The sequence below is a fragment of the Tinamus guttatus genome, unplaced genomic scaffold (genome assembly GCF_059628265.1).
Source record: "Tinamus guttatus ecotype Peru unplaced genomic scaffold, ASM5962826v1 Tinamus_guttatus_pri_ptg000591l, whole genome shotgun sequence".
NCBI lineage: Eukaryota > Metazoa > Chordata > Aves > Tinamiformes > Tinamidae > Tinamus > Tinamus guttatus.
In genome coordinates, this window is record NW_028289125.1 from 1,506,296 (window position 1) to 1,650,474 (window position 144,179).

A 144,179-nucleotide genomic window follows, 5' to 3' on the forward strand; every position below is an offset into this window, starting at 1 on the left:
CAAGAGTCCTTCTGCTGCACATGCTTTACAAAATGCCAGTCTGACAACAGTACGATAACAGAAGTCCACAGAGTTGTTCAACTGCTACTTCTGAAAAGAAAAAAAGCCTTCTTCTCACTCGAACTGTATATTCACCATTACCTGTTACAGCCAACAGCTTGACCATCAGACAGATGATAATCGATAAAATCACTCACTTTGTGTACTTGCGAAGCCTGGGACAACAGAATACCACTATGAAGATACTTGTACATTCCCAACATCACGCATCAGGCACCGCTATTTTTCTGTGATTTGGCCCAGAATTTCTGACCCATTTCTGCTGTGTACACCAATTCTGTGCGCATGTCCTGGATATATGTAATACACAGAATATGCATGCTAGGGAAGGTACATGTCCATGCAAATGTGGGCAGAAACATGGGCAAGCAAGTCTGAACAGTGCATGATCTTGAGTTGAGAACATTTGTCTTAAGTTTGTGTCTTCTTTTTTTGTGGCGAATTGGGAGAGAAGGATGTAAATATTACACTAATGCATGAAAACTTTATGTATATGTAAGTAGATTTTAGAGAAATTATATTGCCACTAGCTTTAAAAATGTCTTTCTGTCATGGAAGTAATGTGAGGACAACTAATTCAAGAAGATGACATTAATGGAAGTTGATAAAATGTCTGAGTAGACAGTTGTACAGATTTATCAAGTGAAGCTTCTGAAATACATTAGAAAATGATCATCTCAAACTGATTAAGGATGTAACATTTCCTTCTGTTGAGATGTGCTTTACATCTGTGGGCCTGTAATGTGTCTTGCAAATGGTTTCATTATTTCAGAGACAAATTATGTGGTTCTCACTTCTATATGTTCTGTCACAGTGAAAGATGCTAGAGAACTCAGACAGCTCTTCAAAAAAATTCACTATTTTTCTGTCCAAAGCAGCCTCCTCTTTGTGAACCAGCCTTTTTCAAGGGCCTCTATATATTTGGGGATTTTTTCTCTTCTATTCCATTACTAAGTTATGACACAATTAGAGAGGCGTGAAGAAACTTCAGCCCTGTGAACACTTGCTGCTCGGGACATGCAATCCCTGGCAGGAGCGCTTAATCACATTCCACAGTCAGGTGTCAGGCAGAGCAAAGGCACAAGCACACAAGCAAGTTTTGTTTAGAGGACCTCAAAAAAACAGCCAAGTGGCAAATTTGGACATCTGTGCTAGACTGTGGCTGTCCTGTTTTTTCAGTCTAATCTGTCAAGATAACCATTTCCCCATTCTCTTAAATAAACACAGACTTCCTTGTTTAAACATTATAACAGTTCTAACAGAGCACACGGTTTTTAATCATCCTCCACTAAGTACACTAGCAAGAGCCTGAGAAAAGAAGCAAAACATCTTAAACGTAAGCCGCTGATTTTGCTGCTTAGGACATGCAGCCCTTAAATTTTAGATGGGACTATAACTAGTGCTTGTAAGAAAAAGCGCAGCTTGAAAAGAGATGAGCTCTTCTCTGGCTTCTTAATTAACAGAGCAATTGTTCAATTTTACTCCCAAAGAATAATTAGGACAGATTTTCTCAACTACTTTCTCAACTGCTCAACTACTAGATTATCCTCAACTACTAGATTATCCTAATCTAGCATTAGTAACAGATTTTTCATGAGTAAGACAGGCATAAAACCTGGTAAAAGTTGAACATTAGTCTGCAGGTAGTCATTGTATTTAATACTAAATTTTTGAAAGACAGGTCTGCAACAGGAACACTATTAAATATCACTGATCTATGTTTTGCTGAGTATAGATTTTCATTTCTACTCTCTTTGGTCTTCTTTCTCCTCCTTATCTTTCCTATAATCCCCGATTCATTCTATGCACTTCTGTGTTATTTATCTTTGATGTTTTTTTCTAGCTTTACGAATTATTCTCTCACCTTTCTCTTCTGTAACTACTAGTCCGTTTTATCTCTGAAAGGAGCACTTTTTTCTGTTCATTCTTTATTGTTTTTATGCTGAGTACACTTTGTTGATCCTCTTTTTCTCTCCTTTTTCCCATGACTTTCCTTCCTTTTTTCTTTTGTTTGTCTCTCTCCATTGCATTTTATAGTCCCTTTATTCCCCTCCACCAGCACATTCTCCCTTTTTTAACCTTTATCCCCAAAGCCTCCTTCTTCTTGCCTTGAAACCTTCCTTTTCGTGTTCCTCACTATAGAATTTTCCCATATCAGAGTCTTACATCTTTTCCTGATCCACCATATGGTGTCTCCTGTCCTCTTATTTCTCAAAGGATCTTTCTTCCTGGCCTGCTCCAGAGGATGTATTCCTACTGATGGGAATACTACCTTCCCATCTTGCTGTTTCCCCTCTGTGCTGTATTTACATTACAGAGCTGGCTAAGTCACACCACTTGTGACCCCAGGCTTGAATAGCATGATTTCCCATGCAAATGAATCTAATTTCTTTTAATCTGCAGGTTGCCAAGGGGTAATCCTGGTATAGGGATTTGGGATCTGGAGGCTCCTTCCCACTTTGTATGGGAGACTAAGCAAGGTTAGCCCAAAAGTTCCCCTTCACAAAGTTTCCTTGATCATTTATGCAGACTTCCCAGAGCTCTTCTTTCATGACACTCAGGTCTAAACTGTTTCTCATTTGAAACCACAGTTAAAGAACATACAAGGTCTTCAGAGAAACTTTTAAAGCACCTTATTCTTGGACAATACAGGAATTACATAGACCTATTCACAAATAAAAACATTGGGATAGTATATTGCAACAACTTATTCTCATTTCTTCCCAGTTTCTTTAGGTGCAATCTAAGACTGAGGCAGCTATCATCCTTTACTCTTCCTTGTTATTCCCCTAGTTTTTAAGGACAGTTCATTAGTGAAGGAGGGAAAGAGTTGAGGTAGCTCTGGGGAAGACAATCATCTTTAGGAAAAACTCCATTCACCCTTGTCAGGTGACAAGGTCATCATTTTAATATCCTCATCATCATTTTAATATCCTCATACACAATTCTCAGCACGAGACTAAGCCAACCGGCTTCTATCAGCTTAGTCTGATTGTTTATAGCCAAGACAGTTAACAAACTACTATCACACAACCCTACTACCCTTTACCTTCAGGTCCAAAAATCAAGTGGAATGAAACAATCCCTCCAAAGCATGGTGTACAATTAGTCTGAAATACAGTTTCAGCCAAATGAGATGCAGTTAAAATATTCAGACCATCATGTTTTTTTTGCACAGGACTCCAGTCATGTCTAGACATATCTGTAAAATACTTTTTCCTATTCTAAGGTGTAATTGGTCTGCTCAGACCAATACTAATAATTGAGAAAAATAGGCACTCAAGTGACATAGCTGTCCTACCAGGTCACTGGTATGTGAATTACCAAGTTAGCATCCAGAACAAAATAACCGCTGAGGGACATTCTCGAAAGTACCAGAAGCTGTGCATGAAAGGAGTAAGTAGGCATGAAGTCTCATATCCCTAGAAACCAGAGCCAAAAGACCATGAATTCAACTAAAAACTAGCCCAGGACTATTGAAATGCCAATTGTAACAATGGGGGACTGGAGGGGAAAAAAAAAAAAAAAGGCCCTGAATGGACAAATAAGAACAAGCAGGATAGAAGCAGCAAATTCTGGTGATGTGACCTAGGGCCCAATGGCCTCTTGAGTTTCCTCAGCACAAAGTCCTGTACGCTAGAGTGGACTCTTTGAAGTACCAAGTGCAGAACAGCTGGCTGTCCACAGCCTGCACCTGATACCAGTCATGGTAAAGTTTTTGCAAAGATTTCTAGCAGCACTTACACAGAAATTATTCCTATTGCTAAAAAGTGTGTTAGCTTTGAATCTGAGACTCATGTCAGATTTTTAAAAAGTCATGACAGATTTTTAAAAAGTCTAAAATTATTTTATATTTCTTTGTACTTGCAATGATAACTTAATCTTTAGCTCTTCTGTAGCTCATCATCTCAGTATTGTGCAAAACAGGTTGCATCCTTCAAAATAATAATGTTTGTTTTGGAACATCTGCGGTGGATTTGTTCTATCATCTACTCTGCTGAGGTCATACATCAAACCATCATCTCATTGCCACACTGAGCCTTCCACTTGGTGTTAAAAAGCTCTGCTGAGGGCATTTATGTTTATACAACATTATGGTGACTTTCATCAACTATGATAAGAAAGCTAACAAATTCATGGAAGGATCATGGATTAGAGACACAGTGTTCAGATTGCCTTCTGCAGCTGAATCCTGGCCTACAAGGAGGTCAGCTAAACAATTTCATAATCCATCAAATACTCCAACATTCTGCAGTTATGAGTCACCTAGAGGAATTTACAACTCGGGGAAAAGGCCAACGTCAATCCAGATACTGGTGAAGGTTCAGGTTCAAAGGTCAAAGGATTTTCTCACAAAGGGAATATTATGCTGAAGATTTAAATGTCAGAACTCTATGCGAATGACTATTTCAGGCAGTGAAAAATTAAAGTTGTCATAAAAATGGATAGAAAGAGATGGGAAAAAAAAAGGAATTTAGAGGAAAAGGAAGTGGATTCTGCAACCAAGAACAAAAGTTAAAATAGAAACATCAGATGCATCAGAATGGAACAGGTGGCTCCAAAAGGATAAATTTGAGAATGAATAAATAGGGCTGTTAAAGATCAGGCATGTCAGATATGGTAGGTGACTGACTACTTCAGTTTGGTGTTCAGGCTAGAGTAAAAGTTGGGCTGTCTCACAACATGCTGGGAGGGTGAACCTGCTCAGAGAGGGCTGAATGATGGGAGCAGGAGAGAATTTGCCAGGGGACAGAGGTAAGAAATGTGTCCTCTGGTGAGCAATTGTAATACCAGCACCTTCGCTCATGCCCTCCAAGGAGAAAATACACATTAACCCATCCTTTTATCTTTTTGCCTGTCTGCGAGCTAGGATGGGGTGTGTTTATTTGTGAAGACCAGGATGCACTGACTTACATGTCAAGACTCTTCTGTTGAGGGGCTGCATCTCTTGTCCAAATACTCTAAAAAAAATCTAATGAACCAAAACCCAGAAGGGTATTTGTTTGACAAACTCAATAGATTTGAAACCTGAATGCAGTTTTATGGAGCAACATAAAAGAGATTTTAAAAAACAACAAAACTCTTCTTTGATTATTTGCTAAGATTGATTTTGCAGAGTAATAAAATAATGAAGGAACAAAGTTATCTCTAATTTATTTTGACAGTATTATATCCTGGCTTTCACTTTTAGGCATAGTAATTTCATCTTTTATGCTGTATAGATAACTGAGATAAAGTCACAGAAAGCCTACAATTCTTTTTCAAAGGAATGTGAATTTTAGCTATTAAATAGTAAGGTACAATCAAAAGCCATGTTGGCACAATCAATATAGTTTTATGAATACTTAGTTTATTGGTGTCACAAATAATTAATTGAATCCAGGTAGACTCCTTTATAAAGTAATTTGCTACTCTGTCAACCAATATGGCAACAACATGCCACACTTTTTGCTAAGAAGCATGATTTAAAAAAAGGATTAATTATAAGATCGAAGACATGATGAACATTTTTCTGCTGAACTCTGCAGTTCAATTGCCATATAGTCTTCACACAAATTTATGACTGTAAAATGGGAGACAAAGATTTTAGAAAGTGGCATCCAATAAAGGATATTTTTCCATCTAAAAGAGGTGGTAAATGAATGCATTACTTACTTCACAATGATTTAAATATTGTTCAATAATTAATGCAGTGCTGTGCTAATGTGACATTATAGAGAAGAACTAATTCAAAGGTAATTAGTAGTATTAGATGAAAGTTTTGCTTTGGGGACTTTTATTATTTAGAAGCTATATTTTATCATTAATTTAAACAAGCTAGCTTGCATATAAGGCGATGTGGTGGAGGCTGTCTGCTACATGCTGAATTTGGGAAAGCTGCATAGTCTCAAGCCAGTCATCCTCGCAAGCCAGAGACAGCAAGGCCAGGACATCCTTGCGCATTCAAGGTATCCCATGGGTGTGCAAACATTTTTAACCCTGCCACCTCCTCGCTATTGTAGCTAAGATATAAAGGAAGAATGCGACGGCTCGTCTTTGTCCCATACTTCAGTGTCAGGAGAGGCAAAGGTTAAGAAGGAGGAAGGCGAGGCAGAGAACCCTGTGTGGCCCATGAAAAACAAGCTGTGCTGTGGGGCTGCCTCCCCGTACACAAATGGGCGAGGGCCCAAAGAATGAGATCATTTTGACTCCCTTTACTCGCATGCTAATGCGGGCTTTCACTCCTTTCGCTGGAGCAGGTCAGCCATGCAGTGAGGTTCATCACCGCTTTGTGCGATGCTTCCGAGGCCCTGATGCCTGCCTGCAGCTCAGGGCTGGAGTACGTGACTCTGTGGGGCTCCTGCTCTGCAGCGAGCGTGCAGGGCTGGTGCCCTGAGCCCACCACCGTGCTGCCGCTGGGGCCTGCACGGACCCACCGCCGCCTTCCTGCTGGGGCCCGCACGGAGCCCACTGCCGTGCTTCTGATGGGGCCTGCTCCGAGCCCACCACCACATTCCTGCTGGGGCCTGCTCCGAGCCCACCACCGTGCACCCGCTGGGGCCTGCTCCGAGCCCACCACCACGTTCCCGCTGGGGCCTGCACGGAGCCCACCGCCGCCTTCCCGCTGGGGCCTGCTCCGCCAGGGCCTTGGCAGTCAGCACGCTCTGGAGGAAACGGTGCTTGTTTGACGCCGCTGCTCAAGGGCTTAGTAAAACGGTGTTTGTGTACGCTCAGTCCTCACTGGTGGCAAATTAAATTTTAATGGAGGGCAGTGCTGGCATTTAGCAGTTCCAGTAATCACAGACTAGTCACAGTGATAAGATTTCAGACTGCCACTCTTTTTGCTGCCTCTTTTTTTTTTTTTTTTTTTTAATCCTTGGATTACCTTTGCTCTCAACTCCTTTCACAGTTTGCTCACTGAATTATGTTCACTCCAGAGAAGTGAATCCAGTCTCTTCTGTTCCCACAGTAATCATCAATTCAAGCTAAAGTGAAAGGGTCAAATCCAGAGGCAAAGTAAATGGCGGTGTAAATTTCTCATTAGCAAATCAATGCAAATCAATGAAATTCAGTGTCATTGAACCAAAGTCAGTCCTGCTTTAAGTGAGAACAGCCTCCATCAATTTCTGTGGGAATAGCTTCTTTCTAACTCTGTGTTTGATCCATTGGGCCAAATTACACTTGTACCCTTGACATCACTGTGAATTTGAATTAATCAAGGGAGGGCATGGACTCCAGCACTGTGTGTATAAATCTGTATAATTCTCCTGTTGAGAGGGGAAAGGAGCTGAGGCAGGAAAAGAGTGTGAACAGCAGAATAAGTTTGGCCTCTTAAACCTTTCTGGCATCCTCTCGAACCTTGATGTTGGTCACACCTTCCAGCTTCACAAAACGCGTGCTGCATTAACAGCCTCGCGCACGGTCAGTGCGGGCAGGGAGCTGGAGAGGACGGCTCCGCGGAGCAACATACACACGGAGTCCGCAGCTCCTGGCTCCTACGAGGTGCACACAGGACCCACAGGACACAGCAGTTCACCACTCTGTACCACGAGCTATGCATATCTTACTGATGCTCCTTAATCTCCACTAGCTTATTTCAAAAACAGCTTTAAGTAAGTCAGGCTTCTGGAGTTATGGACAAGTTAAAAAATGGTTTTACTTGTGACTCTGGAAAATATGTAATACATAAATACATAATTTAGTTGTTTGAAATTGAATGTAGTTGTGTGTATTTGTGTGTACATATAAATAGGTTTGTATGCATATATCTATGTATACACACACAGATATTAAATGTAGACTTAATATAAATTGTAACATATCAAAAGTAGGAAGAACAGAATGGGAAAGCAATATCCTTCAGTACATCTAACCATAAATTTTTAAATGTTTCATTCATGCAAACTTTGCATCAGAATTATTTTTTCCCTCCTTTTGCAAGGACATCTTTGCAGACACTATATCATATTACAAAATCACCTCTCTTTAAGAGAATGTCTGTGAGAAACTTAGGTCCTTATGGAATGGATGCCTTAGGATAGGTCAGGTCTAGCAGCATTGTTGGCAAGAACAGTTTCTGTATGCATTTTTTACATCGTCCAGATTTAGTTGATGTTGTTTTTGCACTTTTAGCACTGTTATCTCTAAAAAAACAGGATGAAGCATTAGACTGGAATCTTATGATCTCTAAAATACTTACAAGCAAAGCCATATTATGAAGTGTAAGTAGTTTGGACAAAAACCTTGGAATACATATTCAACCTTGGAACTATGTAATGGATCACATACTTGTTGGTATCTTTAGGCAGATGTGATTCTTCCCCCAAGACACACACAAGGTTATTAATATGTTTTTAAAGCAGATTGTTGGCTAGCTCTATGCACTTACTTACTTGTATGAGAGCCTTTATAGCACTCCCATTAAGCCTAGAACAAATCTGTGAGAATCAAAACAGAATGACAATACCTGTACGTGTAAAGAACACTTAACTGTGTGCACAGACAGGAAGGAATAGTCATCCACATTTCCAGCAATAGTTGTCAAGCTAAGTTGGGATAGACCATACCCTCTAGAGTGAGCACCGGAGCCTGGGTTGCTATCATGTATGTATACAGTGAAAGACAGAGCTGGTTTGGAGTCTGGAACAATGCTTCTCATTTCATACCTATTAAACTTATGTTTTCATATTGGTAGAGAATTAGAAATAAATTTTAGGATTATAGATCTGTGTAAACACAGCCTGTTTTCAAATTCTTGGCTCTGAACATTTTAGATTTCAGATTTGGATCATGATCTGAGTAGACAGTGGCGGATTTGCTGCGGTCGGAGTCTCACGCAAGCTGCCAGTCATATTTCCTATCAAGCAGCTGAAAACAGCTGTTCTGGAGAGATTTTTACTGCACTTCAGAGTGAGCTTCAGCTGATCTGTTTTTATCTGTTTCACAGTCATACTCAAACTTTTGGAAGTGTATTTCAGTGTATGCTTCAGATTGGCCAAAAGACATTTGTCACTAGCAGACTGAAAAGACTCAGCTCACGTTCCCACTGTATTCACTAGTGGGCTCATATCCGTGAAAAAAACAGAGAAGATTTGTGTGGTATATCTTATCTAGCCTACCCTCTCTCAGGAGAGCGGTCACCCAGCACCACAGGCTGGGCTCTCCTGGCAAGGGAAGACAACTTTCCTGATGCGGAGGCCCATCACTTCTGCCAGAAACCATGTGGATATTGAGAGACACACAGTCCCTGGCGAGAGTAACAGCCAACGCACTGGCTTGAACTGTATCAGTGTGCAAGCCAGCAGTTAAAACCTCAGCTGGTCTTTGCACAGCTCATCATGCACCCTGATGGATCATGGTATTGAAATTACTTCAGTGCAAGTCAGAGTGTCTTGAAATGCTATAATTTCTTCCAGCTCTTGATGGCCCCCCTAGGGGCCATTATTCTATTAGAACTGTTCTTAGTCCACACACTCTCCATCCTGATATGTACTGAACGTATTACTTCATGCAGTGGGTTCTTGAGGATGTATTAGTCACTGACTTGCAATGAAATTCTTTAGACCTAACTGCACGTTCTTGAGCGGTCTAATTAAAAAACTTGCTACGGATTTCTTCCAACTCCATGCAGATAACACTAGCCTTTCCAATTCATTATTAAGAACAAGATTTGAAACATGCTACTGCTGCTGTCAAACCAATGTATCACCTCATTTTGGTTAGAACTGTTTTTTTTTTTTTTTTTCGGATGGATAAAGGGAGATTTGACTGCTGTCTACAGACACCTAATTGCAGAATGCAGAAAAATGGAGCCAGGCCAGTTACCAAAGGTAGACATGCGCAGGAGGAAAGATAACAGACACAAATTAGAACATGGGAAATTCCAGTTAGGTATAGCTGGACACAGTTTTGACCAATATGTCATGTAATCAGACTTGTTTGAGCCCAGGGTTGAGCTGGAGACATCCACAGGTCTCTTCCAGCACAAATTATTCTGTGGTTCTAAGAACAAAACAAGAAGGTTTTTAATAAAATGCTGCAGGACGGCACCTGTCTCTCATCGTCCTATCTTCTCTCCTGCAAACTGTCTGTGTCCCACCCGCACCATCCCCACCTAGTCTGTATAAAATGACAAAAGAATTCACAGAACGAAGTTAAAACGTCAAAATTCCCATGACTTCTTTGAGCAACTTTAAATCCCTATCATATGGTTTACTAATACAAAATACACTTCCAGACCCAGTTTCTACATACAAAAATATAAAGAAACATGTATTTAAACATACAGAAGTCTTGCCTTGTAAAGCTCTTGACAATCTCTCATGGGTTGAACAAGCATATGCATAAGAGGGCATCAATCAGATGACCTAGTTGATGTTGGGAATGCTTTTGGCAAGAAACCTTCACTAAGGCTTTTAAAGAAACTCATTAGCCATAGTATAAAAGAGCAAGTAATAAAATTTCTGTATAAATCCCATGAAGTCAAAGGTAAAAAGTCAGTTTCACAATGGAAAGATGATTGTGTGTCCCTACAACCATAAATGATGTATTAGACCTCCCAGAAGAGATTCAGATAAGGGTGAAAAGGATGATTAGTATTTTCCATACAGACAAAGAAAATATATTAGGCTGAGAGACTTTAGTATGTGTGAGGGGCGAAAAGATGAATTAAGGTGTTGATGTTTAAGTCTACATAATCATGAGTAGTATGGGGTAGATGCTAGGAAAGAAAGCTAGGAAAGAAATTGGTTGCTGTTTCTTTAGACACAAGAACCCAGGGTCAAAAAGAAAGACAACAAAAATTGCACTCAGAACAAGCAGAGGTTCTTCAAGTGATGGATGGTGGATGTGGAAAGCTCCTTGCCAAGGGACATATTGAATACAAGTTTATATTGAATTTAAGGGGAAACTGAAAAAGGATTTTCAAAAGAAGATTATAAATTATTAAATAGAAAAATCACAACAGGGTCAGAAAAAATCGCACGTCTGAAAATTGTTAGGAGGTGACAGAGTACTAGCAAAGATATGTGCCCTATTCTTGCTCTTTTCTAGGCTTGTGACCACTACTGATGAGTGAACTAGCAGGGACATGGTTGGGTTTGTATTCCTTGACCTCCAAAGAGACTGATGACCTGGATGATGATTTTGACCTTGCCTTTCTCCTGAGCTGAGTCAGTAAATGCCCATGTCATGTCTCAGGGCAGTCTGGAAACATTCAATATTTACAAGAAGCGGTGCTGAGCTCCCAGAGCTGCACTGCTGCAGACCTAAGCTCGATCACCTATAGCCATTAGGTTGACTCTTGACTCCCCAGCACTGCTAATTCCCAGGATGGCCGGTGTATGTGTGTCCTCTTGAGTGATATAAGCACACCCAACTACATGATTTAAATCTTGGCCTAAAGCTGTACCTTGGCAATCCCGAGCTGGTGGGAGGGGTAATGAGAAACCACTGGTGACCTCTGTTACGTTGTCTGAACTTTTCTATTCCAAAAGCAACTGGATTTTCAAGAACATTCAGGCACCTAGTCAAGCTCTTGTGGGTATCTCAAAATCTGCTTTACAAGATAGTTGCCAGACGCCCAGCTCCCCTCGACTTCAGCATGATAGTACTTCTGAAAATCCTTAAGACACCTATCTACATCTTTAGGTACTTATATATCTCTAGTGCACTGACCCTCTGCCCTCTAGAACTTAAAAATAACTTTGTCTAATTGGAATCCTACTTGACCCTGCGTGGTGTGAGGCCTGCTCCATCTGCATAGGCTGACAGGGCAAATGAAAATATATTAATCTGAAGTGAGAAGCACTTACTGCAGATGGAGTAAGATCCCTTGAGGTATGTGTCTGATTCCAAAGTTAGGCACAGACAGCAATTTTAATATTAGTATTATGCTTTAATAATAGAGAAACTGTAAAGGGATTATCAATTTATAGCTCAACAAAACATGAAGCATGCTGTTATATGCTAGATTAAAGGAACACAATCTGTAACTTGGCATGGTTTGCTATTACAACAATACTACGGTGGTAAATAGTATTAAATAGGCAACTGTTGTGTGTTGAAGAGTTTTTGTTTGTTTGTATGTTTGTTTTTTCCTCTCCATAATGCAGCAGAGGAGAAAGAAAAGAAGAAGAAAAATCAAAATCGCTGGGACTGGACTCTGTCCTTAAATGTGTTTGCATTACATTGAGCTGACTGGATTGAAACCTTTGGAGGGCAGGATAAAATAAATTAGCTAAGAATACTAAATCGTGACTGCACACAAAAAAGTCCAGAAATGCAGAAGACAGAGCAGGAGGGATGTCAGCGAACAGCATGATAGCCGCTGCATGCGCGCATGTGACAGAGATGTCGCTGAGCTCTAGGTGATCTTGTGCACAGGCATATTTAGCTCTGGGTTCCAGGATGTTTTTTTCTCTCAGAGAGTAAGTTTGTTATTAAACAAGCACAGACATTTTCATGTTTGGCACATTCACGATTCATACCTTTGCTCTTTTTTTATATTTTGTTTTTTTGCTTTGTTTGCTCCATCGCAATGTCAGGAGCTGTAAGCACATTTTTTCAGTTCCTGATTAGGTGGAGAGTTCTTCTTGTCTAATTCAAGGATGCGTCCACTCACAGTTTCAAAGCAGATGATTAGCTGTCTCTGGCTTTGCCAAGGCAGTGGGAGGTCGTATGACTAAATTCTTGTGCAGGTCTTTCTTTGAAAATATTCTCTATTGATAATTAACTAGAGCCTCTGATCTTCTTGATTCCACATCCTGCCACAGTTTCTGAGCAATGGTGCAATGTGCAAGTAAGCAACGCAAGCTAGCCAAGGGCCTTTATTTTCAGAACTGCATCAAAATTATTTTTGCTGTCTATACTTACCCTGCCGTGCTACACCCAAAGCAGTTAACCTCACGATCCAGGCCCTGATCCCTCTGTGCTCGCTCACAGCACTGCAGCAGCGGCACGGCCCATGCAATGCGCCTTGCACACTGTATAAGGACCGACACCTCCTTCACGCTGAAGAGCCTGAGGCCAGAGGATGAACTTCAGCAGACTGAGATAGGATGTTTGAGGATGTCGTCACCCCCAGTTGCTCCCTTTTCTCAAAATCAGCTTGCAATAACACCCTGAACCCCAGGGGTGCAGTCACCACAGTTTGTCCCACATGTCTCCAAGACTCTGAAAGAGGGAGATGGGAAGGGAATTCCTCCACCATTAGCTCTGCTCTTGGCAGAAGCAGGCACTTTGCAGTATCCTTGAAGGAGCTTCTTTGAATTACAGTAACTATTATTTGAGTGTTTAACAAATAAATTCAAATGAAAACCCAATGTCTTCAGCAATACAGCAAAGAGCACTTGGTTAGCAGTGCAGAGTGAGGCTGTGCTCTTGCCTAAGTTGCTTGTTTAGCTGAAATGTGTAAGACACTTAACAGTGCAGTTTGGGTAAGACATTTCCTTTTTCTCTGTTCCAAAAGAAGCATTGTCCTCTAAGAAGAAACAGCTCGTGACTAAGAGTAAATAAGTTAGCAAAACAGCTGTGTCAATGGACAACACAAGTGCTCTCCCTTTCCTCACAAAGCAGCTCATTTATTTGGACAGTTAAGTAAGAAAACAGGTGCAGGAGTTTAGGTGCCTGAGTTTGCAAGTGTTGGCCTGCGTTCCCGAACTGAGTCTTCCCATGGCCCGAGTCGGCTGCCATTCACCTTCTTAGAGCAGAATGACGAATGCTAAAAATGGATGTTAGCTGTAGAAAAAAATCACTGCTGCAACTTCAATTACAGCTATCAAAGCTCAGCACGGTGATAGGGGTACAGTCTTTACTTGATATTTCCTAATGCTAACTGGACACGTGCCTGAAAGAGAAAGAAGGACCCCAGAAAAGAAAGATCTTGCCAACTTCGCTTGAGCATTAGATTATTCACTTTCCCAACTAATCAATAATCATTATAATTAAAATTGATAGCCGCAAATAACATGACAGAGTGCTGCTGCCAGAATACTGATTGTGTATTTGGCTTGGAAAGATATGCAGTAGCGTGGAACACTTATTTTCCAATTTGCTTTTAGCTGTGTGCAAATTGCTTTAGCTGTATCCAGCTGATTTAGACCTTGCCTGGAGGTACCCTAGATTAATTGGGAGCCACACATTCATTGCTTACAGAATGGACTCTGTAATTGGTGAAATTTGTTAGTGCCAGTTATAAAATAACTATATAGTTCAGCTTTTTTTTTTTTCCTGTTGTCCTTTCATTACTCTTTCAGGAGAGCGGAAAAAAACAATTAGAACCTTTCAGACGCTCAAGATGATTGCTTTTAAGTCTTTATGTAAAACCGCCAATGTGACTACAGTCAATATTTTATGCAAGCAAACATTACTGTGAGTATGGTATTGATTTTTTTTTCAAAACTGGAAAGCTCTTCAGCTTACACAAGAGGGATTTTTTTTGTCCTTGTTGTGACTGAGCTTTAGATAATGAAACTATTATGTTGTTACAACCAGTGGCTTTCAAAAATAACTCTTTGTTCTTTTTTCTATCTTAACTAGTTTATTATTAAACAGTGGGAAAAATCATTATTGCTTTTTGGCACTTCAAAGCATAAAAAAAATCCATGGCTGTGGATATTCTTAAATCTAGGCTCCTCTTTTGTTTATACGTATAGAATAGGGATGTGTACAGCCTACAGCTAAGAACATAAATACCTCTATAATGGACTAATTCAAACTTATAAATTTTCCTGCTTATTGATGCATTTAGGAGTTAAGAGCCATGAGTGAGGCTTATTTTAGTTTTCCTTGTTGTTCATACCGTTTCCTTGAAAACGGATAAAGCCATCTTTATGATCTCTGCATCCTACATGTGCTGCAGGGCCCGGGACAAGAACCTGGATCCTGGAGTCCCTTCAGAGCCAGGCGGTATCAGAGCAAAACTGTGATGCTTGTGGCTGCCCCTGGCTGTTCACAGCTCACAGCACGTGACAAGGCCATGTGGCCCTTCACGACCCACCTGCGACTCCTGTTTCCAGCTCCCGCTCCCACCATGTGCATGGCCTTTCCCTTGACCCTACCACTTGAGCCTGACCAGTTACTGTTAAACTAAAGGTCAATACTCCAAAGAGCATCTTTTTCTATAATTCAGCAAGTATCAGCGAGCAGGCACAGGGCAGACAGTCTGTTAGCGGCCTCACTTGGCAAAAATTCCCTCTAAACAGAAGATCTGAGAGTCAAGAGGCAGAAAAGCCACTGGAAACCCATCTTTCATCAGCTCCACTGGTCCCAGAACTGTGGGTCTTTCCAAAAGCCTCTCTATGTATCAGCCAGCAATTTGCTTTGGGTGAGAGTGTTTCTACTGCTCACTTAGACTAGCATCTGACCCTGATGCTATCAGTAGAGAAGAATAGGTGGTAAATGTATTAGGAAGTGAGCCTGGGGCAGACACATAAGTTAGTTAAAAAACGGGGGAAGGAGAAAGGGAGACGGGAAAGGGGCCCGGATGGGTCACCTTCCTCAACTGCTCTGGTGCGTGTGTAGAGCCAGGGAAGAATTCACAGGTGATACTGGATCGTAAAGATTTCTCTGTCGTGGGGACCAAACTCTTACCTAGCCATGGCACAACTCACCCGAGTTAAGTGACAGGTGACCTAGCATAAGAGACAGTGCACTTTACTTTTTGGTGCTTTCTGTGGTGTTTTCCTCTGTATGTCCTTGGTTCTTGAGAGCAATAATCTTTGGCAGGTGAAAAGGGAAAGTGGTCAGCTGACTTCAGCAGAGGTCACAGACATTTCCACAGGCTGAGGATACAGCAAATTCTCTATTAAAGGCACCAGGGAGCCAGTCAACTTATTTCAAAGTAAGAAGATTGTGAATTGGGATTGGTATTAAATTGTATAATTGCAGGACATGACAGGGGGTGACATATTGTGTCATTGACATTTTGATGACCTTTTCAGTACAGAGCTCTGCTTAAAAATCAGCGCCTTGGTGAGGCTCATGACTGCCAACATGAGCTGATGTAGAGCAGATTTGGAGAAAGGTGTGGATAAAAGGGCACTATAGTAATGCCCTGCTCTGGCACATGTATGAAATGCAAAAGCAGAACCTTCCCTGCAGTTTTTGTAGTCCTTGGCCTGCTTCCTCCCACCATCCCCAGGGAACGCAGAGCCCAGAGGAAGGAGGTTGAGTTATTTCTGCAGTGCCCAACAGAGCTGACTGCCACTGAGCAGGGAGTGAGCGGTGAGAAGCCTGCCCACACAGCTGAGCACACATAGTAGAGGCCAGCTCCTGTTAAAGCAAATTGCAAATACTGCCCTTTCCAGCGGCCCATCTCGGATGAGGAGAGGAAAAATTGTCCCCTCTCCCCTCTACTTATTTCTAGTCTCACAGAGATAATCCTCAGACTCTTAAAGACTGCTTTATATTGTTAAGAAAATGGTGGGGGAAGAAGAGGGACATAAAAAAGGAGAAAACGAAATACATTTTTTACATGGCAGCCTCTTAACTGTATAGGAGGTTCTTCAAACAGAAAACTCCATGACTTTTTGAATGACATCTCATTTCCTCTATTCAGTACGGATTTGGTCTAAACTATATAACGCCAAAACTGGCCTTCTACTTTTCATTTAGCTTTTTTTTTTTAAGCAGGCACTGCTATACTATTCAGTTTCATGAACATACATTACTCTAAAAGCAACAAAGAAGCACTATTCTAGCATTAGCAAGTTCAAGTGGGCAAAATTATGCAATTAAGGTACACCATTGCAGCATTCAAAATGCCTTCTCATTTCTGATGCAATGACCAACTATGAAGCCATGAAAAGGCAACTACATGGTCCTACAGTTCATTAATCTATAATAAAAACTGCTTTCAAGCTCCTCAAAGCACTTTTGTATGATATTATGGTGGAACAACAAGCTTTCCACATGATTATCATTGCCAGATTACAAGTAATAGTTACCTTTGCTAAATCCTAAAGTTTGCCAATTTGTCACTCCAGGAGGGCAGTTTCAGATTTGCTGCTGAGGTGGAAAGCACCTTTTAGCAGATGCTCCATAAAAATTACTAGCCACCACCACAAGGATTTTAGTAGAGCCCTGCTTCCCACCAATGCACACAAGTAAATTCAGCTTAGGTTAATGGTTGTCTACATGCATTGCAGAGCTTTAAAGAAATGGTTAAGTAAGTAGAAAACAGGCTGTCTTCAAAAGGCCTCCCTCATAATGAAACAGATCTAACTAGTAAACATCAATAAAACAAAAATGAACCTTCCTTGCACTCAGGACAGAGGAGAAGGCTCACTGACTCAGTAAAGACAACATGGGAAAATGAGTTGAAATGCTTTTATAAACCGTTAAACATTTTTGTTTTCAAATCTCTCTGAAAAATACAAAATTTCCTAAATTCTTTCTTTGTGCAACAAAGAAAAGGGTCAGGAAGGTAAGACAAGTACAAACTAACACTTTTTCCATGCTAAATTGTAATAGAAATCTTAGTTTGCTATCAACAGTCAAGTGTTTCTTCTGCCTCATGTAATCCTCTTACTGCTCAATAAAAATAACAGTAGGAAAGACTCTCACAATAATAATGATAATAAAATTAAAGAAAAGGCTAAACCTAGAAAAAAATGATCTGAGCAGAATAACTGTACCAAGGGAAACCATAGTTCATGCTAACACTATAGAGAAAATAGAACAGAAAGCCAAGCGGAGGGCTAAAACTTGAATAAATGGAGAAAACAGAGCTGCCTTTGTAAAACAAAACAAAGTGGGTTCCACAAATAATGAGTATGTCTGCAATTCACTCTGACACATGGCAATAAGGCTTCAAAATGCCTACAAGGGCTTAGTCTTGTTCCCGGTTTTTGAGGAGTAAGGTGGTTTCAGCAGACCTTTTAAAACCATAAAGGCTTTGAGCATTATCTCGAGCTCCTCGTTAGTAACGGTCTGTTCAAGCTACTCATCAAACATCTTGAGCTATCTCCTGTGAGATGCTAAAAGCTGCTGTTATTCAGAAGGAACTATAAATATGAACTACGCTGAATAAATTTGAAGTGAGACATGTTCCCTGTCCCTAACGCTTTAGGCTGAAGAGAGACAGGACACATTAACACAAAGTAAGATATGGGGGCGGGGGGAAAAAGCACAGGTCAAAGGAGGGAGTGCGATAAAAGCAAAGAGGGGAGGCAATCAGGGCTGAGAACAGGGCTGCATGCAGAAGACGTCAGCTGTGCGAACAGAAAGGGGAGAGGGGGCTGTGAAGACACAAATGGAAGCGAGTCAGAGGGCTTGTTAGTGGGCACGGGGCGTGCGTGACAAGACCGTGACAAGAGCGGGGACCCCGCTCCACGCCTCCCTGTGCCTACCCTGTGCTCACCGCCCAGCAAGGCCTCGGGCAGAAGAAGGGGAGGGCGGCATGGCGCCGAGGTGGCTACCTGAGTCTTTATGTGCTCCCTAGGGTCACTGGGAATCTAAAATGATAAACTGGAGAATACGTGGCTCCTGCCCCCATGCAAAAAGCTCCACTCCAGCTCCACTAGCCCTTCATGTCAGCCCCTCGTCCCACCTGAGACACTGAAGCTCTAGGAACAGCCCTTTTTCTGCACCCGTGCATTTTTCCCCAGCACGAACACCATGGGCACCAGCAGCGCCCGAGTGAAGCAGCCACGGGGCAGCAGAGAGGGCAGAGAGGCACCAGCGGAAGGGACCCAGCCTGGGCCCTGTCCTTGGCGAGGACCTGCAGGGGCAGCTGTTGCGCGGCGCACAGACGGCCCCTTTCCCGCCGACAGATCCTGTGGCACTTAGGCAGCTCCCAGGCTCGTAAAATTTCTTCCTCCAATTGCCATTTGCTCATTCTTTGGAGTCTCACACGGTGGAGAACGGGTTGGAGCTCTGCGCGCCCAGGCGCGGGCCTGCGGCACCGCTGGGGAGTCCCGCTCACCCCGCACGCTGCTCAGGGCTCGGCCCCGCGAGGGCTGAACTGAGAGGAATGTGCAAAGACGGAGGGAAAGTGATGCCCTTCTGCGGAGGAAGGCAGTGAATGTCAATGGCTGCTAGTCCCCCGCACAGACTTCAAGGATATAATAAAGCTGTAACATTAATTATCATTTAAACTGCTGCTTACCCTGTATCAATCAGAGTAATTCTTTCCAGTTACTTACGACACTCAATCTTCAACCACACTAAATCAAAATCACCAACATCATGAATTTATAAGGTCTGTTTTGCTGCAGAAGCATTAACGGTCTAGGCTGAAAAGAGAAAAAAAAAAGAAGGAATTGATGGCGCATTTCAATACAAAGGCCATCAGAGCTTTTAATATAGAGGTAATAGGGCACTTATTTAATTGTTCAGGAGCTCTGCGTCCGCAGCACCCCCGCCCCCAGGAAACACCCTTCCTCCCCACTCCCTACGAGGCTAATTTGTCGCATGTCAGCACCAGGAGATTTCTGAATGTGCTCAGAACAAGACGGTAGGAGTAAGCTGGAGATGAATAATGTGCAGTAAAAATCAATAAACCTTATTACTAGTCACTAAGGGGACTGATTTTATGTCTATAAAAATAAAACAATTATAGCAATATTAATGGCAGATTCATCATAGTAATATAAAAAGTCCAAGTGTGCCTGTCTGTTGGGAATCTTTAATTCATCCTTCTATATTAAGTATTCACAAGGCAAGAAAAATGGAGCCCACTTCGTAAACAAGTTTTAACCGTAATTCATCTTGCCAAGGGAAAAGACGATAAAACTTTAAAACTAATTTTGCTGCCCGAAGTAAATAGAATGCCCAGGAAAGGATAAAAGTTAAAGTTTTGAAAACATGACCAGTAAATCTTTTTTTTCATGCCATGTTCTTCCATGTTATTGTGCTTTTACAGCCCTGGAACAAAATAGGTGGCAAGTCTATAAAACCATCTACTTTTTGGTAATATGGGTAGCAATGGGACTTCTTCTGTCTACACATCCTCCTTTGCTAGGTGTCTATCCATTTTATTGAGGCAGTACAGATGAAACAGAGAAAAACAGCCTGTAATTTATAGCGCGCAGCTGCGCTACCAAAGGCACTAGAGGTTTGAGTACTGCTAATACCACCAAGCTTATTAGGGCCTTGCTGGAGCCTGCGGAGGCGGCGCAGTCGCTCCTGCGGACTTGGGTCCTGCTCCAGCCCGGGAGAGGCTCCGGTAGCGGCTGCCGCCGGCCTCCCGAGGGTCCCGGCTCCCCTGCCAGCACTGATGGCGCCGTGCTCAGGGCGGGCACCAGGAAAGCAAGTGGAGACAGACACCGGGGAAGTACAAAAACAACTTTTTTTTTTCTTTATTCTGATTGCCAAATTATTTAAGGCAGGTATAAAAATGAAAGCATTCAATATACATTTTACATAAAATAAACTAGATTACAGCATAAAACAAGTAACCAGGCAATGGCATTAAAGTCTCTCTTCTAAAACTGGATAATTGTAAACATTAAAAAAAAGACTGCAGGACTATTCAAGTAATAGAACAATCACAGATGTCTTCTGGTATGCAGGCTATCAGGTTATTTGCCATTCAAGATTATCAAAAGACATTTCATTATTCACAGATGCTCATTATTTTCCATTTAAAATCTATACAATTATGTACAACACAGTTTTTGTGGTACTGTTATCCCCATCGTGGTATTATTATCCCCATGCCTTCCAAATGTTTATCTTTCACAATACACAATTACAATGAAACAGTTAATACAGTAACATTTTACACTGATGCATCTTAATAGGAGCCACCAAATAGACATCTACATTGTACCAAAGTGTCATCACAGTTAGCCTCTCTGAGGGCTCGTAGGAAATAAGGGTATGCAAGGTTCAGGCACACTGATACATAACAATATTTATTTACAATTAGAAAGCAAGGAAAAAAAAGAAAAAAGAAAAAAAAAAGAGAAAAAAGGGAAGAAGAAAAGAAACAAACGACCTTTCGTGGTTAACACGTTCTAAACATGACAAATACAATTCCCCATTATTGTGTGGTTTGCAACTTAGCAGCAGACCCTGTGTGCGAGCCTTGTTACTGATACAAAAAAAGTAAAGAATATATATATTTTTATATATATATGTATATATATATATACGCATATATATATATATATATAAAAACAGAAGTCTAGTTACAGCAACATTTGTTACTCTGTGATAAAATCTGTGATTTACAAAAATGAAATGACTGGTTTTTGCCTGCCATTAAGGCATTTCAAATTAACACCATGGAACTGATGTCTGTAATAAAGCGCTTCCTCATGTGATCCAGTCACATGACAACGTACATTTCCAAACTCATCATTCTCTGAAAAGAGAAAGAAGAATGTTTAAGTCTGGCGTTTCCCCTAACATCTTCTGCACCTCGGACATGCTGTGAAACGAGACCTGCACAGCACTTGATCTCACGCCGCAAAGACAGCGAGTCCTGTCCTCGTCCCTCCCCCACAGAGGTCAGGCTCCAGACAAATGTGTTGGGGTTTATCTTCCGACTCCCGAAACGCTGCACTGCGCCGGCTCTTTCAGAGACAGAAACTTCCTCTCTCACTCAAATAATTCAAGCTACAAGTCTTACATGGTCACTTGTTTCCAAAAGACACCGATAACCACGGAACTTTACAGCACTGTATAACACATTAAACTCTCTGAGATTTAACACAGAGGTGATGAAAGGGATCCTACTGTTATGGGTGCACTGGGTTTCTCACTTACAACAGGATGATTATTACCCAGGGTGTCACTCCTGTTGGAGGTCAAAGAGTAAATCTTATTCACAACCTAGGAAATAACTAAGAGGCGAATGCAAGGGAACCCTGTGTACCTGATAAATGACACAACTGGTAATGGACTCTTTAGCAAACTTGCTGAAAATAAAATCAGCAAACCTGAGAGATTTGCAAATTACTTAAAAGCCTCAATTTACTAGGTGGAAGATAGATCTTAACTGAACATGACATTTCATCATTTGCATGTTGATTATATTTCATAATCACTTTGTTTCTTAGCAATAGCAAAACCTAAAATACATTCTGTGGAAAAACTTGGAAAGCAGGCTACTTGTTACCCCTTTGTAAGCTATGCTATAATTAAAGAACCCAAATCAAAGACAAAATGACACCTTAATGGGAATCAAACTACAATTAGACTCAAAACACAGCCAACCCTTTCCCCACTCCTTAAAACCTGTATCTTACAAGAAACTGCAGCCCTCCGGGCTATAAAAACTATGATTTGCTTTCTCCTTTCTATGTTACGATGTATACCTCAAGATTTGCTGAATATTTACCTTCTTTGTGCAGGAAACATACCAGACGCAGATGCCTGAGCAGCCACCTGCTGAGTGGCAACAAGGGCAGCAGAGGTCAATCCTGAAGGAAAGAAGAAACAAAAGAATGTGGATGCACTTCTGGTTTTAAAGGATTTTCGTGTTCAGAGAACGGGAGGAAGAAGCCCTAACGCAAACAAATAAAACAAACCTGCCATCAGAAAATGCCTTTTAACACTCCACAAAAGGGGAATGTCTCAGGCAGCAGGGTTGAGACAGCCCGCCCAATATGACCAATGTGCCTGCACAGAGTATACAGAATTCTCCTTGGTAATAGGTATTTTACAAGAAAATACAGCATTCTGACTTATTGTATTATTTCCAAGTACTGCTCTGCATGGTGCTAAACGGTTTTTATAAATTCCTGAATAGGAAGCTCAGTAGAAATAATAGGTACCAGGAAACAACAAGAACAAAAAGTCACAGTGAATTACTGGAACGACATGCTAGCTGCTCAGAATACAATACTTTTATAATAACTTATCATTTTTACAGTTTTCCTACTGAACAAGCATAATGCATCCCACAAGGCGTATGGGATCACTGAATCAAACTGAGAAATTTCAAGACTTTTACACACGAAAAATAGCTGCTGAGGCACCAAGTGAACGTAATGAATTAATGTCAATTGTGATAGCACATACTTTTTACTCCATGGGAGGAAATATCCTTTTAATTCATCTAGAATCCAAGGTTAGAGAAAACCACTCAAAGACTGGTATAAAACCAAGGAGAATGAATCAGGCCTTACTGTGGTGCCTTTTCCCTGACTGCAACTCCATGCACTGCATTTGCCAAAACACAAAGAGATCTCTTTCAGAAGCTCAAACTGTAACAAACTCAGACCCTCGTGACTGCAATGCCCTGTACATAAAATATGTTCTGTATAAAAAGCTTTTGTCTTTGCTACACTTCTTCTATTCCTTACACAACCCTAATTACATAAAAGGGGGGTTGTTTGGTTTGTTTTCTTTTACTGCCTTTTACTCGACTAATGTCAGTTTGCAGCAGGATTCAAAATTTTCAAGTGAACAATGGCCTAACTGGTACCTCTTTAATAATGCGCTGACAATCAGTTGTGGAAACAAAACTTGGTATTTCTCAGGAATTAAGCTATTTACTTAAGGTTTTTTTTGCTGTTAGTCCTTGGTAGGAATTTTCAAGCCTTCTGCCTGATTGTAAAACCCTTCTAATTTAATGAGGGGATCTCTATTCAAAATGTTTCACATACATTTGTCTTGCAACGCCAGGGAACAACTCCGCCGGACAAGCTAATCCATTATTGCTCACCTTGAAATGGGTCGTATTGACCGGGTATAAGTGGGTAACCCATTCCAACGTGTGTGTGATGGTGCGTATGGAGATGCCGCTGGCCGAAAGGAGAGTGACGGTCTCGCTCCCTCTCCGCTTCCCGTTCACGCTCAGCTGCAGATTTTTCCACAGGCTGATAATAAAACCATGAAAGAAAACTGGCGTGAGAATTTTAAAGGGGAGTAAATTGTAAACAAAATACACTTGATCATATTGCCTGTCAGTGAGCTTTTAAATTCAGATGATGAAGCTGATTCTCCAGTGTATTGGAGATATACACTTGTTCTAGCTCAAAGTTAGTGTAGCCAATTAATTCCAGCATTCCAGTTATATATAATCCGGAAGTTTTTCAAAGCACAGATTTTCAGATGACACCCTCTGTCATGAAGCCACCATGCTGACCTCTATTTTTGGTCTCCCTGGCTGACCTGCCAGTGCCTGAACATCTGCTCTGGGCTGCTGAGAGCTGATGCAAATTAGTCCTCAGCCCTCTTTACTGTACACTAGGGAACAAACCTGCTTGAGCAGCAAGAAAGCCCTTTTCAAAACAGAATCAAAGCCAGGGACTTGCTCACAAGTAAACATAGCACCAACTTATCTGAAAGTAAAACTACAGTACTTATTCTAACACAGAATACTCAGAAGCAGATGCTGGGAATCTGCTCTTTATAAGACATAGCTTCATGACAAATCTACTAATCTAATAAGGGGATATAACTGAATCTCCAACTGAACTTACTTCGTTATCTGCTTTTAAACAGGACCTTCTAGTTTAACCACAACAAACTCTGCCATGCACCAAGAGATATCTCTGAGTCTAGGTTTCTGTATGAATCAACTTCCAAATTATGCCAGGGAAGCATGTAGATTTTAAATTACTTCAAGAACCATTGCATATTCACAGCTTAATGCCAGACTACATGTGCATATTAAAGTAATATTCTCTAGCCCTCCTCATAGCTCTTCAGTAACAACAGATGAATGCTTACAACAGGGGACTTGCTGCGATACTGGCTGGCATGTTGCTGGAGCAAATCCAGTGCTTTGGACTCAGTGGTTGATTTTGCATTGATGCTCGGGCTGGTATTGACCTTCTCCGCCTCTTCTCTCCCTGACATCTTCCCATAAACAGGATAATGAAATCCTGGAGAGAGATAGGCCCCTGCAGGTAAACAATAAATGCCACATCAAGTTACTGTTTTTACATTTTTATTGTATCAAAGTGGGAGGAGAGGATGGCCAGGACAGGAAACAACATCAGAAAGGGATCACATGACTATCAAACTGTATCTTTGCTCTTCGATTTTTTCGCCTAATTTGCCCTGATGAATGGAGGTTATAAAGAGGACTAAGCTGATAGCCATTCCAGACATTTATGGGTCCTCTTTAAGTGAAAGGAATAGTAACTATAATGGTTCTGACAGTCAGTGCTTAGAATATTTTTATAGGCAATAAACTATCTGTCAGTCTACCAGCAATAGCAAACTGTCAAGGCTTGAGGAAACCATAGCCAGGATCTCTGACAGTTCATAAGAGGAACACCTTATGTTGACTTTCCCTAGTGTAAGCTCAAGCAAAACAAATGTCATCTGCAAAGCTTCAAGCAATGAATAGAAATACTAAAATGCAGGGGCTTCACTGCTTTTTGAGCATGTAAATCTTTACCAGTGGGCAAGGCAAGTTTCAGCATACATACCAGGATAGCTGTGCATGAGGACCGGAGAGACAGCACGATAGGCTGGGTGGTTGGGATCATACATCTGTGGATAAGGATAGGCATGCAAGTACTGGATATATGACTGATGCTGACTCATTGGTGAAGAAACTGCCACTCTAGCACCCCGAGAGTCCTTCCAGTTTACAGGAGTCTTTCGGTCATCGTTTTTTATCTTGCTTTCATCCACTGATTGAGAATCAGAACGCTTGACCTCTTTAGGCTCCTCTTTAATGCTTGTTAATGAGACAGGAAGGCTAGACATGGAGCTTTCCTTGTTAGGTGTTTTTCTTGGGCTGTCTTCTTTTAACTTTTTCTCACGATCAAGTTCTTCGGATTTTTGCTGATCAAGATATTTGGGCTGATAGACATAATGATGCCATGTTCTTGAATCTGGGTCCTAATGCAGAGGAGAAAAAAAAATTGTTCTGAACTTAGATGTTGAAATATGATATTTCCCATGTTTTGGTTAATACATTTTTAATAACTGCTTTAATAACATATCTATATTACACAGAGGAGAGGTGTGCTTGCTGCAGACTGCCTTGAGGTCAAAGTCAAACCAGTATTACCATGAAAAAGAGACTATTACCAAAATGCAATTCAATTGTTTCATTTTATATCCTCCATCATGCCTTTAACTAGCTTAACCATGAAATACATTTGCATTGTATTGAAGTTCTGCGACCACACTACACATAAAACATTTTAATTAAAGCCCACAAAGATATTTTTCCACTAGAGAGCAAAAAATATCTGTGAGCCACAAAAGTTGCCTAATGATATGTCAGAACACTCAGATTACCTGGAATGATGAACCTGAAAAACTGATCTAGCTGGAAAGATACTTGTGCTGCCTCTGATATTGCAAACACTGACACATCAGTGGAATGCCAGGCATTCGGACAGGCGCCTGCACCTGACAGACAGCCTTGTTTGAACTGTGTGAAATGACACACGTGCAAGTGTTTGCAGGATCAGGACCATAAGGATAAAGGAATACATACAGGATATCAAAGATATATTTTTGCAAAATACACTATGTAGGCCAGTTTATAAACATTGTATACTAGTAGGTGTATAGGTTATATCAACTCAGGACTGAAAAACAGGAAAAGTTTTTTTTGTTTGTTTTAATGCAAGGGCTATGCAAGGGCTGATTGCACACACATCATGGCAGACGCAATGGAAGCATAAGCACAGACCTAGACACCCAGACAGTCTGGCTCAAATACTCATTTGAATCAGCAGAAATTTCCTCCTTGGGCCCGTACCATCCCACTTCCTTTACAGCTCCCAGCTCCCCTTGCCTGACCCTAGTGCCACTTGAAAGCCAGCCTCATCGGCGAAGTCTAGCACATACCGCACGCCACAACATGAAAGCGTTTGACATTGAGGCTCTGTCTCTGAGCACAGAGACAGTAACATTACCTCCGCTGAAGGAAATCCAACATCTAGGAAGGTCAGCATGAGCCTCTGGATGAAATCCTAGCTCCACTGAAGTCAATGGCAATACTAGCACTGACTTCAGTGGCGAGACGGTTTCATCCATTGTGTAGGCCGGTAGGGGCTGGAAGTTGGTTGAGGAGAGGAGGGAAACTTAACTGTTTTGAAAAGGTCACTTTGGGTTAAGATAAAGAGCTGAGCTTCAAGCCACTCTTCAAAGAATCAGCTCACCCATCTTTAGTAAATGCTGTCATAACACTTCAAACTGTTTCAAATCTACTTTAAGTCCTCTCACAATGAAAGCTGCTTATTTTGCCTCAAATTCCTCATTTCTGAACCAAGCAAATTGCTTGGAATTTACATCTAAAAGAGAAATCTATTTTATTCTTGTATGTAATTTTAAATAGTCTGGTCGTGTTGTATGCCTGGATTCTGTCACCACCTTGCTAGATAATTTTTTTTCCTCCTTTTTTCAGACTACTGAAAGGCCTGTTGATGTATTGACCGACTAAAGTACTATCCAGAAAGAAAAAAAATAAAGAAAAGGATGGCTGCACTTGTTTCGCTGTGAAGGTAACAAGACGGTAACAAAACTGGGGACAAAATCTCAAAATCTCATGCAAATAAGAACAAATCATCAGGACAACTGTTTTGCATTTCCTGTGATCTCACCTGTTTAAATCTGCTGGTCGGATCTACTCCTGTCTGCTTCATGGAGTCCATAACCGATTTCATCTCCACAGCCTCTTTTATGAGCTGGTGGTTTTCCATTTGTTTGGCTTTGAAACTGTCAGTCTGAAGCTGGTGCTGGTGATTGGAGAGGATCTGTGATTTGCTCGTCTCCTCACCTTTGTTAGGGACTGATGGCCCTATTTTAGTGTTATTTTTGTTCGCCTCTGGAGTTGAAGGGGCCTTTGAAATCGTAGCAGACGGGATATTCTTCTGCTTATTATCATCCTTCCCTATTTCCTTCAAGGGGGGATCATTCTTCCTTTCACAGTCTCTTCCAGTTTGTGCCATCTTCTGCTCTGCTAGTCTCTGGTCCTCATAGTATTTTTCATACTGCTGCCTGTAAGCAGGGTTGGAGGCCATTAAGGACTTTTGGTCCATATAGAGCCCATAAGCATACTGGCCATAATAAAGTGACTGGGCAAGTGCAGGGTGTCTTTGTGTTATTACTGACTGATGCTGCGGCTGCAAATTAGAGGAGCCGGTTTCACTCTTCTTGGAGTCCAACGGCTCGGTCTTCTCTTTCTTCTCAGCCTCTTCCTCGACCTCTTTTTTGATCTTCATCCCCTGTGGGGTGCTACTGTTCCCGGCCGCTGCGGCACTGACCTGTCCAGAGTGCATGTAACTCGGAGAATAATAGGGATCGTAGCCATGGTAATAGGGAGAATGGGACTCTTTTGCTTGAGCCGACTGTGCTGTAGTTGCAGAATGCCCTTTCACGACGCTGTCCTTACTAGAAATAATGTCTGACGGAGAGCTGGCCTTTGACCTCATGCCCTCCGAGCGGCTGTCGGAGCCGCCGTCATCGGCCGCATCAGAGATATCGGAGTAAGCAGGGCTGTTGGTTTTCGCGGCCGTGTTGTCTGCCCCGTTTTGCGTCAACACATGCAGTGGCGCCAGCGAGGACTGCCCGTTGACCAGACTGCTGCACTCCATGCGGGAGGCGCTGCCGATGGATGGGCTGGGCGCGTTGTCCGTGAACGTGTAAACCTTATCGGCCTCAGCCTTGATGCTCGCCATCCTGCTCTCCTGCGACTCCGTCAGCCCATTGGCTAACACCTCATTCTTGTTGAGATGATCCTTTAAAAAATGGCCCGATATATCCTTCCCAGAGCCCTTTGAATCCTCCAGCTTTCCCAGCTTGGAATCCACTTTTGGGCTCCCAGTCTCCTTGCCTTCTTTGTCCTTGAGCTTTCTCTTCTCCTTTTTCTTTTTGTCTTTGAGCGATGCGAGAGCTGGGTTGACAGTGCTTGGCTCTCCCATGATGGTGGGCTTTGGTTGAATAGGTTTTAGAGGAGGGCTCTTTGGTGTAGCCTGAACAACAGTCGTCGTTAGAGAGGGCAGTCCCTGTATTGTCCCTGCTGTGGTGGTTGTGAAGGCCGCAGTAGGTATCGCTATCAACTGGGGAGGAGTGGGCGCTGGTGCTGGGGCGATGGGCCTGGCCGTTTTGAGTTTGGAAAGGTTTTTATCCACTTTGCAGTTATTAGCTTTTTTGCCTTTATCACCCAAACCTTTCTTGTCTATTAGCCCTTCAGCCTCCAACTTGGGCATTTCCGTCTGCAAGCTGCCATCTGCTACTGAGCAACTGTCCAGAGTGGCTGCCATGTTAGAAATTACCGGAAGGCTGTTCAGTTCACTGTTCAGACCCTTCTTTTTGCCTGAATTCTTGCCAGTTTTGGGACCGATAACCGAACTGGGGCCATTGCTGGTCAGCTCTCTCTTGCCCTTGGGGGTCCCTGGGGTGGTGATGGGGGAAGGAGATGTCGGTGCTTTCAGCGGATCAAAGCCGGACATATTTGTGCTTGGCTCGCTGCATTCAAGTGCCACGTTACTCAGTGCTTCCTCGCAATCTGAAATTTTGTCTTCACTGTCAGGCTCAAACTCCAGTTTGTTTTCTGGATCTAAATGTGCGTGAGCCTGGTGGTATCGCAGTCCATTAATGTGCTTGTACTTTTTGTTGCAGTTGGGGTGAGGACAGTCAATCAGCACCGGGGAAGAGCAGCCTTGGTCCAAAAAAGTGGTCTCAGGCTTTCCCTGGGGGGTGGTGGGAGTGCTTCTGGAGTTCGTACGGACACGTTTTCCTGATTTATTGTCCTCTGAACTGGAGTTCAAATCTAGCTCCATGGGAGGCTTATTCTTCCTCTTGTTAGTGGATGAGGGGCTGGCTTTGACGTCATCCACAGCGCAGTTTGGGGGTGTTCTGCGCCCGCTCGAGTTCAGGCTGCCCCGCCGTCCCTTCCCATTGGCGCCACCGCGGTTCTTGCCCTGGAGTCCTCTGGACTCTGTGAAGCTTGTGTCACTGCCAGGTACGGCCGCAGCCGCGGCGGACCTGGCCCGCTTCCCCCGGCCCCGGCCTCCCCTCATTTCCAGGTCACTCGTTGGCGACTCGCAAAACCTATATAAACAAGAGCAGATGTCATCAGCAGGAACTCTGAACTAAATAACACTGCAGCAACACCACTTCCCATAACAGAGCCTTCAGCCACGCTAAAGGAAGGATGTTCTTCTTCCAAACGAGACCGTTGCAGTCCCAAAGGGAACGTCATTTAAAAAAAAAAAAAAAAAAAGAGCTCACAAAAATGTAAAAAAGCATCTAATTGGAACAACAGAGAGAAAATGTTTCCAAACTTATAAAAATGCATCTTTAAATAAATTCCCCTTTGATTTAATCCCACAGGGGTTTTCCTCCCCTCTTGGAAACACCAAACAAAAGGAAGTAAAACTGCTCACCCTAACATCCCTGCTTTCCAGTGTGGAACAGAGAATTATTCATTTCACTGACGCATGTTTTCAATTACACCCAGTTGTTTTTTTATTAATCTGTGCATTTTCTTGATGGGGATAGAGGGGGAGGGACAGCGCAGAGCGCTTGCCTACCTGGGAGGGGCCCAGTCATGCTTTGTGCAATCCAGCAGCGTTCCCACGTAGGTCTTGTTCCTCCATGTAACATTTACCACCAGAACACCTGCCGGTGGGAGAAAAACAAAGTATTATCGCAGCCAGAATAACAACTAGGGGAGGGTTTTTGTGTGTGTGTGTGTGTGTTTTTTTTCCCCTCAATACACAAAGTGAAAGCTTATTCTCATTCGCTTTCAAAAGCTGTGGTTGGTCCTCTTCCTCTTTTCTGGTTTTGGTGACCTCAAGCTGAAACCCACAGGAAAGAGAGGGAGCAAGAAGGAATAGGGGTGTGTGTGCAAACGTGTGCGTGGGAGCCGGCGTGTTACTGCACGAGCATGTGCCGTCAAGATACAGCTGACAGAAGGAAATGGTTTTTGCCATGTCCTGCTGTAAAACGGCAACACTCACCTCTTAATTTTGCTATTATTGCACATAATTGCTTTCGGTTGGCAGCCAGCCAGCATAAACTGAAGACCAGCTACAGTGTTTAAATCAGGAGGTGACAGAGAGGAATCTGCTTTGCGTTAAACAATATGATAATGATGCTTCTATTTATTTGAAACTGCATATATCTAAACACACAGAAACACACGCATATGAAGGCACTGTAAGGCTTGCTCAGCCCAGAGAGATGGCAACTTGTGTTACTTGCCTTGCCTTCTCCACTGTGGAAAGGGAGGAATTTAGCAAGAAACTGCAGGCTTACAGTAAAGCTAAGAGGAATCAAAATATAAATATTTAGAAAGAGAGCTGCTTTAAAAAAATGCATTGTGTCATTTAATTGCTTTTCCATTTAAGACTTCTCTTAAAATGTAAATACATCTCCCCACCTAAGGCAGGCTTATTGCTTTATTCAAACCATCTGTGTAAAATGCATACATGGTAATGATGTCCTAAATAAAATTGAGAAAGGGGGAGGGGAGGATCAGCCAAGCGTTTTCAGACTCCTCTCAAATTCAGCTTCACAGAGATAATTTATTACCATGTTCATGGACGAGGCAATGTATTTACCCCTTTAATTCATTAGCTACCAGGGGCAAACACCAGGAAATTGTTCTTGAGCCCTTGGGAAAAGGCACCAAAGGACGGTCTCCCCACTTAACAAGACCCCCCCCACTTAAGAAGCCCAGCAAAGATGTTCGTTGCAAAATGTCTCTGAGAGGCAGCAAATCACAGCCTCCAGGCCTCCTCCTCTCCGCTCCCTGAGTCCTAGCTCCAGCTTTTCCACTCGCCATGAGGGATATAATACTGACACAGTGCCAAGGTGTCTCCAGCCCTGCTGGGTCCCCCATGATTTCTAATTTTTGCACTGAGGCTCTCCCTCTGCGCTGCACCAAGGTAAAGCAAACATGGAACTGGCAGCTTACTTCCTTGGGGACCTTTTAACAGCGCGGAAGTATTTGAAGTGCTGTTAGCAGACGTATATGGGAAGAAGGGATTTCCTTGAAAATTCTCAACAGCAGATTTTGAAAATTATTCCCTGTATGCTCTTAAGTTTTTGTTATGACGAGATGATGGTTCAGCTTCACACACTGTGGGGGGTGGGGAGCTCACTGCCTAGGGGACCCAAGACAAAACCACCTTCCAGTCAGGGCCAAACCCTGTCCCCTTCCAACACCAGCAGCCCGCTGCAGAGGCAGCAGGGGTGCAAAGTGATGGGTATTTTCCAACCCTGGAGCCTGCCATGCCACACAGCCCACCTTCCCCCAGTTCACCACGTTCTCCTGCTCTCTGAGGCAAGGAGGGCTCCCCGCCTCCCATGGGAGATCACGTTTCTGCACTGTTTTCCCTTTCTTAGTAACTACTCCACCTTTACTTTTTCTAATGCAGTTGTTGCATTCCTAAATGATCCTCCCTCAACATATCTTGCCTCTTTCTGTGCACTGTTATTCATCAGTTTGTGCAGCAGAACCATGGGCAGACTGTTAACAGAACGCAAAACAGAAAGCAGGAAGGAGAGGTACAAGAAAAAGTAGCTGAAATCAACAACTATTTCAGTAATTCTTAGAAGATATTCAAATGACCTTCCAGTGTGAAAAAGTCAATACTTCAAAGTAAACATGAACAAGCTCCTCCTTTAAAGTCTGCTGCATTTATTATCTTATTAATTCTGTTGGTCTTAGCTGAGGCCTCTATATGCAAGTAGGAGGGAAAATTAATCCTCACGCTGTGTTAGAGTAACTGTCACAAGGAATAAATTCCTTTCCTTAATGAAAAGCATATCACTCAGCCACAGGTATGATTTCACAGCACAAGCAGTAAAGGGATCTCATTTAATTTATCAAAACTATCGTAGAAATGGGTCAAAAGAATAGAAGTAATGCAGGAGACAGGACCTCAGGAAACCCAAGACTGTAATTAGACCAAAGCACTGGAAAGTGCAAAAGGAGCACAGAAAGATGCAGCTAGAGAAGGGGAAGGACTATCCTTGCTGCATCCAGGCTGGGTGTCCTGTTACACATTTCTCTGATCCAAAATATTTGTCCTTGGCAAAAAGCTCATGGGAGTCTACTTAGAAACAAGGTTCTGTCCTCGGATTTCTTTCCAGGAAGTAGCACATGAGTAACCCTGCAGCAGTCGACAGCACACGCCGAGGAGCAGGAGCGCCCCTGAGCCTGCAGTGCACGGAGCCACAGAGCAGCTAGCCCTCGGCCAACCTGTTGGCGGCCCTCCCACGCGGGTGTCATTGCTTACCAAGACCAAACCACAACGAGGCCGCATCAAGATATAAGAAACCTTTGTAACGTGGAGGGTGGTCCAAGTCATTAGGCTATAAGACCTGTAATAAGGGTTTCTTTAGCTTTGTCTCAACAACAGGGAAAATGGGGAGAGAGTTGGAGGAACCCACAGGTTTCATACCAACCAAATACTGAAATGCATTTTCACATAAAAGCAAAACAAAAGACAAAATAAATAAATAAATAAATAAATAAAAGCCAAACTATTCAAAATAACCACTACTGCAAAATGGGAGAAAAAAATATCATATGCTTGTAATATAGGATACTTAAGGACTCTAGGACTGCAATTCAGGCAACCTCACTAAATCCTAAATCAAAGCAGCCAAGAACAAGAACGCTTTCCAGTGGTGCAAAAGTTACCACCTATGGTTGATGGCTCTATCTGCTACTCTAACTACTGAGGAGCAGATAGAGCGACCCGTAAACATACACTCAAGCACCATCAAACACAATCTAGTACAGGAAAAGAGAGTCACGTTAGCTAGAAGTTTTACAATTCAACCACTTAGACTAGCCAGCATGTTTTCTCCCCGAATCTGTTATTAGCCAAGACAGAATCATACACAAAAGCCTTAACATAAAGGGAAGGTGCACGCTGGATATTACCCAATACCCTACACTGTTACTCCTCTATCACCTAGGGGTATTTTGTCAGCCTCTGAAAGGAAAGAGTCTGTATTTTGGTGTTTTCTTTCACACTGGATGTACCTTTATAAGCTTTTTCCTTTACTCATCACATTCAGAGCTACAAGGTAGGATGCTCGATTCATGGCAAAAAAAAGACACCTAAGAATAGTTAGAGCAGCATTAAAAATGTCGTTGGCTATTTGCTATTAAATAAATTTAGAGAATAAAGTATGTCACCACAACTTGGAAATAAAGATATCTAGATTCCTTCCAAAGCACTTTAACAATAACAACAAAAATGATTCACAGAGGTTCTGTATAAGTTATCATTAAATTATTTAACTCTGTGCTGCAAACAATTTAAGACATAACATGTGCATTCACACAAGACTGAAATTATGAATACTATCCAGTGCCCTGTCTTAGGGTCCTAGCTGTATAATATTGATCTCCTGTAGGTCTCATACCTGAAAATGGTGCTGAAAATCTTTACAGTGGTTATATGAACAATAAAAAGAAAACAACACAAAAACAAGTTTTGACATAGAAATTGCAGTGACAAGACATCTTTAGCACCATCCCAGGATATTGTGCACATTAATTACCTTGATGTATAGAAGAGATGCAACCTCAAGCTGGTAAGGGTCTACTCACACCTACCAAGACACGCTGCTGCAGATGTTCTTTCTTTCAACACTAAAGGGACCATAGGATCTAGACTAAAAAAGACACGAAGTTTTTCTGCTTTCATGACTCCCCCTTCTTCACAGCAATAAACATAAGCCAAGATTTTTTATGCTTTGTATTCAAAACCTTGAAAATGAGATCATGTGTTTAGGAATCAAATTATCACATTAATAGCTCCAACACAGGACCCGGTTTTTGAAAAAGCTGGCTTTGGAAAATAAACACCTTCAGAGTCCAATATAAGTAGACATTACTCAATTAATTAGGCTGGAAAGCCTGACTTAATGTTTACAGCATAGCTGCTTTGGTGTCAGATCAGAGCAAATGCTACAAAATTCCGCTTTAGTTAAAGCTGATTATTTTCCCAGGCAACTCAAAAGACAAGTTATCCGAGAGGGTGAGTGGGTAAGGGTTCATTTCTGTAATGAGAAAGAGAGAGCTTTTTCCTTAATAGAAAATCCAGCCCAGAGTAACTGCAAAATTTTGGCAAAAGCAGATCTGCACACTGGCTTTCTGAATACGTACGTAACTCATTTGTGGAAGATGATCTTCCAATTGAAGGAATTGTTTGCTTGCTTTTCAGTTATCAAAACTACTGTTTAAACATCAGTGCAGTCAAAATTCCTATTTGCATAACAGTTCTGTCTCCTGCCTTTACTAATGCTGAACATTATTTTAGACAACTTCTGCTGATGCCAAAGCAAGACTCACTAAATTATACTGTGCTTTGAAGTAATTTTTACAAGATTACTATTAAAAAGATATATTGGAAATTCGCACTACTCCTGTGGTACACGGTAGGTCTTCAAGGTTGAGCTGCAATTCTCAATATTGGAAAGGCATAGTATTATCACTTGACATAAAATCAGAGCAAAATCAGGTGCTCATGTCTTTACAATTAGTCAATACACAAATTCATTTGCAAGCTAAATTCAATTTTGTGTCAGCCTTGCTAAGTACAAACAATCCTAATGCACCTTGGCATAGCCAAATCATGGTGCATGCTTTACCTGCAAGTACACTGCCATCATGCATTAAACACATCTAATTCTGCATGTGGCACTGTCGACATCTTAATCCCACACATACCTACTTGACATTGCTATTCTAACTGCACTGAAGCATTTAAAGTACCAAAAGCAGCAGGGTGAAAACCTGGAACTTTAAGATCATCTCGAGCTCTTTTTTTATTGCCATTGCTTTTGCAGAAAATGCAGCAACTCGCTTGCCTCCCATAATCCACCAGATCCTCATCAAACCCAGATCCACCTGCCATCTATCTGGGCATAAAACCCACACAGTAAAATTTACACAAGGCTTGCAACGCAAATGCCCCCCATTTTCCTGATTGCTTCCATCAAGGAGGCAATCTAAAATAAAACAATGCACATTGTGCATATGAAGTCAAGCTTTCTGTGCTGAATACTGATCCAGTAGCCACACAGTTTGTTTACTACCTTAATCATATGCTGTGCCTGACATGGCACAAGAACTTAACTGCTTTCCAGCAGGTGCACACGCAGCAGACATCGAGAGCAGCCAGGCTGTGGGTGTAATGACTGTCAGGTGGCCAGAAAACTCAGGACTCAGGATTTTTTTTTTCTTTTTAAGCGCCCTACTGCTGAGCTGAATGTTTGCAGAGCCGCTTTAACCACATCCTGTAATCAAACCATCTGGAGCACAGATCTGCAATTAGTCATCCTGGACATTGGACTTTATCTGAACAAATACTGTACAGCAGTGAAACTGGGAAGATTGGGCAGCATTAAGGAAAAGAAGCATAATGCAATACTGCTGCTGCAGTCATAAACCGTTGAGACACTTCGATGCGGTGTGTTAATTTACTGCTTTATGAAAGCACAGTAAGCTTAAAGGTTAGAGGTCTGAAAGGCTAAAAACTGCTAGTTTAGATAATGTTGCCCTGCTGGTGGCTAAAGCAGGTTGGCATTACTTGAGCCACATAAATTATAGCCTCTTCCATGGCAAAACAAGCTTAATTTGTAACTGTGAGATTTCCAGTGGGTTTTGAATAACACCAGGCTAAATCTGAGGGGCGCTATACCCAAATGTCATGCCCTTTCTTTCCACTTTTAACTGGGAAGTCTTACATAGCACAGGCTATGTAAAATAGCAACCACGACCTTCATTTGAGAGAGCTCTGCTATGCCTTTAATGAGAGATGAGCAAAACATAGGTTTTTGCTCGGCCTCACACAGCAAACTCTTGTTGATGTGCAGAGAGGTGGCTGCAATTACATGGGGAGGAGGAGGAGAGCCTCTCGAGGCCATTGAGTTGGGTCATCAGGGAGACCACCTTTTCATCCCACCTCATAATAATAATAAATGTATTTTAAATCTAAACTATCCCAGAGCATACAGAAGAATAAGCACTGAAATAACCAACGAAGGCCTGTTTCCCCATGGGCCCATGTGCTTTAGTACACAAAAGAGCACACTGCTGCTTCCATCACTGTCATGTCCCCCGCAGCCTTTGTTCTGAAGCCTGATGAGCTGTATCGATTTGGGAAAATCGTTGAGCTTCTTGGAAAACTAGACTCGAGCTTATTCACCACCATCTATTTCTTTCTCATGAAGACAGTTGGTCAATATTCAGTTGACTAGTCAGCTAAAAGAAGCTCTGGCTTCTTTTCTTCCCCTTGCCTCCCTAGGAACATTATCCTGCTCCAGCTTTGGTATAAAATAAATGCTAGGAAGGCTTGTTGCCAGGGGTGATATGAAATGGTAATGCCTCTGGACAAAGCCATGTCCCATGTTCTGAAGTTTGTGGCTCTGGGAGATGGGGCAGCAACTAATCAAGGAGCTAATGTCCCTCCCCAGTTATAGCAGCACCACCAAGATAATGTTTTCAGTGTATGTTTCCCTTAAAGACAGACTGCCTAACAAATAGGTAATGAGCGAAATCTAAACACAAGTAGAAAGATAAAAAAACTGGAGGAGGGGTGGGGGGGTGGGGAGGAGGAAGGAAAACCAAATGGCCCTAATTAAATACACAGCTATATTCTACACTCATTAAAAGAGCAGTAAGACTCACTGAAAACTGGGAAATAACTCGAGAAAATATACCAGATTGGGTCCCAAATGGCTTGTAGGTTTATCCGCAACTGAATAGTTCTACTAAAATATGAGCTACTTAATATGGTGATTTCCAAAACTATGAAGCCACAGTGACCAAAATAGTTTTCTCCTGTCAGATTTATATCAAAATGATTAGCTCTTGGCAGAACTAGGAAAAACTGGGGATAAATTGCTGTTACACCTCCTGAATGTCAGACCACATGTTTGCAGTGTTTACAGGAAAAAGTGCAATTAATATTACTATAAACTAACCATAGGTTTCTGACCTCCAGAATACAACTAAAGATTTATTTTTATACAAACCGTACCTTTTCTTTGGCCAGAGCAACTGAACCACTTCGCTGTTTTACTGAAGCCTGAGAATAAAACTGCAGTCCTGCAGTCTATTTTGGCCAGCATGAAAAACATTAGCTGAAAATCATTTAACATCTGTGCTTCAGAAATAGTTTGTTTCTGCAAGATTTTTTTTCTCTTAGACTTCAAAAATCACAACGGCGATTCACACAGCCTGACACTAAGAAAAAAATGGCACAGATTCTCAATGACGAGGAAATGCTCTTCTGTAATCCCCTAAATTTCCCACTCACTCCTCAAGGAGTGTTATTTCAGCCCCTACGTCGCTGCTCTGTTAACACATGGCCCTTCTCTGCCTTCTACTAGAGGGAACGAAGGAAAAAAAATAACAACGCACAAGCCAGTGCCTTTGCTTGTACTCCTAGGACCATATGTCACTTGAGATAAGCAACAGAACACAGGCCTTTTCAACTCATCTGTCACACTTGCTTCCTGCAGTTTATATTAATTACAGGATCTCTTCGGCAAGTTATTTCTCTCCCAAACTCTTTTGCCCTGCAAAGTCAGTAAATAGAAAAGCAAAACAAAGCTGCGGTGTTGGGGAAAACACTGCTGCTTAAATACGAGAAGTAAGACCAAAAAGGGAAAGCCGAACCGTTTTTTCTCACTCTGACAAGCATTCAGAAGCTCTTTTAATAATTATCTGCCTCCTTCCTATTCCTCATCTTAGACATCAGACCACAGAAGTACTGTTTTCATCAGCCGACTGTTGAGCAACAGCTGCAGAAATAGGGAAGCTGATATATATAGTTATGTATGTGTGTATTTATCTACCTATCTAAAAAAACCCCAAAGGATCTCACACTTTTTTATTTCTCTTTTTAAACTCATCATTAGCACATCTCCCCACAAGTTTGCTTCTCAGCTCTGAATTCTGCTACTGTAGGAACAATTCATGGGGTGAGTGAAAAACAAATAACATATAAAAAACAAAACAAACAAAAACAAACAAATCAAAAGCCCCTATAACCTTTCAAGTGTCTTTGGCAATTAGCACCCAGTGCTCTACATCACTCTGTAGAGTTGCCAGGTGCAAACAGTGGCACAATTCCTTATCCAACAGCAGAGCAGCTAATGCAACATAAAGGCCCTGGAGAGAGAAGAGGTGGGATTTGTGGAAAAGAAAGCAGCACGGATAAAGAAAAAATCCCAAGCCAAAACCATGAAAATGCTCTCCAATCTGTAGGCTGCAGATATCAGAAGGCAGTACAGCCAGGCAGGCAATTCTGTTCAACCTCAAAAGGCTGCAGCTGATCCATGTACCTCACTGGGACTGAGAAGTAGAGCCTCTTATAAATTATGATGCTTTATTTAAAGTCAAAGCATTTATTTGCTTTTGTGCCAGCTTTGGATCCTTTTCATCTCGAGCTACCAGGCCCAAGAGAGAACACATTCCTATAGCTCTGCTGGCAGCCAGCTGTGGCCTCGGTAAATCATAAAGCCTCCTAACAAGCCATTCTTTGCAAAGGCCAACTGCAGTTACTAGACATGATAACTTCTCTCTTATTCCACTCACTGGAATTTAAAACACCAATTGCAAGCTGTGGCTGAAAACAACTGCAATCTCCTGAATTGCATTAATGTGTGTCTGCATTAAGCTCCAATTATCACACAAAGACTTCATCGTCCTCAGCATGGGAAAACTGCGCAAACACCTGAGACAGATGCATCTGAGACAAAGTGGGGGAAAAACATTTCGGATTTATTTTGTACAACTCTATCAGGATTTCTTATTACTGCTAAAATGAGACAAGTGCTTTATTTATTTATTTATTTATTCCCTTTGTGGAACTTACAGGGCCGTGTGTGCCCATGAAGGTAACTCTCCGGAGACCTTACAACAACAGCACCCCACTATGAAATGTCCCAGTAACAGGCATATAGCTAAAATTTGTGAATAGCTTAATGATGCACTGCAGAGTCCTGCAAGCCAATCAAGAGCTCTGTTCCTTCTGCCTCTCATTCCCACCCATCCACCTAAAATGTATCACGCGAAAGCAGCGTTGGGAGGCTCACCATTCTTCTTTTACCTCTGTCTAGGAAAAGCAGATCAAAACCTTATAAATCTGAGGCCCTCCTTCCAGCAATATTCTTAAAATAAGTGCCTCAGTTTAGGATTTGCGGTAGCATTGCTGTAAGATCTTTGGTTGATACATTTAACAGATGAAAAACAAGTCCTTTGCCTGAAACTGTACTTTCTAGATTTCAATACCACAAAACATGCATTATACGTTGCCAAGCTCTTAAAAAAAAATGCCTAAAAGAATAAAGGTGGCTAAACGCCACATATATTTTACAGTTTTTGCCTGACAGGCTAAGTTTTCTCAAAAATAATAGACAGTGGTGTGCTTCCCATTACAAAATTCCTGTCTTTTAGCAGGGAAAAAGGTGCCCAGACAGTTGCAAATATTTCAGCATCACACTTAGGACAGCAGCTCCTTTTTGTAAGCAAGGCTAGTGAATGATTACTAATAACTTTCTACTGGAGCAGAAAAAGGATAAAAGGGCCTTTGTTAGCACCTACTGCAGCACAGGAGTAATTTCACCAGGACTGTTAAACATCAGATACATATAAGCTGACTAGCTTCAAGAGGGATCACACTGAAACCAGTACAGTGTGGGCTGTTTTTCTCCTTTTTTCCCCCCTCCTTCCTCACTTCTAAATTACCTCCAAAGTGTGTAAAACTAGTAAAATGCCTAGTTAACCAGTCGTCTTTGCCCAGCTGGTCATCGATGCTGACACAACACAGAAAGAAGTTAACTTCAAGCTGACTTCCCAGAGGGCTGACGCGCCCTCCGCCGCAGGCTCTTCTTCTTCAGTTGGACTGTTTGCCTGAAAGTCTCCTTTGTGCAGCATGTCCCAGTTTCAACATCCACCTCATAGGTAACTTCACAGGTTTAGACACAAAACTCTCAGATAGATACCAAGAACAGGCCAAGGTTGCATAAAAAGTAAATAGAATCCTGTGTTTCCATGCAATCTTCAAGTTTAGTACTACAAATTGCTAGGTTAGGAAAGCTAGAGTCAAACCTAATTGGAGGTTAAACATCTCTGCCTTTGTTTTGACAATGAAACTTCCCACAAGTGACCAATATAGGCAAGCTGTCCCTCATCAAGATACAACTAACGAGATAACAGAAGTGTATTTCCACACATTGAATGATTTTCCCACGTTGCTAAAAGCAAAAAGAGGTTGGACTTTCTGACTTAATTTTTTCTTTGCTCAGACAGAGCTAAACTTGCTTCACTCCAGAACCTACACCCAGGCGTGCGTATAAACTGTCAAGTGGACTTTGGCCTGAGCCGAAGCAGCAGCCCTGGGAGGGGGGCGAGAAGCTCTGTCCCAGGCGGCCAGCACACGCAGCTCTCTTGCTGGAGGCAGTGGCGCTGCTGCTTTGTGCCGAGGTCTGCACCATCAGGGCCAAGGGGTCAAGGGCTGCGGTGGCTTCCACAGCCTTCACCTGCTCAGCCCAAGACAAACTCCGTGGCTTCCGGCACTGTCTCCACGAACCGTCTCTCTGCTCTGATGAAAGTAAGGCCGGTGTGAGGCCTCAGCAAGGAAGCTGGGTCATGATGAGCATCTCCCCATTTATTCACTGGGATCTGCAGAACAGCAGTCCCAAGCCCTCTTCTCCCAAAGTAACATGTTCGCAATTGCTAATTTGCCACTGTGGACCCACATCAGCCCTTAGACACTCACTTCTAGGAGAGGAGGGTATAACTGACATGTTCTTTATGATCTCATAATCTCATGATCTTCATGATACTAAAGAAGACTTCCTGTAATCCACAGTGAAACCTTAAGCATTTGCTCACACCGAACCATCAGAAAAATATTGATATTTTTCTGTAATGCAACTACTGTATCAGAAAACTAGTAAACAAAACAGACTGATTAAAAACACACCTGGTGGAATCACACTATGCTAACTGTGAACAAGCGGATATGCTTTTCCTTATTCACTCTGTAACATTTCAAGATCAATATCATGTTGTGCTCAAAACAGAAAAACACTTTTGCATCTGATTCATAATTTCATTATTTCTCCTAGCATTTTTTCTATGAGGCCTGAGGATCATTTAAACAAAACATGAACATATATGGCATGGCAGTGCGCTGACCATTAATTATTAACCCTTAATTATAACAATTGTTTTTAAACAACTATATGTCACTCTACCTGAACAGTAATATCTTACTACTGTCAATAAGTCATTTGCAGTGTCTTAATGTGCTGTTGCCACATGCACACATGCTCTGTTTTTGGGACAAGAATTTCACCACTATTTGGCATGGCCAGACTTCAGAATTAACCAAGACAACCATCTCCATTTCCTACTTGCCAAAGCTAAAACTGGAACAAATAACAGGAAAGGAAGTGAAAAACGAATAAGAACTCCTTCTGGTGGGACTGGGGCTCTTGATTAACCAGCAGAAACCCACTGCAGTAAGTTCAGCAATCAATTTCCCTGGATATTGAGAAAATAGAAGAAAGAAAGAAAAGAAAAAAGCCATTCTCTTTGCTGTAGCTTTAGACGATTCTGCCATAAAATCTTCAGCCTCTAGCAAAGGATTAGCTCATTTTAAATTACAGAACAGCCCTCGATAGCATTACATGAATATTTATCTACTTTCTTAAACCTGAGTATCGAGACTCAGATAGCAAAGGGCATTTCCAGCTAAAGCGTTTCACCCACGTTGTCCTGCCTTCCCCATTGGGCTGGAACGGGTAATATTCAGCAAGCTTTCTGCAGAGGCACTGCTTGAGAGAACAGCAGTTTCCTTCTGCTAAATCCCCTGATACAGCAGCTTGCCCTTTCAGCTGTCATTCAGTCCAACATGGCTTTTCATACAAAACCAGAGGAGATCAAGTGCAGACTAAAAGCTTGTTTCAAATGACGGATTTCCCTTCCTGACTGGCTTTCAGTTTCCCATATTCATGCCCTGAAGAACAAAAAAGAGCTCATAATTTGTAGTCCATCAAATAATGTGTTTTCAGATTGTGCCAAAGATGAAGTTTCACAGTTATTTAGACAGACACCTGAATAAATAGAGCAAAAAGAGAAGCACTAAGAAGCAGTTCTGGATTAGAATAATAGAAATTAAAATAGAGCAGGTCTTTCAGTTTATTTATGTAGTTCCTGTGGATGAAACAGTCACAGAGTACTTAATAAACCAAGGTTTTCCCCTTACGAATATTCCCTTATTTCCTTCCTCAAAAATAACAGTCCATGCATGCAATATCACATTTCTTGTCTCTACAGGCTAAAATCAACCTTGGATTTTAGTGAGGTCAAGTGGAGAATGAAAAGCACAAGAGGTGGCTGAGAAAAAAATTGGCAAAGCAGCACAGAAAAGGTACCTTCTCTGCCTCACCCTGAACCGTACTTGAGACGTGGGTAAGAAGAGGATTCCTGCTTACCACGCTGTCAATTAGCTATCACTCACAGACACTGCATCCAGCTAGAAAGGTTTTCTTTAAGGGAAATAAAATCAGAAAATCAATACGGCATGCTATTCTTGCCAGGTTACAAAGCTGAGAAGTAATGCTGCAATATTTAACCTAACCTGTTTTCCACGGGTGCTCTGCAAGGTGAGTGATACCTGACTTAGAAAAACAGCAGTGATTTTGCTGAGCTTTCCAAAATCAACAGCCATTCTCATTGAACAAAACCAGGGGCTGCTGAGGCGCATTTGTCTTTCCACTGATGTACGCTCACTGAGTACAGCCCGCAACCCTCCCACCCACAGCGGCTCCAGGCAGTCAGCCTCACCTGCAGCTCCCTGCTATTTAATGAACAGCCACGTTCAACAAATCTCTTCACCAAGCGCCCGACGGTAGCAAGATGGTGGACCCAGAAGAGAAATATGTCATTGCCTTAAATAAATTTTACAGATGTAACAGATACTGGCAATAAAGAAAACAGGGCATTTGTGAGGTGAAGGCAGAAGGCTGCTCCTGCCAAGCGCGCTGGGCCTGCGCTAGCTGTGCCAAGCACACAGCGCGCGAGGGAGCACAGAGCGACGGCCTTTCACCTGCAGGACGTAAACCTCAGGGCCCTGCTTTTCAGTATGCCTGTGTGAGCGCCAGAAATTGATTTCAAGGAGATTTGGATGTATTTAACTTATTGCTCAGAGATGCAAATCCCATCTTGTACATCGCTATTGTAAAAAAGAGGGAGAAAAACCTGTGTGACATTTCTGGGCTCTGCTTATATGTTTTCATTTTTCAGCCGCTTGCAGATCATTAAGCTTTCATTTAAAATAAGGACCTGTCTATACCGAAGCACACAAATAAAACTGTCTGTTGCACATGTTTTAAGCCAGCTTTAAATTCCTAATGAATAATACAAACGCAAGGCGCTCCTGAAAGCTTTTGCCACAATATAACATAAATGTACTTACATCCACCCTAAACAAGCATGACAATACTGTTCAACAGCATCAGCACAGAGCAGTGGATGCAGTGCTAAGAAGTTCTGGGAAGGGCACAAAAACGTTTCCTGATTTTGGCTCGCCCGCCGTGCCGTGCCTTTCCTGTAATGCGGTGCTTCCTTCTCAATGCTTCACCGTTGAGTGCAAAGCCCATCAGGTGGAAAAGCCGCTGCTGTTAAATTAAGAAAGCCCAAACCACAGATTCTTGTGCGCAGTATGTCATGCTCGTGCATGCCAGTATTAAAAATACCTCTGAAGCACAGCCCTGTCCGACAGAGAACAGATCTATCCTTGAGCACAGACAAGTTTCCTCTCTGTCAATAAACACAAATTGACTGTTTTAAACACAGAGGAAAATGGTTAATTTCTATCTCATAAAATTTATGAAGCAATAAAAGCTTTGTAGTACATGCTGTGTGCTTTGCTTCACTTCCTTGTCACATGCAGTCATGATGAGGATTTCTCCTCTCCCTCCGCAGCTTTCTTGGGCTGCTTAGCCACACACTGCAGAGCACCTTTCGGACAGCAAAGCCAAGCGAGGCCGATTCTCCTGCCCACTCCTTGCCCACCAATTCCCTTAATGTTTGGCAAGGAACATCTTAATTTCTCATCTTTGCATTGACTATATTTGCAAACTCCGTCACTGCTACAGTGTAAATTGCTCTGGGTTATATAGTCTAGCTGGAGGAAAAAAAATAAAAGAAACAGAAATACTATGTCTGAATTGGGGCAACTGTCACCAGATAATGCTGGTATAACCCTTACCCCTAGTTACCTATGGCACTAAAAAGGAGTAAAAAGGTCAGACAATTCAAACTCCTGTAACCCATGAATGGGAAGCAGAAGGGAAAATCAAGTATACTATCTAAAACTCCATGTCTGTGAGAGTAGGAGCAGAAAAGACTGATAAGGACTTCGTGCATTGTATTTAGCCAAATTAAGTGTAACTCTTTTCTGCACATTCTATTGCCATTTCTCTGACCACCCACAAAAAGCTACTTTCGATGGGTAACAAAAAAACAAGGCTTCTGGGAATGATTTGTTCCCTCTCTGCAAATCCCCTGATGCATTAGTTTTCTGACCTCTCTTCTAACACGGAACTGCAGCCTGCTCCCTACATGATCACCATTGTCAGAAGGGCTCCTGTTCAGAGAGCAGCTAACACACTCTGGCTGACGGTTTCTGTCAGAAAGAGAGCTGGTGAAACAGTGATACCGCTGCACTGCGCAGAAGCATCTGTGCACCTTTCGTGGCCAATCCCCTTCAGCAAATACCAGCATGACGGCTCCAACCCTGAGCGCAGCAAGCTAGCTCGCTCCCTGCCTGTGTAACCGCAGCTGTGCTTAGCCAAAGCCGTTTTCATGGCCAGCCTACATAGATGGAGACTGCAGGGGCTCCCTGGGGTGGGTATTTGCTCTATTGCAAGCTGAGAGCCAAGTGCCTGGGAAGACTTCTCCCTTACTCTTGGTCCTTGTAGTGTTGTTGCAATTTGCTAATCCACCCGTATGCCTACAAATTGCTTCAGGGCAGGAGATGTAACGATGACCATCTTAAACCACAGAAATTATTAGCAAATGAAATATTGTCTTTTTCTCCCCCCGCCCCACCCCCCCTTCCCTCCCCTTCACATCCTCTCTCTGTGCAATGACCACCAGAGAATTTAAGGAGGCTCAGAGGGAGGACCGGGGTAGAATCACACAGACTTGGGACATTTCACCTGGAAAAGCTGAAGGCACCCACAGCTCAGGGAGGAGAAGGTGCATATGGGGAAAAGGCCAGAGCTCCAGCATGTCTCCTGCCACGGGCTCCCGCTAATGGGCCACGTCTCTAAACAGCCAAGTGCAGCAACACCAGATGCCCTGACATGGGGAGGTGTGAAAGGAGTGACAGTTGGCTCCTTTCACAGCTCCTGGCACTGGGCTCTGCTCACCCAGAGGGCGGCCAAGGCTGCGGCACCACCTCCTCACAGTTTCACCATGCGTATGGCTCCTACCGATGATCCTTACATTATTTTAGGTAATGAGATTAAACTGTCTTGGTTTCTCACTCAAGGTCCCTCTTCTGACAGAGGCGGCAGACAATGCAAGAAATTTAGACCACGCATGTAGCATACTGGACAAGGGACACAAAAACGTGGAGGTTTTCTATGCCTGTTTTGGGAATTTAACAGGTCTGTCTCCAGCTGCAATGGTTAGAGCAGGGGAAAAAAAGAAAAAAGATAAAAATAAATCTTATTTACAGAAATCATGTGTTCTCCTGGAAGACTTTTCCTCTTCTGTTGGAATAGCTATTACAAAAGGCATTTTGAGAAAGAAATGTTGAAATGAAAATAGCTAGGAAGGAGAGGCATCATGCTCGTGAAGAAAGAAAAATGAGGTTGGAGAGCTGCAGACTTAACAGGCAAGATGTATTTCTTTACTGAGGCTCTGGAACCACGTAGAATAGATACAACCCCTAAATAGAATAAGTTAGGTTTTTCATGAGTGCCCATGAAAAAGCATTTTGCAGGCAACTTTACCATGTTACAGACAGCCCAGGCCCAGACAGCACCTTTTGAGGCAACTGTATTTTCTCTGCAGAGTCCAGTGCGGTATGCACAACCTTCAGAAATGATGTCCCTTAGCAGGAAGTCTCTTGGTGATGAGCAGACAGAGAGTGGCACGGGGAAGTAAGCCAGATCCCAAGGAATCTAAAGCTTGGGGACATGGGAGAAGGGGAAAGCCACCACTGCAGCTTTTGGTGGCCTCTTCCCAGATCACAGGATTGGCAGCCGGGTGAAAAGCTGCTGCCTTTATCACTTCGTGAGAAAGGTCAGAAGACTGTGGAAACTGAAGAAAAACTACAAAAAATAACTCTTAGAGAAAAGTTCCTTTTTCTGACGAAGCCAAAACCAGACAACTTGAAGCTTCTCTTCAATTTGCAAACTCAGTTTAACTTTTTGCTTCTCTCATCCAAAAATGCCCCTTGCCCCCTGTCTTCATAAAATAATGACAATGAATGACATTTAGAGATATCTGAGAACTAACACCAAAACTTGATTTCCGTTAATCACACTTCAGTGTTTACAAAGCGTTTTATATAGGGTCTTTACATAGACGTTTTTGTTCACTCAACAAGATCCTGAAAGTAAAGGATACTGTTGAAACAAGCTGTTTTTCCTTAAACAACAATGTATTAATTCAGCAACCATTCCTTCTCCTTACACCATCGAAGATACCACTCACAGTAATTTAAATGCCTAATTATAAAAAGCTAATCTCCAGAAATAGATAAGCTTGAAAAGCTGGAACATGGAAATAAAACTTCCTTAAACCGAAAGATTACAGGTAATACTTTCAGTATATAGCCTTAAAGAAAGTCCAGACATGCTTCCCTCCAGAATGGCAGCCATTCAGTTCGCCTCAAGTACTTTTAAGTTTCACCAGTCAACACCCACTGCTTTAAAGAGCTGAACTCAGCATAACAGTTTGTCTTTGAGAGGGCTTAAATATATCCACTTTAAGCACACAAGGAAACTGCTCTAGAAAGAGCCCTTTTGCCTACAGATATTCATGGAAGGAGAGTGACAGGAGACCAGCCAAAAAAGGCCAGAATCCAGCGTGCAGAACGAGGAATTCCTCTCGCCTACCCATAAAACTAATAGGAGTGATTTTAAAGCAAGAATATAACTGTCATCTGGGTGATTCCACAAGGTCTTTCAAACTATTGCAAGAGGATATCAAATAAGAGGCATTTAGCCTTCCACAACAGAGAAGGAAATTCTCAAGGACAGCTCTAAAAATTGTTAAATGCTAACAAACTTAGAAAAAATCTTCATTCTCTGAATAGAAGACATTATTTAGTGGTAATTAGGACACCTCACTGGACAAATTTAGGGCCCTGAAAGCCAACATAGTATGCTTCCAAAGAGACTTAAGTCAATCTGAAAGCAAAGGCACTGTATATGGAACCTTCCAAATTGCTCTGAATTTCAAATATTCACAATGGTAACTGCTGTAACCATTAAGGATGAATTTGCATCACAGGATAAATGCCTTACACTTATTTTTCAGATTATACCATTTTGTCTATCTTGTCTAGATAGAAGAAACAAGAAAAAGTCAGGTTGCTATTGGTCAAGGACCAATTTTTTTCAAGGACTTCTCAATGGGAGATGAACAAAATAGCTAGAAAAATGGTTTTAGAAAAGTGTGGGGCTTTTTCTTCTTGGTCATGAGTAAAGCTCATCTTTCTTAAAAAAAGAAAAAGGAAAAGAAAAAAAAATCTTTATCAGTTTTACAGTGATATAAAAATGTTTGCTGCCTCACAACGACAGATGAAAAAAGACTAGTAATTTCACAATCCTTTTGTTTTTTTAAGGTGCAAAGAAGGATGTCAGTGTCAAGGTTTACCTATGGGATATATTGCTTGCTTATCCTCACCATTACTTTTTTTCTAGGTCACAAGCTTTCCTTCATAGTGAAAATAACAGAGAATTCACAAAATCCAAAATACTATTCTTGATAATGGAAAAATAATGAGAAGAATGGAAGGGTTAAGACAGAAATTCTTTTAATATGGCTGACTGCCAACTGCTTTACATAAACCATAAATAAAACAAATTTGGCTTTTGAGACCTTGAAGAGAATTTGTTCTTCTCTCCAAGCAATGGAGAGCAACTCGATGAAAAACCAATACCTCTCAAAAGAAACAAACAGGTGCTAATAAAAATATTGCACTGGAAATAGTTTGAAAAACTAAAGGAAAAGAGTAGTATATCTTATTTAGTCTCCAAACTGAAACCTGAGCTGCCCTCACAGAAGGAAGATTAGCGTTATTTATGGGACTCACTCAGCATCAATGGCACATTTCTTGGATCTCAATATGCTGTCCTATGTTTATAGCACTGCCTTCCCCCATTCCTCTATGACAAATTTAAAAGGTTATATTATGGAAAAGGGTGGGTTACTGGAGGAGCCTCCTGCAAATTTACGAGACATCTACTAGCTATTGCTATGAAAAACTAGGCTTTAAGCAAAGCAGAGGCATAGCTTTTCAGTCACAGTACCTGCATACGCTCCTCTGTTACCACAGCTGCCGGGCTTCAACAGTTGGCCCCTTCATTTCTAGGCTGCCATAGGAGAGTTGTTCTGTTTCATATTCAGTTCTCATGGGTCTCTTTGATTAATAGGTGCCTACTATAATTTATATATAGCTCTTGTTCAGGCAACATAATTACCTTTTTTTACTGCTGCTTTTAAATATTTCTCAAAATGTTCTCTGACTAATTTGAAATCTAAAAAAAACCCTAAAAGGTGACACAGCATGTCTTGCTTTCCTACAAAGCCCTGTATGACAAGTGAAAACGAAACAAAGCAATTATCTTTTGTTTAGGCATACAGAAACCTAGGGTGGAGAGGGACCTCAAGTTGCTGTCCAGACTATGCCCCCATCTTCTGAAACTACAACCATCTGCTTCCTGATAAATGTTGGTCCAGCCTTTCCCTGACGTCAAGCTCTCCCAGTTCGCAGGTAACCTATTGCACGGCCCCAATGCCCTTGCCATCAGAAATGCTTTCCAGGTATCTACCCTAAGGCTTTCTTGCCACAATTCAAGACCATGCTGTCTTGTCCTTTCTGGCACTGTGATGAAGACCAGACCAACTTGTGACATACCATGGCCCTTACCTCTTAACCTGGCTTAATACAAATCAGAACTAAACAAAATCAATTAATTGGTTTTCCGTGTGTTATTCAGTGGCCTTGTGCAAAAAGAGATTACTAAAACACAGACAATGCAATTTCACACTGAGCATTTCAGTACTGTAGTGTCTTTTCTAACCTGTACTGTCTTTGGACTTCTTTAGACAAGATTTGAGTCTAAACAGAGCTGAGAGCAAAATGGACACCAATTCAACCCTGTGATTAGGTACATAATTTCCAACATAAATGCATTGTGGCTGACCCAAACACCTTATATTAGAGTGGCAGTTTACACTCATTTTTCACAAAGTTTTTCAAGGAGTAGGTTTGGCGGTTTGTAGGGAGTTATTTTAAGGCCTGAGGCGGAAAGGCTGTTGTGCTGATTTTTTTGCACTGCTTCGAACAGAAACCTCTTGTGAGGTCTTCTAAAATAACAGTTCAGCAAAAATTGAGTGCCAAAGCCACTGCGTCAGCCTTTAGATGCCTTTTATTTTTCCCTCCAAAATGTGGCTTTTAATTAATCCGTTTCAAATGCTGCTTGCCCCCCAGTTATTTTTCCCAACCTTTCCCTCCCAACCTTTTCTCTTTGGAAATTTGGTAACCATAGTCTCTGTGTCCTGCTGAGACTTGATAAGTAGAGCTAAATTCTATCTGCTATTAAGCTACTGATAGCAGTGTTTCTGTTGCAGTTTATGAGAAATGTCAGTTGAAGGCAGAGAGTATTGTACACACTGTATTTTCCCAGCTGGATACCTCCGTGAACAGAAAGCAAAAACATGAATACACATGTGCCTGGGGTCGGGGGGAGGGGAGGAGAGCAGCTGCACGAAGGAAAAGGCTGCAGGTTAGATGCACTGTTGGGTGGTCTAAAGCTAGCAGAAAAGGAATACACGGATGGGAAGATGTCTCATTAGGATCATTAGGAGACACCTAATCTCAGAGCTGTTGTTGGCGCGGCAGCAGCAACTGGGAGACCCCTCCGCATAGTCCTCAGATGCCCTTTTCCCCTGCCCAGGCTGAATTTTTGCCTCTGGAGAAGTGTTACATTCCTCTCTCGGCTTGTCTGAGAGACCTGAAGGTTTTTGTTCTACGTTTAACACACATGTATTTTCATCCTGAATAGAGGTTAGACATTTTTGCAGTAGTCACACCTGAGGGGCTTTTGTTTGCTCTCTTTTGGTTTTCGGTATAAAGAGAACGAAGTGACCAAACACAGGACGTATGATCCTGTCTCAACTTTCTCTGGAAAGTTCTTCCAGATCAGCGTGCTTGCTTTAATGCTAGCAATACATTTGCTGGCAAAACTACTTCAGCCTTTCCTGAATAACCAGGATAGCAGTTTTTCTTCATCACAGAGGCAGCTGAAGGTAATGGACCTGCGGGAAAGAGGAGCGGAAGTCCAACTCAACAAGCAGTGAATGGGCACTACAGGAAAATGCCTGCTCTGTCTTCTAAAAATACCATGGGACTGTAACTTTTTCTACGGCAGAAAGTATTGAGGAGTACAGTAGAAAGCATTCACCAACGACTACTATATAAACACACTGGCTCCCTAGAGACCCCAGTTCTGCGGCCAAGGCTTTTCTCTCCACAGAGCACTGTCCTGAGCCAAAAATGTTATGACAAATAATTTAACGATTCCCAAAGTTTATGCTTACTTCACAGTCCATGCTATATGGAAACATAAGTCTCCACTAAAGAAGAGCCAGATTATTATAACAGCAAAATCACTTTTTATGGAAGACAGTGCTTAGTTAGCACATGCGCCTTCCCCAAAATTATCAACTCTTGCCACAAGTAACTGGCTTCCAAATCTGCAATTAATCTTTGCCATTCCCCAAATCACCTCTTCCAGTAGGGACACTCAATAGAATAACGAAATCACAAACGTGCTGAAGTTAAAATGCTCATAGTCAAACTGAGGATAGAGCCAATTACCATTTAAATAACAACACGAAACACTTTGAAGGAGAGGCCTTTTGATCTCCAGGATTTAAATGCTGAACAGTGAGAATCAGAATTCTTTAAATTTCCAAGGAAAATGCTACCAAAAAAAAGAACTATGACCCAGGCTGTCAGTCAGGTGCTTGAGGTGCTTGAATCAGGTGCAGTCAGGTCAGCATTTTTTTTTTGCCGTTAAATGTAGCTCTCTTGGCATGTAATTAGTGGCAATGTCATCATCAATACCATGGTTATTAAATAGCTTAAGCAACTCTTTTCTTGCAGTTTGCTGTGGTGTGGAGCAGCTCAGAGAAGGAAGGGAGCGACAGGGAGACACACCAACAGGGAAATGGAAGTTGCGTTTTTCCCCCTCTTCTCCTCAGGCAACGTCAAACTACAATCCTCCAAGCTCCACATCATGCTTAGTCGTTCATATGGATTTTGGCAATCTGAGGTGCCTCGTTTCATCTCAAAGTCCAAATCACGTAAGGTCAAACGGCATTAAAAAAGCCTCATTTGTGTCTGGACTAAGAGAGCTGTTGCTTTCGAGCCAAACAATAAAACTGAGCTGAACTGCGGTTCCAACCCCTGCCTCCTTTTTTAGTCTTGCTCCAGAAGGCTGAGGAGGAAGGACGTCTTTGGAAACGGCAGCAGCCTTTGAGAACCCATGGCACTCGCTGCTGTCACTTGTCCTGGTAGACAAAGCGCAGCGTCTGCACAGCACATTGCTACAGCCGCCGCTTTACAAGCACACGTTTCACAGGAAACCAGCCATTAATTTCTCCAAGACTTACAGGCATACATTTCCAAAAAGGGAAAAAATAAAACTGTTACATAGCCATACAAATCAAAATCCATACAACGGTGGCAGTCAGCCAGCCAAAGCACTCCAGGTCTGTTCTCCCATCTGCTCAGCCTGTTAACTATCAGAAAATAAAAGCAAATTGCTTCCTCTGCAACTCGTCCCTGGGAAGACTCCTCAAAAAGCCAATTCCACAACAAGACATGAATTGAACCTGATGATGAGCAAGAAACTTGCTAGCACCCCACAACAGGGACAAGAAGGATGGGGAGAAGAGCTCCCTTCCCCTCCTGTTGAGGAACCAGACCTCCAGAACCCTCTTGCAAGCCAGGAGCTCCAGTGGATGAGCTGGGCCAACCCTCGATGTGGAGGCTGATGCCACGGGGCTGTCTGCCCTTGGAGCGACACACAGTGCTGGCTCAGCTTGTCCATAATGTGGGCTGGAGCCGAAGCTCGTGCCGGCCTGTGAACATGCTGCCCCTGGGGTGCACATGGCACTCGCTTCTGCCCCCGCTGAGCAGGAGGGAGGCAACCTCCACGAACGAGCAGGACGAGCAGCCGAGGTCGGTGGCGCCTTCAGAGATTTGTCTGCTGGAGCCCTGACAAGGGATCCTCAGTTTATGGCAGCATACCATGTTAAAATCATTACTTTTTCTTTTAATCTGTAGATTAAAACCCTGTGGTAAAGACTTGCACAGTTTTTGTCTGTCTACCACTGCGGTGGTACACAGAAATTAATATAGTACAGGTTTCTACTTCACAAATTAAAAAATAATTTGACCAGAAGCACTTTCAACAGCTGCCTATATATCAGCCCTCTCTGCCTGCAAAGTTCAGCTCCAGAGTTATTGTGTCTATTGTGCATCTTAAGGTTCAAAGAAAGATTATTCATGCATTCATTCATAGCCAAGAATGTATCCCACCAATGAAACTTACCCTTCAAAGCTGACCTAAGCTTAACCACTGCACTGACTAAATAATTTAATTGCCCAATGATATGTTATATCCCTTTTCTGCAGGCTGTGTTTTTGGTGACTCGACCTAGGATTATAACTGGTGGTGTGTTAATGGCACAAAGTCTAAATACGTAAATGGTTGCTTTCCATAAACACTGCCAAACTGTGAATAAGGGAATAATCGGAATGCAAACAAATCTCCTGGTATACAGACTTCTTTTTTTCCTCAAGTATTTAAAAATTGTAGGGCTATAAAAGTAGTTTTATGGAAGAACGAGAGACAGAAAATAGATGAAAGCAAAGCTGTTATTTACGGAGAGCCCCTAATAATGGAGTAACGGTGCCAGGGTAAGAGCATTAATTATGTCACCCACATTTCGTACCCACCAATTTCTTTTCCTGTCTCCACCTCGACCTAAACACAAAAAGCCCATCGAGCTCTGAGAGCTGCTGGGAGAAGCAGCAGAGCCCTGAGCGACTTCCCCCGGCCTCCCCGAAGCAGCTCTCCAGGGCACTAATTCAGCAAGCATTCCAGCCTCTCCTGGCTGCACTAAGCCAACGCAATGAGACTGAAGATTAAGGAGAAGGGAAACAATTGCATTGTGCGTTGCTGCCAAGGATCCAAAGGCTCTAAATCTCCTTGAAGCTGAAAACAAATTAGCAGCTTTGCCTGCATCAAGCTGGCTGTCCAAACGGAGGTTGCTTTGCACAACCGCATGACCGACTGTGCTCCTCCAAGATAACGCTGGAGTGATACAAAAATGTTTTCTCTAACTTACTTCCTGTCACCGCCTTGTCCAGACCAACAGAACAGTCTGCAACTGAATTGCCCTCTCCAACCTTGGAGCAAAATCAAACATGGATTTACCCACAGTGCTCCCCTCCTCAATCCCCTTGCTTTTTTCTTAACCAATCTCCTTGGGCAGAATTAAGACAAGAATAAAGAAACGGATTTTGCTGGCTGGTTCTTGTTTCACAGAAATGCACGTTCAACAGCAAGTAAACCCCTGTCTCTGTGCTACCTCTAATCTTTACCTGAAGGAGAAACTGCCTATCAATTATGGAGGTGGAAAAACCTTTAGGGTGGTATCATGAAATGGATGACTAACCTGCATGCTGCACAGCTTCATGCCTATGAAAGGGTTACATGAAAGGAAGGTACCGCCCTTTAAAACACACCTTAGCTGCAACAACGCAGAGAGTGAGGGCTGCGCAACCGCGCACGTGCAAAAAGGGGCAACTGAACAGCCCCAGCAGCTTTTGGGACACACAGAGAACCTAGGAGAAAACTCCTGAGTAAGGCACCACAGCTTGTGACTGCAACTCTGCACAAGAGCTGCACTGGGAGAAAGTGCCTGCTGCTAGATTAGGGCCTCGGGCCTTGAGACCATCCCTGCAGAGGCTGGAAGCAGCGCAGAGGGGCTTCTCAGGCCAGCACTGGCTCTCACACAGGCATCTCTGCTGCATCCCTCCACCAGAGCTGGGTTTGAACATGCTCCCAGCTAGCCCTGTTTCTGACTGACTCTAGATAGACAGCTTAATTAGAAACAAACCATGGTGTCACTGCGCTTCAAAAGGGACATGTTTCACTCCCCTCTTAACTGGCTCTCAGCTCGTGAGAAAACAGGCCCAGACAGGGACTGCACACAACTGGCCAAACAGGGAAGTTTAGAAGCAGCTACTGTGCAGGGACTAAACTACAAAGCCGCTCAGGCCCTCTGATGTGCTTTGCTTATATATACTAATGTCTTTATTTTTACAAGACTACCAAGTAAGATGTTTTCTTTCCCTTTATACAGAAGTAGAGAAAGCAGTGAGCACTTTTTGAAGTGCACATGGATGATGCTAAAATGTCATTCTGCATTTTAGAACCCATTCAACAATAATCTGATCTTCCAAAGGGAAGAGCATCAGGAGCCCTCATGGAGCCTACTGCAGGTTATATCATCTCTAAACACAGGTCTCTAGCTGGCATTCGGTCCAACCCCAAGATTTGCTCCCTCCTCGTCTTTTTTTTATTGCTTTTAACTCCTGCAGCCAGTGATGGTTCTTACTGTGAAGCTGAGCCGCGGCTCCTGACAGAGGCCCTTCTGGCTGAACCTGGCTTAGATGCAGGGAACGGGCGACTTCCACAAGCTTTGCTGCCACCATTAGTGGTTTGAGCAAAAATTCCTAGGAAGCAAACACTAAATCACTGCAAAACTGCTTCACAATTTGCAGAACCTGCAGTCACAATTTTCAAAATTTTTAACAAGATTTCAGAGAATAATCTGAAAAGCTTTTTTTTTAATCCCTAGCACACATTAGAAGTGATATGCTTCTACAACTGACATCAGTTTACCTCTTCCCTAAGGACAACAGCTCCTTCAGTGAAACCTGAGACTCTTCTTTCTACTTCTGAAGTCTCCCAATTAGAGGGGATCACACAGCCTCAGGCTTTAAAGATCCACAAAGGCGGGGCCTATGTGAATAGAAGGTTAGGAAGTTTAGGTTCAATCACTGTAGGGAAAAGTAAACAAGCAGTGAGACATAATTAATTGCTTCAACCTACTTAAAGGCAGTTTTAAAGTGACTGCAGGAAAAGAAAAAAAGAAAAAAAAGGGACATCTCTAGATTAATTTAAGATTTATCCGGGACTGCTTCTGCTTGCAACTGTTTCTCCACACTTCTTGCAATGTTAAGGACTGCAATGGAATTGCCATCTACTGACATCTAAGTTTTGACAAGGACAACCAATTCTGTCTTTCAAAATGAATTCTATAATGGTGTATTCCTATAACTATATCCATTTAAAAATTCTTTAAGTTTGCATCTCAACTATTTTAAGAAAAAATAAATAACATTAATGTTATTTATTTTAATGTTATTATGTTGACATAAACACAAACATTTCTATTTTTAAAATTACACAAAATTAAAACAGATTGTTCTAAAATGGAGCCTTTTCGCCTCCCATGTTATTTTTTTTTCCCCATAAATCTGATGGAGTTTTGGAATTCACTAACCTTGATTGGGGCTTCCATTGCAACACTAGCTTTAATAAAACTAGACCTAGTTTTTCAGTCTAAATCAATAAGGCTATTTCCCTTGAGCTCTTCCTTCTTTATATTCTTTGTTTTCACCCTCGACCTCTACCGTTACACTCTCCCTTTTAGAGCAAAAACATAACCTGCATCTTTTAGTCATCCCAAAGGTCAAAGAACCCATCAGTGTGTGATTTTTTTAAACTGAGGTTTTCTTTGTGCTTCTGGGATTATCCATTGTCACCCATCCTTACAGATCAGTAGCTAGTTACTATCACATTGGTTATAATTGCAATGAATTATGAACATAGGCTTGTAGGTCCCAACATCAAAAGCAGATTTTGCTGCCCAGAAACCGCCCCCTCCAACTTCTTATTAAGCTGCTATTAATCTATCAATGAAAACCTGCATCCCAGCAATACAGAGCCCCTCGTTCACTACACTGCACAACATAAGCCATACTTAGGAGAGTAAGAAGCTAGCAGACTGAAACCTGTCCTAACTAGTTAAACTGTACACAAAATTGTCATGGAGTGACTGTGAGAACATCTTTAAAGAAGTGGTTTAATCCTTGAGTCACGCCACTTAGAGATAGCATTTCAACTGTGTTTTCATTCCTTCCTCCCAGGGTATTTATTCAGTAAGAAACCACTTGCACGCATACACACTTTCTTCATTAAGAGGTATCCCTCCTCCCCCTCGCTATCTACAAACCCGAACACCACATGTTGCAAGTATTTTGCACTGGAATGGTCTCACTTCTAAGCAATCTGCGGCTATTGTGATTTTGCTTTTGAGCAGCAAACGCTCAAAACCATTGCTTTTCTGAAAGTAGCTCCTTCAGCGTCATAACCTCACTGCTTGAGCAAGCTCAGTTGCATGTTCAAATAGCTCCAAGCCAATATTTCCAATCTCAATTATCTGCCTTCCTTTTCTGTGCACCCTCCCTGCCCCCATATGCTTGTTTGCAAAAGGGGTAATTTTCTGTGTATGTACAAGCAGCGCAGGGAGCCTTCCTTCCCCAGGAGCCTGGCAAGATGCAGCTTTTTATATGAGCATTGTCTGGAGTGTGTTAAGGGTTTTTTTCCGCTCTCTGCCTTGGGTTATACCAAGCTAGTTGCTCTCTGCCTTCTCACAGAGCCACAGGAAGTGGCATTTGCTAGTTCCTTTCAGACAAGCTCGCCATCCTCACACTCCCATATCCTTTGGATGTTCTTGGGCGGTTTATGTCCCTCAGCTGTGGCTAGGCCCTACTTAGCTGTGGTATCTGTAAGGGTCAGGCAACGTGGCCGGTGCTGATGATAGACAAATTGTGCCGTCCTCCACACAGTACAGATGCATGGCCACACAACAAGCGAAGTCATGGGACCAGAGCTATGGCATGTGTATGTTCAGGGAAGAAAACTGACATTTCAGTATCAAAAACAATGTTTAGCATAATGGCAGTATCTTTACACCCATTTATTTCCTAGCTACTTTTATTTCAAGAATCTGAACGGTCTGTAAAAAATATACTGACCTGAAGTGACAGTTTTGGGAAGGAATGGGAGAGGAGATGAACCAACTCTACTTCTCTGCTGCATATAAAAAGCCTGGAAAGTATCCATGGTTCTGTTTTACTTTTCTTCACTTTTTTCAGTTTGTTCCTGTTACAGATCTTCACTACTCTGTGATATCTCGACAAATGACCTGAAAATTTAAATTAGTGCTAAAAGCAATGGCTAATTGAACATTTCTAGAAAAAGGAGTGTTTTGTTAAAGAATCAAAATTACATTGGGAGAGGTCAAAATATCCCCCTCTGACATATAAGTCTGCCAGGAGGGAACACCGGGGATCTATTTTGCATTTCTCCTTCACTAAAAAGGTTTGTACGGACATGATTTATCTACTGTTTGCTGTGAGCTAAGAGCCTGCAAAGGTTTGGTTACCGTAGCTCAGTTGATTCATGGCCACTCATTAAAGCCACATCAACTCAACCATGTACCTGGGTCATAAGAGTCAGTCCCAATGGCTTAAAACCACTTTAAGGGGATTCTGTTGATATGCAGGGGGCTGGCCTTTAAAATTGCTGTTTGTTTCGGTTATTTTAGATGAAAATGGTATCAGACAGACAACAAGTAGCAGTGCAACTTGGAAACCAAACGCTGCATATACAGCAGTTCCTTGTCTGGGTCACAAACACTTCCCCTTGTGGTTCTCCAAGCACAAATGTTTTGCTGCAGTTGGGCCATGGCCACAAACCACATGAGGATGAAGCTCCTGCCAGACGGGCTCAGCCCAAGCTGCCCACCTAGCCCCACTAGCCCAGTGGCCAGTGCTGGACATTTTGGAGAAATGCACAGTTAGTGCTGCAGGAACCAGTTACAGTTACACCCCCTAAAAAAGCACCTATCACTGATCACATAAGGTCAGGCATATCAGGGAAGTGACAGGTACCTACCATCAAATCCCTCTCTCAGTCCTGTATCAGTAATCTCCTCAGCTTTCTGCAAATACTCTGTTTACATGCAGAAGTACAATCTCCCAAACTCCTTTCATAAAGCAGGCAAAGCTGCTGTTAGAACACAGCACAGGTTTCCACACAAGCCTTCTCCACATCGTGAGACAGGGCCCGTTTCTGCACATACTAGGAGTCAGACTAAAAATCACTGAGGAAGTCAAATGAGACAGTTCTAATGTCTAGAAAGAACTGGGCACTCAGGCTTCCCCAAGTTCCTGAGCTTTCTGGGTCTGCCATCTCAAACAGTGGAAAGAGGAACTGTAAAACTTAACATTGAAAATAGAAAACATGCTTACACTGAGACTTTTTTTGAGCAGACTGCATTTTGATACTGGCGGATGTTCACATGGGTCAGCAGATGACTCACATGAGCAGCAGGGAGATGGATTGTGAGTATTCTCTTAGAGCAACTGGCCAAAAAGGCCACCTCCTCTGTGAACCACTTTACTGCAGATGTAAGGAAGCCTCATTTCTGAACTTCTTCGGTGCTTCTCTCCTGCTGAAATCCCTACTGCCTCTACAGCTCTGTGCTGCTGGGGAAAAAACCTGAACACCCCATGCAGCAAGTCAATGCTCTGCGTCACTCACATAGGAGAAAAGCCAATTGTGCCAAGCTTGAAAGTTTACCTCTTTTTTTTCAACTGTATCACTTGGTCTAATAAAGCATGTGACCTTCCTCTGTAAACACTGCCTGAACTTAAGATGACAGTGTTGACTTAATCATGTTTGTCTGAATTTCTACAGTTCATTCTAAGGTTCTTTGATAAAGGAGATTAGGAAAACAAAAGCAATTTTCTCTAATTTCTGCATGTCTTTACTTAGACGTTTGACAGTTCTTTCAACATTACAAGTTTCATTGTTTCATGCTGCCTTTGTATTTGAGAAAGTAAAAAAATGTGGTTGTTAAACCACAAGAAATGCAAAGGGGAACTAGAGACAGCCAGACTACTTCTGACTCAAAGCTTTAATTCTGTGCACACATACACACCCTTACTTATACATACATGTAAGAACACATAGAGACTGTGGTCTTTTACAATACGTTTTGCAAAACCAACACCACATAGTAAGAAGCGGAGAGGAGCCATGCCCAGCTCAGTGCAGTAGGTATGTTTTCAAAATAACGTGTGCATACAAAATGCAGACATGAGGAAACCCATCCATGGCAGGCATCAGCAGGTCTCCGTGTAAATTATGTCTTCTCCCTCCTACTGGAAATTTCTACAAAATAGTGTCAGAACTGATGACCTGGAAGACCCCAGCACTATCGCATCAGATTTATGACATCCGATATAAAATCACAGCCCCTGCCACCCAGACTCCTAGTTCTCACATTCAACTACCACATGGGAGTTAAAAAGCCAGTGCACTAAGGGTGACTTTTAAAAAGAGCTCTTTAAAAACACAAGAGACGCAGTTCATTTCTGCATTATTTACGGCTTCCCCAGGAGGCAGGCAGCCAGTTCAGTGATGCGAGGAGCTGAGCGCAGCGTTGACAGCCCACGCCGCGCACGAGGTGACGGCTGGCGTCTCCTCCACTGTCTTCGAGCAAACAAGACATGAGCAGAGAGGCGCTTCTCACCCCGCAGGCTGACTCCGCTTACGGGACACGACACTGAGAACGGGACGTGACCCCAGCCACCAAGCGTGAGAAACAAAATGAAACAAAACAAAACAGGATCTAAGCAATTTAGAAAGTTGGTTGGTGGTTTCCCTTTTTTCTGGGACATTTTTTATTTCGTCCAGGCAGTAAGGAACAATTACTGCTGTCTTCACAAATTCTTCCCCAAAAGATAATTGCACCATTTAGCAAGGACCTGATTCTGCATTAACCTTATCTCTCCATATAGAAATATAGACTTTTAGCTGTTGCTTCGCAGGGAAAACCCAGGATATCAAAAGAAGAAACCAAACACAGAGCACACTCCAGGGACTACCAAGCTGCTTGATGTAATGGATTTTTACTGCTGCTGAAGTGTGGTTTATCGTATCAAATATCCGCATCAGCTGCCAGCTTTCGGGTTGACTTGCCGATAAACGATTTCTCCTTCCACTGCTGCAAGGGAGCCCCAACCAGTTTTTGCACTTCCCCTCGTTGGCCATGAACATCCCTTTGAATGCAGACCAAGTCACAGCCATACAAGGATGTTACGCAGAATAAAACAGCTAGTGCATGCACGTGGGAAAACTGAGCGGTGTACCACAGTAAGCAGCACAGCTGGGAAATGCCCATGTGATAACCAGCTTTCTCAGTCAATTATACTAGTAAAACCGCAGCCATGGTTAGTTACAAAGCCCCGTAATAAAATGTGACAGACTTCAGATGCCAGTTTCCCTCTGCACATCTAAAGATTGAAACTGTCCAAGAAAAAAATTGGTCTGATTTATTAAATCCGTTGGTCAAATCAACTGCTTAGATTGGCACAAGATAAATGAAAGGAGCTGTAGTAGTAACGCTGTCTTTGATCAGCCATAATTTTATCTGAAATTCAATGCTTTTTGTCTCCTCCCTCTTCGGACTGATTATCTTAGGAACATGAACAGCAAAACCAAACACCATCCTTCTCATGACATTGAAGACCAGATGCAGCAGAAAATAACAACTTGCTTACCATTTCTGCATGAAAAGCAGCTATTTTAGATCTTGCAAACCCTCACGCCGTGAATTCCCAAGCATACACCTTCTCTTCTGGAGAGCACGGACAAGACTTAGCCACTGCTCTACATAAATGATCTGATTTTGTCTTCCACTGCTGACTGCACGGTTCTCATCACAGCTCTCATCACCATATCCCTTCTGCACCTGCGTTCTCACAGCTAGTTACAGCAGTGCCCAACAGTAGCCTAGCACACATACGTGGAGCTCATTGTTCCCATGTGGTCAGAGTGCGTGGAGATCCTCCAACCACAGTCCAATCACCCCTCGATCCATCTCATGAAAAGAATAAATCCTTCGAGCATCACAAAACACAGACCAAGGTCAGGAACTCTCACATCTTGACTTCTTAGGAAGTGTTTCACCTTAAAAAAGCCATCACATATGTAGACAGATGTCTGTTTGCATGTGTGTTTTATTAGACTTTGGAGAGCAGCGGAGGGGGGTTGGATAGAAATGAAACATATGGGCATCACAAAGGAAACTCGTATTTCAGTTGGACATTATGAACAACAAGATGATTTTAGATCTCACCAATTACAGTGATTTCAGTTAGAGTATTCTGGATTTACACCAATTTAGCAAAGGTCATGTTCTGGCCTAATTAAAGTCAAAATCATAACTGGAAAAAATGAGTATCTGATAATCATCCTTCTGTTAAAGACAAATAAAAGACCCATCTGCACCCTGCTTTCTGAAATTTGGCAGACATGGCCTCATACAAGCTGCTATATAGCTGCTTTCATGAACATATCAGGAAATTTGAGAACAGCTAAATATATACATACATGTGGTGCCCCAAACATCAAAACCAAATTAAAGTGCAAAACTGATCATTAGGAAGTCATTTTTCATAATACAGAGTGAACTGACATCGCTGGAGCAGGGGGAAAACAGAGTAAAATAATGACATTTTCTTCTGTAAAGCAGGGTCTTAAACAGTAAAATTTCTCTGAGAGAAAAATCATACCTATTATCTTCATTCTTTTAAGCAATCTATATACTCTACTATAATTACTGGAGTGGTATTTTAAAATCTCCTTTTGGTTATTGCTGTGGCCACCCCTACCTGCAGCCTCACTACACACAATTTGCAAACCTGTGAAAATGGGTACATTCAAAACCACTTCACTCAAATCCCTCTTCCGCTCAAGCCCCCTGAGTTGTTTCGCAAAATTGTTTTAGACAAACTGGGAAAAGGTTAAGGGAGTTAATTTCCATTAAATAACATGCACTTTTAAACCAGGAGAGTGCTGAGAAAATGTGAAATGGAATGTCACCCTGGCCAGAATGCCCTTCTTTAAATGCTTCGTTTCTGGTGCCAAACCTTTAACAAGGCAGGCTTCTTAAATTCAGTGGGGGTCAGAAGTTTAGTTTATTCAGCAAGAATAACACTATTAACAGCTACTGCTCTTTCATGTCTCCACAGTTAACGCCCACGCATTCCAGTCCTGCTTAATACAGGCCAGTCAAGGAAAATTGGAGCTGCTAAGGGCAGTCATCTCTGCAGGGATATTTTAAAACAGAATTTATACTGTGCTTTAAAAACAATCTAAAAGGATCAATCTACCTTATGAATCTGCGGTAGACAGAGACAGAGAGAAAGATGGATGGAAGAGAGCATATAAAAGCAAGTAAATCTGACTCTCTATATTGATTTTTGAGAGGACAGTGTAAGAGCACTTTGGTGAGGTCTTATATATCACTGGAGAGGACCAAATGCCTCTGTGCGTATGTCTGAAGGATGACAGGATTTATCGTGAAGCAATGCACCACTGTATTCTTTCATTATGTCCTTTCGTAAATAACCTTGTTTTCATGGCTGAGGAATGTAGACCACTGCAAATTAAATATTCCTCGATACAAACAGGGGAAAACAATCGCAGGAGGACTCTCAAGCAGCTAGAACTGGAGAGATAGGCCACTATTAAAACCAAAAGTGCGGGAGCTGAAAGTACACATGCAGTATTTTTAGCATTAACAAGAGAAAGCTGGTATTTTAATAATGAGCTTTTGAAAACCAGAATGGAAAAAAATCTGCATATTGAGCATAATTCTCTTTCTACTGACTTTGTTCTAAACCACAGCCCATTGCCGTGGGACGTTACCCAAACCGCTCCAGCATGCTGGCTTGGCCCAAGGACATTCAAGAAACCAGCCTGGTTTAGCTAGCACTTCTTCACCAGATGGAACACTTTGCTTTGAACACGCTTGTCGTCCTCTTAAAAACATGTTTCAAGCAGCCAAAATGCAAACAAAATAATCACAACATTGAATACAGTTTTAAATAAGACTCTGGGGCCTCTATTCTTCTGTAATGGTGACAGTTTTGATCATAGAAGCTGAGTTCCAAAATTGTTCAGCTTTGTACAGTTTTACCTAAACTCTTCATATATCTACTCCCATCCTTCTATTTCCCTCACATTGTACATTTAACTAAGATCCTGATGTGTAACATACTTGTCCTATTTTGCTAGCCCATCTTAATACACTTTTTTCAATACAGTGATAGAAAACAATTCTTTTTCAAATTGGTGGTTACCTGGCAGGTCATATGGAAAATCAGATTGTTTGAATTCAAAGTTGTTGGGTTTTCTAAGATAAAAAAGCTTCAAAGCTGTGACTGCCGTTCTACACAAAGGCATCCCACTAGAATACCGAGGCCCCAGTTAGCGTCCAGGCAGGTACAGCAAAGTCTCCTCATTAACATAGCTAACAGACAAGCCTAATGAAAAAACAAGTTACCTTCTTCAGTTTCATGCCACACAATTCCTTCCAAGTTCACGCTGGTCCCAGGCTCACAGGGTCCAAGGCATTCGGGTTCTGTTACTACTCCAACCTCGCAAGTATTTACACCCACTGAACGAGTCCGTACCAAAAGCTGCTCGACTGGTGCTGCAATATTGGATGAAGATGGGGAAAAGTAGGAAGGCAGAATCTGAGGTGTGATACTGCTGGAAATCGGAGGTGGAGGTGCAGGCACTGTAAACAGGGGATCAACCTGAAAACAACAGACAAACTTACTATAATGGTGCTGTGAGATTTCAAAAATAAACAAAACAAAAACAAACAAAAGAAAATCCAGTTTGCTTAGACTTTATTTGTGTATGTAAAGATTTGGTGTATAATGGGTGATTTCAGTCTTAAGGTTAAGGGGGAAAACAGAGTAAAATAATATTTTTTTTAAAATCAACCCAAAGGCTGCACGTGAAAAATTAAGCACAAAATAATCTATCATGCTAAACAAGGCAAATTACTACAAGTTTCTACAAGACTATTCCCTCTTGTCATACACTGCTAGCGTGAAATAATAATAAAAATAAATTTAAAAAAGAGATTAAAGATACTTTTTTTCTTTGCACTGACAGAGACTGATTTGTGAATGGAAATTAATTTTGCAAACTGGGAGCTGCATTTTCTATTTAAAGAAAAACATTTAGAAAGACAGTACAAAGACATATAAACGCCATTTTTTTTTCCTGAGCATCACAGAAAAAAATAGCACTTGGAACAATTCTAATATCCATATGCCATCAAACATAATCTCTTGTCATCCAATCATTTAAAATATATCAGGATCACCCACCTAACAGCTTAAAGATAACATTTACATCTTTCTACTTGAAATAACAGATGAGGACTTTTACAAGAATCTATCTGATCCATCTATTTTCTACACATTTCCAAGACGTACGCAGAGGAGCACAACTTGCCAGGCAATCAGCCTGTACACAGGCAGCTCACATCATGACAGGACCTGTACGTAAACTGAAGAAGTTACTGCTCTTGCATAGCTTCCAATACAGCCACAGAGAGATTTACTGCACACAGGTTTGGTGCTGAAGGTGTTCAGTGTTTTATTGTTGCCACATGGGGAATCATCCCTTAACTTGTTACGTACCAGAATGCATGCTTGTTTGGCTCACCAGATCATAGGTTTCACACCAAGAAAACCTGCTTTAATCCAAGAGTATAAGGAAGAATGCCCAACCTGCTTTCAAACAGATGATGAAACACTTTAAGTCTGTGTATCTTTTTAGTCTAGGTCCCTCTAAGCAGGCTCACTGATAAGACAAGCTGTCTCATAGCACATTGAGATCTAGGGGTTCATGCAAGTGCATCTTAACTGGCTCAAAGTTGATTTTGCTTCCTTTTAAAGCAAGCTGGCAAATAGGCAAGAAGAGAAAAGGACTAAAGGGCATATCCTTACATCATGTACTCTTTTTAACACAGATGGAATCACTTAATCACGTGGCCCCTTTTCATGATGACCAAATGAAATGTAAATCTAAAATTGTAAAGAACTTCCTTAAAATAGCCCTTTCTTAAAATGGTCCTTCTAACTGTGGATCCCTTTTCATCCTTTTTCGTTAAGCATTATTCACACAAACTGGACCAACCCTTCTTAACTGGGCAGCCAAGCCTAAGGATGATAAAGATCTATTTAACAGAAGAACTTAATTTGGAACCCTGGTGCTCCCAAGGCTAAGCCACACAGCTTTATAAAGCAAGGAAAGGAACAGCCCACTTTGAAGCGTGCACACTGGCTTTAGAAACCTGGTCAAAACGTCCCAGTACCCAGCACTCTGCCCTAAAACTCTCGTCCTAATGCCCAGGAAAACAAACCAAACACTTGAACGCATCGTACTAAAATGGCAAGTGTTTTACATGACTGTAGGCAAAATTGGCAGATGCTGTCTTCTGATTTCCAAGTATTAGAAACAGGGAGGGGGAATCGAAGCCAAATGCCCAACTCTGACAGCGTCCCCTGCTAGGTTGTTACAAATATTTGCACTTAGCTCTGGTTTATTTTGACTTGCTTGTAAATGTTTGTGTTTTCCACTAAAACCACTCAGAGCAGAGAAGGTCGAAAAAGTGTCTGTATTGTGGTAAAAGGCCTTGTTATGCTATCAAACCAGAACACCAAGCCTTTGGTCACAAAGTAGATGGAGGTTTCCTGGCCCAAAAGGTCACATTTGATGTGCAGGTGTAACTTCCTTCATATAAATAAATATACAGAGCTTAAATATTGCCGCAGTTTCTCCCTGTTTTAAAATTATCTCATCTTGTCTGATAACCAGGCCACTGACACAGTGAAGCAATGACTCTTTGTAGTACTGGAGTGACACTGCTGCTTCCCCAACTCCTCTGAAGGGCACCAATGGAAGCAGTTAGCAGTCAAGAGAGATGCAGGAAGGCGGCTCTCTCCAACGAGTGGAAAAAAAAAAAGGGGGTGGGGGGGAAGGCACATAAGTCTAAACATTTGGTGGTGGCAACCTGTCAAACTGGGGAAAGTTAATGTCAAGAACAGATGCTCTGCAGTTCCTCACTGCTATTTGTGCATGATTATTCCCAGGTGCTGATGCACGCTGAGCAGCAGGCCGGCTATTTATCACATTACAGATTCCAACAGGAGGATGAAGAGTTAAACCTGAGCAAGGTTATTTATGCAGATCCTCTCTTAATGCATGTAACCAAAGGGCTCCCAACCTGACAGAAACATTCAGGTGGTATTTCCTTCATTCACCACTTTCAGGAGCTGATGAGCACAGAAGGCTCAAAGCAGGAGCATGATACATGGCAGCAGCCAGCACAGAAAGTCTGGCTGGCTCAAGCAGCGACAGCTCCTGGCAGCAGACAACATGACTGAGTGCTCCACGGTCCCCATGCAACACAGGCTTCTAAAACCTTGTCTGAAAATTCTCGCTTTATGGCCTTTACGGCCAAGAAATCGAGAAGTGATTTCTTGATAACCAAGAAATTCAGTGGATAGTGCTGAGCTCACAGCAGAAGGGACATGGTTTTGAGTGAACTTCCTAGATCAGGGAGTCCAACATGATACCACAGCCATTGGTATCCTAGCCCCTTCTTGCAAGGGCACAAAACACGTAAGTCCTCACCATTTCTCAGCTACCCCCATGCAAAAACTCTAGGAATGAAGAGTGATATGTATGGTACTAATCTGATGAAAAGATTAGTTTGATCATCTCAATATAACCCCATTTTTTTCCAGATATTTAAATACGTGACTTTTGATCATACTACCAAGTGGATATATCCTGCATGCAAATAGAATCATAGAATCACAGAATGCTTAAGGTTGGAAGGGACCTCTAGAGGTCATCTAGTCCAACCCCCCTGCACACACAGGGTCACCTAGAGCACGTGGCACAGGACTGCGTCCAAGCGGGTTTGGAAGATCTCCAGAGAAGGAGACTCCACAACCTCTCTGGGCAGCCTGTTCCAGTGCTCTGTCACCCTCACTGTTAAGAAATTTTTCCTTAAGTTCCTGTGGAACTTTTGGTGCTTCAGTTTGTGGCCATTTCCTCTAGTTCTGTCAGAGGCCACCACCAAAAAGAGGCCAGCACCATCCTCCTCACTGCCTCCCTTGAGGTACTTATAGACACTGATCAGGTCCCCTCTCAGCCTTCTCTTCTCCAGGCTGAACAGGCCCAGCTCCCTCAGCCTCTCCTCATAGGGCAGATGTTCCAGGCCCCTGATCATCCTTGTGGCCCTGCACTGGACTCTCTCCAGCAGCTCCACATCCCTCTTGTACTGTGGAGCCCAGAACTGGACACAATATTCCAGATGTGGCCTCGCCAGGGCTGAGTAGAGGGGCAGGATCATCTCCCTCGAAGGTGAATGAAGTATTTCATTCATTTCAATTTTGAAAGTTTTCTGAGGACACATGTCCGAAGGGTGCCCTCCGTATGTGAAATGTGCTTGCCGTAAAAAATGCAAACTACATAATATTTAGTTATAGCTCCCAACTCCCTTGACAATGTGATGTGAACCATTAAAGTGTGGAAGCAGGTGTATAACTATAAAAATACATGTAACTCCACCTTACTAATGAAAATATTTCTTTGGCAGTGATCTCTGAAGGACAGGAGATAGAGCCTCTTAAACAGGAAGGAGAAGAAAAAAAAAAAAAAAAAAAAAAAACACCACATTGCCAGTGGAAATGTTGGAAATGTCTGCAAAAGGAATGTGGGAGGAAGATCCCAAACCTATTACAGGATACACTTAAAAATTGACGCTTTGCAAAATTAAGTCCTTCCTTAAGGCAGACTCCAAAAAAAGACCAAAAGGAATGAGCAACTTCTCAGCTTTGAAACTGGAATCCACAAGTTTCTTGGAATTCCAAAGTAGTACTTCACAGAATCTGAAACAAAAAGCAGGAAATAAAGGAACTCATCTCCATATGGAAGTGCTAGTTTTCTCCAAATTCCTGTACTGAGATTTTAGGATAAAAAGGTCATTGACTTGTTTTTATATGAAGCTTGTCCACCCTGCCTTCATTCACTTCTAAAGCAACAAGGACTCCAGAAGATCTCATCTTCATCTCATTTCCAGCATCACAAACCAGAAGTTATGCTAATGAAATCAATAAAACCACTGTGGTTGAAAAAAAAAAAAAAAAAAAAAGTGGAAGAATGTAACGTGGAAAAAATGTTTGTGTGCTCGAAAGCCTCTCTCTTTTTCCAGGCCCTTCACTGATCCAAGAAAAGATGCCTTTTTTCCCCAATGAGCCCTGCCCCACAAAGAATTCATACATCTTAAGCTTAACAAAACAAAGCTGTCCACCCATATTCTATCACATATTAAAAATAGCCCCACTGGATAATCTTTTATCTGAAAGATATCAATTTAAATTCTTTTTTTTGTTTTAAATCTAATCTCCCAAAAGAAGCCATCCAACAGCATTTCACCACCATACATAACAGAATTTATATATTTTATATGTTTTTATTTATATATACATAATATACAAATATATATATATATAAACCACGTTAATTATATTCTTGAAATCTTTGGCCATCTTCTAAAGACATTTTGTTTATGACAAGACATTTATTATGTAATAAGGATGCTTAGATGAACAAACTTTATATATCAAATTAACAGGGAAAAAATCATCACTGCCATGTCTAGAAAATAGAACAGAAATATTACATGATTTGGCTGTAGAAAATAATTTTGATCACCAGCTAGGCAGATCTGCAAAGCTCCTATTCAACATAGGCAAAGTCAGAGGAACTAAAAGATTAGCAGTTGTGCTCAACTGAATTGAGGATTACAAGAGTTTGAATGTGGACGAATGATGAAGGAGATTCAGACTGCCTAAATTTCATGCACACTTTAGACTTAAAATCCTATGACTGAGAGTAATCAAAAAATATGTCTTCCAAATGCTGTAGCATGGAGAAGAAGACTAAAATGCAATTACATTCAACTGACTAATGCAAGTAGCATTTACTTGAAGATTCCAAGTATTTCCTTCTCTTAAAATGAACCCTTTGGCTTCATTCAACTGAGTAGCTTAAAAAAAAAAAAAAAAGTATTATTCTTTCAGTAAATCACTCTTGTCTGGAATAACTTCATATTGTGTGTACCTTGTTATTAAGCAAATCTTCCACTTAGGAGTCTTGCAATACTATTAACCTTTTGCTGCAAGGAAAAAGAAAAAATTTCCCCCTGTGCTCACAATATCCTATGCCACTCCAATCCACTGTGCAACCAGTAAATACAGTTCTGCCAACACCTGCTCTGTGGATAATGACTTATTCCTTCCACATACAGATTTTCAGACCTCCTCAGACCTTATGGGACTATATCAGCATACTTCCACAGACACGGTTATGATAATGCTTTTTAAGACAACAGTAACATAGAATAATGATCACAACAACTCAAATCTTTCAGTAGGGGCTAATGTAGATATAATGACTGTAAACTCTTCTCAACATGGACTTCCAAGGGAGATCAATGAAAAACAAGAAAAACAGCAGGCACAGAGAATTCTATATTCTCCTTGTATCTCCTTTCCTAGCTGAGATGCCTAGGACTTCCCAAAGCCATTCACCCATTTCAGTATGGGAAAGATTAGCATTTGACAGCTGCTGGCGATAGCCTTCTGCCAAAGGCTGCATCTGTGAAAAACTGTATGTCAACTATGACATTTGGCAGAGGCCTGGGAAAATGCCCAAACTGCTACCTGCAAATTTCTAGTGAAGACATTTCTCCTCTCTCAGCCCAAGAAAATTACATTGACTGAGAAACCTCTGCTTGAAAGTCTCTAGAGCACCCTTCTCCACTGAAACTTGATTTCCTATAGCCAATCCCTCAATCCAGAGTTCCATACTTTTATTTCAGTCATGGCCTGACCCTTTGCTGAGCCTTAGAACAGAATAAACAAACACTGAAATTCCTTTTAGATTCCTGTTCTATCAAGACAGATTCACAGTATTCTAAGTCAAGAAAGGAATTCCTTTGTTTGGGTTTAGGCTGAATATGGATAAAACAAGCTCCTGTATCAGATGGTATCCCAAACCTGAATATGGTCAAAATTCAGGCAAACTCGTGTTCTCTTAAGGGATTAGTTACTGCCTTACCTAGTTCTGTGACACTTTGGAAAACTGTAACAATTAAGTTTTAATTTTAAAGACGGCAATCCCTTCTTTTTTTTTCCCCCACAAGTTTCTTCTAGACACAACCCCTCAGGGTTCTGAATCTAGATAAAAAGATAAAGCATTTACAGATGGCAATTCCACACCACTACTAATAATTGATGTCTTGAAGATGCCATGTTCAGTTTGAAGAGGTCTGAGACTTCCAGACTTCCAGGAACCAGAAACCAAGTAAAGCAAAAGTAAGGTATCTTTTAGTCTGGCTTCTTTGCATCTTTCATCATTTCTGCACATAAATATCCTATAACTAGATTTATTTGCCTTCTACCAGTTTGTTGTCTGTTTGGTAAGTTTAAAGTTGCAAGCATTATGACTCAGGCTGCTGACTTCTCAATTTAAGTAGATTTTGCTGAGAGAATCTACTAACTCTTAATATCTCTTACTGCAGTTTATCTAAGACCGCCTATAACACCCAAAAGCAGGACAAGCTCACTCGGTGGTTAGCATACACCTTTTCTTTGGCTAGATTCTTAGCAAGGACATGTTTATAGAATGTTCTAAAAGATTCATAGACCAGTTATCTTGGGACTGTGCAACAACACCTATCAGTGTCTACTGACCCCAAAACTTCTAATTTAGCTGACCCTTCAGCTTCTTAGGTAAAGAAGACAGATCTGGGGTCAATATACTATTGCCTTAGGTCTCCTACATTAGTCAGTTTCCATCTATCTCATATGACTTTGTCATCACCTACAAACACTACTGAATGTCTTAATTTATTTAAAGATAGCATTATTACTATTAAAAGTGGAACATAGACCTTCACAATTATTTAGCAAGTCATTAAATGAAAACATTTCTAAAATTGCTTTTCAACTTTCCCACTTGGGTAATTCTGCTGAAAAGGGAGCTGAATAGTTATTTAGCTATCCCTGCAAATGTTCCCTACAATTAACAAAAAAACCTTTCGTTCTCAAGTGGAGTTTGGAAGTTCTTGCAGTTTGTTAGGGAATGTAAATTAATTACAACAGTTAAATGTGGTGTACATCTTTACTCTGGTGTAAAACCAGGATAGTTCTACTGAAGCATAGCTATGGGCAGAATTAGAATTGCAGTGTTTGTTTTCCCAGGGAAAGAGGAAGTCAGCATTTCAGAAAACTTTTCAATAGGCTTTTTTTTAAAAAAAAAAAAAAAAAGTACAGTGAAGATTTTGAACACAAAAACAATCTATATGGGGAGGAAATTACTAAGAACTATTGCCTTAAAAATGTTTATTTTTTACCTTTCTAAACTGAACATGGTATTGATGTAAAATGTCAGATAGACAGTCTTTAAGAGTGTGGCTAAAGGATTAAAATCACAGTATAAGGAAAAATACACGAATTGGGGTCAGTAGGGAAGATCTGACAGAGTTTACTTACTTACCTGCTTCAGTTTTGAGACAATTCAGCTTTGGCAGGGGGGAGAAACCTAAGTTTCATGTTCATTTACACACAGAATCCCCGAACGGTTGAAGTTTGAAGGGTCTGCTAGAGATCATTTATCCAGTCCAACCCCCCTGCTCCAGCAGGGACACCTAGAGCACAGGGTGGCATCCAGGCGGGTTTGGAAGATATCCAGAGAAGGAGGCTCCACAGCCTCTCTGGGCTCTGTCACCCACACAGGAAAGAAGTTCTTCCTCACGTGAATTTTAGTCCTCTAAGTAGGTAGAAGGTAGTCCTCCAAGTAGGTAGACTATCAATACCAAATCATCTGATTACAGGCCATTGAACCAGACAGCACATCTTTCCCTCTCTATGACTTAGAAGTAGGGGACCTTGAGATCTCTGTTCTCACATTCCTACCTCAAAGACATTAGTTCCTATTGATTTTGCCCTGGTAAAAGGATCCCCATCAGCATACCAATGTAAGCACCCAAACACAGACACAAGTTCTTATTTGCTGAGCTCCAGATGGGGCTTATGATTCCCGTTTTGTTGAAAAGGGAAAGAGAAATGGAGAGGACATGGTTTCATGCAGAAAATCCTGAAAACAGTAGCCAAAACATCATGAGTTTCAGTACGTCAGCCTAACCTTAGGCTTCCTCCTTTCTTATTCTGTCTCATGAACTGTTTTTACAGCCTGACGAAGTGATCAGCACCTACTGCAAATGAAACTCTGCTTCTGATCAAGTTTAAAAAAAAGGGCTAAAGAATCATTAGTCCAAATAGTCCACATTTCACATGTACTATTCTAGTTGCATGCATGTATTGTCCACCACACACTGACTGCACACATCCTATTTATGCTAATCACTACAGGATTTAGATTAGTAAAAACAAAAAACTGGTATTTCTACACTTGGTAGAAATCCAAATATTTTGCCCAACTGAAAAAAAAAATAAACCTAATCTAAACTGTCATGAAATCATGAAATGCCTCTGGCAGTTCTTTCAAAGTATATAGACATGTACAGACTCTTTGAAGAAATGAAACTGCAGTTTATCAAGTGTGATTTATAAGCAACACAGATTTAGCTGGGAGATAACACTGCTGTCTAATCATTAGTAGTCAGACAACAGCCATGTGAACACATCAATTATGGGCCACTGCCAAAAGCCCTTGAGATCCCAGAGATTAACAGCCAATCCTCTGTTTTACAAGCTCACATCAAAAAGAATATTAATAAGAGGAGGGGCAATGTGAAAGCTTGTCAGAGTAATTCAGGCGCTAAAACAAGGCATTTTTCTCCCTCTGCTCTGCCTTGAACTGGTCCACAAAAGAAAAAAAAAATGCTGGCATCAGCTACAAAGCACAAAGCTGCCAATTTCTCAGAAAATGTTTTTCATTAACATATGGGAAGCTGTAAAGAGCTGCAAAAGCTATGTTTGGTGGATAAAGGCGACAACTTCTATGCATTTCTTTCCTCAATGTATCAATTATACAACCTCAGTCATTATTCAGATATTTTTGGAAATGAACATCCACACACACATAAATGTGCAGCTTTTCTCTTCCCTCAAAAGCAGAGCCATTTGCTATTATGAACAAATTAGCTCCAAAGGCACCCATTTACTTTATCTCACTAATGACTTAGCAAAACTACAAACTAGAAAAACTAACAAACAGCTCTTCTTCAGGCTTATACAGGTTTTCCAAAACTGTGCATTTTTTATTGACTTCACTCATATCCTGGGTGTCTGAGTAGGGGGTTTACTCTTCTTGCATATAAATGAAAGGACAGAAGTGAAGAAAACATTTCCAAAGGGAGCACTTACTCCTTTCTACAAATGTAAACATGCCCATTGAGATGGAGTTGGAACAGTCGGTTGCTGGCATTGTAAATATGCCAATATCAATTGGCAGTCTTTGTGCTTTGTCCACTCATCCCTTAGCCTTGTTTCAACCCCGGTTGAGGGTTCAAGGATAAACAGATATGTTTTTTTAGCCTGGCTGCAAACACTCTGGCTTCACTTCAACCAAGGATATATTTCAGGGTAGGTAATGCAGAAAAGGGAACTCACTTTGTGGGGTCTTACCAAAACTACTTTTGTACAAGCTAACAATCGACCTCTAAGCAGAGAGGGAAGGAGAAGGAGTATCTTAGGCTGGCTCTGCCGTCCAGGCCCTATAATTTGAAACTTGTATCTGTAGGCACAGCTCCAAAACACATCATATTTGTCAGATGAGCCAGTTTAAAAAGTTCCTCTCCCTCCTCTATTTTTCCCATCTTTGGTTGTTTTTAACTGGACTATTGCACATATTGCACCTGTTTTGAGGATGGCGTGTTACTACTGACTATGTGACACAGTCGTGGGGGCGATCATTACACACGGAAGGACATGCAGGCAGGAAAATTTTCAAGCAGAAGACGGATTTTGCAAAACTGCCTCTTTAGGAAAGAGCTGCAGCAGACAGATGCCAGTCACAGATTTCATGTGGCCTCATCAGGGCTGACCACCACAGCTCTAAGTGCATCAGAGAAACCTACAATAACAATTTTAACTAAGGACACAGTCCTGTACCAGCCCTGGCGATCATAAAGCCAAGCAGGCAGACAACATGTATCTGGCCAAAATAATAACAGCAAGAAGACATGAGTGGATTTTTTTTCATGGGATTCATCTTGACATGTCAGCCAGAGGGCCATAGTCCACATGTGGCAGAAGACTAACTACTTAAAGTAACGTGAGCATTCTGGAACTGAACATTGTGTGTCAGAGTCCTTGGCTAATTTGGATTAACACTTTTTTCATTACTCATAGAGCAATGTCTAAAAGTATAGTCTCCTGTACACTCACTAAATCTTTAAAAATCTATTACTTTAGCAGCTGATACAATTTTAGAAATAGCTTTTCTTTTCCTAGATATGGCTTAGGAACATACATAACCAAGGTGGATGTATATCTCTCACATAGCCAGTAAGGACATCCTGCTATGAGGAGCCACCTTCGAAAACCTTCATTTCAGTGTATTTCCTCCCTGAGGAAACATATTTCTCAGGGAGCTGTTTTTAAATCAGTAGCTTACATTCACAGTTGAATCATAAAATAAGAAAGTGAATCAAACACTTGGAGCAGAGAGTGGCAAAAAACAAACCAAGCCAACCAACCAAAACCACACCCTTGTCTTCAAAGGGAAAAAAAGCTAGATTTATTAAGAGGATGTGTTTTCCTTCAGACGGCTGAGACAGAAAACTCATCTTCCAAATGTTCTCTAAGATTGTTTTCAAATTTGAATGAGCTAATAAAAATTAATGCCAAATGTTGAAGCTAATGTGTCCAGCGACACAGTTAAGTTTGACAGGAGTGCCCTTCTACCATCTAGAAAATTATAAGCAGATGCTGATCATTTGTTTTTAGACGGTATTAAAAACAAGGGGAAGATTTTCAAAATTTCCAACTGAAGACAACATTCTCTGAAAGTGCTGAGCATTGTGTACACAAACCTGGGACTTCTGAGATGCCTCAAATCCGCCCATTGTGGAGCTCTTAAACCAGCACTGAAAAACTAAGCTCAAGAATGAGGACAAGTAATACAGGATTTGGACCACAAGATGCTATTAGAAAAGCGGAAATACTTTCATGTGACTCAAGTGACATTAGTTTGTACAAGATCACCATCAGTAACATCGTTGGGATCCTGTACAAGTCTTCTGTAGGCTCTGGATGACACGGCTTTGGAAGAAGCACTGAACTGACGCAGATATGATTGCTGTAAAAGAGGGAGTTCATGAGAAGCCTAATAATAACAACCAAATGATGGTCTTAGTGCAGAGCTTGAGCAGATGCACAGTGGCACAATATTTAGTCTAGGCAACACTGGCAACTTTTAAAATTCTCTGTTAGAAAGTCGCCAATATACAGGTTTTCTACACTAAGCATATCAGGCTTTAAACACTTACTTGATTTAAGGCAGTGTTAATGACTTAGCCAATCACACAATTTTATAGTTCTATAATGTACTGTGCTGTAAAAATTAAACCAGTGTTTATTATACCTCTGCTTTGCTTCTTATTGCATGGACTCTTAAATGGGCTAAAGCAAATACTGTACTACAATAAAACACGAAATGTACACAGGTTCACAACACTTTTCAATGCTTTACACAGTATTTTCATTCACAGCTACACACACTACTTTCAGATAGTAAATATAATTATATACTTATTTTTCAATTTTGAGGAAGCTATTCAGCATGAAAACATGGAAAGCATTATCAACATTGAATTAACTTAAAGGAATACTGACAGATTAAAAATGAAACTACCCTGCTTGTATTATTATTAGCCTTTAAGTAACTGAAAATAGAAATAGTTAGATTTCCTCATCACTGTTTTTATTTACTTCTGGAATTTCACTCCTCCTGGACACCAAAGGCAGACTAGTCTATTTTCCTTTTGTAATATGAAATATGAAAGACGGAAACATAACTTGGTTTGTATTTTTGCAAAGTTATAGGTTTCCGTGAAATCCCTTTAATGCAAACCATGTATATGTGACAGGCCCTGGTATATACAGCTGCAAACAATTTGTTTTTATCACTGAAGTATCATTAGGAGTACTGGTCAAACAGAAAAGACTGAAAGAAAGCTTTCTGAAGTGTTATGAGGATAGAAAAGGCACACTCAAAATAACTTTGGAGAAAAAGCATAGACATACATCTACGATACAGAGATGTATTTGGTAGATTTCTAATAAAAGAACTTCACATACACCGTACATGTTGTTACCCTGCAACCTAAGTTTTCTATAGAGAAAAAAAAAAGGCCAAAACACTCAGAAGAATACAAACCTCTTGGATCTAGGTATGCATAGCATACAGAAAATGCTTTAATCTTTTAAAGTACCAAATCACCACTAACTAGATTAGTTTGAGCATCTCCTGAAGACCTGCCACTAAATTTCAATACTGTTGATAATTAAAGAGTGTGACCAGGTAACTGCACGTATTTCTTTCACAGTTAGCTTTGCAGCCATTAAAATCTGCAGAGTATTTGTTCACTGCTTGACAGAAAGAATGTATCATTTGCTGTTTTACTAAATAAAAACAACAGAACCAGAAGGAGTATGAATTCACATTCCCAAACTGTGTTGAAGAGATTGATATTAATGGCGAAATTGATACGACCAACTCTTATGATGTAGCAAGACTAATTTCCTGGCTACAGTGTAACTGCTTTGCTTAGTGGTCCTATAGCTCAAGACTGCTGATACTTATTTTGGTCTGAATTTAGGCTCTAAAAGCCACTTTTGAGAGAGCAGTTCAGTATGGAAATGTACTGGCAATTTTGAATAAGCCACTGATCCATCTCAGTTTTGCTGTCTCTAAAATAGGGATTTTTTTTCTTTTTTTTTTTTCTCCTTCTCTGGGTATTGTGAAGCTTACAGTCAAACTATATTTAATTAGAGCTTAAAGCCTAGAACTGATGCCAAATTATAAAAATAGCTCACAAAGCAAAATAAGAGGCCAGATGTTTGAAAGAACAAAGAACACTAGGGGCAGGGCTTCCCCTCAGCCTCTCATAATGGCAGAAGTAGGTGCTAGACAGTTGAAAATCTTGCCACGGTTGTACATGTTAACCACAGAAAAATTTGCCCATCAAAAAATCCCATCTCCCTAATGCCTAGAAGTGCTTTGAGATCCTTAGATGGAGAAGAAAACAATAAAACATGGAATTATTTAGACCTGAGCCCTTCTTCCCTTTCCATAATAGGAATGTAGCATTTGGTGACTTGTTTTGGGGAAAGAATATCTATCTATCTATATATAATGAGACCATTTCATGGTTTGCTTCTTCCTTAGCAACACAGAGAAAAGCTTTGTGTGTGTGTGTGTGTGCGAGTGTGTGCACGCGTGCACGCTCATTCTGAATACAAGCAGAATAAAACTGGAGCCCGTGGATAAATACGGAAAAAAAAAAAAAAAAAAAAAAAAGCCATGTTTCTCCTACACACAAGCCTTTCAGCTCCATCCCATACATCGCAGCAGCACAGCAGAGCAGAACGTACTGGCTTTTTTCTGCTACACTCACATTTGCATGAAAAGAAGCAGTCAAACGAAAATTAAACACTTAAACAGCTTAAAAAGCACTAGTTCGAAATACCGTACTTAAGGAAAACATTGTTATTCAGTGCTCAGCAGATGACATCTCCATCAAATACTAGAAGAAGCCTGTGAAGAATAACCGCTATCGGAGAAAAGGAGGGGGGGGAGGGGGGGCTTGTATTTATGCAGCGCTAATGACCATCTAAAAGAGCGATTCTGCATGGTTACATCCTCTTTTAGCTTCACAGCTGCAGTTTCACAAGAGCAGCCATACATCATAATCTGCAGCCATTTTAGGCTATCCTTGCGCTTTCAAGAGCAATATGGGCCGTAAAGAACTGCTAATCAGCGATGTGGAGTTCCCAATCAATAACAAGTTTATTTAACAGCCATGACTGGGGAGGAAGTATTCAAATTTTAATGCACAACACAGCTCGTTGTAACAGCAGGGACAAATAGCGAAAAGATCTCTATATTTAGTTCAATCGCAGAGTAAACATTGCCATTATTAGCCCAGGATTTCTAATTAAACAGAGCACAGCCACAGAGTAGCACATAAGCTGTATCTCGAAAGAGGTCAGATAACCGGATTTTAAGACTATCAGACTCCCCTTCTAATTGCTGTCAGGAATTTGTTTATTTAATAACATGCCGATTCTATAAACACCACTAATTAAGTGGTAGACAGTGATTTTCCAGAGCGCCTTGGGAACAACCATCACTGCACCGAACTCGAGACCATTTCAGAATCAAAGGCAAGCAGATGGGCCAAAACGTTAACACCCACTAAATTAGCTACAGACTTTGTGGGCAGGCCGGATAGAGCCTTTACTTTCTCAGCGCGTCAAATCTGGATCTGCATGCACCTCGGCAAAGCCTTTTCCCCAACTCCGGCGCCTTTCTGTGAGCCAAAGTCACATGGAAGCAACGGCGGGGCTCGGCACAACACAGGTCTGTGGTTCATTAGCACGACTCTTCAGATCTTTAATTAGGTTATTCAAAAAGCAAAACAGTCTGGAAGTCCTTTTGAGGTAAGGTATCAGGTGAGCGAGTAAATAGCCTTGCCTCTTTTTTCCCCAACCAACTGAAGCTGATTTGTCAGGCCAGGTCATTCACTCTTGCTCTCTGGTGCCTGGGGAATGACATCAGTCATCATCGTGGTAACTCCCAAGATATCTTTATGTACAAATTTGGAAGAGGAAGTTCCAGAATGGAGAAATGGGGCCAGTGCCAGTTTCAACTGCCCAAAGTTCAAGCGGAGGTTAACTGTAACCAGGAAAAACAGTGTTTTGCTTTCAATCCACAGTTCTAAAGAAAGCAACCGCTATCTTCATCTCCCATGCTCCTTACACTCCTCTTGCTGAGATGAAAGCAGTTCAAAAGCCAAGTTACTACAGGCATAAGTATCTATATGAAAATGTGGGCACACTGAAGAGAAACTCACTCTTTGATAATTAGTTATTGCCATATGCTACTCTCCACTGTGAAAACACAGCTAAGAGGAATGAGTGCATACCAAATGCTCATATAGTGGCTGCTGAGAAGCTAAATTTCTGTTTCACATATCCAGTGTTGACCAAAAAAAAAAAAATACTAGGGCCACATTACACTCAGAGAAGGACAAAAAAAAGCTCAGATTCTAGGTCGCAACCAAAACTCAGTGGGACCACACAACGTTTCAGCGAACAGAGTACCCTTCCCTCACAGCAAACTTCTGTCCTGTGGCCTCTCCTCTGCCAATCACTTATTTGCTGCTTTCACACCAAGATGCAACTCACCAAGCTCTGGCTCACCACAGTGCCTCACCTTCAGAAGAACCGTAGTGGAACTCTCAGTTTCAAACCGTGCCATTCCTGCAACTACGTCATGGCCTGGTACCCCGAACAACACACAGCTGTTGGGCAAACACAGAATCTATCAAGCAACCAGCTGCATAAGGGTTGCTTGCTACCTGCTACCTAAGGTGACCTGAACCTATTGCACCAGGCACAGAGAGCCATCAACAGTTCTAAAGAAGATCTGCGGAAGATCAGCACTTGGCAGAGCCACAAAGCCAAGGCTGTTTCCGTCATGTGCCAGCTACAAAATGACTTCCAAGCTGAAAAATGAGTTTTCCAGAATCTGGTGGCAAGTGTCCACAAAATCCCTCCCCTTCCAGTAAAGGCAGATTTTGCTCACCCTCCTTCCCTCCACTTACATGAAGTGATCCTACTTATATGATCCAGTGCCAGCTCCTACCATTGTGCCTCAGAAGACTGTCCTTGCGGCTACCTGGGATATGCTTCCATGTGACCACAACAGCCCCGGGACAGGCAGCTGAGTACCTTCCAATCCCGCTAAAGAGGTCCAGATGGGCCTTCCAGGAGAGGACGACAAAGGCCACATGGATTTCTGCACTCAGCGCTCTTTAATCCCCAGGATGGCATCCATCAAAACCTAGCTGGTCTCCCAGATAAAATGAAAGCCCTAAAAGATTCCTGATACACTGCTTCCCCTGGGGACTTCTAAGCACTTCTGTAGTTTCACTGCACATTTTCCTATTAATTCAGGGTTTTTTTTTTTTAATCCTCCTCAGTAGCTGCTGATAAAACCACAGAAACGGCAGGGGAATCTGACTGACTACACCAGGAAACTAGAGATCTGACGACATTTGCAATCTGTCACATAAACAGAAAAGTCTAGGGTAAAGTTTTCTCCCTATACTCCACCTGTTTGACTCATATCGAATACAGCACAAGACAAAAGAGAAGAAAAAAGGTGCTTCAATATGAGCATATCATGCAAGGAATTAATATCACATAAATGCAAGCAAAAGTAAGGATAATCACTAATCTAGTGACATAAATATATATATAGTAAATACAGTATATATAAATACAGAAAAAGCTATCAAAAAAGTGAGAGTGTTCATGAAGAAAGCAAGTCATGTGATATAATAAAGAAAAGGGAATTTAAGTGCTCAATCCTACTGATTTTATTTTAATAAATTGCTCTTCAGCAGTCTAAACGCCCCAAACAAACCCAGTAAACTTTGGCTGCAAGTACCCCATGCTGAATGAGGGGAGTGTACCAAGGTCCTCATGTAAGACCATTACCTCCCCCTTGATTTGTCCCTGCAACCCCACATGTGATCCCTTTTCATCCCAGGCAAATCTGACACTGGGTTAGAAAAAGTTTGCTATATGGATCACCTGGACGTGTTTCATCTTTTTTTTTTTTTTTTGACAGAAGCAAGGAGGGAAGAGGAAGGAACAAGTACCAGTAGTTCTCTGGGTAGATGCAGTGGCAAGCAGATACAGTAGCATGGCTGGTGATTCTTTCAGAAGCCTCCCAAAATTGTTCCAGAGACACCTGCAGACTGAGACACACCTGGAAAGCAATCAGCAATGAATCCTGGCCTGGCCTGGATCCATTCACACCCATTTCACAGGTATAGCCTCACTTGTACATTAGAAATCTATGAATAGACAGACTACAGCCAAGACAGATTTGATAACATCCATTTGCCAGAACTGTGCAAAATCGTTTGAAAGAGAACTGAACAAAAATGTGACATTTCATGTCCTGAAATCAAGAAAAGCATAGTCCACTTCCACACTGGCAAACTGATACAAATTCTGAAGAATCATCCTAGGACTGTAACAGGATTTAGCAAGTGTGGACTGGCTTAAACTAAACCACAGACATCACTTTGCTCTTCTTGAGGGACTTGTGATGATACCCTGCTGTCATACCCAATTATTAATCAAGATGTAAAGTAGTCTACAAGTATACTTTTAAGCTAAGCTTTAATTTAAAAGGAGAGTCATTTACACTCAGCGCAGCTTCTATTTCCTCCCTGTTCATAACTTGGTTTCTCAGGGAAGGCTTTACAAATTTAGCAATGACTAAAACAAATTACCCTAGTTATTAGGGGGAAAAAAAAAGATTGACTGACTTCCAGTTTTCAAATGGGGTGCCCTTCTCTAGGTGAAAAGACCAAAAATACTGTAAGTATGGGAATGAACATCATGGACACCACCACACTCAACTGTGAAGCTGTGGTCCATTGTCGTGAGCAAAAGCACTGACTTTATTTGTGCAACAGAGGCAAGAACCAGTCAGAAACACCCACTGGCCATACATGACAAGAGAAAAACATACTCTGACCTCTATATTTAAATTTATCAAAGGTTTGCTTCCTGGAAGATACAGAAAATTTGTTAGCAGATTATCCTGCTTACCTCTCCCCACCACACACTCAATTCTGAAAGTAGTATTACATTTGCATAGCTTTTCTTGGAAGAATTAAAAGTGATTAAACATAATTACAAGGCAGAGGAGCTTTTATACTGCCATAAATATTACCCACAGCTATTTTTATCTTAATTAGTTAGAACCATTTCATCAACTTCCTTTGTTTTGCTCAGAACTTGACCAGCCCTTTGGCTCCCAGCACAAAACAAAACTGAGCTCATATCAGGTTTCACAAAATCCTAGATGAAATAATTCCTTGGCGCTAAATTGTTCAATTAGAAGGCAAATTTCCTTTCCAGTTTAGTGAGGCCCACGTTCATGGTAACGCTGCTTGATTTTCATTTTTGACTCTACCAAGAAGACAAAGAAGCTCAGTAAGTCTATTAAGCATTTGGACACAGTGCTACTAATAAAGAAAAGGTATATGTATACCTACTCTAATTAGGTAAATTAATCAAAAAGCTAACAATTAGTCTGGGCTAGATTTGACTACTGACTGCAGTGTGAAGCTTAGCTTAGGTAAATAAGGATAATTTTGTTTCAAGATTTTATGAAATTTTGTCCATTATTTTAATGCTATCGTTTTTACCATATAGCATGAAGACCACCCATCTATGCATCTGCTGGAAGTGGTAACAACAATGAAACTATGAACCTGTAATTAGATGCAAAAAATATGACTGTTCTGAGGCTACGCTTTCCAAAACAAAATTCCTCTCCTGGGCTGCTTTTGTAATTCTACCATTTACGTTATACAAGTTCTGAAGCACAATGTGAACAAAATCACAATACCAGAACATAATGTAAAGTAAAATTCTTCAAGGGTCACTTGGAACACTGCTTTCAATCACTTAACATATGATGTCAATGCTCTTTTTACCGAATAGCTATCAGATAACAGACTGTGGTTTAATGTTCCAGAGGAAATAGCCCTTTCACTGCCAGGGGGAAAACAAAGGGAAATACTGCATACATAGATATGCATATAATTAGACTGCACACAACATTCCAGTTTCTTAAATAATTTTCAAGGCTGCATTCTGCTCCCAGAGATTTTAATGCTAATAATGCTGCTACTAATTTCAATGTGTGCAGAGCCCATCTCTAGGCATAGTGTGTGAAATGGCCTGTTATTCAAGAATAAAACTGCATGCACTCACCACATATCCTCAATACATAAATAAAATAGAAAGCAGTGTTAAAAAACGTATCTATATAGAGAGAAGAACACTGTTCTTAGATAGTTTACCTTAACAGACTACAGGAAAAATATTTCAAATAGCACAAGTTCCTGGCAGTGCTCCTGGCAATGTTGCTTGTGAAGTTCATCTCTAAGCAGAGAGGAATGTTTTATATGGTGGTACTAAATTTTGGCCAAGCCTTACTGAAAACAAACAAGTAACAATAACAACAAAAAAACCACAGGTAGCATTGATAAGCATTTTAAATGCCACACTTGAAACTCATTAACATTTTTATTAATCCCTTATAATTATACCACACAAGGTACACTAAAAACTTATTTATTACTTCACTGCATTTCAAATGTGAACAACTGGCAAGTCATTCTTTATGTAAGAACTAGGACATATCTTTACATATGAACTAGGTCCTACTTAACTGAAGTGATATAAACCTCTATTCTATCTCTCCCCTATATAAGGAGACTAATCTTTAAAAAAAAAAAAAAAAAAAAAAACTAAAATGACTTCACGTAACCAGACACAACCTGCCAACCTCCACTATGAAACACCTCCCCTCTCCCAAAGTTATGGTGGCCATTGCAGATGGAAAATGGGTTATTAATAGTCTCTATTGCATAGATACAGCATATTCTTCAAAAGGCTCACAATCCAATCAAATCAACACAAATTTTCATCACAGATTTTTCAAGAAGGCCTTGCCTACCAAGCTATTGTAAGCAGGGATGAAGAACTTTTATACAAATATGACATACTGTTTCGAATGAGATTTGTTGTCTAGTATAGTTTTTTCTGTATTCACAATTGGCAAATTCTGTTTCATGGTGGTCATGGTAGGAAAATGGGTAATACTGGAGAGTAAAAAGTCATAGGAAATTCATTGTAGAAGAGTTTTGAAAAGTTGCAAATTATTAAAAAACTTGAATAACATTTAATGTAGAGGTTAATCCACTTCTGCTATAATACTTTATTTCCTTTGATCTTTAAATCAATGACTCACGAAAATGCTGTCTTTAAATTCACAAACCATCAGTAAGTGCATCTTTAAAAAAAAAAGCTGCAGAACAATCAAGCAGGAACTGCTTCTTCTTAACCATTTGAATGGTCTGCTATTTAATTAGGATACTGAAATAAAGGCTTAATTACACAATGTGCCATTAAAAATAAATAAAGAAAAAATAAATCCATTTTGTAAGAAAGCCAAACTGCACTGCAAAACAAGTTAAAAAAAATAAAAGTTTGCTCACATTAACAGAAGCATTCCCCCAAATTCAGGCAAACTGGGCAGCTTTTTTAGCTGCCAATTAAACTAAACTACTGCTCCTTGTCTGGAAGCAGCTGCAGTAGCCATGTCCAAGGCAGAGGGCAAAGTGGACTCATGGTTTCTTTCTCACACCCTTTTGCTCCTCCTGAAGACATGGGCTTTGCCCAGCTGTCAGCCCTGAAACCACTCCTTTTCTTTTTTTAACTTGCAACTCCAGCTTTAGGAGGGGGTAAAAATAGCAGGACTTGGTCACAGAATATAAAGCCAGACACTCATTTCCTGTACCTTAGTGCCTCATTCTTTCACCTCCTTGTCCATAGGATTTGGCTACCAAATAGGTCTTAATCTGTAAACAAATGATTTGCTCAACAATTAAACCATTCATTTCTTTCTTTTTTTTTTTTTTTCCTTCTCTTTCTTTCTTTTTTTTTTTTTCCTCCTTTCTGTGGCTGCTTGGCTGCCTTCCAGTGCAGAGGCTCATAGGTTCTTCTATTATTTAGTGCTGGTTAAAATGCAATAAGCTCATTTAGAGTTTATAAAACTATAAGCCATCAACAAAAGCATTTAATGCTTCTCAGAAGCATTGTGGCTCTTGCTTGGAAAAATAATAATGTGAGAATGTGTGGAGGGGTCTGTCTGTGTGCATACATGCATAGGTGTGCATGTGTTTATTTTTTTTATTTATGCACTGGCCCAGTTAAACACCTTGGATATCTTTAAGTCAGTTACAGTAAGCTACAAATGCCCACATCCCCTTTGAATTTTAGTTGTCCTTTTGCTTTCTTCTTAACAGCTGACAATCACAGCAACTGCAATTCACCCTGCCTACAGAGCTGAACCTCAAAGACTTTGATGTTGTATGGGAAAAAAAAATAAAGAAAGAATCATGCTGCTGTAGCATTTCACAATGTTTGCACATACTGTTTCCTCATAAAATGATGCTGTGAATCACAGGAGTTTAGTAGAACAAGCAAAATCTTTAGAGAAATAAAGACTTGCTAGGTTTCTCATCTCTTCAGTAAGTGTCATTTATGACTCCGGAGAAAATGAACTACCAAGGGCATTTTCCTTTGTCTCTATTTTTACATTTTTGTTCTTGATGGAAAATACCCAAAGACTATAAACATGTGTGCTTACTTTTGTTTAGATGTGCATACTTAAACAACATAGGGCCAGCAGACTACCACCCCAAACTACAGAGGCTAAAGATAAAGATATGTTAAAAAAAAAAAAAAAAAAAAAGCTTTCTATAAATAAGTGAATTATTGTAAATGAATAGCTAAATTTACTGGTGCAAATCTCATTTACAAATGACAGGTACTTAGCAATATCAACTCCAGCAATTTACTTTCAATGAAATTCTGCAAGCCTATTTAAAGTCTATTACAGCTGCTGACATCAATCTGCCAAGCTGCAGAGTGCTAAGCTCCACTAAAGATTTGCACCTATAAATTTAGCTACTGGTGTACTTGAATAAAATACACAGCATTTCTCAATACAGGCAATACAGACTTTGAGGTGGAAGGGCACTGAGGTAGAAGGGCAATAAAGCAGGGATGTCACAGAGACTTCCATGACAGTTTTGCTGAACAAGGACTGAAGGGTGAGACTCCCACCTGGGTGGAGATTTCTTTCCTTCCTCAGTGCGTTAGAGGCTGTGTCCACAGCTTCCACTCAAAATTTCTTCCCCAGCAAAAAGGCCACATTTCTAATCCAACTGCTCACCGAAGTTTGCACATTATCTGATACTCCTGCAAACTCCATTCGCTGCCATGGGCCCATGTGTATGCATGCACAAACAAGTACAGATACAGAGAGGGACACGCACAAGCATGATTTTATCAGTTGTATCTATTAAAGTGCACTAAAGACCAGATGAATCTCAGGCTCCCCCTCCAAACTAAATGACGGCTTCTGGAGTTGCAGATAATAAGGTGGCAGGCAGATGGGTGGCAAATAAGTTGGTTCCTTCTTCTCAAAAACCACAGGCTGAGGCGAAAAAGTATTCATAGTGCTAACACCAGAGAACAGAAACACACACATCCTGAATGGATGCAGTAATTACAAACAATTATTCTGATCTTAATTGTAAGAATTGTTCATCTGCAGATTTTATCCATATGTAATGCATTTTCAATAATTAACAGTCAGCTGGAAAGTTCTTTTAAAAAAGATAAATAGTAAGAGACATTTTAAATTTGAAATAACTATTACAGTTTGAGGAAAAAAAATGTAAATCTTGGAAGTAATTTGAAATAGTTGGCAACTTTTCCTTCCTGAGTAAATCCAAAGGCTCAAAAAATAAATATTCAAGAGCATTAATTTGTTTCTAGATGTGTGCGTGCAAGTAAAACAGCAGTCATAATGTGGAAATTTGAGTCACATTTTGCAACTAATTGGAAGCAGATTAGAATTCTGCCTCAGGGGAACATTGTCAAACTAGAAGCTGGAGCAAATGAAGAAAGAGGTGAAAGCATCGTGAAGAGCTGACAGATTTACAGTGCTCAAGGCAATAAACGGGTACTAGATGAAAATGAATGTGCTTCACTGTACTGCATGCAGTTCTCAGTCATATCTCAGCAATAACAGCACACAGCCATGAAGCTATTATTTTCAGAGAGGTGGTAGAGATGGAGAGAGTAAGAATGAAAAAGCTACTATTCAGCCTGTGTGAAAAAAATAAATCACATGGTGACTGAAGTTGTTATAAGAATAATCAAATTGGTAATACTAGGCACTGCTTTATAACCTGGACTCATCTTAAGTAGGACTGAACACAAACATGATGGAATGATCCACCTCTGTGAGTTGAGACAGGACTGCAGAATCACTGTCAGCAAGAGAAAAAAGAAAGGCAGATTTTACTTTTTAAGCTACAAATAACACATACTCCTGTACACAGATAAATCAGAGCAGAAGGAAAAAGTCTTTTTCTAAGGGTTAGTAGGGAAAGGTTGAGAATATAAGTATCAAAATAAAGTGTAAGCGATAAAGTACCAACGATGTAATGAAATCAGCTGCTAGCTTTCTCCTTCAGTGTTTGGAATCTCAGGCAGCATCATAGGAAAGACTGTTAACGGATCTGGACATGGAATGTAAACACTGACATTCAGCCAAATCTTAGCTGCTGTATTTATAAAACAGCAGCATATAAACTTTGTATATATGTATATATGTAAAATATGTATACACATGCCCATGTGTGTGTGGACACACAAACTATATATATCCTATCCTATCATAGGATACATAGTATCAGTAACAGTGAGCCTATTACATCAAACTACATAGTATCAGTAACAGTGAGTTTATTACATCAAACTACACCTTACTGTTGAGTTGAAGGAGACAGGAACATGAATTTAGTTTTCTCTGTAACACAGGATATAGAAGAGCCTTCTTTCTGTTCAGCTTACTACAATACTTTCCACTCCTATTCCAGAACATGTTGCAATTCAACATATGTGGCCTAATATTAAACCCAGAGCAGTGCAATTTTATGTCAAATACATTCAATATATCCAACAAAGTCCTGGAATATTAGAGCTGCACTTTGAGAACAGGCTAACTAAACAACTCCCTGGACAATTGCTCAACCAGATTTGAAACTTCTAGCTGGAAACCCAAGTCCAAGTCAGACACCAGGAACGTTTATAATTGAATTTGCTTCTGTTACCTTTTGTGGTAGATACACACTTCATTTCCCTCCTCCAAAAAGCAAGAATTGGCAAGAACATGAAACCCAGAAATACACAACTACTGCTGTTAACTCCACTGTTATAAGCCTGTAATAAAGCACAGATTTGATAGTAGTATCCATGCACTGTGGCAAACCACACACAAATAAACAGTTCTCCATGAAGAATGAAAACCCGAAGACTAAACCTTTCCAATTCAAACATTATTGTTGCCTTTAACATGATCCATCTACCAAAAAAACAGCCAAGAAGGTGACAGGAAATCCAAAAATAATTTGGTCTGGCCCTATGCGCTGTGAGAATGAGGGTTATAAGTTGCATTTAAGTCTTTGTAACAGTTGATGGAAAATAAGCAGTGAAAACTATAGGTGTTATTTAATGAACAACTATGGCATGACAGTGATGTATTTCCATCATAGCTCAGCACTGTATCACTGAAATTCATCAAGGAAGGCAGCACATGACTAGGCTGAATTTATGTCAGGGGCGAGGGGAAGAGCCTTAACAGAAACCGCTGAATTAAGTCTTTGGTGAATGTGAAAGCCTGAAGGTGTGCAAAATCAAACTGTCTAGTGTCCCCAGTTAAAGAGACCAGATGTGCCTCAAATTTCCTGGGAAACTGAGACTGAACTTGGGCGTCTGCTTGTATCAGAAAGATGAAAGAAAGTGACTTCGAGGAGTTTACAAAAGTGTGACCAATTGCAGCTTAGTCTTCTGTTGCTAATTGAAGCATTTAAAAAAAAAAAAAGACCATTTCTGAAGGCAAACTGCACACCTACAGTTTTTTTTATAATCCACTGCCACATGATAAAAAGCAGAATCAAGCTGATTGGTAGAAACTTGACTGGCAACCAAAGACCAAGCTATTATTTCAAACTGTCGTGGGAAAGCAATAAAATTGCTACCAGGTCTCCTTATGTTACTCTTCAATAAAAAGAAGCCATCAGGGAAATAAGAGGAAAAGAAAACACATCAAAATCTCTTAAGTTCCTTTAAGTAAAAGTATACATTTGTGGCTTATTGCCATTTGCTTCCTGCTTAACATGACAAGACAATTCAACAACACGAATACCAGTGTTTTATAAATAACAAGCAAACACAACCAATATATTTTAGTTTGTTTTTTAAACTGTAAAAACTGCATTCCCATACCAGTATTGGCATATATTTGAAACAGCCCCATGGGCACTTTTTTTTTATGGTATTAGTTGACAATGGATATTCCCAGGGGACAGAAATACCTCAGTCAAGCTGGGTTTATGGCCAGGAATAATATTTAGGCTGTAAAGGCTTAAAAGAGGCCTGAGAGGGGAGGATAGGAGAAGATAAAGGGACCACATTTTCAGTATTTATTCTCTTTTTTCTGAAGACTGTTAAGTCATAAAGGTAGAGGAAGATTTATCATGAAGCACAATTCAGCACAGCACAGCATACCAACAGTTTATTCACCTCAACATTTACTGAGACAAAGAGTTCCAATTTTAAATTCATACTGGCTTTTACTTGAGTAGCCTCACTGGTGTTACAGGTAGATGTTGAAAAAGCCAACCCCTTTGCTTGGTAGCTTAACAGTATTTGCCTATCTACAGGAAGTGCCAGCACTTCCTATTATCAAACATCTCTCCATAAAACAAATCATTTTTATTCTCACTGTTGGCTTAGGATACAGCAAATGTAAGGTAATCAAACCTATACACACGAGACTGTCACCAAACCTATTTCATTGCACGCAACTCACACATCTCACATCCTCAAGTTGTTTAATCAAATTTAAATGGTCCTGTATATAGGCGTATATTTTACATAACTGCACACGTGCACACACACACACATACATATACAGAAGAACATCAGCAAAAAACTACCTATTCCTATCCCCTCAAATTTTCTTTCAGACTGCTTTTCCAGAAAAGGAAAAAAATTACACAGAACTTGCTTGTCAGTCAAGTCCTTCTCAATAGTTTTAACGCCTTTCATTCAAATGCAAAGCCTTTGTTCTGACTGCCAAGACCACTTAATCAGAATTAAAAAGAGAAAAACTTAGCAGAGAGTGCTTCGGAAGACTTTGGCTACAGCACAGCAAAAAGTTATGTCTTATCTTCATACTTGCCCAAATGGCTATTCATAGCCTACTGTGCACTGCAGTTTTAATTTCACAAATGAACACCCAAAAATCGTGCAATTTAAAAATTTCATTTTGAGAAAGTTCTGACATGAAAACTGGCAATTATCTTCATTCGAATTCTCTTATTTCAGGCATATTTTTAAGCAAATTTAAAAAAAAAAAAGATATCTTACTATGATTCATTTAAGTAAAACATTACATTGCAAAAGAACTTCCCTGGTCAGAAACGTTCTGGTGTGAAAAGGAAAAAGTTTGCCAAACTGAGAAAAAAAAAAAAAAGGCAAATTAAGAAATATTTCACTCAATCAATAAGATTACACGCAGATTTAAAAAAAAATACTCAATCTAATAGTTGGGATTATTAATAAACAAAAGCTCTTTGAGATGTATACATACTAAAACCAACTAAAAATTTTAGCAACACTATGGACAGTCCTCTGACTGAAGTATTGCATCCACAGGTGTGACATCATCTCAGGCTTCAGCTGGGAATAATGGTTCAGAAGCCAGATAAGATCCCCAAAATTTGGGGGAAAATACAATGATATATCAGAGTGCAAGCATATTATGCAAGCACAATGTACAACCAGCATGGTGCTAAGTGCATTGAATGAGGAATAACCTCGTTGCTGGACCATCTTTTTGCATCCAACGGGAGGTTTCCTTTCTCAGAGCAAGGCAGAGTCTAAAGCCAGATTATATTTAGGCATCCCAATTTATACCGTAGAAAAAAAAAATCTGGAATATGTAGCTGGCATACAACTCAAATTGTATGAAAGAAAAAAAAAAAAAAGAAAACTTTGCACAACTGCTAAGCACAGAACAATCAGTAATGACATCCAGAAAGTCAGTATACACAGCTGCCCAAGTAAGCGGAAGTGTTTTAAACATTTCTCAAAGCTGCATCATGAAAATCCAAACTAAATAACTATCTCTATCCAAACTAGAAGGTGGTATTTCTGCTAGCAGAAATGTTAGTATTTCCAAGACCATATTCTTGACAGTGTTTCCTTGTAAAATGTGCTCATACAGGACATATATCATAAACTTAGTGCAAAACTCTGCAGAAACAGCACATTACTGAAAAGAAAGTTTAAAGACTATGTCTGGAGCACTAATTCTGCATGCATGGTATATTTTCATACAGTGTTGACATATTAGGCATTTTGAATGAAATTTTTTATGTGTATGTGTGCATATATATATATGTATGTATGTATGTGGTCAAAGTCTCCCAACTGCACTTCTTTATATTCCCTCTTCAGACTAATCCTCTGATCGCTGTTGCACAGAGCACGTTCTGTCACCTTTAATCTCAGTGCTGTTGTTCCTGGATGTGTGTGCCATTCTGGTGGCTTCACAGCGGGAGGAAAGAGTCAGGATACAATTTTGTGTTTAATACTAGCCCCATGCTTGGCATTATTTCAAGGACATCTCAGGTCACCTGCTCAACTACCTTTATTTCTGAATTTTAACAAGTGTCCCCCAGTCTAACTCTCAAGATTCTGGACCAAGGTCTAGAAACAACCTGGGTAGCAAATGAAGGCAGCAGGAGGTACACAAGCATTCTGAGATACAGTGGCTACCCATAGAAACCACAGCAATATGCAAGTGTAAAATAAAACCAAAAAAGAAAAACGAAAAAACAAACCAACCAAAAAAAAAAAAAAAAAGAAAAGAAACGAAGAAGAAGAAGAAGAAAAAACAAGAACAACAACAACAACAAAAAAAAAACACCCTCACGCCCACCACTGGGAGCAGCCAGCCCTCGGGCTCAGCGGCATGGAATACACTTGCAGACTTTCTGGACATGCCTAGGAAAGTGCCAATAGGGAGAAGCAGAAGCAGATCCACACAGTCCTTTACCATGTCCGGTTTTGAGATTGTAATGGGTATCATTATGTCCCAATGTGCCCTCAACAGTCTTATGTAAGGAAGCATAACTTTCTGTCTTTTTTTTTTTTTTTTAATCCATCTGTTTTACAAAGCAATCCCAAGACAAATCCTGATCTCACTGAAGCAAACAGCCGATTTACAAATGCAAATCCCATGGCTACCACTGACTAAAGGGAAGGGACGACTGCATTCAACATCGAAAGGATATGTTCAATTAATGGGAAGGAGACCACGGGATCTCATATAAATGTAAATATTAAACAGCCTAGAGCTGACACCTTTAAAAAAAAATAGATCACACATTTCTTATTAAAAAAGAGCGAGCGTTTAAGTGTGCAAGAGAAACTTCGTATTGCAGACGTATGATTTCAGTTGTTGTTGGTAAAATAGCTTTCCAATTATCAAGGCCCTCGTAGGAGAAGCAGGAATGCATTATGTGTTAATGATCACAACCAGGGGTCCCAGCTTTACTCTTTTGTCAGAACTGGAGCAGATCCTCCCCGCAGCTTCACCATTAACATGTCTGTTTCCTGTCAGACCACTCAGAGATAATGTCATTTATCTCGGGGCGGCACAAGACCAGTCATTAGCTTCAATAAAAGGCCTCAAACAAAGGCCGGATGGCGTTTTATCCAGGGCTCATAGGCTGCAGCCAAGAATGTCATTGCCTAACAGTTCACAACTTAAAGAATAATTTTCCAGCTATCAACAATTTGAGAATACTTCTCTAAAGAGCAGAAGAGTCACTGCATGGAAAATTCTAGTCAATGGTTTTATCATATACAATTGTGTAACTGATAAGAGCTTGCTAAAGTTACCCTTTGAGAGTCTTTTTTTCTTCTTCTCCTTTCTTCCTTTTTTTTTGCCTCTCAGGGAAAAATTGACAGAATAATTCAGGTTCTAGCTAAATACTAAGATCTTTGAAGAACTGACCCTTATTGTGTTTGCCTGCAGGAGGTGATTCACTATTATAAATTCTTCAATGACTGAGCTTCTGGAAATCTCTTTAAATGAAAGTAGACCTGGTTAAATGTATGTATGAACATGTGTTTTCACAGTCTCCCCTCTATTATTGCATTTCAGAACGCTTCTGTAAAGTCTCAGGTGAACCTTTTTTTAAATAATGATAATAATAATAATAAAAGAATGAGAGTCAAAAAGCATGAGCAAATCACAGCTTTTAGATTCATGTTTTTATGTTGAAAACCAGGAACAGATGGTACTTTCCACGTTACTTGAATCTGGTTATTGAACACCTCTGTGGTTACGGGAGATTTTGCTTAACACTTCTAACATACATTTCATTTATTGGACTATAAAATGCTACTTTGGAAAAACAAGTCTTTATATAACTTTAATTAAAACAATCTTGCAGCAAAGCCCTTTAACATGGAGGGCATGCTTAACCTCCTGACATCTAGCCAATCAATCCTTTCCTCTTTACCGGGTATTTATGAAGTTATTAAAATTGTAAAATTACCGATGCCCAAAGCGAAGCATTTCCCTGTGCCTTCTGAATGAGTTTACCAGTGGCAACACATGCATATATAAGCGTCCAGGACCGGGCCCCGCTGTGTTGCACTAGCTCCCACTTTGCCCAGGGACTCAACGGCAGCGCTCGGCCATTCATTTTGGTGGGGTCAGCAGGTTCGCGCCAAAAAGCTTTCCTTGGCCAAAGGGCGACACCTCTTCACCCGGCCCCAAAAGCCCTGTCACACTACTAGACAACACTACAGAACTTCAAGAACCTTGAGCTGTGCCTATTGTGTGGCGCCCACAGTTACCAATGTTTTAACAGCCAAATCCCTTATGTAGCTTTCAAAACAGTTTGCTGTCAAGCAACAATAGACTTTGTTCTTTAATTACAGCAAGTGACCCCTGTGCCCTTTTATTTCACAGTGAATGAGCTATACCCAAGGCCAGCTAGAAAAGTACATGCAAAGCGCATCTCCATTGCATCATTAATCACAGCATGTACTTAAATGTTTTACATCAATAGGTAAAATGCACGCCAAATTTCCTGATGAAGTGTAAAACACCCTCAACCCGCCATAAAACACGAGGACTGGGAATAAGCAACACCAGGCAACATGTTAACTTACCAAAGACAACTTTCAGACAAGAAGGGCAGTCTTAATGGGAAACAATAAACTAATACAAAAAGAATAAATTCCGCCCTGGACTATTACTAGACTCATTCATTTCAAAACTACAACCAGAATTTTTACAGTCCTGACTACAGCATTATTTCTGCTTAAACACATAGATTTTCATAGGCCAAATAAAGCCGCCTTTCCTTATCGCAAAGCGAGTCCTTAAATCCCAAAATCTTCCTGTAACACACAAAGCAAAAGAGTGTGGATAATCTGAACACTTTTCAATGTAGCAGCTGCTAAAAGATGAAGAGTTCCTGCTGACAAAACCGCAGTAGCTGTGTTAAAAAAAAAAAAAAAAAAAAAAGTGGATCAGGAATGGAGAATGGAGACAGGTTTTAACACCAAAAATCTTAGGAGTGGTTAGCGTACCTGTCAAAGCTACTTATTCAGACATGTCACTGGTGGCTTAACCACAAAATGGGCTGCCCAAATATACCTCAAACATCTTAGAATTACAGCATACTTTGACTCTATCCACATATTAGGGGAGTGGCGACTTTTACAACATACTTGTGGTTTCTGCATAAAAGAGCCAGCAGAACACAGTCATTGATTTAATTAGGCTTCATAAGATCCAATTTATCATGTTTTACATGACTTTCTGCAGCAAGGAAAAAGAATAAATAGACCAAAAATAGACACTGAAGCATGCTGTGAAAATTAAACAGTGACTACAACTCTCGGGAATCTGCTCCAAGCTTTCCACAAATAGTAAACAAATGCAGTATTATATTCCACACGACATACAAAATCCCTCAGATTTTGAATCAGTAGGCATTAACTCACTCAGAGCTATCAAGAATGCGTACAAATTCACGAGACATGTCTTTCATGAGCATTACAACAACTTGAAATTGATTAAAACATGCAGGCTTGAAAATTATATATTCGTCTCAAGACACAAAGGTGCTTTGTTGCAAGCACTGCACATGTAGTGTGTGAACAGCCCAAACAAGAGCACTTTAATGAACCTAAAATCCTTTAAAAAATATAATGGTTATTAAACATTAGGGGGGGAAAGCCCAAACAACAAGCATAAAACATTAAAGTTTCATTAATAACGCCACAGGCAGGGTTTAAAGTTGCAAGTATTGTCAGCAACAAGCTTTATTATTGTTATCATATGGCTGGAAAGGAACATTCTTGTGGGGGAGAAGCACTGGGAGATGTTATTTAAGACAGCAAGCAAGCACACCATTGTGCCAGACAATGGCCAACACTGCACGGCTCTAATGGGCGAAGCCTACATTAAAATGCCAGCGTGCCAAAAGCAGCGGCTGTTGCTGGAAACACAAATTCGGAGCAACAGCCACAGCAGCCAGCGCTCTCCATACATGTTTGCTCTTAATTTACATATGATCTGCTTTGCATTGCACGTACAACTATTCGCATGTGTGTGAATCCTTCATACAATTTCCTGTGCGACTAGAGAATGAAAAGGGACGAACAAAAAAAAAAAAAAAGAGAGATGGAGAAACCACACCACTGCTCTCTAATCTCTGTTGCCATGACAGCAGCCTTTGAGATACTGAAATGTTCAGATTGCCAGCTAAACAAAATTGTTGAATGCGAACATTTGGCTGTGAGATTAAAAGGCTAAGGGGGTTGCAAGGGGCAGCACCTCCCACATTCCAGGCAGCCACTGAATCCAATCAAATGGCTCTGACTCTTTAACCACAGCCATTGTGAAGGCCGGATTAGGGCAATTTATCTAGATAGTTAAAGCAGATTAGAGAGCTGCAATTTGAAGACTATTGGCAACAGAAGTAAATGCCTACTGTACTAAGTTAATAAAGAGGCCTTGGGATTTTAGGACACCTTTCCACAGCAGGCACAACTTTCAGCAACAGAAGTTCAAACATATCCCTAGGAATTAAAGTGATTTGTGTTTTTCTTTTCTCATCTGTGTTTAGAAAAGGTCACGAGGCTCATTCAAATGCAGCTGCAGATATGCTATTTTAAAAGCAATAATATGCATACAATATGAAATTTATTTCACTCCCTGCCTTGAAATATTTGCTGGCATAACACTCCTATCTAATCCTTAAAAGTCCACCTAAAATTACACAACCTTCAACATGACTGAAAAACAAAACGCCAGGAACAGACCATAAAAAAGGCATAACTCTTCTCTGACGTCTTCATCCCCCACACACACACTTGCAGACAACTCTGCACAGCTAACACCAACACTAAAGTTTTCCCATCCTCGAGCACTGATGCAGGGAAGTTATAAAACCAGACAACTGAAGACCGACAGTCAACAACCAAGTCACAGCCTAGCACCCTGACACTGCTCATTTGGAGGCAGACAGCTCTTGCTCTCTTTGCCAGGATGGCTACTCGAGGAGGACATATCAACCTATGGAGCTCCTTGGCCTCGTGATGGTGGCCAACTGCACCCCGAGGTCCTGGAGAAACAGCCTCTTGCTCCTCGGACCCTGCAAATCCTGCTGACACTGACTTGCCCCAGGAATGAGCAGTAGCAAAACACAAACTATTCTCCCTCTGCCCTTCCCTAAGAGTACAAGGCCCTTTTACTCTCCAGAAAGCATCCTTCACACAATGATAGCAAGCAAGAAAAGCACACACACCCCCATCTGATTTCTTTCATGCATTTCAACCATTCGGCAAACAAGTTGTGCACACGAGGGGCTGTGGGGCTCAGATAAACCAGCTCTGCAAGCAGGAGACAGACTGTTGTGCACACACAGCTTGGCACCCAGGTGTGTCCCCTCCTCTCAGCCTCCTCCTTCCAGAGCACTAGAGGCAGTGCCTGGTTGTTGCCTCACTCCCTAGCCCTTCTCACGAGGCTCTCACCCGAGGCTCTGGGGGTGTCGGGGTTGCTGTGCCACCCCATGAGCCCCTGTTATGACAAGCATCCCACATCTGCATAGAGGGTAGCAATGGGGCCTCACTCTGCCAAAACCTCACTTCTCCCAGGAGCGATCTGGACTGCAAAACGGGGCCAGGGACAAGGCAGGGAGAGCTCCTTAACAGGCTGGGAGAAGAATGTCTGTGAGCATCTGCCAGTGCCATGGGAAGGGACCAGATACAACTCCACGACCTGCTGCTGGCAGTGTCCAAGCTATACACCCCCTGCAAGCACACAAACCTCCAGTGCCATCCCACTGGTATCAACACTGCTGGTGACACCAGAGGCAGCTCAGTCAGAGCCACCTCTGGTTCTGAACTTTTGGATGAATGCAATCAAAGAGTCAGACAACATGACACAGAAATGTTCCCCAGGTCTGGGGATGAGGAGAGGAAATCAAAAGCTAAAAAACACCACACTCAAAACATGGCATTTTCTGCCTGGGGACAGGGATTTTTGGTTTAGAAGAGGAACAGATGCAGGTCACATACACAACAGAGAGAACAACAGGAACCACGCACACACTTGTGGGAAGTTTACCATAGACATGGGGAGACACAGAAAAGAGGTGGTGGAGAGGAGATTTTCCTACCTTTTCTGTTTTCAATTTCTTGATTCGCCTGTGGCTCTCCTCCTCCTCCTCTTCCTTCTTTACCAAAATAGAGTTCCCCATTAACCCTGAATCCGGGGTACTTTTGTTCACGTCCCCCACGGCTGAGGAGGCGCAGTGGAAGGGGCTGCTGCTCCCACCACTGCCTCCCTTGGCCCCATAGCCATAGAGGTGCCCAGGGGGAGCTTGGCTGCTGCTACTCCCACTGCCGTTGGGGTGGCCCTGCTGCAGGTCATGCTGCTTGTCCTTCCTGGACTTCCCCGCATCCTTATCCCGCTTGGAGCCTCTGCTGCCCTGATTTTTACCTGGTTTCTCCTCTTTGTTTTTCCCACAAGAGGCAATAGTGTTGTTGTTGCTGGTGTTGTTATTATTGCCGTTTGGGTTAGCGTTCACACTTTGACCCAGTGCTGAATTCATGCCAGCTGCCTCTCCAGGGCGCCCTTGGACTTCCTGCCTCTTGCCAGCACTGCTGATCTCAGGAATCCCATACAAGGCAGCAGAAGGCAGAGATTTATTAGCATCCTTAGAAGTTTTACTCCTTTTCACTTTTGATTTGCTAGTCTCTTTGTGAGAGGAATTCCCCTGGGGAGCAGAGGGCTGAACAGAAGCAAATTTTAGGCCGTCAGCTAAGGCTGAGGTAGCGTTAGCCCCACTGGAAGTCAGACCCCCGCAATCCTTGGAGCTGGTGTTGCTGCTGCTGGTGGTGTTCGTGGAATTATTCATCTCAAATTTCTGTCTGTCCTTTTCCAAATCGGCGTCCAAATCGATAATTAAATTACCAACCCCGATTTCCCAATCATCGCCACTGTCATAAGTATCAACCGCGTTTGGATCCACACCTTTTCCTGCAGTGGAAGTGTTCACTGACATCCTGAAGATGAGGTCTCTAGAATAAAAATCCGATGAACTTTTCTTTGGAGATGTGGGGACATTCGTTTATCTCCGTTGGGCTTTTTTTAAATGTAACTCTTCTTGTCTTCCTCCCCCAAGTATGTCTAGGTTTACAACCTGCAGTCCACGTCCACCTTTTCCTGTGAGGAGGGGAAAAGTCGAATATTTCTTGTCTGGGTGTTAGCAGAATATAATGCAATTAATAAAAAGGGAGAAGGCAGGGGGAGCGAAATAACTCAATATTTCCACGTTTTTAAGTTTGTTAAACTGGAGGCAAAAGCTGTGATGCTTTTATACTGAGCATCTTGCATCTAGTTGTATCCCAACATCCACGATCTCTCTTAAAAAGTCACGTCCAAAAAAAAAAAATTTTAACTACATGATTTAAATCCACAAAGCTCAGGAAATACAGACTTAGGACTCGTGCCTAGCTGTTGGAGCACATGTTGTAATCTAACCCCCTGGACCACCACCTAGGCACAAAAGGGAGAAAAGGAAAGACACAGATTCACTCTTCAGAGCATTCCATGGATTTTGTGGCTTTAAACCAGACCCTTGAAGTTTTGCGACTTTCCTGTATTATCTTTTCGTCTTTCTAATAAATCTTTTTTTTTTTTTTTGGAAGGAGGGAGGGAGGGAAGTAAGTAAAGAAAGAAGTGGGAATCCTAATATTCCTTGGCACAACACAGTTTCTATTAAAAGTAGCAATTATATGCAAATTTACTGAAAATTTCCAAACTCCACAGGTTAAAAAAAAAGTCTTCTTTCTTTTAAAAATAGGCTCAAGATAACAGTTCTACAAGCAGTCCTACTGTACTCCCAGGTCACACAATTGTTAGGTCTGTTAAATATAGTATTACTGACTGTACAGGAAACTGATTAAGACATACACTTTAAGTGATCTGCACCAAGGTGGCCTCAGTGACCGCAAATGAGTGTGTGTTTGACAAAGCTTAGTTAAAACGATTTTTAAAGGGATCTCTCCCTTTCACAGTCGATTGTTGAAATATTTATACATATATATAAATATATGCATATTGCTTACCTTTAATCCTTTATCATTTTTTTAATTAAACCAGCAAATCAAAATGCTGTTCCCACTCGTCTCAGCAACAACTCTGTGCCTCATTTTACTTAAAGAGCAAGTGATCAAGAAGTAGAAAGCAAGTAACATCTCAGCCAGTGCAAATCGGTCAATAACATTATCTCTCCCTACTTTGGCACACGGAGCAGAAGTCCTTTTGTTTCTTTTGCTTTTTCCTCCTCGATTAATAAAAATAAAGATAAAAAAAAAAAAAAACGCTGCTCCTCACAACTTTACAAGCTGGCAGGTCACATCTCACATTCAGACCAGAAGCAGCGAGGACCCGATTTTTTGTTTGCTCTCCTGAACAGGCACCGAGAGGCAACGACCATCACAGTGATCTTAAGGGAAAAAAAAAAATGTTTCCCCAACTTCACACTCCGTCTTCAGTCCCGGCCCTCGGAGCCATCCTGATCAGCAAGTAATGATCCCATGCAGCAAACCTACAGGCGCCCGGGTGTTAGGAGACAGAATGTGCTAACATCGGGATAAATTAGTGAAAGGGAGGAAGGAAAAAAAAAGAAGAAAGGACTGAAAATCTGGGCTGGATTCCGCCTGTTAGTTGGGAAGTGGCATTTTTTTCGCCCGTCCTGACAGATCTGATTTCTTGAACTAACTTGAGGGGAAAGGGAGGGGGGAGGGGGGACGAGGAAGAGGAGGGAGGAGGAGAAGGAGGGGAGGGAGGGGGAAGCACTGATCTGATAAACCAGTTATCAAAACATTTTGTGGGAGTGGAGAGAGGCGAGCGTGCTCTAGAGAGCGTTTTCCCAAGGATAAGCTGGCGGGCAGGGAGGGGGTCTTTAAAATAAAGGGTTAAAAAAAAAAAAACGCACAGATTATAGAGTTCTAAATTTCTTCCCGAGAAAAAAAAATAGCGATAAAATAATAAATAAAACGGGAGCTCGGGCTAATCAGTCATGTGTCAAGCAATTCAGTAATTAGGGTCCGAAGAGATAAAACAGACGACCTTTTTCTCAGGACAGACCGCGCTTCCCTCCCCCTTCCCCCTTGTTGTCTCAGCAAGCCCCGCAGTCTGCGCCTTCCCTGCACCCTCCTCGCCCCCCAACCCCCTTCCCCGCCGTAAGCCCGGCGGGCCCGGGGCTTTAGCTTTAGTATTTTTAATTAGCCGGCGTTGGGAGGCTAAAAGCCGTAATGAGCCGCCGGCGGGGGAGAGGGGGGGAGGGGCGGCGCGGCGGCAACCGCCAACCGCCGCGGCGGTTCCGTTACAGCGCCGGCCGCGCGCGTCACGTGAGGCTCGCGGGCTCAATTGGTTGTCGTGAGAACAAAAATGGGTGACAAGCGTATCAAGCAAATACTGATCTGCTCTTTAAAACACACGCACACGCACCGCGGAGCCCGTACGCTCTCCCCGCTGCCTCCGTACAACCCCTGCCGCCGCCGGCAGCGCTGCCAGTTAGAGGCGATGCAGCCGGGGGGATCCCTGGACGCTTTGGCAATAGCGGTGCACTGGGGAGAAACGCCTGAATAAACCTTCTCTCGGCTTGGCCTCGATTTGCGGCAGTGCGCCGAGAGCAGAGGGGGACAGCGAAGCCACCCGGGGCGCAGGAGCCGCCCGGGGGCCGTTGGGTGGGCGAGGCGGGCGGGAGCGCCCGGGGCAGCGGGAGCGAACGGGCGATGCGAGCGGCGTTAACGAGCGGCACCACCAGCGGCGCCGGGCGGCCCGGGCACGTCCCTGGCTCCGGGGCTGCTCCCTGGCCGTGCCGAGATCATCCTCCCCTCTCGCTTGGCCGAGCCCCCCGCAGACGGCACTGCGCCTCCACCGCCCCTCGAGTGCACCGGCGAGCGTGGTTTGTGTGACTGCAGCGCTGCCCCTCACCTAACTCCTGCTTCTGTGGGATCGCTGTTTTACCACCGCCTCCCAAGAAAAAAAAAAAAAAAAAAGTTCAACGCCCCAAACTCTTAAAGCTCCCCTTTGCATGAAAAAGAAAACAAAACAAAAAAAAAATCCCCTCTTAAGTGCTATAGACACACCACGCAACCGTACTTACGGTCTGTATTGGATCGAGGTGACCTTTTCCTTCTAACTGCATTGAATGTTTTTTGTAGCAGCCGCTTTTTATTATTATTATTTTTGGAAAAAAAAAAAATCTAATGCCTCCAACAGATTTATTGTGTGTGGAAGAAGAGAGAGCGAGAGCACCAGATACCATAAGCCTCCCTTTCTTAAAACAAAATCAGAACGGGATTGGAACAAAGGCCGGGCAGCCGGATCGGCGCGGGACCCACGCGCGGCGCGGCCGCGAGCGGGGCGCGCGCGGGGGGGGTGGGGGGGGCACCCGGGGCCGTCTCGGGCTCCCTACCTGAAAGGGACTTTTCTTTGTTCCCAATGCCCTTCCCCGCGCGGCCAATCAGAGGGCAGCTTTTCTGAAACCCGGCGCGCTGATTGGCCCGCCGGCTCCTGCTGCCTGCCGGCGGGGTGAGAGCCTCGCGCACACGGACACACGCGCAAGCCGCGGCGGGCTGCAGCGAGCGAGATACAAATCATGTTTCCCATTTCAATTACGGCATTATCCTACATAGTGCTTAAAAGGGACGGAGAGAGAGAGAGAGAGAGGAGGAGGGGAAGGAGGAAGAAAAAAAAAAAAAAAAGCTAACCAAGGTGGAGAGTAGCTCTGCCAAGACTCACACGTTGGGAGGAAGACTCTCCTTCATTTCGTTTTAATTTAATTTCAGGGCAGTTTTCGAAGCGATGATGAATGACTTTTTTTTTTCGTCTCTCTCTCTCTCTCTGTGCCGGTTTCAAAGAGGCAATTTAGAGCCTCGCTCATAATTTTTAAATGCCCCCTCATTCAAAATTATAACAGCTTGAACCCGGCGAGGGAGGGCTGGCAAGACACATGTGCGATTATTCTCGTGCTTAGCAGAGGAGAAAAGCAAACAGTGTCTGGAGGAAGGGGCTGGCGGGGGGTGCGGGGCACGGCTCCCCCTCCTCACCTCGGGGACACCACGGCGCGATCGCACCACCCCCTCTCCCCTCCTGGCATGTTTTATTTCGTGATTTTTTTTAATCATATAGCTCAAGTTAGGCAGGTTTTATCCTTTTATTATTATTATTATTATTTTCTCCGAAGGCGGGGGGGAGGGGAGAAAATAACCCTTTTGTCTCCAGGCTCCTGATTTACTGCCGCAAGCACTGAACTGTGAATGCGAGCGACCATATAACTACCACGTGAACATCCTTTCACAGGAATTAGTAACACAAATCTTCCCTATCGGGCTTTGTGCAGCTCGAAAATACCCCCCCTCCCTTTCTCCCCCTCTTAATCATCCCTTTTGTTTAGGCTCGGGAGCCATTACGCCCTGCACCAGCGGCGAATGGCGCTTAACCCCTCGCGCGCTGCCCACGGGACACGTGCGCGCCCCGCCGCCCCCACCCGCGACTCCTGGGGCTGCCCCCGTGTCCGCTCCCGCCGCCGCCACACGGCGGGCAGCGGGGGGAGGGGAGACCCCCTCCTGCCTCGCGACAGCCGTTACTGCCCGCGCGCCGCCGCTCAACGGCCGTAACGGCCGCGCCCTCTGCACCCGTTATTTCTCAGATGCATGCACGATAGGCCCCGTCTTTATTTCTTCTTTTTTTCTTTATTCATTTTTATCTCCCTCACAATGACCTTTCTCCATTTTTTTTTCTTTTTTCTTCTCACCAAACACAAGAGCTGCCCACGTTGCAGTTTCTGTTGGGCAGCCAAAGGGCAGACAATGTGACCGACGGTGTGGTGCTGTGACAAATCCCTTCATACTCCCTCCAGCTGAGCCAACCTGCACCGTGGGCCAAAGTGCCCTTGAGAGGTACCCGCTGCCCCTGGAGCCCGGTGCCAAAGCAAGGGCTGTGAGGTGGCCAGCAGCCTCCTCTGGGGGGCTTGGAGACATCCCAGAGGGAAACACCTCCTGGTGTAAAAGCTTTTACCCTTCGGGGGCCGATAGCCAAGGGTGTATTAGCACCGATAAGCCCATCGCCAGACAGGCCCTCCATCACGCTGCATTTCTCTGCGATTACGGGAAGAAAACAAACACATTGAGCGTATCGGATGGCAGAAAGCACAGCAGGAGCTGCTTGCTCACCTGGCCTGACCACAGCACCCGTGTGGGCCCCGCAAAGGGAGCAGGTCCGCGGTGGCCCCAACGCTGTCACGCAGGGGGTGACACTGACCCTGCATGGAGCGTGGCTTCCCCAGCGCAGGAATGAGGTGTCAGTGCTGCTGCGTGTTAGTGTCGGGTTTTAAGACCAGCAACACCACCAAGCCTACTTTTTATGCTACTTAGTTGCCAATCACTGTTCCTTTTTTTTTTTTTTAAACAGTATGTGTTTTTCAGATTTAGGAAATAGCCCTGATCTCTCAAAATCAACCTCTGTTTAGACACGTTTCACTTTGGTCTGCTTTTCGCCTGCAGAATTACAGTCATTTTCGCGTTATTATACAGTGAGTAGGAGACAGATTGTATTTAGCATGGAGTGGGGGAAGGGTTATTATGGGAAGTGATCTGCTACGGTCAGCACATAATTTCAGCCCAAAGAAAATTGCTTCTGAATAGCTGGTCTGTTAACTAGCCAAGGCATGGTCACTGGGAGAGCTTGCAAAAACGCCCCTGCATTATCTGCATTACACCATCCTTTTAATTCCTCAAAGCAATGGTCAATGAAAGAGAACCTTTTTTTTTTTTTTTTTTGGCCACCACAACCGCAAATTCCCAGGCAAAACGTCTTCACAGGCGCATCCTTAGATCTCGATACCCAGAGGAGAGCCGCCCCTCTCCCTTCTGGCTTTTGCATATGTGTGTGTGCAGCGAAAGAGGCTGGGCAGCGTAGGATGGACACCGATTGTCAAAGAGGGGCTTTTATTTATCTATTCCCAGAAACTGCAGCAAGCCCAGGCATTGGCCTGAGGGTGCGCCTGGAGCAGTCTCCTCCCAAAAGCAGCTGCAAAAAGACCACTTAACTCATACTGCCCTCCGGTTGGGATGGAAATGGCCATGCTCCAAAAAGGAGCCAGCACCCCTTCTATGATATAGTGGCTGTTTTGCCTTCATTAATTTCTGCCTGCTCGCCAAATTAAATTACAACTTGGTGCTCGTGTACGTTTTACAAGACAGACAGAAGGCCAATAAATTAGTGATGTTTGTCTAAAATAGGAAATCTCTTTCTAATTAATGCAGCTGCAGACCGCTAGTAATGTCTAAGAAAAACTTAGTCTTTTTTTTTTTTTCATTTATTTCCTTTTATCTTGCCAGACGTGTGCATCATATATGCTAAGAAGAATTACCAACAGCCAACATCTATTTTTAGCAAAAGGAGTGTCTCGACACGAGGTAGGGACATGGTCATGGCTTCCTGGCGGAGGCTCTGCGAGGGCTCCGTGTCTCTCCTGGTGTCCCCACGGAAGGGGTCGAGCTGCAGGCCCCAGTGCCGAGTGCGCCCGTCTCACTGTCGTTCAGACCGGCAGCCTTGCTGTCGGTTGTGGCAGGGTCTCTGTTGCCTTCCCTTGGGAGAGCTCTTCTGATGGCTCTGTTCTGCGCTTCATGCTGGGGGAGTGGGGCTGCATGCATGTGCTGGTGTTCGCAGTATTGAATGTGGCATTTTCATCGTGATTAAACCAGGACTTTTTTTTAAAAAAAAACCTTTGTGTTAAAAAGAGAACAAAATTCTACATCTATCTTTTGAGGATTTTCATTTGCTAACAGAGAATAGCATTTCTCTTGTATTGCTTTTGTTTTTTCTTTTTTTTTTTCTCCCATAAAAGGTTGTTCACAGCAGTTTTGAAAGCAGAACACTGGAAATTATCATATTGATCCACAGATTTGTTAGTAAATCATTACAGCTACCCAAATTTATCACAGCCTATCCTGCAGCCTCATGATCAAACTTTTAATTGATGTGGGCAAACATTACTGGCTCTGCAGATTAGCTGTAGCTCGTTTATTATGGCTCTGCAGGCTGCCAATGATCTGCAGGCTGGACTGTGGGAACTGGTGATGCAAACATACAGAGGAGTCATTATACCCTTGGCAAATACTTACGCTAGATACTACTGTTTTTGAAAGAGGCAATGCTGACAGTGTTGTCTTCTTTTGGGCAGCCCATAGACTCTTTTACGTCCATCTGCATGCTCACAAGGACTCTCAGTTGGATATCTAATCTAAAGGGCAGTATCTCTGATGGTTCAGCACATAGATATATGTTATATATGGAAACAAAGTACCACTGTGGTGTTTATAGAACAGCAACAAAAATGACCTGGCAACTGGAGGGAATGATTTATGAAAGAGGGTCTGTGTGTATTTGGAGATAGGGCGAGAATGCAAAACATAGGCAAGACAGAACCTGTCTTTCCCACAGCAGCAAGGGTAGAAAAAAAAAAAGAAGTTTAAGATTAAAAAAAAAATCCTAACAGTAAAATGTGCTAATCAGTAAAATAAATAATGTCCCAAAGGAAGTTGTTAAATCCCATTGCTTGGGAGTTAAAAAGTAGGCTGGAAAAAAACATTAAAAATGTACTATGGGGAATGAGTCTATTTTGGCACTGTAACGGACTGAATGACCTAGTAAGTCTTTCCCATCTCTTAACTTAGCTGCTCTGCAAAATTCTGCTGTAGAGCTTGAACTGCAAACCTTTGACCCAGACATGGGCATAGCCTTCACTTTGCTGTATAGACACTCAACTTCTGTTCAAGTAATTTAAACAACAGACTATTTATTTATGCAGTATATTGTGTAAACATTCAGATAATGCTAAAAAAAACCTCTATTCCTAGCTTAATAGGCTGTACGTGATGAGAAACAGGCAATATGTGTTAAAATCTGGTATAGCCTTTTGTCATAACTTTAATTTTCTATTACAAAATGTATTTTTTATGGCTTCTTTCATACAAACCAGCATAATGTTTCACAGTCAATTATAGTTTGCAATAGAAATGATGGCTGAAAAGTACAGTATTTTATCCGGGCAGCATCCACATTCTAGCAGTGAAAAACATACAACGGGCCTGTGGCTGGACGCTATATTTCAGGTTTTCGAAGAGAGCAAATGAGCACGAGGAAATGAAACTGAGGTTTAGGGAACGGCATAGACCATTTTATTAGAGAGAGGGAAGGTGACCCTTGAGGTGGTTTGCAGAGACGCAGTCCATTAGGTGCAAGGAGCCTGGAGTGGATGCTGGGCTGAGAGGGATTTGTTGTCCAGTGTAGAAAGCAGGGAGACATGACCTGACGCTGGATGGCCAGAGATAAGATCAGATAGTGTATGAGGAGCAAGGTAATGATGACGAAGAGGTGGAGTGCATCCTGGCTGGCAAAATGAGGAACGAATCTCAAGACACTTCTGCGGTCAAGGTTAGGAGGAATGAGACACACGCTGCCGCGTTTGTGACAGAAGGACGCTTGAGGAAGGGCACAAACAGTTCACCACAGAAGTTAACAGAGGGTGTTTGGGAGTTGACAGCTATAGATTTAGAGACTGCAGAGGTGTGGGAGGAAAAAGGAAACACTTCAGGACAAAATGAATGCCTGAGGTTTTGATAATCGAGGTGAGAGACACGTAATAAATGAAGTGCATGGGCCACTGGAGTTACAACTGAAGAGAATATCCCTAAGTCATGCAGTCTGGTGCCGGATGATCTAGCCTCAGATCCTGCTTTGCTGCCTGCCCTCTGCTATGGTTGGGCAGGAGGAGGGATGCACATAGACCTGTGTGCCTCAGGGCTACAAGAAGGAACGTCCTGGGAAAGCAGTTGCCTGACTCAGAGGTCAGACAGTCGAAGAAAAAATGGGAGAGGGACTGGAGACCAAGAGGAGGAGACAAAGAAAGAGGGCAGTTTCAATAGGAAGCAGAGGAATGTGCTCATCAGCACAGAGGATGGGGAATTGGGGCCTTTCCTCGGATGCCTTGCATTATTTTGTGGTGTCAGGAAGGCCATGGTCCCTGCATCTGCAATTCATTCATCCTGTCTTGAAAAGGAAAAAAAAAAAAAAACTATTGCAAATAAAGATTTCCTTAATTTCTCAACCAGAACTAACACGGTTGTGTATACACACACACACATATATATATACATTTTAGCAAAAAGGCATCCTGATTGAGAAGAGGCATTACTCACTTTTCAGGCTTACATGGAGCTACTCTAAACACTTGCAGAACTACAGTGATGATACTTGAGAAGAAGGCACGTCCAGACTTTAGTTATTGTTTGTGGAGGTATGATTGTGAAAGTTTAATTTTAAGAGAGAAGAAGCCACATAAAAAGAGGAGGTAAATGAGAGGATGTAATTCTGAGGTGTGCCTAGATTTAGAAGTCTGGTGGCAAGGAACACCTTGCCACAGAAAATGGGACACAGTGCGAATTTCCCACGAAAGGAAATAAAGCATCCACAAGTGCAGAAAAAGTTACCTGACATTCAGAAAGACATTAATGATGCCTTATAATGTCTAGGTGTAACATCTGTAGCACGGCAGAGGTTGTGGATTTTAGCTGATGTTTCCAGGCATAACTGCAAGACAAACAAATAACAAACACCATCACTGTCGGATCGTTCTTCTTCAGAAATATATGAGCACAGCTATCCCGAATGCACTACTTACTCTGTTTTAAAACAGTAGCATGTGCCAAAGCTGCCACCACTTGCGTGGGGCTCGGGGAACACCTGACCCGCCCAGGGAGCTACGGAGCCTCTGCAGGGTTTGGGCTGCTGCACAGCCTTTCGGGTCTGTGGATCTCAGCTTCTCACTGCCTCTGCTCCCTCTGTTACCTAATTTGGTGCAACAGTGATTGCTTAACTTACAGGGTGCTTTGCAAGCTGTGTTTGTAAGGCATGTTGAGATCAAGTGTAATGTGATTAAGAACATCTGCATTAGCTTTACAATTATGTATAGTAAATAATGACTATAAAAGCAGACCTGTGTTGCCCTCCCTGGCTCTCTTCCGTGGGTCTAGAGTGAAGGATTGGCTTACAGTTCAGTAACCACCCTCAGCTATATCTGCTTCTGTGTAAAGGCTTTCTATACTTTCAAACTATTTATTTAAGGATCTTTATATATATATATATATATATATATATATGTATATATATATATTTTTTTCAGAAGTCTGCAGTCTGCCTGAAGACTTCTGCCTTGCTCTCTGAGCCGCCAGAGGAGTGTGAAAAGCAGCCCGATGCACAGGTATCCATCCACCTGCCACATCCTCAGAGCCCAGGTGGTCTCTGAGTGCACCTCCTAGAGCTGGTTAAATAAGTCCAACTCATTAGGCGATGCCCAGAGAGTCTTGTGGAGCCTGAGGTGGTTGGTGGTGTTGGCAAAAATGCCATGTTTTCATCTGTCTGCTAACAGAAATTCCAGAACAGGAATCTGAAAGACATCCCATGAGGATCGTCATTCCTTCGGTGCTTCACCAGAGTGCATTCCCACTCATATTCATCAAGAATGCCTAACAGCAGATCTCTAGACTGGATTTAAATGACACAGATTATTAGTTACACTATCCTCTACACTATGGCACAGTCTTCCACACAGTACATACTCCTCCTTCTCTTTCTCTCTGCAGTGTGAAAATTGGGAACAAATATCTGTATAAAAATCTTGCTTTCTAATTTTACACTTCCATAATTTTAAGTGCTCAAATATAATGCTTTCAGAATTAAAACATGTTAAAATTTTGCCTTGAGCAAAGTTTTATAGCTTTTAAACTGTGTTGTTGGTTTTTATTTTTATGGTGATATTAAAAAACACCTTCAACCATGCTGATATTAGCAAGAAGTACTAAAATACACTGTTTTAATTTGGAGAAATTAGTTTGTGAACTGTGTGTAGCCATAAATCTTTTTATCTTGTATTGTATGTATTTTACTGGTTAAAACTATTCTTGGGAGGTCAAAAGAAAGTTTGTGATCAAATGCAGACCAGCTTTCTCTTGCAGTGCTGTTCAAAATGGTGAATTAGTTCTGTAATATAACCTGTTAGCATATTATGAATGAAAACATTAGGGCACCAAGGTCGAGGCTTTTAAGAAAGAAAAGTGCTCTCTTCCAGCAAAATATTAGATACCTGCCGTATGTGTCCTGTGTGCTAAAACTAGGTTATAATTTGTCTTTTCCAGAGAAAATACAATTGCAACAGTGCATGGCAAAATCAGGAAACAGGCGGGCAACAGCTTTCTGCTGATTCCTGGGAACTCAGTGTGAGAACTGTGCAGATGTTGAGCACGGCACATCACATCAGCAGTGCCACCGGCATAGAGGTGAGGAAGGATGGCAGCGTGTGACCCTAAAGCAGAAAATATGAGTCCTGATTTATTATCTGTGCAGCATTTTTACATGTTCCCACATTTCAGGCTGATTAGAAAATTCCAAGAGTGCGTTCCTGAATTCAAACATAACATCACAACGACTCAGACTGTGGATAATTATTCCTAAACTCAGTTCTCCAGAAGGTATTTATAGGAAGAGCTTTGAGGAGAATGTGATTGTGTTCCTTTTATTTCTCCCTATTTTAGCCTTATTAAAAGGAGAAACTATGCATCTGAAAAGAAAAACATGAAGAGGAGACCCCAATGCCATTACTTTGGAGTGCTGAGAGGTGGAGAATGAAAAAGCCATTGGTCTCAGTTTTACTACCACAATGGCCTTTTATGAGAGGGATTAGATACGCCTAGAGCTGGTGTAGCATTCAGCGCTGCCCTGGACAACAATCTGGAAAGAAAGATGATAAAAATCAGTTTGTCGTAAGGTTAAATCATCACAGACTAGCTAGATTGGCTTTTCAGATTGTTTTTCATTTGGGGAAGTGGGGGAGGGGGTAAAAAAAAAGAGAGAGAGAAATATGGCTTAAAGGCTTTTTTTTTTTTCCTTCCCTCTGCGTTTTTTTTTTTTCTTCCTGCAAGATGTAGCATTCAGAAAACATGTTGAGCGAGTTGAGGCATTAAAAAGATCAGTCTTTGGTTGCTGAATGAAAGACTGTTGTGCGTGTGACTCACATACTAAACAGAAATCTGCCTTCAAAGCCTATTTTACTGCCTAATTATATATACACAAAATGTAGCTGTCTGTTTCAATCAAATCCTAGGAAAAAGAATATAACTCCTCTTAAGATGCAATTTTCATGGTTTGTCATAACCTTAGAACACACAGTGCTAATGCAAAAGGGAGAAGTACAGCTGCAAGGTCCTGATAAGGCACCAGTAATTGTTTTTCTTTTAATTATTACTTTATAAAGACATTACACCTCCTACTCAGAATGAGGAAAATTAGTGTCCTCTCCAGTTTGTCTTTTTGTTTTTGTTTTTTTCTTTTTAAGATTTTTTTTCTTCCTTCAGCAAAAGCTTGTTGTTATGCATTTCAGAAGCAGTCAGCAGCTATGGAAAGTACTTTTCAGTAGCCTTCCCAATAACACCGTTTCAGGAGGAATCTAGAAATTCCAGCTTCTGCAAACCTTTGTACTGAACCGAGCGCTCCATATGAACAAACCCAAATATAGAGTGAAAGAATGCATCATAAAATAGAAAAATAATTGTTGGCAATCAGCTCTCCTGGAAATTTTAAGCTGGACAACATGTGTGAGCCATTTCTTTTATGAGACCAGAACCCCCAAAGCGATTTCAGCCCTTCTTGAAATAATGTGATTGTGTGCCTGTGTGTAAGTGTACATGTATATATGTATACATACACATACACACATATACACACACACTCTTCATTTTTTAAATCTTCTACTATTCACAGGTCTTTTCTGATTAACTTAAATGATAAAGTTTAATAGGCCATTACTAATTTACATCCTCTTGCAGATACAAATCATTAAAATAAAATGATATTTTAATGGCTTACTTAATATATATCTAATTGTTCCTTAGAGTTTCTCACTCTGAAGACATCATTGAAGGTCACCCCAAGAGCCTGCAAGGGTGGAGAGACCTTCGCTCCGCAGAGGCCTCTGGCGGGGAGAAGAGGCTGCCCGTGAATGGCCAAGGAAGAGCGCTCTGCTCGCTTCCCCCTGCTCCAAACAGCTACTTGTTTGAATGCTCCCTGGAGCACTCCAGCTAAAACAGGACAGATTAGCAAACCTCCCATTGTCCATCATGCCTAAGGCAGCTGAATCCACCTGCGCCTCTGCAAGTTGCAGAGGGCTTTTCTTAGTGCAGCTGGGAGCGCTGAGGCTCAGTTGTAACTTCTGGGAGCAAACCTGGGCTCACGGTGGTGAAAAAGGAATTGTGTAGACTAAGAGAGCAAGCCTGGTTTATGAATGGAGCTGCTCACAGCCTCATGGTCGCATGCTGAACCTGTCTCTGCTGCTGCTGAGCCACTGAGCCTAGCAGGATACGCTTGCTCTTTAGTAGAGGGAATAAGGTCAAACTTGGTCGCCAAGAATTTAATTCAAAACACACTTGCTCTCCCAGCCATGTGCTCCCCAAAAGGCATCTCTCTCAAGCTGGGCAATGCCCGTTAATTACAGAGTTAATTAGATAGGGGCCCAGCATGTTCTGCCGGGCCACACATGTGCCTTCAGGCAGAAGAGCTTTCCTGGCAAACCTAATCAAGCCTCATGATTTGAACCCCAGTGTAAGACAGGGATGGGGAGCTGGGGAGAACATGGGCCTGCAGGGTGGGAGTCTGGAGAACAAGCACAGGAGAAAAGACCTCTGGATAGAGGGAAGTTGCTGCAGTGGGTCCACCGCCAGCTGGCAGCAAGGGGCACACGTGTGGCTGAGAGGGCGAGCAGGCAGGATCCCTCCTCCTCGTGGCAGCAAACCACACAGCTTCCACCATCTATCCGACCATGCCCTGAGCACAGAGACATGTCCCATCACCAGATATTCCAGAAGAATTGCCAAAAAATAAACCATAAACCGTGCCAGCGCATTTTGACTGCTACAGGCTAAGGCGTGCTCGTAAAACCACCTTACGCCCAGTCAGGGTAGAAATTTTTGGTAGCTAAGCACAGAAGGGCCTGGCATGGCTTCAGTGAGGAAAACAAAAAAATTGCCTCTGCCATCAGCACATACACTCAGAGAGGGAATTAGTGCAGAAAAAGGGTGTGCAGTAAATTCAAAAGAGTTTCATTTTCCATAACTTACTTGCATAAAAGAGAAAAGAAATCAAGCTGTTTGGACAGGGAAGTTTGGGTATTAGGTCAACAAATGCATGAGATGATGGGCTGAGCCAATGGCAGTAAATGGTAGCGAGGACAAATGATTTGGAAAAGTGACCCAGAGTAGTCTGGGCCATCGGCTCCAGAGGAATGCTCCCAACTGCTAAGAAAACAGAAGCAAAGAAATAATGGCCAGAAGTATCATTTCTTATCTTGATCTGTGTATTTTTGAGTCAAGTGAAACTCGGAGGTCAATTTTAGAAACCTAAAGCAAAATCAGTCTCATCTCTGTGTGGGTTTCTTCCGAAAGAAGGAAGCTGATGTGAAGTCACACGGTTTGCTGTCATGTTGCCCGTGGCTTCCTCCCCGTCTCCTAGGCAGGCTGCACACTCTGCAGAGCATCCCAACCTCTGGCTTCATTGCCTTGCGTCTCCCTCAGCCTCAGGGCACCGGCCTCATTCCACACTGTCACCTTCGCTGGCACTCACAGACCTGCAGCTTCATCTGCTTTTGCAGACAGTTTTGACAGCCTGATTCTGCACTCTAGATTTAACCAAATCAAAAGTTTTTGGTGGCATTCTTGGCACGTTCAGTTTGATTTATCAGTTCTAAAGCATGCGAAAGTATTTCTGAGGGACAGCCCTACTGCTAGGTGGGCTTACCGTTAAATTAAACATAGTTTACTATTAAGTTACTCAGTGTTCATCCGAAAAATGTAACTGGTCATTATGATGGTGGAACTTCAGCTGTAGCAATGATGCCGACTGAGGATAGCATTATGGCCCCATGTAAAAGCCATGGGACAGTTACTGGTACAACTAGTCTCAGATTAAGCTAGTGCTATATTCTGCTTTCCATAAGCACGTGCCTGCAGGCATGCAAGGCCCCACCAAGTCAATTTTAAACTTGTGCTAAGAAAGTTTTTGGAAGCAAGTATTTCTTACAGACAGGAAAGAAGGGACAAAATTATGTTTTGTTTGTTTGTTTGTTTGTTTTAAAATATGTATTTTCTTAACTCTGTCTTTTTCTAGAAGCCGTGAAAGATTAAGAGAATATAGTTTCTTTCTGGAGCACATATTGATAACGTACCATTTCAGAGAATGTGACAGACTCCCTGTATGACAGAAATATCCAAGAGACTCATTGCTAGATAGGCAGATAATGTGGAAGAGCTGAATTCAAGTATTGTGCATAGAGTAAGCGCAGGGGCACCATTTAAATCACTGGATTCCTTTCCATTTTGCAAAGGAACATAAGAATATGGGTCTGGAAAGGACACTTTGTTCAGCAAGTCCAAATCTCCGCCAGTGCAGAAAACCGTGCAATAAATATCTGCATTAGGGGATGCACAGCACATGTATTCCCCATCCCACTGCAGCATCGCCGGCCCCAGAGCTCATTCCAGAGCCCTACAGCAATCCCCAGGCCTGTCTCCAAACAACAAAAGCCACGGCAATAGCATGTTCCAGGAAGACAGCAGGCATCTTTCCAGTGCTGTAAGTGTCTGCACAGAAGGGAACTTATTAGAGAAACCTCCCAGATGACCACTGGGAAAACCAGAGTTTAATTCTGCAGAGCAACACCACGAGCACATGCCAATCAGTTCTGAATAACAATTGTTTCCAGACCTCACTTTGGCACAAGTGTGGGAAAGGACACATGAACCAGATGCCTGAGGAATTTCACTGCTACTAGAAGCATCTTCTGCCTTCACTTGTGACCAATTTCCACTGCTTCATAGGAAGCAGAAAAGCCTTCTTTCTCTCCCCACTCTGCCCAAGCTCCAGGGGGGAAAGAAACACAAAAATAAGAGAAAGAAAAAAAACATATATCACTTGCCATGTGTAATTCCCTCTGCTTGTCATTTGATTCAATGAGAAAACTCATATATCTGAGAAACTTCTTTCAAAGTTTTTAAGTTGATTTCTAAACTTAACTTTTCTTGTAAGTCTCTAGTATTAAAGACAAAAAAACATTTGTTACTGGAAATGACTAGTACTTTGTCAACAAGTCTTGTGGAAATACCGGGTGGGTGCGCACGGGATCTTATGGAGTGCTGTGAGGACAGGGGCAGAATGAGCTGCCAGGTCCTCTGGGGACCTCACTCTTTCTCCACCCCATCAGGTACTCCACGAGGTAAAGTGCCACAGTTTCCCTTCCCTTAGCCCTTTTTGAAATTCTCTTGCCGTCATTTCTCTCGTTCCCAGCAAAAAGATAACCATTTGCCTAGCCATGAGGAGATTCCTCAAGCTCCAAAAGAGCACATTGATGCTGAGCTTGGCACACCTGATATGTGGGCAGGCAACAGTAAGTTACATTGCATATAAAAATGTTTACCACAACATATATTTCCTCAATATTGTGCTTTCACCTCCCCGATCTTGTACTTTCACTTCTTCAGTACTACAAAACCGAGTTATGCCATGATTTCTGTACTTCTTCTCAATTTCCAAAGCAGTGGAAATCCCTCCTGATGTAGAAAGCATGAAAATAAGCAAATCTGCTCTCTGGTAAAAATGACTAGTCCATAACATATGAGTAAATCAAAAGGAAAACCTGCCATGACAAGGACCTAGATGAAGGAGAGCTTATTTCTTTTTTTTTTTTTTTTCTCTCCAAGAGGAGACCCAGCACTTCTCTGTCTTCCTCCATCAGCAACTCACCAGCGGGTCACAGTAGCACAGTAGCAGGACTTGTCTCTGACGACTCGTCAGAGAAATGTTTGCTACTAAGTGCAGGGAAATGTTAGATCTCTCTGCTTTCTGCCTTTGTCAGCTGCGAAGAGCCCACTCTTGCTCATGAAGGTTTACAGGGAAGACGATTATAAATTTAACAGCATCTAAACTTTGGAGAAACACCAAAAGCTTGTAGAGTTTTGTGGCAGTGATACTTTTCTGGATGAGTCTTCACCACTTGTTTGTTCTGCAGGCTCAGACTTTCCTCTGGAGTCCTCCTGCTTTCCTAAGCAGGCAATATTCCTCCTGCGCATACAGAAAGGAGGGAATATGGGGCTTGTCAACAAGGAGAGGCAGAAACCCTTCAATACGCAGTCCCTCTAGCCCAGCCAGGAGTGAGTTTTGCATGCGGAGTGAATGTTTCATTCATTCTCTGTGATTCTGTGGTTGGCCACAACCTTCTAGTTACAATTAGGGCAAGTCTTTCTGAAGCAGCTTTCTGTTCTCATTGAGAAAAAGCACATTTGATGCTCCAGGACACTGCAAAAGGGCAAAATAGTTAAAAGTTAATCTGACTCCTTTACTTTCGTCTTTGGAGTTGGCATGTATATTTTCCTTTTTAACAGTACTGATGAATCGTATAGTTCTCTAATTTTTCTAAAACATGAATCTGGTGTTTTTGACAAAGCAATATGTTCTCAGGACACAGATAACTGACTGTAAACCTCATGTCACTATAGGTTTTTTCTCCTTGGGGTTTTCAGTGCAAATTATTTGTGCTTCACTTACCCTTTTATGGCAGAGTAATGCACTAAAAATAAACATTTAATGGAAGTTTACAAGAATGGACAAAGGAATTGCTACAGTTTACCATGTAGAACATAAATGCATAGCACAAAATGCATAGTTTATCCTTGCAGCTTGCAGCCACCTTAAATGACATCCACATCAAATATGAAGCATTATGGTGCTAATATATGTGCACACAAAAATAACAAGAAAGAATACAAGAAGAAAACAGGCAAGCAGTAACTGATTTAAATATCTTTTGACTATTAACTTTACTGCCTTAAAATATTGCAGGATTCTATTACCTGGTTGTTAAAATCCTGGAAGCTTAATCTGAGTTACATAAGAATGCATTAATGCATTTTTAATATATATGAATAAGTAAAAGGGAGAAATCACTCTTGGAATCCAGAGTGCATTTTACTGGTTTTATTTAAAACTTCTAAAAAATGGGTTAAATAAAGGAGACATCAACAAAGCCTTAAATATAGATGAGCTGACACCAACACAGTAGGAAAAATCCCTTCTCATTCCGAAAGGTTGCTACAGCACTGCTAACATATTTTGTTACAGTGCTCTCTTAGTCCTTCACCAAATGTCTAATTTCAGATCCATTTCACGTGCTTTCCTTGCAGGGTTTAATGTACGTGATTAATCTTGACTCGGCTTAATACTGCTAGGAATGTGGCAATGACCTCAGCTGAACACTGGCAAAGTGATTAATGTTACATGAACTGGGATATTTTTTAACTCGGGATCCTGAATAAACACAGACATGCTGTATTCCATTACAGACCTTTGCTCAATTGAAAATGTACCGTGGTTTCAAAGAGTAATGTTTCAGATGCAATAAACAATGTTAGAGGAAACATGGCTCTTGTTAAAGAAAATGCTGTTTCAGGCTAAAGTCCCAGTGATCATAAAAGATATATGATGCAATAAACAAAACGAACCACTGGCAAGACAGGTCCATTCGATGACTAACCACTGATTGAATTTTCCAACACTCCTGGACATTCTGCGAGATAAACTATTCACAAAAGGTCCCTATTAAATATAAGGTTGTCATTTCTTTTTTATTTTTATAGTGAGGGCCACGAACTGCATGAATTTCCCCCGATTGGTTGTTTGTGTTTTTGAATTTTTTATGATGTGGGAAGACAGGCAAACAGTTGCTGTGATTGTCAAATGTCTTAAATCTAGTAGAGAAAATGCAATAAAACACAGTTTCCATGGCAACGCATTGTAACCTAGTACCTCTGGATTATGAGCCAGCTCACATCTATGATCATTATTTGTTGACAGGCATAAATTGAGCCTAAAAGCATTAATTTCAGAGATAAAACTGGAATGTGGAGCTAAGTTATAATAATGTTTAAACATTTCCTAGGCAGTGGCAGCAAATCAAGAGTAGTTACATTGCCATTTACATAGTGTTAATAAACTAAACGAAAACACTTTTATTCTCAGACATTTTTTTCCTTTCTTTCTTTTTTTTTTTTTTTTTAGGAAAGATGGTGTATCAAATGTATACATCTCTAAACTTGCAAATAGTAATTGACGTCTATTCCCTGCTGCTAGAGGAAATGCAATAGGACCACTTATACAGCACAATATGCAAAATGTTTTAATCAAAAAAAGTTTTTGATTTGCAGTTGCTTGACAAAAACAAAACAGAAACAAAAACACTGAAAAGAACACAAATATTAAAGCCACCCATTTGCTAAGACCATCTTCACCTTCTGTACTCTGCCTCCCCTATCACCCACTGGTGCTTTTGTAGGAAGCCCCAGGGGCAGAAAAGGGGAATGGATGAGGTAGGCAGAACGTACATATGCCTATGGCCACCACATACATTTCCAAGTCATAGAGGGGACTGCACTGTCTGGTTTCGCAACTCGATAGTGATTGATCGAAACGATTGCCAAGGATGAGGGATCTGCTCGTGGTGCTTCTCGCTATCACTGCTGGTAGCCGGCGCCTCGGCAGCGCTGGAGCCCTTGGAGGCCCCGTGGGCCTGTCGGCCATGGTGGCAAGTACAGCACCAGGCCCGGGCACCTGTGGCCCTGCAAAGCTGCTCTGGCAGCCTGAGGACGGACCCTCTGCTGCTGGGGCTCCCTCTTTAGAGATGTCTGGTTGGTTAGTCTGTGTGTCTTGAGTGCTGCTAGGGCATGGGAGAAGCAGCTTGGTAAACAGCTCCTAAACACAGATCTGCGTGATACAGCTCAGGGGAATGTTAAAAAGTATATATCCTGATTGTTGTCCTTTTAGCTGCGAAAAACACCATATTTGACCAGCTCTATCCACTGCAGAGAGCCAGTTCAATAAACATATGCAGGGGATTTGAGAACAATGGAAGCATATGCACAGTCCTTTAAAACTTTGCTTCTAGTATGTGGGTGAACAAAAGCTTCTCAAAATGCAGATTTTTTTTTTTCTTGGCTAGATAGCAATAGCTTAATAGGAATTCCTGTAACATTTTGTGAAAAGGCCCTGGCAATTTCAGAAACAAGTGACTTACAGAAGTTTGACCAGCAGAACACACCTACTCCTTCACAGTGATTATCATATAAATACCAATTTGAAGATCTTTGAAAATACAAACCTCTCGAACCTCTTTACATAGCCCTAGTGTTGTGACATATCTTAAGGGCTACAAATAATGTATCAGGGGCTCTAATTCTGACCATCATTACGCCTTACATATTTTGACATTTTTGTCTGTTTTAGGGAAAAATGCAGAACTGGCTTCCATTCAAACACAGAGAAGCGGGAATTCAGTGTTGTGAAACTTGCACCCTTTCCGGAGCACATGCCGGGTACCTGAGGGCAATGGCAGTGCCTTAAGGGGCTGGGGGGAAGTTGAAGTGAGCAAGCTAGTCACACTGATTTGGGGAGAATTGTGAACAGGCCACACATACTCACTAGGAGTTCAATGATTCCCTGAGTGATGCATTACACTTGACAAGATCTTCAGTATAGAGGGAAAAGAGTGACACTTCAGCATCAGAGGCACCTGGTCCTTGTCCTTTCACCAGGTGTCTGCCACAAACATGTTCCAGGAGGGAAGCTGGCAATTAACCACTGTCGCTCTAACATGGGCACAGTCAGGCTCTGCTTTTTTTTTATTTTTTTCTTTCCCTTTTTTTTTTTTCCCCATAAGGTACAATGACACTTAAAAGACGAGGGAAATTTGGAAGTCTCTGTGCAGCAATTTACGGCACTTCTCGTGCCTCTCTGAATGATTGAACCTCCCTGTGTTGGACAGAATAAGAAACTTGGGCTGTTTCTGCTGTCTGAGTACCTCCCTGGGGTGCTAGGTGGCATTCAGCTTGACATCTTGCATCAAACAGGGCCGGAGATAAGCTGCACTTTCCTCAGCCTGAGGCTTTCTGCTCTGCCTTCTTCTGCAATATTGCATCTCACAGTTGCACTTTTCATGTGTGTTGCACCTGCTCTGTAGCTGCTTATCATGAGGTAACTTTGGAGGTAATCAAAGCTAAAATTTCTGTCTAGCATCTGGATGCAGTTGGAAGGTGGGCTCTGAGGCATATATTAGTCTGAAACAGGAATTTCATAATCCTGGACAAAGATAGATGCTATTATGGTTCTCAAGACAGTACTAAGTGTTCAAGGCTGTAATGATGGACAAAGTATGGAAACCTAGCCAGATTAGATAGCTACATATTTCTCAATTATGCTATTAAGAAAAGAAAAAAAGAGGTTAGAAGAAAGTGAGATGTAGAGAGATCTTAACATCAAGCACAGTTTTTTTTTTTCCAGGAGGCCCGTGTAAACTTTAGGGTCATTCCTGGGCGGTATTGCTTGAGGCAGATACTTGTGATTTCAGTGACACAATCAGATATACTTTGATGCCCTTCAATAATGCTAGCAGTCACAAACTGTAGTTTTGTTGACAGTAGCTGAAATATTTGTCAAGAAGCTAGTGCTTCTTTTGGGGGGACTATTTCAGCTGCTTTCCTAGCTACGTGCCTTGGCTTACAGCTTGTTCTGCTTTCTCCATGAGGTGCAAATTCTACTCATCTTTATCTGCCCGTGATCATGGGCCTGTTGCATTTTGTGCTTATCTCTTCATCTGACAGATGTGCCTTCTTCAAAGTCAGCAGAGTTACCTGGGAATAAAACTGGAAGAATGTAACAGTGGACGGAAAAACTTGGCCCATTTAAGTCCCAGTTAAGTCTATTATAGGTCCAAATAATTTGCAAAGGCCAGTCCAAGGTTATGTAGTTTATGTTACTTAAGCAGAATAGTTTATAGAAGGTATATCTCTCCTGCTGAGCAGCTGATCTGCAAATGGAAGTGCATTCATACATTTTTAGAAGGCCAAAGCAAAATCTATACAAAAGCTTTAGGTTGCAGGAACTGTTTAAGGTCACCACATAATATATGTTTAGAGACTTAATTGTTGAAAGACTGTAACAAGTCTATTGAGCTGTTACACTAACTTTTTCTTTCAAACTGCTTATATACTGCTGCGAATACTAATTGTTTTGTATGCACTTCCAATATATCTTGGCATATTACTCACAGTTTCATGCTAAAAAAATCCCTGTGAAATTTTGTTATGCAGAATTAATAAACAAAGGAAGTATCCACTTTTCTATATAAACCCTCTTGTTTAAAGGATGTAGCTCACTGAATTTGGTGAGAATTTGCCAGGCAACCCCCCCCAAATGTTGGACCTCCCCATACCTATCTTGATCATTAACACCTGTCAGATTCAAAAGCAGCTTCATCTACATTACTGAGTATTTCAGGCAAAAGGAATGATCAGTGTTGAGTCAGAGAAGATTAGAAAGAACATTACAGCACAAAACACACAGGAATATGGGTGCTAGAAGGGACTAGTAGCTGGTACACTTATTTTTGCTGTAATCCAGTGCTATCTGGAAAACCTGCTTTGCCCTCTGCTGTGCAGGCCTGCTTCACAGAAGGCACATTACAGCCCTAAAGGTTTATGACATTTGCATTCACTCTAATGCAATTACCACTTATTGACCTGCGTGCAGCAAGGGTATGCTGCACTGGGAGCAAAGTTTTCTGCTTTTCTTTATTTCCCTTGCTTGGAGCTTCCTAGAGAATACTTTTTACTCTGCTATAATTAATTGGCTCTCAGATTGGATTTAGAAGGTAAGTAACGTGTTTGTCTAGCTGCAAGGGAGAACACTTTATTCTTTAACTCTGGCTTCACAGAATGAAGTAGTAGCTGCCATAGCTGATCTGCAGCATTTAATTTTCTAAACTCGATCCTGGAGAAAAAAAAAAAAAAGAAATATCCTTACTACCACCTTGGGAAAAACAAAACAGCAACTTGAGAGAGCTTCAAGGATGGTCTGTCCAGCTGAGGTGGGAGAAGAAAAGGCCTCTCGGCGCTGTTCCCTCATTCCTCCTCTGCTTGTCATTAGTAATTCTGTGCTGCTCTGATCTGATTATGCAGGGACACATTAACTCACTGGCACATGAACGTGCTAAGGAAAAATCTCCCTTGGATGCAAATGGCATCGGGGCTGCTGGCAGGGAGCACAAGGAAGCTGCCTGTGCAGCTACCTCCTCACCCGCGTCCTGCCCTCCCGGCCAACGTGAGGGCCCGAGCGAGCAAGCGCTGCACGCCTTGGCCTTTGCCACCTTTTCCCATGGCATCCGATATCTGGCAAACAACCCTTGTTATTCTTCCAACTCTATGTGTTCAAAATGTAATGTTCCAATCTTTAAGACAAAGCAAAGAGCAAATGCAGATAAAGCTTGCGTGCTCTGAGCCCTATCCCATGGACACATGGGTCCGTCCTCAGGGACACACGAGTTTTCTGGAGGCAAGGTCAGGCACAGGCCAAGAGCAAAGCTGCAGCACATTTCCAGCTTGGCCAGACAGCAAAGGCACCAACAATTTCAACACACTTTCTTAGGATTTCCCATCATCTTTCTGAGGCTCACTAAAACAAAAATATTGTCTGTGTGAGAATAATGTCAAACAAGCAACTTTTTGAAAAAAAGAAATTAAAGGAAACCCCGGAGAGGCCACATGCCAACATGAGCGCAGTGGAAAGGCACTTCCATCTTTTCAGGTTTGCTAGGATTCAGGTCTCATTTCTGTGCAAAGAGAAAGTCCTCATAAAGTTGTTTTTAGGACTGGATCATTTCTAAGTAACATGGCTGACCATAATAACCATACTTAAGAAAAATGACACTCCTGGAGACTTTCTAATAGCATGAAGGGGCTACTTGTTGAGGACTCTGTATGATGTATTTCTATATCCTTTGTACACCTACCCAGCTTGATCCACAGGCTAAACAAGGATTTCTGCTTCCAGTCAGTGCACACACAAAATTTGGCATTCAGGAACACTTGGTTTTGCAAGCACATACAGCTGTATATGTTCACAACCTTTTATATTAAGTGGGTGCTTCTACTGTGGAAAACTGCACCCATAGAGAATGCTGAAAAGGCTTTGTGTACAGTCAGGTTCACAGTAAAAACTCTCTTTTAACCTGTAATACAAAGCTTTTAGCAAACAAGTGTGGAAGAGCACAGAGAAGAAAAAAAAAACACAGGGTAGAAATGGCAGCTTCTGATCTTTGAACTGCTTTCAGGAAAAAAAAAATCCTCCTATACTGAGTTTCTATATGAGCAGTCTTCTGAGGGAACACTACTATTTTCTGCTTTATGTATGTTATGTCAAGTTACTCATACATTTTGTTATTTGGCTTTATCTGACACAGATTTACTTTACTTCATCCTCCAGGTTAAGGCAGCGAAAACTAAGAAGTTGCACAGTATGAACTTACAATTTATTTAATGCTTTGACTTTCCAGAGCTCAAATACCTCTGATCCATTTGTTTCATGGTGTTAGTTGGCTTAACCTTTTTAGATTTCTACAAACAAAATAACTTGAGCTGCACCAAGCTGTTTGCCAGAGATTTGAACTCTGAAAAGATTGGGGAAAAAAAGCCACTTAGCTCCTGCAGTGTGTTGGAAAAAAATATATTTACTCTCTCGTTTGTGTGTTAGGCTTCTGCTCACCTCATTCTTACAAAGCTGGTTCTGCTTTTGCTCCTTTTCCAAGGCAAATCCTGGTGACTGCCTGGATAAAAGTAGTATTAAAAGAAGTTTTCAACGTGAATGCCTTTTCAGTATTAGCTGAAGTGTAAATATAACAATTACTGCCTACAAGCTGTATTTGTTTCATGAGAAAATACTACTGAAACTAAGGCAATTGCATGAAAGGATCCCCTGTATTAGCACACGCAGGCTCTTTAGGCCTGTTGTTCTAAAATATGACTTCCTTCACTTTGACATAGCGCAGCAGATTTTTGTTTTCTTTAAACAGAAAAGAAACAGCAAGTGACCAGCCATAGTGTAGAGCAATTCAGCCAGGAACAAGTAGGAGAGGTCGCTGCTTACAGGGAAAAGGGCTTCTGAAAGCTCTGAAGAGGAGCGGAGCCCTATGGGGACCAGCCAACTGAGCGATGATAAGGCCGGGAGACCCAGCACACGGCCGGGGCCGTCAGGAGATGCATCTCCTGGCTGCCCAAAGGACGCGCGAGTTGATGAGAGGCCCAGGAAAGTGCAACAGGATGTTCCCGAACACATGATACTTCTGCCAGCCCTATCCCACCTCGCTGCCAAAGTGCCAAGCGGCATTCGCTGCAGAGTGAGAGTCATTTAGCATCTGTGACTGTTCCAGCCCTTCCTCTTACTTGAGGAAAAAAGGAAAAAAATGAGGGTTTTGTCCATCCTTTAGCATTTATTTTTGATAGGGATCTCAACCAAGGAAAAAAAAAGCAGATCAAGAGCATTGATTCATTTTGTATGACTCACTAGACAGCCTTCAAGTCATGATGACACTAGTGACCCAGCTGTGCTTCTAAATGAAACGACTGTGTTCTCTGAATCTCCATGGGTAGCTGAAAAAGGAAGGACTTCACATTATCAGTGGCCTTCAAGAGCTTTGCCCAAGTCTCCAAATCACCCTCAGGTCAAATTCGAAACCTCGGTCAAATGGGCATCATTGCTGGCTCGGACTGGAGAATAGGTAGTAGGAAATCATTTCGAATAATGCCTTCTTATGACAGTGAGTTCTGAGGATTTGGTTTTCTGAAATATATATAAACATGCACACACATGAAAAGAGAAGCTGTGCACCAGGCGGTATGCTTTCCAACCTCTTACAGCTCCCAAAATGTTCCGAGAAAGATTCTATGGTGTACACTTTCCAATTTAGCACAATTATAGCAACCAAATTTGACCCGTTTTCCTTGGAGAAGCTTTTTCAATGGATCCTTATGCAGCAACAATCTCTCTATTATTGTGAAAACCGTGGGCTTGAGGCTGCCTTTTTTTTTTTCCTTCTTCCCCTAACTTAACGACTGCCACATTCCACTGCCACAGGCAACATGGAAGCAGCGAGGCGCCGGGCGGCGAGGTCAGGGTGCCTTCGTCCCTGCAGTGATCAACCAGCGTCGCTCTTCCCTGGACCTGGCAGAGGGAAGATAGAGGTCAAAAGAGCAATTCCATTTCACATGGGCTCTGAGAACGGCTTGAAACAGCGGGCTGAAAGGAAAAGCAGTGCCAAGCTGCCTGTTCCTGCATCCCTAACACAGTGCAGCAGCCGTATCTGTTAGCAGGGTTATAGCGTGGGGAAACATTTTCCTCCGGCGCAGGAGATCTTTCCTCGCCGGCATTTAGCCCTGTCAGCACATCGCGAAGGAATGCAGATGAGAAACGCCGTGTTGAGCCACATACACTGAGGAAAGACTATTAATTACGCTAAAAACGTTAAACCAAGTCAACTGCAGAGCAAGTAGTCTTGCTAATTTGAGCCTGCAATTGGTCCTTGAATTATCACCGCTTTATATATTTAGTATTCAGACAATAATTTAGTTGGAAATGTCCGTAATTTTCTCCTGGCATGTTGTTGTTACACAGCTCTCTTTATTTGACCTTACAGCTGCCAGGCCTAATTACTTTAATGTCATTAATTGCACTGACCACGGTGGTATTGTAGCCTTAATTGCTACTACTGCGTAGCTGAGATCATGGCAAAATGCGTCATGGTTGTTTCACAGGCACCTTCTCTTGCTTCCTCATACTCCTACAGCACAGGCTGCCAAAGATTTATCCCCCAGATCCACACAAAGCATAAATCTGAGAGAACCCCTTTAAGCCGAGCAACCTGCAAACGCTAATGTTAATATAATGTGATATTAGAGGAATGTAACTGACCCATTTACTTTGCCGCCCTGCCCGGTCTTTATGAAAGCTGAATTAGCTCAGTGTTGACAAAGGATTAGGGAACTTGGTAGTGACATTCCTCACTGTAAACAAAACCTCCCTCATTCCCAGCCTCATGCTGAAGGCAGCCACTTCAAGAATATGCACTTCTTTGTTTCCAGCCATAAAACGCAAACATGGCTTTATTCCATGGTTTCCTATGAAACAAAATGAGAATACAATGTCTCTATCCCACGGAACACCTGGTATTATTCATTCCTCTGTTGAAAGCACTATATCACTAACGGATTGAAAAACATATTTATTTTACCAACCGTGACAAGCAACAGGATATTTTTTTTTTCTCTCTCTCTCTCTACCCTCAACATTACCGGCGCATGGTGATAGGAAAAGAGACACAACATTTTGCTCAGGACCTTGGGAGAGAGCTCAGAGGCCGTGCAGGTGCAATGCTGCTGCTAGCCCGCCTCTAAAAATCCCACGTAAACAGGGGAATGCTGCAGGCCAAGGCCTAAAATCTTAGACCTTATCAAGGCAAAACAAACCAGTGATGAGAGGCAGCTGAATCAACACAAAATAGGGGCTTCATTAGAGGCGCAGAAGCTGTTGACACCCTGGCCGGACGTGTTCCCATGGGCCTGCTGGTTCTGACGTTCCCCCGATTACACGAGCATCTCAACTGCTGGGAAGTGTAACACCTGGCACCTTTTTTTTCCTCTCTGTTTTAGTGAGATTTGGTGGAGTGAGATATTGTTAAACATTTTCTAACTGCATTTATTTTTTTCCCTATGGCTCCCACTTGCTTAAAGGCTATGTTTCAAGTGGAAGTGCTGCAATATATATCATCAGGACAGATAGAGCCTTAAAGGGTGGCTTGGGACGGTATTGTAAAGAAGGATTCTCTCTTTTCCCTCTTTTCCTAAGCAGAAGTGGATCTTACATGGTTATCCATACAGGTCACACAGAAGAAAACATTTGTAAAAATGTTCCCCAAGAAATAATCCGACAATACTAATTACCTAGAGAGTCTGTGTGGGGAAAGATGAACAAATAGAGTACTAAGGTTAACTTTCTCACCGCTCTGCTACAAGCCAGACAGAAAGCCCTTCAGGATTTTTGTCTATAAGATGCATCAATGCTCTCTTTTTAGAAGATATTGGCCTACCACCACGACATCTTCCTACCATTACCGAGGTACCTAGGTAGTACCACTTGCTGAGTTCTTCTTTCCAAGTGGCATATTGATTGCTCACCTCTGCATTACCTTGGATAACCTTAACAAAGGAGAAACTGCATCAGTAAGTGAGCTTGATTCTGTCCTATTGCCCTCATTAAAACAGGTCATAAGGCAAGGCCATTCTGTAAAACCAAGGAAAGACTACTTTATTAAAGGAGATCTTAACCGAATGACCTATTCTTACACACAGAGACAGATATTACACAGAAAGGAGAAAATGCTACACTGTTAAACCATTTCTAAGTAAGTCTGTGTAATGTGCATGTTTTCAGATATGGCCTAGTTTTAACTGAACTGTATGTACCAGTAACATACAGATATTTTTCGGTCCTCTTGAATTTTTATAAGACAAAAGAATTCAGAGCCACTAATGTAGTCTCAGTATTTATTAAAAAGCTTGGAGGTTTTGTTACACTAAGGTACCCAGAAGCTGACATTGCTGCCAAAATGACCGCCATCCTCTTTTGGCACTAGCACTGGCTGTGTTGCTGTTTGCAATGGCCCATAATGTGCCAGAAGAAGAGGCTATAAAGCAGAGACTAAAAAAATCTGAGGCAACTGGTCCATCTGAATGAGGGCAGAGAGGGTTTTGCTGAGCAGAGGAGCAAGGACAGGATGAGGATGAGGCCACGAAGTGATGAGATATCCTGAAAGGTCACATAGCAGCCGGTATCAAACCCTGGAGCAAGCAACTGGGATCATTCAACGATATAAATGCTTCTTCAGAGAAGAAACTGGACTAGTTTAGTCCCTACTCTCTGTACTCTAGCTATAAGGAATATCTAAGAAAAGCACAATTTCCAAATGGCACAGGAGAGAGTTCAATCTGATAAAAACAAGAAACCTTTTCCAATAAAAGTCAGGGAGAAAACTCTCATCAACATTGTTCAGAGTAGGAAAAAGACCAATAGTCTATAAAATGTGTATATGTACTCTGTTTATGGAAATACACGCAATATGAAACATATGGTAATGCCACATGGAAGGAAATATTTCAAAGAAATATTTGCTAAAGGAATAAACCTGTCAAGGGAAGAGCTAGCAATAGAACTCTTTAAATAATGTTAAGCATTTTAATCTAGGCTTGCCTTCATTTTGTAACGTCAGCTCTTACTGCTGGAAATTCTCTCCTTTCATTTCAATCTTTTTCCGGGACCTATCCAGACTTCTTGAAACCCTCTAAAATTCAACATCCCAACAGAAAATGTAACATTTGCCGGTAATTTATCTATATTTGCTAAATTGCTTTCTACGTATTTTCTAGGTAGTAGATTCTCGCAAAGCCTAAAGTAATACTGCTTAACAACAGCACACCATAAAAATCAGCTAAATCATCCATAATCTTCAGAACCTTCTTTTACAAATCTGCAGACTCCCTAAATACCTACAAAGATAAGAAGGGCTTTGCAGCATATCCAGGAGAGCAACTGATGTAACACACGGGACAGAGTAGAAAGATGATGACTAAACTACTCAGAAAGCTCCTTTACCATCAGAAACTACTCTTTGAACCAAACCAAATTCCTTTGAGCTTGATCTTTATCTGGCTACAACAATCACTAAAGTTACCACCATGCAAAATCCCCTTTGAGAATGACTCCACCAGCAGACCTAAAATCTCCATGTTAGTGATCACTGAATCTCCTCTGATACCTTTCCAGCATCTTCTTTATCTCCATAAATTGCCAACAAGATCTGCCTGACACCAATGCCAGTTCTCACTGTTGTAATTCAAAGAGATTCACTATCTCTAATGGCTTTGAAAAACATCGACTTGCAAGCATGCACCCCAGGAAGCACTACCAAAAACACTGCACTCGCACCCCATCTACTTTTACCATCTCTGCATGCTGCTGGTGGCTAAACTGCCACCAGCTACATGTAGGCTGAAACAGAAACACACCGCTCAGCTACATGCATGTGTAAAAACTGGTCAGGAAGTGCCCCTGAAGAATCTTTCTTCCAGTGCTTCAAGCCACAGCTTCTCCTGGCTTCCTTAATGCAAATAAAAGACAGAGTAACCTATCTACACTGCAGCTTGTAATTATGTTATGTTTTTTCTCTGTGAAACCATTTATATTGTTCTTACTTCCACCTAGCCTTGGCTGCATGTTTCTACCTGCACACCAAAGGTTACTGACCATCTGGCTAGTGAGGTACAGATGTTCTGGGGGTCACTGTCCCACACAGCTTGAAATAAAATATTAGGAAAAAAAAAAGTTTTGTCTTTTTTTGGAAGACACCTCCAAGACTAACCTTATAAGTCTGTCTTTGTCTTCTTGGTTGTAGAAAAGATGACACTTACCTTCAGAATAAAGAACCTGGAAAAGAACCACTGAAGAAAAGTACCATGTAAACCTGGAGAAAACTGTGCAGAGGGAGATATTTCACAACATGCCTCAGCATACCTCGTATCATTTGTTTAGTTTAAAAGCCATTTCATGACAAGCAATATAACATTTAAATAGTATTAAATTAAAACAGAAGTGAAGCATCAAGGATACAATTACTTTTCTGTAATTTTCATTATTTATCCTTTTTAAATGGGCCGCTTAGACTTTTTCTTAGTTAATCTCTGTATGTTGTTGTTCTTCCCAAAGAATAACATTAAGCTTTTCTACAAAGACTGTAAGAGTTATTATAGGTATCAGGAAGTGCACAGGAATAATTGATGGCCCAGTCTGTACCTCACAAAGTGCAGTTAACTCAAATATACTTCAAATATACTATAACTAAAATATGCTTCAGTACAGAGGATGTTACGTTATTAGGAATAGAGGCAATGAATCAGAAAAGATTCTGCAGAAAAAAAACAGCTGTGAAAAGGTAGGAGTGTCCAGGTGGGAGACCATATATGGATGAGATTAGGCATTCTTTTATAAGATACATATTTATCACTGTAAAATATAGATATAAAAATCCTTCATCGCGAGTAAACAAGGATGTTAAAGACTTTGTCATGACTCATTGGTTGCAGAAATCTCTGTAGCATCTTCCTTGTCCTAGCCTCTCACAATCAGTACTCTTCATGCCCAAATTAAATTTAGAAAGTCTGAAGACTTTCTAAAGTCTTAAGGTTCCAGGAATGATATTCCTACACATATTTTTATGCATAAATGCCATGGGGTGTCTCTCACAGTGCTTCTTTAAAGGTGAAAAAAAGTCAGATCACTTCGATGTCAGGTGTCAGAATCCTGCTTTTGTTCCTAAGCTTTGCAGAGTTTCTACTGGAGGAGATTTTCTTAGACATAGTGGTCAATTACCTCATCCAAAAGTCCATAAATAAATATTGCATGAATAAAATTATTATAAATATGAATATATTTTATTTTACTATTGATATTTATTGTTTTATATTATCCTTTTCCTTATTTTATTACAAATATATTTACTACAAATTACAAAATTACTAAATAAAATATTTGCCTTTGTGCTGCTGGAGAAATCCTCTGCAGTAAGGTGGAAAGTCTCAACAATTCTTACAAATGTTTCCCAAGACAAGTAGTAATACAGTAGAGTTTATTGTGCTGATTTGTTTATTTTTCTTGTATAAAACATCCTCAGTTGAGTTTCTGTTCCATGTTGCTGACCACAAGACTGTTATTGAAACACATAGCCATTTTCTTTGCTTCCATCATGGGAGGAAAAAAAAAAAAAGAAAAGAAAAGCAGTATTGAAAAACATGTCCAACATTGTGCAATGAAGTTCAGCCTGCTCATCTAGAAATTCAAGCCAGTGTCATGATTTCCTTCCTATCAGCCTCGGTGAGATAGTCTTGCGTGCCAGGGCTGTGGTGGATAGCATGCAATCTCTGGATCTGCAGCTGTAATTTTCCTCCTCCTCTAAATGTGTGAAGGGCACAAAGACATATTCACAATATATCTTCATTCACAATAATTCCTTCAGGTGAGCTTTAACAGTCTCTGACTGGAACGGTATTTGTTCAATTTCCTTCAACAATTTCCTTGTAAGTTTTGAGAAAATTGAATCACTACCCACAGAGTAGGTGGTGCAATTTTGGTTATGAACCACACTTGCTCTTTTGCTTAATAAATGGATGCAAGTTCCATTTTCCAGGACAGAGTCTCAGCTTCAACTGTGAATTGCTAATGGCTACATCATTCTACATAACTCTCTTTACTACTCTTCTGTTCCTCTTAGCTGTTCTCTTACTGTTTTCAGCCTTTTGGCCTTCTACAGCTCTGACAACCTTCTCTACAACCCCTTTACTTCTTTACTCCCCTCCTGTCACCCTTTCTTTCTCCATAAATGACTTCTGCTGCTCCCTGCTGCTCTTATGAGTCTGCAATCAACTTTGTCCCTTTATGCTTCTCCTTTTTCAAGCTCGTATTTCTGGTACTCACCTAGTCCCTCACTTTTCTAACTCTGCCTTCGTGGAAGAGATTTGCATGAATTGTCAGATTAATAAGCTGCATCCACATTTATCTCTTCCCTTTCCATGCCAATATAAACAGTCCCTGAAGCAGGATCAGATGAAAGTTTAGAGAATCTTGCTCCGCCCTCGGCACTAATCCTGCTAATCCAGTAGTGTTTTCTTCCAAGTAAAATAGCTTCCAGAAAGGCTCAGGAGTGCCTCAAACCCATAACGCCCCATCGGTTGGTGGGAAAATGAGGAGGGAGGTGATGATCTGTTTTCCCTCAGGCTGGAAAGGCAACTCAAGAGATGACTTTCTGTGTAACTTTTACACTTCCTATATGTATTCAAAAGAAAGTGAGATGATTCTTGAAGGCAAGATTGCAGATAGCCATCTGCAGGAGGAGATTTCAGCTTGAAGAACAAGTGGTGCTGGCCACGTGACGGAGGGGCGCAGCCTTCATGTGCACCCATGATGGGTGTGAGGACCGAGCTGACCCACGGGCATGGGCCCAGCTCGCACCCAGCCAGCCGCAGGCAGTGGGCAGATGCCCCAACACGGACACCTCTCTGGGATCCTACCTACGTCCAAGCCAGGTGCTCCATCTGCGGTTGTTTTAAAAATCTGGCCCTAAATAGTGTGGGAATATACACCACCGGTCTTAAAACTAGGAAAAGAAGATAAATGAAAGTACTCTGTTTTAGAACACCATTGTTTTCTTGGTATTCCTTGTCAGCTTAGCAAAGGGAATTAGATTCAGTCTGAGGTACTTCAGGGTGGTGAAGACACCTGCTGCTGTCCAGCATCTGAGCTTGGGCACTTTCCTTCGAAATACAGTGTGAGGTGAGGGGAACATTTCCTCTGACAACTTCCATTCCACCAGTTTTCTTGTCTCACTTTGTGGATAAAATACTTTACCTCTTGACCTTAGTTTATTAGCTATATATCTGATAAATTATCTTTCATTTAGGAAGCAAGACAACAGTAATAGATACTGTGCTGGCAGAGTGTCTTATGTAGAGGATAAGTTCTTTTATGCATTAGAAGATCTGCGTCATCTTCTACAACTTCTTGCTTGCATATAAGCAAATATGTGCACAGGTGAACACTGCTGATGCTGGCTGAAGAAAGGAAATCCCAATGTTAGTTACCAAGAACAACTGTTATCAGATAATTAAATATATTGAGCATATGGAGACTTTATATAATCATATCAATCAACCTATCCTTGGGCATGCATTTGCTTTAAATTGTTCTTGCTTAAAATTGAACTAGAATTCCCAGGGGATACATGTAAATGGAGATTTCATTCTTGCTATTGTCTACGTTGATGAATGAAAAGTTTTGCAAACTTTCAAAAGCACCAGGAAGGCCCTAAAATAGTTCATGACAACTCTGATGCCTGTAATACATGTTATCCCAATTCAGGGACACGTCTATAAGAATCCTACCTACCTTCTCAAGTCCAGCCCAATATTACCTCAATCATTTGAAGACAAAACAAAATCCACTATTGTCATGGTGTGAAAGACTCAATGCAGAAAACAAGAAGGGACAAGGTTTCTTACACAAATAGCCACACAAGCACAAAAATTAGAGGGGAAGAACAGCTGAAGAGAGGGCCAAACAAGGAATCCAAAACCTGACCAACCAACCAAGCAAACAAACTCTCTCCACAAGAGAGATTACAGTCCGGGCTTCAAGTGTGCTTCTGAAAATGGACACAGGAAAAAGCCCTGCAGAATATTTTTGTCTTGGCTGTCCCACAGACAAACACTTCTGCAAAGTTACAGGCTCTTTCCTAACTGTAGTCTGCTTGCAGGAGACCCACTGAGCCTTATTTTTAGCCATGTGAAAAAGAGAAAAAAATGTGCAGTGTAAGCAAAATTCACGTGTGTGATACAGCAAGCAGCAGTTCCTCTGGAGTCCTGGGGTTAACCACAGAATAATAATAAAAGCAAAGAGTAGTAATAAAAACAGTAACGCAGTTAGAGCTGTTTAATAAACAAAGATGGAGATCACTGACATCTCAGGCTTGAATGTGAAAGGTCAAGTGTGGAATGATGCACAATAATCCTGCAGCCCATGGCCCGCCTGATCTACCTATGCCTCAGCTAGCATCACTGAGAGTGAATCAGTCTTGGGGCATGCAGACATCTCCAAACAGTTGCACAATTCCCCTCCTGCAAATATCAAAGTCACACACACAGTCTCTTTTACTGTATACAGATGCTAATACATGCAATGTGTTCTTGACTCTTAAAAACTGCAACAACTCTGAACACCTTGTCCCAGCCTCCTACTTATTCACAAGCCCAGAAACCCTTTGCTGTAACATTTTTTTTTTTTGTATAAACAATAAGGGGAGACTAAATTAGAGGAAGAAAATGGCATCCTTATTAGCCAGCTAAATCTCCACCATTTCTGGGATTTTTTTTTTCTTTATGTGAGAGTCCAGAGAGAATCAGATAGTTGTCATTGATCTACAAAATGAGTTGGCTGGAAAATTGCAGAAGCTCAAGTGTTACAAGCAATAAACATGCACCATAATAACAACTGCCATGCGCTACATAAGATTTCTACCCTGTGTAACCAGAAATTATTTTGGCTCCTCCTGCTAGTTTATCCTAATATCCAATTGCATGTGATCATGATGCACAGGCCTGATGAAGTCCTTGGAGTCATCTCTGCAAAGACAAGACAAAGCTTTCTTCACTAGCACCTTGTGAGGCCTGTCTCCAAAAAGACTCTCCAGACTCACTGAATGTTTTTGTTGAAATCGAGAAAAGTTCAGCTGTTTTACTCTGTCAACAACTGCACTATTTCCTCAAAGCTTTGACTGAAAATTAAGAGCAGCAGCACTGTACACCTGCCAATGGTATCTACACACCTGCAAATGCATGCAAACCTGCATCTGCAAGCCCAGTTGGTTGAACTGCAAGTTCCTGTCCTGTGTTTGGGAGTATTCCCATGCATCAGCACGACATTGATTTACTAGCCTGAACAGCAAAGCTGAGTTAAGGGAGCATGTTCTGAAATAAAGTAGGAACTAGCTACAGAGTGCACGGACATGAAGATCTAGGAGGCTCACAGAGCACAGTTTTGCAGGTTCATGACCCCAGATATGCGGCTGTGAGCGGTGGGAGGCAGCTGAGTAACGGTTCCTGCCATTTGAGATACGGTGTTGCCTGCAAAGATGGTCTGACTGGTCTGTGCCATTCAGTCCCACCTAAGTCTGGGGCCCAGCAACTTACTGAGGTTTGCTTATGATTATGGACCCAAAATTGAGCAGCCATGACCTCTGTAACCACAACAGCCCTGCCAGGAACCCTGGAATGCTCAACAGATTGAGTAAGGCAAGGAGGACACAGGGATAATTCACAACTATCCTCTCCTTCTCTCCATAATGCAGACCTCAGCTGACCCAAGCACATAGCCAAGAGATGATAAACCCTAGGGTCCTTAGCTTTGTTGTATTTGAACATTATAAATGTTATGTTGAGGTTATGCCAAACAATTTTGTTAAAACCACACATACAGACACACACACAAAAACCACTCTGGATTTAAGATTTTACTATTGCATTTGTGAAGGGAGTCTTACACACTGTTTTGCAAGAAAATGAAGCTCAGTTCATGCTCATATGATTAAAACAGCCTCTTTCATGTCCCCTGAAAACTATAAAATCATATGGGTTCACTTACAAAAGCAACAGTCAAACTCTGGGGTTTGCTCCAGTATATGAAATTACTTAGCATTGTTAACCATTTCCTGGGATGATCAACTCAGGCAGTAGTGGATTGGGCAATGAGTAAAAGGCAGCAAGGGATTTATATTTCTTATATTTGAAACATGCTGTAGAGGTGTATAAGGAACAGTTGCTGGGGCAGTTTGGCAATCACAAAAGCTGGAGAAACTAGAAGAATGGGGAGACTGATCAGACATGGGGGAGGCTAGAGGAACATCAAATACATTACACTTCACTTGGAAGTTCCCTATGAAGGTTTGTCTTCATGCTATGCGACAGCCGTTATTTTTCATTATCATTACTGGCCTCAAAACCTTCTCCAAATTCCACGATGAGAACAAAATGTTACTATTTCCCTTGCTGCATTTTCAAGAACAGTGCGGGAAGGCTTCCTTCCCTTCAGCATATTGTCATTAATGGCCTGATTCTACGTGGTGCTGGGTGACCTGCACTCCCATTGAGCCTCTGCACCACTCAGCAGTGTTCACATGGGGACTTCTTTATTTCCCCAAAGGTGTGAAAAGAATACCGAGTAAAACCTACAGCTATTAAACTAAAAAGAAAGGAGAAGAAAGAGCAGAGAAAGTCTCACAGCTGCAACACGTAGACCTGCTGTAATGCCATGCGCTTTATCTCAGAGTGGCCCTATCTTACTTTTCATGTGAGGACTGACTCTGAACTGCGCTCAGACATCTCTGCCCACCAGTGCACGGGCTGCTTCAGAGAACAAGGAGCTGTTCCCGCACTGCAGCTTTGTCCTGTACCATGCTGTGCCATTGTGAAACATCAAGAAGCCTGATTCCAATAAAGGTTGTGTTACTAATGGGAAAAAAAAAAAAAAAAAGTGCTCCCTCTGCAAAAACTGCATATTAAACCTGTGCTGTTTAATCTGATTTGACTGAACTTAGGTTGGCATGGGCAGTCCAGAGCTCCACACAGTGCAGGATTTCATGCCATAATGAGATAATTAATAATGGTCTAATCTCCACCCCAACACCTCTGCGAGGGATGAACGGGAGCCAGGCCATGATGAGCTCAAGCGACGACCCTCCTGCAGCGCTGCTCTTGCCAAGCCAGCGCATTGCAGTGTAAAATCGGTGTTGAAATGTTGATGTCCAACAAAGAGGTGTAGGAGTCCTTCCGGCTGAAATAAAACAAAAGCAAAGAACACTTTTAAAAGGCATATACATACATGGCGAGATCCTATCTTATCTGTCCACATCTCCTTTTTCCTACTAAAGTAGGAGGAGACTCATCTGCCCAGAGAGTCTCTGTCATGGATGTACATATGGCACCCTGGAAATCTTCAGTGCTGTGCTGATCTGTGTCTGCTGAGGCTGCAGCACGCCTTTTGATCAATATGCACAAGCTCTATTTGAAGTTTATCCAAGTCTTACAAATTACAAATATTTAAACAATGGGGGAGGTGTTCGTTTTTCAGCTGTGAGAGGAAAAATCTCAGCATTGAATTTAACCTTCCTAGGATCTTCTCTGTCTTCTGATTATTCTATGCCTGTCACCACGCATGAGCCAGAGCCCTTCAGCCAGCTGAATTTCCTAACTTATCTATAAAAGTTTTAGCTATATCAAATCCATGTAGCTGTCTGCAGCAGGCTAGTTAGACTAAATATATTTCCTGTAAAGGGGAAACAGCAGAGATGTTTGTTGTGCAAGTAACAAGGTCACTGGCTGCTCGGCTGTAGGAGCAAACTCGATTAAGACTGGTGATAATCTTTTGAAAGATAGTAATTTATCTCCATTTGAAGAGTATTATCTTTGTTCTACAGCTATCACAGAGAACAAGGTTAACAAATACTCCGTGATGAATTTTTGAAAGCTTTAGTCGGATCTTGTACATTTAAACCCTTCCGAAGGGCTGTCAAAGGCAAGGAAATAAAGTGTCAAATTTGTACACAGACTTACTTAATGGCCTTTATCTGAGAAAGTGGGTTATGATTTATACAGTCACTACCTTTACTTAAAGCGTTTCTCTGTTACTCTGTAGTGAAGGCAATCTTCTGGCATTGCTCACGCGGGAGAGATTAGCCCCGAAGACTCGTCTTGCTGAAAGACACTAGGAGATTCAAAACATCCAGAGACATGATGCAAACCATATGATAATCGGCTTTTATAACTAATTGCTTGTGAATTACCAGTTCACTGTGTTTGGATATAAAAGTTGTAATTGCAAGTATATGCTATACTGAAAGGTATCAGGCTTGTAAAACATTTATTATTCTCCTTAACTTTCAAGTAAACCACCTCCTTCAATGAGCATTGCACAAATCTAAATGAAAGTGCATATTTTCTATCCTTGAAAAACATAAGCTAGTAAGTAAGATTAAGAGCTCAGCATTGCAGACAAATTAATGCCTGAGAAAAAAGGGAGAAGCAGTTTCTGTTTTCCATGAAGAAATAATTAGTATTGTATCCTATGTATGCTTTTTGTTTTTTTTAAGAAAAATGATTTAAGAAAAACTCAAATTCTTTTGAGAGCCTTTTGCTACAAATAAGTTAGCTGTCTGGATATCACAGAGAATCCATTTAAGAGTATAAATTATACATATATTACATATATGTATTTTATTTAATCGGAAACCTTTCATTTAAGGAATGTAACAGTATGCAAAAGAAGGAAGAAAAGCATCAAGACTCTGTATTTCTTTGAACATATTAATGTTGGTGAAATTCCTGTGCAACTGATCTGTGATCAAATACTGCCAAAATGCTTAGGTAATGCAACAGATTTCGTGGACTTCAGTGAAAAAGATTCTGAGATTACTTACATGTAAAAATGCATTTTACACACACATAGACACATATTCTAAGTTAGGAAGAGAGATGACATCTGAAATATAAACAAGATCTCTCATACCTTAGTGCCACTTGGTCTGAGAAGCTTAGCCCTTCTGTTTTTCTCGGGACCTATCTATCAGCTTGTAGATAACATTATTGTAGATAACATTTATTAGCAATGGCAACTGACTTCTTGGTGAGCTCTGCTGCCAGCTGTTTCAGCAGCTTTACAGTTGCCTTTCGGTCTGAGGATTAGCACTGTTGAAAGTCTGCCAAGGCCACCTTGTACTTTGAGACAGCATTTTCCTCTGGCTCCTTTTTGATTGACAGCCCCATTACAGATATCTTGTGGAATTACTAGGAAGGATTATGGACACAAGGAGGGAAAAAATAGTACCCATGGTACATGTACACCCACACATCAAGTATCCAGGCCTCTGAAATGAAAGGCAGATGTACTAATACTGATTGTATTTAATTTACATTCCCAGGAAGTCAGGAATACATATTGAATAGAGGAAATAAGAATAATAAGGTGCTTCTCATGCCATAAATTATGCTAGAGGTGGTCAACATATAGCTTAGAAACCCTGTGTTGCGAAACAGAAAAGTGAGGTTCAAAGGCAAACATAGTTCCAGTCCAGATCAAGAGAGGGAAATGGGACTGAGCCAACTGGGACTGCAGCAAGTTATGTGGGAGACCATACCCAGAACTTGTACTCAGAGCAAATCTAGTGTGGCATGTAGCAGGCTGCACCTGGGCTGTGAGACAGAGGGCCAGTGCCTACCAAAACAAATCCTACCAAGGCAGGCATAGGGATGCATGCACCATGCATGATGAATTAGCCTAACATGTAGCACAAATGCTCCAGACAGTCAGACAGAGGCCAGAGGTGGGAGGTTTTAGCCAAATGAAACACTGCAACTGCTTTGCAAGTCTGATAACTCATGCTAGAAAGCACATTACCTAAATGTCAGGACATTAAATGTGTTCTCATTTGGTTATCCCTGTTTCTGAAATTCTTAATTGCTCATACCCCCATACGGGAATAAGATATTGGCAAGTGCCCAGGAAGGGAAAGGGAATTTAAAAAATGGTCATTTTCCATACTATCTTACCTATTCTTGTCCATTGCTGCTATTTCGCAGGGAGAAGAAAATATGTTTTAAGAAGTACTTCGCCCATGAGGTAATAATGGTTAACATTCAAGACAACAGCAACAAAGAAATGCTACATTAACATTGTATTTGATCTTACCTCCACCACACTAGCCTACCAAAATCTTGTGGACTGATGTTCACTTTCAATACAAGAAAAACCTGAAAATTACAGATTTTGTCATGTGGATGTGCAAAAGTGAGATTCCGCTCTAACCCTGAGGGATGATGTTATCAAGTAACTGCTCTGGGCTCACTTGCTAAGGATACACTGATCTGTCTGCTCCTCATGTGTCCTTCCCTTGCCTAGTGCTTCCAGCTGAGGGTGCAGCTAGTGCTATTGGATCTGAGCTGTATCTGTACCCGTGCTAGAGATAATATATATTCTGGATTACTGGTGGCAGATAAGAAGGATTATCTGAAGGACGTGTAGGCACATGAACAGCAGGGCACATGCAAATCAAAAATTTGTTTACACTGGAATTGGAGATATTACTATTCATTGGCGCAGTGAAGTTTTGAAAGTTCCACCAATATATCAGGGAAAAAAACTTACTGTTTTCAATTGCATCTGCTTTCCTTCAACCCTTACTCCCTCTTCTTTGGTATTTATGAAAACAGCAGGAAACTAAAACTGATGACACGGAAGTCATCAAATTTCCTCTGGGCTGATCCCAGAATATGCAATGTTCCCAAAATATTAAACCACTGTTAGTGGCAACCTACAAACCCTTCCAAACAACTGAGTAATTCACAATGCAATCTAATAAAATAGAGATTTCAATTAAACAACATCTGCACAGATGTGCAAATAAGGCCTTTCATAGATGAAACTGTAAATACCATGTTCTACATTTGTAAAGTGTTTTCTCCTTTGCACACCAGGGTTCACACATGACAATGTTGCTTGTCTTCTCGTGCTTGCATTGCACCCCTTGTACACATCTTCTGCAGCAGCTTATACACTGGTATGGAGGAAACATAGCTAAGTCAATAACTTAATCCTCTGATGAGCACTGAGCAGTAAAGAAGATTGTCCTTCCAAACAGATTGCAAATATGTCTTGAATACCAGTTAGTGTTCCAGGTCATCAAAGTTTTGCCTGTAGTAGTGAGAGAAGGTATAAAACCACACAATTAATACAATTTTAAGTCCTACAGAGTAGTAATGGAATATATCTTGTAACAGGACAATATTCTCAGATCCTCATATTCCACAGATCATATATTTGGCAGGGAGAATATTTATGCTATAACTGCATATTTTTTTTCTGGACACTTCTGAGGATTCTTGGAGATATACTGTATACTAGCATTTAAAGGTAACAGAAATATTAGGAATGGCCAGCCTAGCTGCTGGGCCAAGCAAAAGTGAAATCGTCCAAATATCATACAATTTCTGTGCTGACTAGTTTATTTATTTATGAGACTACTCACCTTGTTTTATCTTTTGCTTGAATTCCTTATGACATGTAAGACTCTTCCTTATTGATAAATACATTTCCAACAACATGAGCTCTCAACACAGAAAGCTGAAAGGAAACTAGATTTTCTGAAGTACTGATTTTACACATTTACTAACAAAAATGACATTTTGAAGCATCAAACGCTAGAGGTGGTCATCTAGTAATGGTCATTATGGTCACTAGCAGATAATATTCTCTTAGACTTTCCTTTTTTTCCTCTTTAGCTGATGCAACTACCAATCATTCATTAGTTCTGATGTTTTTATTCTTGATTCTAGATTCTAGATGATCTAAACAGAGAGAGACCCATTTTGTATATACGTTCAGGTAAACTCATATAGCCACTATTCTGACTAGCTTTCATTAAACAAGAATTGTATCAGAAACCAGGACAGCACTATCTTAAAATAAAAGTGTGAAAGTTCTTTATAAAAATTGGCCATTGTTGCTTTATAGAATAAAACTTCCTAAGTCTATAAACTTTCCTAAGCGTCTGCACAACTGTTGGAAACTAGACAGCTCAAACACTGTTTGGGAGGGTTTTTTTTTTTTTGGCTTAAATAAAACAAGAAGAAGTAATGAAAAATGAAACTAATATGTCATTATTGACTGGAAATATGGCTACGGTTAAAAACAATTCGTTCTTCACGTGGTTTATTTTTTCCTTTTTACAGGACTTTTCTTTGTTCATATCGCCAAATTACCTTCAGTCTTCATAGCACCAATGAGGTTAGCATTGGACAGTGCCTTTGAGACCAGAAATATTAGCATCTTCATTTTTCAGGCGAGAAAATAAGGTTACACGCGACAGAAGCAACTTTCTTCAGATTACAGAGGACAACAGGAGCTCAAATAGATCACTGTGACAGTATGAGCTGAACTGCAGATTTTCCACTTTCCAATCCAACACCTTCAACTTAATGCTCTCTTTCCTACAGAAGTAGATGACACATGTACCAAAACAACTCTGTCTGAATCAACACAGATACTAGTTATTATCAACATTTGTAATTGAGGGAGTTATATATAATCAGTTGACTGAGAGAGGAGAAAAATGAAAGAAAGGAATATAAAATGTATTGTAAAATGCAATGTTAGCCTTTTAAGAAGGTAAATAGTGATATTTTCTTCTGTTTAATGTTCCAGGCTAGGAGTCAGTAAGTGCTCAAATGTGATTTTAGTAGACTCTGTTAATCTCTATTTACATATTTTCAGTGATCCGTGATCTTATATTCATCATAATGCTTACACTTTCTTCCTCTGTATTTGCAATAAGTGTGAATATTAATTATTCTCACTATTGTGGACTTTGCTTTTTTTTTTTTTTTTTTCTTATGGGACAAAAAGAAAGTACTGGCTTAAAATTTGAAGTATATATATTTGAGGCCAATCAATAGCTGCAGTCAGAAAAATTTGGCCCTTAAGTAATGTGGTGGTTCAGACCCTATGAAGGAGAAAAATAATAATAATATTAATAATAAAGACACAGGGGTATTTAGAGGAGGAAATGATAACTCAGTGCTAACAACTTATGACATACAAGTTTTATGCTATCTCATGCAATGAATTCTGCAATCCAAGCAAATTATTCATTGAGAATGAATCGGAGCCATTGTTGAGAGCAGAGATTTTAATGGCCAGTTGGTTTAAAGAAAGATTCTCTGAAAGGAATTGGTCAACTGCCAGAAGCTGTTTGCAATGACAAATTGCTCACAACGAATTGTTTAGAGAGAAAACACTACTTTTTGTTTACGAAACAAATCTGCATGCCAGTCAGACAAGCTCAAGTATGGGGAATGTTTGGCATTGGGTCATTAATGCAACCTTGGTTTGCCTTCCTTAGTGTGCCATTTATTCCTCTTGAGGCCATAAGTGCTAAATAGCAATAAAAGGTAGTTTGCAACTCTAGAGTTTGGGCTGGCTTTGTCAGGGAGAAAGGCTTTCTGGCAATCTTTTCACAGTCATCTCTTTTCTTCACTGCCAATCCTCCTATATTCAAGGGGTAATCTGAAAATATCTGTGTGCAATGACTTGCTGACATTTTCAGGAATTTTAATGATTGTGCTGAATCATTTAAATTCAGTATCCTATCTTTCACAGCTGCACAGCCTCCCTGAGTGTTTCATTCAAGCCCCAGTGAAGCAGTATGATTGCCAGTTCTCAGAGACACTAGGAAATAACCATTAAAATGTGTTTTTCAGTAGAATTTCTTACAGCATAGGAATTTAATGATATAGGTGCTGTCTGCAGAAGTCGTGAGCAGAGACAGTTGGCACAATAGTCAATATGTCCAATCAAATTAATGGTTTTACAAAAAAAAACCCACTTTATTTTAAATATACTCAGAGAAGATTACAATCAATTTGCTCCATAGCTAGAACACAGACCATAGCCTGCTGCCTAACACCATGTGACACTTTCTCCTTGCCTATATGGGAACAATTTCCAAGAGTCTGTGTTGCATCTCTAGTGCATTTATCACTGTCCTAGTCTAAAAATAATGCACGCCTGTCTATTCTTTAAACAGAGAATACAGCTGTATATGGAATTACTTTTGTGCCAAAAAAAAAAAGAAGTAATCTATAGTTATATTTTTATGACAAAAAAAAAAAACTTTCCAGACAGTGATGTCATTTCAAGCTTTCCAA

The 144,179-nt window shown here is 41.5% G+C and overlaps 1 protein-coding gene across 5 annotated transcripts; it reads right to left on the reverse strand.

Moving 5' to 3' along the window:
* Window positions 1-20,318: 20,318 nt before the first annotated feature.
* ZNF608 (zinc finger protein 608) lies at window positions 20,319-103,037 on the reverse strand. Of its 5 annotated transcripts, none has more exons than XM_088534703.1 (10): window positions 102,953-103,037; window positions 98,951-99,999; window positions 64,712-64,967; window positions 30,444-30,531; window positions 27,510-29,961; window positions 25,374-25,791; window positions 24,667-24,839; window positions 23,657-23,810; window positions 22,328-22,409; window positions 20,319-21,349 (listed from the first exon to the last, which is right to left on the reverse strand). In XM_088534703.1, exons 2-10 carry the CDS (start codon window positions 99,836-99,838, stop codon window positions 21,343-21,345), a joined length of 4,518 nt encoding a protein of 1,505 aa, XP_088390829.1. In that variant the 5' UTR covers window positions 99,839-99,999; window positions 102,953-103,037; the 3' UTR covers window positions 20,319-21,342. The 5 variants fall into 5 exon arrangements, with proteins under 5 accessions (XP_088390829.1, XP_088390828.1, XP_088390832.1 ...); XM_088534702.1 differs by lacking the exon at window positions 102,953-103,037 and adding an exon at window positions 100,905-101,556; XM_088534706.1 differs by lacking the exon at window positions 102,953-103,037 and adding an exon at window positions 100,905-101,556 and having other exon boundaries at window positions 22,350-22,409; window positions 98,951-100,195.
* Between the last annotated feature and the right edge of the window lie 41,142 nt (window positions 103,038-144,179).

Excerpts from the sequence above, each read along its gene's own strand:
- ZNF608 (XM_088534706.1), bottom strand. The coding sequence starts at position 99,838 with ATGTCAGTGAACACTTCCACTGCAGGAAAAGGTGTGGATCCAAACGCG. Across the intron at positions 23,811-24,666 it reads ATCGCAGCAAGTCCCCTGTT|CCTGTGGAAAAATCTGCAGC; the intron begins GTAAGCATTCAT and ends TTTTATTATCAG. Across the intron at positions 22,410-23,656 it reads TCAATACGACCCATTTCAAG|GATTGACCTCTGCTGCCCTT; the intron begins GTGAGCAATAAT and ends TCTTTCCTTCAG.